Genomic DNA, 144,179 nt, shown 5'->3' on the forward strand with positions numbered 1-144,179 from the left:
TTCACCATCTGGGAAGATTAGGACTTCCCTTCTCCTACCAGCACCACTGAATTACAGTTACTCAGTGGTTAAACAAAGGAATCCTTAAAGAAGGGTTTACAGCTGTCCTGTTGTCTGAAGTGCTTGGGGCATTCTGATGCTATTAAGCTCTATGTATTAACAAGTTAAAAAAGAAAAGGTAGGCATCTGATTGTTGTGACAGTTTCTAAGCGATTTGGAAAGCTGTACCACCCAACCACTCCTTCTATTTGATGGAGGTGACAAAGCTCAGTTTAATTTCTGACTGCTGTTTAAATTCTGAAGCTCGAGCTGGTTCCTGGAGCAGAAAAAGCTCGGAAGCTGTCCCTCCTACAAGCAGGCACCTCTGAGCAAAATATGACATCTCAGTTTCTGATGGTAAGGTCAGGAGATCTGATTCCAGCATCTAGCTTTTGGCTTAATACTGTGTTAGTGGGACCTTTGTGTCACGGTTTGAACTAAAATCCACCTGCGTCCGTGACAGGGGCCGCAGGCCCCGGAGGGGCCCTAGGCCGAAAGGAAAAAGTTAATTAGGAAAAGAAAACAGCGGCAACGATCTAAGGAGGCACACTTATTTACTAAATACTATATCGAAATACAGGATAACACAATATAATACAATATAATTGAAAATTGAGCTAACGAATCAAGCAAAATAGGAGAGAGAATGAGTCCCGTAACCGAGAGGCCTACTGTGAATCTAGGCGAACGGCTGAAGGCTCCCACACACTCCCCTGAACGCCAGAACTCGAAAAACGTCAGTCTGTTCTCCGACAGAGTTAATATAGAGTCCAGGTCCCGTGACCTATCGTGTTGTTCCCTGGGAGATGTAGTCTTCTTCTGTAAGTTGCAGATTCAGTAAAATTATTCATGCTTTATATGATGTTATGATGTGGAATACTGATAGCAAAAAATACAAAATTATTAAACCATGACATTCCACCCCTTATTCTACATCATTACATTATGTTTATACATACATACACACTCATATGTATAATTGTGAATAATCAGCAACCTTATTTTTCTCAACAATTTACATTTATTCCATACAAATCCCTAAGTTGAGAACAAAACTCTATACCTTAACCTACTATTTATTAATTTTTGAAAAAATGGCAAAACTGCCAGAAAAAGGGAAACATGTCAGCAGTAGAGGGGAAAGGCAGCACTAGTAGGGCGTCCCCCACATCAAGGTGCACTCATCCTTTCCCAGCCACCACAGCAGATTTCCTTTTGACTTATACTTCTTTCCATGTGTGCTCTACACATGCATGGCCAATGCAGGATATAGAGTCCAGATGGAAAACTTGCTTACAGAATGCCTAATTAAGGTATATAGAGAAAAGTGTTTCCTTAACATTAATCCACTCTATCTTAAGTCCTATACCTAATTGAACTATTCTGTACCTAATTGAAATATTTTCTGAGCCTCTACCTATATATCTACAAGAAAATCATTGGCTGCACTCCCCCAACATCAAATTCCCTTGTGGTACACATTGAACATTCCCATTTTTGTCCATCACCCACCATGTGCACCCAGGTCCCTGGGCAAAGACAGTACCCCGGAGAGGTTTGCCCTTTCCAGACGCTGGAAGGACCCAAACCGTCTTTCCCAACACGCTCTTTATGTGTACTACAGGAACCTTATCTCCCTCCACGGTACGTAGGGAGCTGGATTGGTTAGGACCATTACGATTACTAGATCCTCGAGTGTTGACCAACCAGGTGGCTTCTGCTAAATGGTTCTCCCAGTTTTTATACGTTCCGCCACCCATTGCTTTCAACATAGTTTTCAACAACCCATTGAATCGTTCAATCTTACCAGAAGCTGGTGCATGATAGGGAATATGGTAAATCCACTCAATGCCATGATTTTTGGCCCAAGTGGTTACAAGGGAATTTTTAAAATGGGTCCCATTATCTGATTCAATTCTTTCTGGAGTGCCATGCCGCCACAGGATTTGCTTTTCCAACCCTAATATGGTGTTTCGGGCGGTAGCATGGGGTACTGCGTATGTTTCGAGCCACCCAGTGGTCGCCTCCACCATGGTGAGTACATAACGCTTACCATTGCGAGATCGTGGCAAGGTGATATAATCAACCTGCCATGCCTCTACATATTTATACTTTTGCCATCGCCCTTCCCCCCAAAGAGGTTTCATCCTCTTGGCTTGTTTAATTATGGCGCATGTTTCACAATCATGAATAACTTGAGCAATAGCGTCCATAGTTAAGTCCACCCCTCGGTCTCTGGCCCACTTATATGTTGCATCCCTTCCTTGATGACCTGAAGTCTCATGGGCCCACCGAGCTAGGAATAATTCACCCTTGTTCTGCCAGTCCAAGTCTATTTGAGCCACCTCAATTTTGGCAGCTCGATCAACCTGATGGTTATTTTTATGTTCTTCAGTAGCCTTACTTTTAGGCACATGAGCATCTACATGGCGCACCTTTACAACAATGTTCCTTATTCGGGCAGCAATGTCTTTCCACAGTTCAGCAGCCCAAACAGGTTTACCCTTTCGTTGCCAATTATCATCCTCCCACTGTTGCAACCACCCCCATAAGGCATTTGCCACCATCCATGAATCAGTATAAAGATGAAGCATTGGCCACCTCTCCCGTTCAGCCACATCTAAAGCCAGCTGAACAGCCTTTACCTCTGCAAATTGACTTGATTCTCCTTTACCTTCAGTGGCCTCTGCAACCTGTCGTGTGGGGCTCCATACAGCAGCTTTCCATCTGCGATGCTTCCCTACAATACGACATGATCCGTCTGTGAATAGGGCAAATTTCTTTTCGTTTTCTGGTAGCTCATTGTATGGTGGTGCCTCTTTAGCACGTGATACCTCTTCTGTAGGTGGTGTTTCAATTTTTTTACTCTCAGGCCAGTCCATGATCACTTCTAGAATTCCAGGACGGCTGAGTTTTCCCATTCGAGCTCGCTGAGTAATTAATGAAATCCACTTACTCCAAGTGGCATCAGTAGCATGATGGGTGGAGGGAACCTGTCCTTTAAACATCCAGTTAATTACTGGCAAGCGAGGTGCTAGAAGAAGCTGAACCTCTGTCCCAACTACTTCAGAAGCAGCCCGAACCCCCTCATACACGGCTAAGATCTCCTTCTCAGTCGGAGTGTAGCGCTCCTCAGACCCTTTATATGCTCGACTCCAAAATCCTAGGGGTCGGCCTCGGGTCTCTCCTGAGGCTCTTTGCCACAAACTCCAGGTGGGACCTTTCTCTCCAGCAGCAGTGTAGAGGATGTTCTTCACATCCTGTCCCGTCCGTACTGGCCCCAAGGCCACGGCACGGGCTATTTCTTGTTTTATCTGCTCAAAAGCCTGCTGCTGCTCAGGACCCCATGAGAAATTATTCTTCTTCCGTGTTACCTGATAGAGAGGGCTCACTATGTGGCTGTAGTTTGGGACATGCATTCTCCAAAAGCCCACTACTCCCAGAAAAGATTGGGTCTCTGTTTTATTTGTGGGCGGAGACATAGCAGTGATTTTGTCAATCACATCTGCTGGGATGTGACGACGTCCATCTTGCCATTTTATACCTAAGAACTGGATTTCCTGGGCAGGCCCCTTCACCTTGCTGCGCTTAATGGCAAAACCAGCTTTCAAAAGAGTTTGGATTATCTGTTTCCCTTTCTTGGAAACCTCTGCTGCTGTATGGCCCCACACTACAATGTCATCAATATACTGCAAGTGTTCAGGAGCATTACCCTGTTCCAAAACAGCTTGGATCAATCCATGGCAAATTGTTGGGCTGTGCTTCCACCCCTGGGGTAAACGGTTCCAGGTATACTGAATACCTCTCCAGGTAAAAGCAAACTGTGGCCTACATTTTGCAGCCAATGGGATGGAAAAGAAGGCATTAGCAATATCAATGGTGGCATACCACCTAGCTTCTTTTGACTCCAATTCATACTGGAGTTCTAGCATGTCTGGTACAGCAGCACTTAATGGAGGTGTAACTTCATTCAGGCCACGGTAATCTACCGTCAGCCTCCATTCCCCACTGGTTTTACGCACTGGCCATATGGGGCTGTTAAAAGGCGAGTGCGTTTTGCTAATCACTCCCTGATTTTCTAATTGGCGAATTAGCTTGTGAATGGGGAGCAATGAGTCCCTATTGGTGCGGTACTGCCGTCTGTGAACCACTTTGGTGGCAATTGGTACCTCTTGGTCTTTTACCTGGAGCAACCCCACAGCAGAAGGATCATCTGACAGACCAGGTAATGTTGACAGCTGCTTAACACCATTTGTGTTTACAGCAGCTATCCCAAAGGCCCATCGATACCCCTTGGGATCCTTGAAATATCCCATCCTAAGGTAATCGATTCCCAGTATACATGGAGCCTCTGGACCAGTCACAATAGTATGCCTTCGCCAGTTTTTACCAGTGAGGCTTATTTCGGCCTCCAACATAGTCAATTCTTGGGAACCCCCAGTCACTCCATGGATATATATTGGTTGTGTCCCTTGGTGACTTGAGGGCATTAGGGTGCATTGTGCACCAGTGTCCACCAAGGCTTTATATTTCTGTGGTTGAGATGTGCCAGGCCACTTAATCCACACAGTCCAGTATACTCTATTGTCCCTTTCCCCCCCCTGGCTGGGGGCAGGGCCCCTCTATTGTTTACCTCGTTGACTTGCAGCAACTGGAACTCTCCCCTTCTTGGAAGAGTTCACCTTGGTAGTTGTTTCACCTTGTAATTCTTTCACTCGTGCCTGAAGTGCAGAAGTGGATGAATTATACCACTTCTTCATGTCCTCCCCATGACTACAGAGGAAAAGCAACAAGGCAAGACGTGTAGTCTCATTGTTGATTCGAGGTGACTTATCATCGTCATTTGCTTGAATACGAGGACGTCTCTTTTTAATGGTTGAGATTTTCGATGATACAGGTGGAGAGGAACTCATGTTGTTTAGCTTCCTCAATAGGCGATTGTGGAAATCCTGGTTTCCATCATCTTGTACCACCGTGGATTCATCTACATCAGGCACATTAGCCAATTTGTCAATAATATCATTTTGTGTTCCCTCCACTTCGTTTAACCTTTCCACAATTTTGACAATGGCTGAAGTGTACAGATTAACTTCTGTGGCGCTTATAAATAATTCAAGTTCCTGAAGTCTGCCAATTAGTTCATTCACAAAGGGTTTCCTGTCCCCTTTGCCATATACTAATGCAAGTGCACTGGCATGCTTTTCTGGAGCTGCTTTTGTAAAGTCACGCCACATTTGTCGTGGAACGCGGACTGCTTCGGGATCATGTAATTGGTCTGGATCATTACGATTGAACTCGCGGCTGTATAGCATTTCCACTAGAGCATTTTCTCTCAAAAATTGGATACCTTTCTCAATATCAGTCCATTTCTTTCTCTCAGGCTCCAAGTCCCTTTTAAAGGGGAATCTATCTCTTACCGCTATCAACATCTGCTTCCAGAGGGTGTAGGACCGATTTTGGCATGTGCCAATACCTCTGTCCACACGTGGGTCCCTGGAAATGCTACCCAGTTGGCGAGCTTCACTGCCATCGAGCCATGCACTGTTGGCACCATTGTCCCAGCAGCGAAGTAACCAAGTGACCATATTTTCTTTTGGCTGACGTGTGTAATCCTTTCTTAGATCTCGAATTTCACTCAGTTTAAAAGATCGATCAATAATGGTCGTAATACTTTGCTCACCTTTTGCTCTATCAAGAGTCCCAGGTGTTGATGGTGGCAACTGTGTTGATGAGGCTGCCCCATCTACAAGTTTGGACTTGAGAAATTCTCGTAAAGAAAAAGTAGCTTTTGGCTCCTCTTCTGACTCTGACCCTGACCCTGATGCTTGTGTTATTTCCTCCAGGTAACCCTCCTTCTTTTTCCTCTCTCCTAACTTTCTCTGCTCCTCTAACTTCTTCTGCTCCTCTATCATCTTCTGCTCCTCTATCATCTTCTGCTCCTCTATCATCTTCTTATACCCCTCTAACATCCTCTGCTCCTCCAACTTCTTCTGGTCTTCTGACTCCCCCTGCTCCCCTGAGTCTCCTGAGTCCTGCTCTCCTAACTCCCTCCGCTCTTCTAACTCCTTCTGCATTTTCTCTAACTGAGTTGAAACTTGTTTTGTCTTTCGCCCTCTTACAGGGGCAACCAACATTGTATCTGGTGTCCCAGATGGTTGGTCCAATTGGACTACCTGTGCCCCCGGTGGCTGGTCAGATTGGACTACATGTGCCCCCAATGGCTGGCCAAATTGGACTACATGTGCCCCTGGTAGTTGGTTAAATACATTCAACTCACCCTGGAGGGCACATAGCTGGTCTTGGAGAGCGTTCCGCTCAAACTGGACAGCACCAAGCTCAGTCTGGAGGCTGTTGTAGTTGGACTGGAGAGTGTTGTACCCGAACCGGAGGATGTTATGCTCGGCCTGGAGGGCAGTGTGCTCAGTCTGGAGAGTGTTGAGCTTGGTCTGGAGGGCATTGTGCTCGGTCTGAAGAGCGTTATGCTCGGACTGGAGGGCATTATGCTCGGACTGAAGAGTGTTGTGCTCGGTCCGGAGGGCATTGTGCTCAGTCTGAAGAGCGTTATGCTCGGACCGGAGGGCATTATGCACAGACTGAAGAGTGTTGTGCTCGGACTGGAGGGTGTCGCAGTTGGATTGGAAGGCATCATGCTTGGCCTGGAGGGTGCCGCACTCAGACTGGACGGCGTCATACTTGGACTGGAGAGTGTTGTGCTCGGTCTGGAGGGCATTGTGCTCGGTCCGGAGGGCATCGCGCTCAGTCTGGAGAGTGTTGTACTCGGACCGGAGGGCGCTGTGCTCGGACTGGAGAGTGTCGTGCTCGGACCGGAGGGCGCTGTGCTCGGACTGGAGAGTGTCGTGCTCGGACTGGAGGGCGCTGTGCTCGGACTGGAGAGTGTCGTGCTCGGACCGGAGGGCATCGCGCTCAGTCTGGAGAGTGTCATGCTCGGACCGGAGGGCGCCGTGCTCGGACTGGAGAGTGTCGTGCTCGGACTGGAGGGCGCCGTGCTCGGACTGGAGAGTGTCGTGCTCGGACCGGAGGGCGCTGTGCTCGGACTGGAGAGTGTTGAGTTGGGATTGCAGGGAGCTTTTCTCATCCCAAAGTTTTTCTGCGTCAGCTCTAAGATTCTCTTTCTCGTACCAGATTGAGTCTCGTTGGTACAGGAGATCTTTTCTCTCAGCTTCAAAAACTTTTTCTCTCTCTACCTTCTCATCCCAAAGTTTTTCTGCGTCAGCTCTAAGACTCTCTTTCTCGTACCAGATTGAGTCTCGTTGGTACAGGAGATCTTTTCTCTCAGCTTCAAAAGCTTTTTCTCTCTCTACCTTCTCAGTCCAAAGTTTTTCTGCCTCAGCTCTAAGACTCTCCTTCTCGGCCCTGAGACTCTCTCTCTCAGCTTCAAAAACTTCCCTCTCAGGAATGGTATTGACTAAGGCCCGATAAGCATTAGCTAGGCCCAAAATCATTTGTGCCTCCTGAGATCTGCCTGAGCCACAACATTCCTGCCTCAAATATGCAATCAAACTCTCAGGATTCTTCAAGTGTTCAGGAGTGAAGCTCCATAACACTGAAGATGTCTGTCCTTTGAGAATCTCTTCAATTCCCTGCCACTCAGTATTCTCTGGTTCTAGGGAAGACTTCCTCCGGATGTTATAAATCCAGATACTGAGTGAGATTATTACAATAATCAACAGTAAGATCAGGGAGATTAAGAGTGTGGCCCACTGATCATTCAAAAACTGCATAAAGGATTCATAGAAAGAAAGAGGAGCACGCTTAAAAATCACCATTTCTGTATAATTAGTTGCATTAGTTGCTCCCTCTGGAGCTGTATGCAGATACGAAGTGAGCATTGCTAACCATGCTTTCAATCCATTATACAATTGTATAGCTCCATAAGAAAAAGTGGCTAGCTTAAACATGGCCCAATATGTTCGGAGCGTCTCAAAAAAGGAACCAATGGCACACAGTCCCTGGTAAAACAAATTTAGTAGAGAAAACATTTTTTTTTTCCTCCAATAGAGAGAAAAAAGTAAAAGAAAACAAAGCTCAGCAGTGTTTATAAAATATACCGGAGTATTGGCAGTCCGCCTGGACTTTCAAGGTCAAGCTCGCAGGTGCAGAACCGCAAACACGAGATAGCTCCTTAACAGGGAAAAAAACTCGTAGCTCTGTTAAAAGCTAAAAGAGCAACAGAAGAAAACACAGAAAAACAGCAACTCAAATTGCCCGCATTCTCCACCAAAATCTGTCACGGTTTGAACTAAAATCCACCTGCGTCCGTGACAGGGGCCGCAGGCCCCGGAGGGGCCCTAGGCCGAAAGGAAAAAGTTAATTAGGAAAAGAAAACAGCGGCAACGATCTAAGGAGGCACACTTATTTACTAAATACTATATCGAAATACAGGATAACACAATATAATACAATATAATTGAAAATTGAGCTAACGAATCAAGCAAAATAGGAGAGAGAATGAGTCCCGTAACCGAGAGGCCTACTGTGAATCTAGGCGAACGGCTGAAGGCTCCCACACACTCCCCTGAACGCCAGAACTCGAAAAACGTCAGTCTGTTCTCCGACAGAGTTAATATAGAGTCCAGGTCCCGTGACCTATCGTGTTGTTCCCTGGGAGATGTAGTCTTCTTCTGTAAGTTGCAGATTCAGTAAAATTATTCATGCTTTATATGATGTTATGATGTGGAATACTGATAGCAAAAAATACAAAATTATTAAACCATGACACTTTGGCATCTAGCACTTAATGATCTTGAAGGTTTCTTCCAACCCAAGCCCTCCCATGATCCTATGATTCTGTGATTTCATTCAGGTTTATTGAGATGAGTTCTCCTGAATGTGCTGTTCTCCATATGATTATAATTGGAGTCCAGATGGGTGACTGAAACCAGACACCAAACTTTCTGATGGCCAAAATTAAATGAAATCAATCCTTTACTGTGTCAGTAGTCTGTAACTAGAGCCCATCAGGTAATTCCCAGCCTCCTGCCTGTATCAGTGGCTGCACACAGTGAAAAAGTCTGATGGGATTTTAACCTCTAAAATGTTCCAAAGCAACCAGAGGGTGAATATATTCACTATGTAAATACCTGCAGGAATAAGCTTGTCATGTATGTCCTCAGGTACCACAGTAGTTAATGGTGGGACTCAGTAGGTCATGCTGAAAGTTGAGTCTGCTGATTTTGAAGGTCTTTTGAAGGTCTTTTCCAGCCTACATGACCTTATGCTAATATTTCTGAAATTTATTTCTGTTCAGCTCCCAGAAAACCTCCCACCCAGCCCCCAACTGACCCCGTGGTGAAAAATAAAACAGAAACCTCAGTGACGCTGGCATGGTCCCCTCCGAAGATGCACCGCCCCATTCCAGTCGATGGCTACATTGTGGAATGCAAGAAACTAACTGGCTTCACCTGGGTGAGGTGCCACGAGTCTCATGTCCCCGTCCCAGAGTTCACGGTGAGCAATCTGTCTGAAGAGGCTGATGATCAGTTCCGAGTGTCTGCAGTCAATGCGCATGGACAGAGCCCGTCTCTGGAATTCCCAGGGAGCGTGCACCTTGGTAAGCACAAAAACCCCAATGGAAATGGGTCAGTGTGTGCTGAGCAGCTGTGTTGGTTCCCTAAAGATGCTTCCTTTGACTTTAAGGTTAGCAGTGCATTAACACACCAAAGGCTTTCCTTTATTCCTAGTTCTCCTATCTCCTATCAACCTCCAGCTACCACTAAAGTGATACGAGTTGTTTCTGTGACAGAGACATGAATATCCTTATCTTTTGATATCTCACATGTGCAAGAGGCAGAACTTTCTGTAACAGATCTTAAGCACAGAAGTGCTTCTTCTAGCACTCATGCAAAGGGAGAAGTAGAAATGTACCTATGATTTAATCTTCCATCTCTAAATGAGATACCAGACTTGCATCTAAAGAGCATTAAGACATACATGTTCTTCCTCAGACCCAGTCCTGGCTGTGAAATCCCCCCTAACAACTGGTGAAGCTGTACCTGGAGGGGATGCCATGTTTACTATTGACCTTACAACAACGTGCAAGCATGCCAGCTGATGAATGTCTGCAGTTCACAGCTATTGGCCAGTGCATTCAGTCACCAGGTTTACCACTGCATGACCATAGAGCAGTACTTTCAGCTGCAGGTTCAGACAGCCTTTCTGATTGCACTGGAATAGTTTAGAAGTAGGGGAGCAATCATTCCAATAATATCTCTATCAATCAGCTTTGCATGACAAAGTAGAACAAATAAACATTCATGATGGGAGGACCTGTTTGTCATTGGGTGGAAACCTCTGCAGAAGCATGTTTAGAGCATTATTAATCAGTAGAAGGAGATGTTTGGTTGATTTTTACTTAGTAAATCCAGCAAGAAGACCAAATGAAATATCGTGAATTGCTCAGCACTGACACAATGATGAGTGCAGGAACAGAAGGTGATACTTTTTCAGAGATGTTGCAGCAAACATTGACCACGTTAGCCTGATATAAATTGAAATAACGAGGCCTTTGCTCCTGACAGGTGCTGCAGTGAGATTTACCAAGAAGAGCAAAGATGTAGAAAAGATCTGCGCTTGGCTGCGTGAGGAAGCCAAACTGCAGGCTGAGCTTTCAGACACAGGCGCTACTGTGGAGTGGATGAAGGATGGGAAGGAGCTCAAGGCCAGTGAAAATTATGAACTGCAAATTGTGGGGAAGAAACACACCCTGAAAATTCACAACGACTCAATGGATGATGCTGCAAGTTATCAGTGCATCTGTGAGGGGGATAAAATGCTCTATCAGCTTTCAGTGAAAGGTATGTGACAGTCTGGGCTGTCCTCTTCCTGCCCAGGGCCAGCAGACTGCATTCACCTGACTCCCCGACAGTCCAGCTGTTGTCAGACAGCATCTGGGGTGTTTTCAGTGGCTGTTTTGACTTGAACTGGCCAATCTGCTTTGTAGAGCCATTTGATTTCTGTGTTCTGTCCTGTGATTCGTCCCTAAGATATAGAGGAAATCAAGGGAAAGACAGGAAAAAGAGCATCCCAGCCTTCCTGCTCTTCTGTCAGGGTGGCCACAAGAGATGATGTCAACATCTCTTTTTGTAGCAGTGATCCCAAATGTAGAAAACACCTGTGAAGAGTCACAGGGACTAAATTGATGGAGAGCAGAACTTCCTGCCAAGGCTTGTCAGCTAGTCTTAATTTTGCTTTTCTTCTCTCTCTTTGTCATGTTAGCATAATATTTCATACTGGCAGGTCTGCCCATAGAATTAACTGGCACAGGCTGCCCAGGTAGGTGGTGGGATCCCTGGAGGTGTTCAGGAGCTGTCGAGATGTGGCCCTGATGGATGTTATCAGGGGGCATGGTGGGGTGGGTTGGGGTTGGAATCAAAGGAGGACCCCCATGTATTTCATCAGGAAGCACTACTGGTAATAAGACCTTTGGAGCAAATCCTGGTAGGGCCACGCTCAGCTGGTCCAGTCTGGAGGCTGTTTCTCCTTACTGCAGTATCTGCAGTGAAAACCAGCAGCTGCTTTTGTGTGGTTGGGCTCACATCCAGCAGTGGTGATGGGACTACAATGATAAGAGACAGTTCCTGAAAAAATGAATGAAATTTGACTGTATGATAGGATGGAGTTAAATGTATTGACAGGATCTCAGTCATCCCAGTGTCCATCAGCTGGCTCTCGAGCTCCTAAATACAGGCATTCTGTAGAACGTTGTTGAATTTGTATTATACATGCGTGTTCTTGGAACTGCAGAACAAATGCATGCATAATCCAGACTTTGATTTTAGCAGCTCTGACTGCGCTGTCTCAACAGACCCAACTCAGTTGTGTGCGCTGTTTTAAAATGATATGTTAACAAGAAGTTGGAAAACAAGCTCAATTACCCTCAGTAAAATAGGACCGTGGACTTAGGCTTGAACTTTTGGCTAAGACAGTGGTGAGATTTTGAATCTTTGAAGTCAATTATTCCACTGTGTGTTAATAAGGGCCAGTTTTATCATCTAACTTTTGCACTCCAATTAATTTCCATAAAGGAATTCTTTTTTTTCTTTTTTCTTTTCAGTCCTAAGTGATATCTCTATCTTTTAGGCTTGATTTGTTTGCCAGGGGGTTACAGTGCAGTAATAGATACCCCCTCCATTGATTTCCTTCTAGTTTGCTTGTTCCAATTCTTTCCTCAGTTTTCCTATTTTAGACATTTTCTTGAAGCCTTGGGCTTCTTCCTTTGGCTCTGTCCCCTGTACAGTGTACGTCCTTCAACTTGTGGAGATAAGGTAATCTGGTACGTGGTTTATAAAAGCTGCCAATTTGCCAGCTTCTGAATTAGAATCTAGCAATTAGAACTAGGATTAAACGTGCACGTTTGATCTTATGATAAATGAATGCCTCATGGTCACCAATGTCCCTGCAGTTCTTTACCATCATATGTATTTTGTGTCTTCATATTTTGTTTCAGCACTGGCAAACTTCGTAATCAAAGAGACAAGTGGAGGAGTAATCAGGGCCGTTGCTGGAAAACAAGCTGAATTTGTTTCTGAGACCTCTGAAGCCAATGTCATGGTGAAGTGGTACAAAAATGGCAAAGAAATCAAGACCAGTAAGAAATTCACAATGGAAGATAAAGGGAAACTGCATAAGCTTGTGGCTTCAGCTGTAACGAAAGAAGACGAGGGAACATACATCTACACAATTGGAGATGACACTCTGATTTTTGATTGGAAAGTCTCAGGTAAGTTTGTGAGGCAAACATAGGATCACAATCCATGTAAAGCACTTCAGACTTAATTCATTTTATTTGTCCAACGCTGTGGGTTTCCAGTATTTAGGACAAAGATTGCATAGCTCTATTGAAGCAATTCTGACCTTCCTGTTGTCCCTATGCAAATCCACAGTATGAGCAAATAATGTAACTGTGTTGTGATGAATTCAAGACAGCCTTAGCTCCAGCTGGGGCTGGAGTCACGACTTGAGCCCTGACATCTGGGCTTCATTCATCTAGTTCATGTATTGCCTCAGCACTTACATCATCTTTAAACCTATGACTGAAATGGTCCTAAGTTATTAGCATGGGAATCCTGTCTCCTCTTTGGACAAATTAAACTCCACATTTGGAGAGTTGAGTGTCTCCTGCTGTACCCGAAGGACATTGTGATCTCTGAGGTGTCTCCCTGAGGTGCTGTAAGCACAGCCATTAGCTCATAGTGCAAGTAAAGCACTGTTAGGTCAAGCCTGGAGGAGTAATGCTTGTCACTGACATGTTCCTGTTCAGGGTGGAGCTGGAGGGTAAAATAACACAAGAAATTGTCATTGAAATTCAATATCTGTGAAATTCAGCTGGTTGCATTCACAGAACCTGGCGTTAAGATCTGTTTTCTGTTTTATATCTTGAGCCTATTTTCCATAACCCAGTCCTCATTTATGAACTGAAGCTCTACTGAAAGCCTTTCGCTGTGTATGCTCATGCTGCAGTGCAGCGCTTGTGACCTTTAACAGCACATTCACGTTCCTCTGATCACAGGATCCTTACGGTTGATTAAGACCCTCTAGTCTGACTGCTCACCCATCACCACCGTGATGCTCACCATCAGCTTAGCTAAAAACTCAGCAGAGATGATAGATCAAGCACAACACTGGATTTGGGGTGGCTAGAGATTCCTAAGATATTGAAGGATTGCTTGCAGGTGGTGTTGGTTCAGGTATTCACCCTGCATCCCACCTGCTGTTCTGTTTGGTTGAGAATCATGCATTCTGCAATTTCACGTTGTAATTCAAAGACCCTGGCTTTATCTGTTGAAAAACTGATCTAAAACAAGCCAAGAAGACTCCGTTGGAACTGGTTGATGCAGAACAAAGGCATCCCCAAAGGACAAGTTGCACTGTTTGATGAACATTATTGGATGAGAGCTAAGCTAAGATTTAAAAAGTTCTGGGGCTGTCTCTGAGCATCAAATACAGAGGAAGCCTGCATGATTCCCTGAGAATGGATACCTCCTACTTTGGTGTAGGGTTAAGGGAACACTAGCAGTAACTCCTATCACAAAATGTCGCATGGCTCAGACAAAATGCCATCAAGAGGGCTTAATTAGGAGCACCAAATGGTCGCAAGATGGTCTTAGGGCAGGGAAGTAATCTATCTATGTGATATTGATTGATGCTATTAGTTCTTAACAGCTTGACTCTAGAAGGACTGTTGTTCTTTGGTCACCTAGTTATAAAAGAATAAATGGCTCCTGTCTATTACAATTTTTAACGCATTTTTTGTTCACTGATGCCATAAATGTTCCTGGCATAGTAATTGGCCTTGGTATATTCAGTGACTGAAAGCAACAGTTGTTGCTCTAAGAAATGCAGTACAAAGCTAGGTCTGCCTGTAGCTGACAGCCATCAGCTTGCTCCTCAGGCAGGTTCTGTCTGTGTATGGGAGATCACAATGTGAACCACTGATTGATCAGCTGAGGCAAGTGTGGGGTCAGCTGTGGGAGCACAGGTGAAAGTTATGTAGCTGTGCTCCCTGGAGGGGTGGAGTTCGACTCCACCTCCTCTGAGACCTCATTTAAGGGCTGACCCTCACTGAGGCAGCATCTCTTGGAGATTGCTCACCAGGGAGGATCACCTCAGCTCTGGTGAGTTCCCTTTTCCTTATATCTTCTGTATTTCTACCATTTTACTTGTAATTGCTATCCTTGTTAATACCAGCATAGTTATTGCCAATACATTTGGCAAGCCAGGCAGGAGCCACTGACTTGGCATCTAGAAATATAAGGAAAAAAAAAAATGTCCTTTGTGTGGAAAATCTTTAATTGGTACAAGGGGGAGAAGACCACCCCCTTAGGGACATGCCTTCCTGGACAAATTCCAGGTTTTGAGGCGTCCCCATATTACCAATTAGCAACAATTATTGAACAATGGGGCCCTTTAAGAGTACCAAATAACATGGACGCCTATTGTCTAACTGATTACTTTCTAGGACTACAAAAAGATATCTTAATTACAAAAGAAAAGCGAATGGCTGCATCTATGGCAGCCTGGCCATTATTAAATGCTTTAAATCGGGCAGAGATAAAATCAAACAACATTGCACATGAAAATGAATTGTTAAAGGCCCGTATTGAAAAATTGGAGGGTGAGATCAATCTATTGACAGGAAAAAAACCGTCATTTTCTTCCTCCAACCCTCAAATTAGATACATTTCATTTAATGACGATCAAGATCCTGAAGAAATGAATCAAAATAAGATCACTAAATCTGATCTAGAAAAACCATCTGAGACGGACTCACTAGAAGTCCGTCCAGTAATAACTCAAAAAACAAAGAAAATTCAAGATCGACCAGCAGGAGTGCCTCCTGATCAATGGCCCCCTGCCGAATCTGTTTTACATGTAACAGCCCGTCCATATACGCCTACTGAACTCATGGACCTAGTGCAACGATTTAGGCAAAGGCCAAGGGAAAGTGTTCCGGCTTGGTTATTACGGTTATGGGATTCAGGGGCAGATAGTGTACTGGTTAGTGGCCCCGAAGTATCTAAGTTGGCCACAATAACAGTACATCCTGCCCTTCGGCAGAGACTGTATGCTGGGACTCAGTTCCCTGAAGAAAACCATTCAATTGTAGAATGGATAATGGCTGCTTGCCGCATGGTGTGGACAAATAAAACTGACATGCCAGTAAACACAGGGATGTGGTCTTCTATGGAAGACCTTCAAAATTATATACGCGAATTAGGTATGAGAGAGGCTATCTACAAAGACACATTCGATAGCCCTGATATGGTTAAATTTTCTGCGGGAATGAGGGACCTAATTTTACAGTAAGCACCCTCTCATATGTATGGAACCTTGGTTTCCATACTTAATCCAGTAGTATCCGCAGAGGCAGTAGTCCAACAAGCCGCCCAATTGGTAGCAGACCTCGGAGAAACTGAGCGTTTACGAGCTAAGCGCAATATCAGGGTGATTGAGGATGCCGAGGCTTTTCCAATAGTGCGAGCCAGAAGATCGGCCCCGCGAACTTCTCGGGCAGGACCTGTTAGGGTATCCCGGAAACAAATGTTTAATGATCTGCTCCGGGCAGGCGTTCAGTTTTCAAAAATTGATGGGCAGCCCAATCAGGTTCTCCTTCAGTTGTGGAAGCAACTGAAGGATGAACAAAAATTTCAGAATAAACCCAAAAGGCCAGGGATAAGATTTATAGAGCGACGACCAACAACAACATGGAATTTAGAAGATTTTATAGTTCCAAATAGGAAAAAGCCACTTCAGGTGCCTCGGGTTATGACACCAGAGGTATCGGAGGTAAAAGACTTGAATCTGGCTCAGTTCATGGCTTGACGAGGGATGTCAGTCCTCCTAGGGCCTCTAGACGGGACCGGAGGCCCTATGTGGAACTGACGATATACTGGTCCCGAAAGAATATACAGAAGGTTATGGCCCTAGTTGATACCGGGGCAGAGACATCTATAATATATGGAGACCCAACTAAATTTAAAGGTAAAAGAGTGATGATTGGAGGTTTTGGGGGACAAACCATTCCGGTCACCCAAACCTGGGTAAAACTGGGGGTCGGGCGTCTTCCACCACGGGAGTACAAGGTATCCATTGCCCCAATTCCAGAGTATATATTAGGAATTGATATCCTGTGGGGTCTGGCTCTCCATACAACAGTGGGAGAGTTCCGATTGCGGCAGAGATGCATTAGTATCCGGGCAATCCAGACAATATTGAGAGGCCATGCAAAACATGAGCCTATTTGTTTGCCGAAGCCACGCCGGATTACTAATGTGAAACAGTACAGACTCCCGGGTGGGCAGGATGAAATAACAAAGACGGTGCAGGAATTAGAAAGAGTGGGTATTATAAGGCCTGCACATAGCCCATATAACTCCCCAATATGGCCAGTGCGAAAACCGGATGGAACATGGAGGATGACAGTAGACTATAGGGAATTAAATAAGGTCACGCCACCTGTTCATGCGGCTGTACCCAATATTGCCTCCCTAATGGACACACTAAGCAGGGAAATCAAAACATATCACTGTGTCTTGGATTTGGCGAATGCATTCTTCAGTATTCCAATCAGTGAAGAATCGCAAGATCAGTTTGCATTTACATGGGAAGGGAGGCAATGGACTTTCCAGGTCCTACCCCAAGGGTACGTACATTCGCCCACTTTTTGTCATAATTTAGTGGCACGTGATCTGGCTAAGTGGGAAAAGCCAAATAATGTCAATTTATATCATTATATTGATGACCTCCTGTTAACATCCGATTCGTTAGAGGCGGTGAGACAAGCAGCAGATTTGTTGATAGCTTACCTGCAGAAAAGAGGGTGGGCTATAAACCCACAGAAGGTGCAAGGTCCGGGGCTATCTGTAAAATTCCTGGGAGTAATTTGGTCCGGGAAAACCAAAGTACTACCCAGTGCGGTAGTAGATAAAGTCCAAGCGTTTCCAGTCCCTACAACATCAAAACAATTGCAAGAATGTTTGGGTATATTGGGGTATTGGCGCTCCTTTATACCTCATTTAGCTCAGCTATTAAGGCCATTATACAAGCTTACAAAGAAGGGTCAATCATGGAATTGGGGAAAGATAGAACAGGATGCTTTCCAACAGGCAAAACTGGCAGTTAAACAAGCTCAGGCGTTGGGTATATTTGATCCGACCCTCCCAGCTGAACTAGATGTTCATGTTACTCAAGATGGTTTTGGCTGGGGCCTGTGGCAACGCCAGAGTTCTGTTCGAACCCCCATTGGATTCTGGTCTCAGGTTTGGCACGGAGCAGAAGAACGATATAGCATGATTGAGAAACAGTTATTGGCTGCCTATTCGGCATTACAAGCAGTAGAGCCGATAACGCAAACAGCAGAGGTCATAGTTAAGACTTCATTACCAATCCAGGGGTGGGTGAGAGATTTGACTCACCTTCCTAAGACGGGGGTGGCCCAAGCACAAACGGTGGCACGATGGGTCGCCTATCTAAGCCAGAGAAGCAGTCTGTCTTCATCTCCACTTAAAGAAGAACTACAGAAGATCCTAGGCCCAGTGACGTATCACAGTGATACATCAAAAGAACCGATGGTTGCTCCACCAGAGAAGAGTCCCGTTCAGGAAGGAAGATATCCTATTCCTGAAGATGCCTGGTATACGGATGGGTCCAGCAGAGGCAACCCGAGCAAGTGGCGAGCAATAGCATACCATCCCTCTACTGAGACCATCTGGTTTGATGAGGGGGATGGTCAAAGCAGCCAATGGGCAGAATTGCGAGCCGTGTGGATGGTTATAACTAAAGAACCTGGTGACGGCGTCCTGAACATCTGTACAGATAGTTGGGCTGTGTACCGGGGGCTCACTCTGTGGATTACGCAATGGGCTACCCAGGAATGGACTATCCACGCCCGACCGATTTGGGGTAAAGACATGTGGGTAGACATTTGGAATACGGTCAAACACAGGACAGTATGTGTCTACCATGTCTCTGGTCATCAACCCTTGCAGTCACCAGGAAATGATGAAGCTGACACACTGGCCCGAATCCGATGGATTGAGAATTCACAATCTGAAAATATTGCCCGTTGGTTACATCAGAAGCTACGGCATGCTGGACAGAAGATAATGTGGGCAGCTGCTAAAGCATGGGGGCTGCCTGTACAACTATCTGATATCGTTCAAGCATGTCAGGATTGCGATGCTTGCTCAAAGATGAGACCGAGACCGTTGCCTGAAACAACATCCCACATTGCTAGAGGATATAGTCCTCTTCAGAGATGGCAGGTCGACTACATTGGGCCCCTCCCTCGGTCTGAGGGGGCGAGATATGCCCTGACCTGCGTTGACACTGTAAGTGGACTGCTGCAAGCCTATCCTGTACCAAAGGCAAATCAAGCATACACAATTAAGGCACTTACTAAACTGATGTCTGCATACGGGACACCTCAAGTTATCGAGAGTGACCAAGGGACTCACTTCACTGGAGCGATGATACAGCGCTGGGCAGAAGAAAACAACATTGAATGGCGATTCCACCTGCCATATAACCCAACAGGGGCAGGCCTTATTGAACGTTATAATGGTATCCTTAAGGCTGCCCTGAAAACAGACTCTCAGTCCCTGCAGGGGTGGACAAAAAGATTATATGAAACCGTGCGGGACCTGAATGAAAGACCTCGGGATGGCAGACCCAGTGCCCTGAAAATGTTACAAACTATATGGGCCTCCCCTCTTAGGATCCAAATTACAGGCACCGATAATAAGGTAAAACCGCAGGTTGGTACTGAAAATAATCTTCTGCTCCCTGCCCCTGAGAATTTAGAACCGGGAATCCATAAGATAAATTGGCCTTGGAAGGTGCAGGTAGGACCCAAATGGTGTGGCCTACTTGCACCTTGGGGGAGATTATTGGAGGTGGGAGGTTCAGTCACCCCCTCGGTGATAGGTACATGGCCTACTGACATCGTGGTCAATACTCCGGCCTTTATTGCTAAAGGAACACCTATTATGTCCCTATGGCAGATCAAGACTCCTCCTCTGGTGCCAGATATAGTTATACAGCCACAGATATCTGGCCAGAGGGTATGGTATCGGAGGCCGGGACATAATCCAGTACAAGCAGAAGTATTGACCCAAGATAAGAATACGGCCTGTATCTTGCCCTGGAGGGCGGATCTTCCCCTCCTAGTACCCTTGAAACATCTATATTACTCCCCTTAAGATTGATTCTAAGCCTCTAGGACCATTACTCTGGACTGATGAAACGCAGACGGACCTGCACTTCAAGATGATTTGTCTCCGGTAACATCTATCAAGCACTGGCCCATGGAAGATCATAAACACCCATCCAATCATCATCATTTGAATAATATCAACATCTAATGCGACGGGAGATTGTATCAGCGTCGTGATTGGGTCTCTGTAATAAGGGGAACTCACCTAATCATTGGTTCACGTTGTGAAGGGGTGGAGTGTATGGGAGATCACAATGTGAACCACTGATTGATCAGCTGAGGCAAGTGTGGGGTCAGCTGTGGGAGCACAGGTGAAAGTTATGTAGCTGTGCTCCCTGGAGGGGTGGAGTTCGACTCCACCTCCTCTGAGACCTCATTTAAGGGCTGACCCTCACTGAGGCAGCATCTCTTGGAGATCGCTCACCAGGGAGGATCGCCTCAGCTCTGGTGAGTTCCCTTTTCCTTATATCTTCTGTATTTCTACCATTTTGCTTGTAATTGCTATCCTTGTTAATACCAGCATAGTTATTGCCAATACAGTCTGGATGGAATGAAGGGCATGAAATACTGATGTGCTCATCAAACGCTGCTTGTTAGCTTAGAGACAAGGTGTTGAATTGGTTTGTTCATGTATTGCAAACAGGTTACTTAGCTGCCTTCATTTTAGCTTCAGAAGAACATGTGCAGAATACAGAATTGATTAGAAGAAATAAGAACTGTCTGCATAGAACTTACTCTTTCCTTACACAGGAGAATCAAGCACACGTTTGTATGTGAGTACCTCCAGAGGTGAAACTTGATCCCCCAGATGTAATGAGCAGAGACATTACAATCAGTTCTAACTGTATCTTAATGCTGTGCTGAATAAGCCTGAGTCAGGATGTAAACCACTTTCTCTTTTTTTCTTCAGATGAAGCCATTAATTTTGTCAGCAAGTCCAAAACGACTCCAGAAATATCAGTCAGTCCTTCTGAAGACCTGGAGCTGGTGTGTGAGGTGTCAGCTGCAAGCGGAGCTGTCGTATAGAAGAAAGATCAAATAGAGGTGAAGGAGGACCAGAGGACAACCATCATCTCCCAGGTGACGCACCGCAAGCTCATGGTCAAAAATGTGACCCTGAAAGACCAAGGGAGCTACAGCTGTGAAACAAAAGATGACAAAGCAACATTCCAAGTGAAAGTCAGAGGTGAGAAAATGCTTGGAATCCCAGAGATAAAGGAACACTTCATTTTGTGTGTCTTGCATTTGGAGGATCAACTTACAGCCTCTCTGGTGCAAAACATTTTGGCTATAGGACTTTCTTTGTCATCTAGTGTCATAGCAACACTTTTCTACATGTGCTTTTCCATCCAGGAATGAATTACTGCAACAAACAATAGGCAAGGAGGGTAACTTGTGCAGCTCTTGTAGTCAGCTGGTGTCTGCAGGGTTACAGTGCAAGAGCACACCAGGCATGCAAGGAGTGAGAAAAGGGGAGGTGTTTGATGAGATCTGGTTACAAAATTTGAATGACACAATGAGGTGGAAAATGCCACTAATCAGACTCATAAATGGCCTGGGTTGCAAAGGCCCACAGTGCTCATCCAGTTCCAACCCCCTTCTTCCTATGTGCAGGGTTGCCAACCAGCAGCCCAGGCTGCCCAGAACCACATCCAGCCTGGCCTTGAATGCCTGCAGGGATGGAGCATCCACAGTCTCCTTGGGCAACCTGTTCTAGAGGGCCATTCCCTTCTGATTTACTGGAAATGTAGAGAGACATCAGAAGAAACAAAGAGAAGGGAGGAGGTTCAGCAGTGCATGCAGGTGTTCTAAATCTCATGTCCAAATCTGCTATCAGACTGCGAAATGTTTAGATTTATGATATGATATGAAATGATATGCCTATTCATTTCCCAAGGCAAAATAGAGGGAAAAGTATTTTCCTGTCTTAATGAGGCATCATGATGGTCCCTGTGAAGGGCAAGTATAATGAAAATGGGGAACTGGAGTAAGCTCTGCAGCAGACTACAGCAAAATGGTGTGACTGTTGTGATGTCCCTGCAGAGAAAGAAGACGTGTTTACAAACAAGGACAAGGTACAAAAGGAGGTGAAGGCTGCACTGACTCAAAATGCCACGCTGAGCTGTGAGGTGGCCCAGGAGAAGATGGAGGTGAAGTGGTACAAGGAGGGGAAACTGATCACCTCGAGCAAGAAGTTCAAGGTGGAGTCAGAGGGCAAACAGTGTCGGCTGGTGGTGATCCAGGTAGAGAAGAAAGATGCAGGGGAGTACAGCTGCGAGGCTGCTGGCCAGAAACTCACCTTCAAGATTCATGTCACAGGTGAGAGAGAACACATTTTGGCCTTTCATTCTAGAATGTTTTAGAAAACGGTCATTAGTTTGTAAGTTTTCCCTGCTATGCTTAAAATTTTTGGAGCTGAACTTTGGGGTGGTTAATTTCTGATGAGGAAATTGAACAAATTATTCTAAATACAGTTGTGAGGCAGCTCCATCTTTTAAAATCTTCAGGAATTTCCTTTAGCTGTGGGAATGAGGCCATAGACAAGAAAGTTCTGATTGCACTTCTCCATTCCCACGTGCCTGTACCACTAGAACAACTCTGCAATGCAGCTGCGTCTCAGGAAGTTTCAGAACAGGGGCTTTGTGTCAAGCACTAGGGGGTGTGCTCTATGTAACATGTTTTTGTCTTGGAAGGGCTCATTTAGCATGGGAGAGAATACTACAGGAATGTTTTGTATAAGTTGATGTTTTGAAGACATAAGTAAATGGCAGCTAGGGGACGAAAGAGTCATGAGAGTCATACAAGAAGCATCACAGAATGCCTTTTGTTGGAAGGGACCTGGAGGATCATCCAGTTCCAATCTCTGTCCTGGAAAGGAACACATTCTTTGAGACTAGGTTGCTCTAACACCCATCCAGCCTAGACTTGAATGTTTTCAGGGATGGGGCATCCATAAATTGCACAACTTCTCTCCACATCATTCTCTTGGGGCATCAGACTGGGAGAACTGATTCATTTTTCTGACTCCTTCCCCAAAACCTGCTCTTCTTTCAAGAGGCCAAACTAATGTATCTCTCTCTTTTCAGAGCCAGAATTTGTATTTACAAACAAGGAGAAGGTACAGAAGGTGGTGAAGGCTGCAACAACAGAAAATGCCACGCTGAGCTGCGAGGTGGCCCAGGAGAAGATGGAGGTTGTCATCAATTTATAAGCAATGAGCCAATAATGTTCCAATTATAAACTTTTATTAATTGTAGCGGGTAAAACTAAAAGGCAATTCAGTGCTGGGCGACAGGGGGATTATTGTTCCTCCAACTGCCGCGCCGTCCCGTCCCTTGCAACTTCTTTTGTATTGTCCATCCCGAGCGTATTGTCCTTTAATTGGTCGGTTGTGATCGTGCGACTTGGTGTGTCGTTCCTTGGTTGGTCCTTCCGTGGAACTTTGTATCCATCGGGGCGCGCTTTGCCTGTAACTACGCAGAGTACACAATCTACCCATAAAATTAGAGTGTTCTGCAACCTTTGTGGCCTCCATATTCCACCATTATATCCCGGTCCTAATGAACAAGCACTCCACCACAATGCTACCACATCCCGGTCTTAATGAGCAAACATTTTATCACAGAGGTCAAGTGATAAAAGGAGGGGAAACTGATCACCTCGAGCAAGAAGTTCAAGGTAGAGTCAGAGGGCAAACAGCGTCGGCTGGTGGTGAGCCAGGTGGAGAAGAAAGATGCAGGGGAGTACAGCTGCGAGGCTGCTGGCCAGAAACTCACCTTCAAGATTCATGTCACAGGTAAGACAGGTGTTGTATGAAATACAGCAGAGAACAGTAAAGTAAAATCTAGTTTCTATTATACTGCACCTGGATCACTGTAGTCTGTGCTGAGGTTTTTTCCCTAGACTTGATTGCCTGGGTTTGTAGAAAGTATTTGGTTTCAGTATGACACAAAGACCTGTTTCAGTCTGTCTGTAGAGCAATAATTAGTAATATATGTACAGTGGAAGCAATATTCAAGATATTATTCAAATCTCTCCTGTGCCTGAGATCCCAAACTGTAATTCTTGTTCACCTAAACATTTGACTAAGATAAGTATGTGCAGTGAGGCTGGAGTGCATGTTCTACGTGCAGCCTTTCATGGCAGGAGAAGCAGGAACTTCTCCTAGTAGTACACTGTCTTTTTACTATGCCTTTATGTTGGAGGCTGCATCTGGATAGGTGAGTCTGCTACTCACAGTAAGAGACCTGGTAGAGCTGACTATTGCCAGAGCTCAAAGTAAGATAGATATCTGCAAATCACACACAAAGAACAAAGGACTGCGTTGGTGAGCATATTTCCTTTGTGCCTTTGACAGTCACAGTTGTGGCAATGGTAGAGGCCATGAGGAGTCTGTTCAGGAAGCCAGGAGTACTGTTCTGGGTCATGAAAAGGCAGCCAGTGGTTTGACTATCACATGTTTATGTGTTTTGATGTTTCACAGTGGGTCTTAAGTAAAAGGAACTCAGGTTTTGGTTGCCTGCAGGACAGATGTTCTTTTGGGTTCAATATGTTTGCATAGTGACTTGCAACCATGGGACTGGTGTTCAAGGACCCTCTTGGTTCCTTCAGTTCCTAGGTTCTTTCTTGCCTAGATTTGACACTTTGTTTCAACAGAAGAGCTGATATTCTCTAGTGAAGGCTATTAGTTTGGGCACAAGTGGTAACCTAAACCTGTTCCAACCTGTACATACAAACCTGCAAGTTGGTCTCATTTCGGTCCCTCAGTCAATACTTTTTCTTTTCTTCCCTCAGAGCCAAAACCTGTGTTTATAAACCAGGAGCAGGTGCAGAAAGAGGTGAGTGCTGCCCTGGCAGCAAGTGCCTCCCTCAGCTGTGAAGTAGCACAGGATCCAACCGAAGTAAAATGGTACAAGGATGGAAGACTGCTTGCCTCCTCCAGAAAGTTCAGAATGGAATCTGTGGGCAAAACACGGCGTCTGGTTGTGGAGCAGCTGGAGAAGAAAGATGCTGGAGAATACATCTGCGAGGCTGCTGGCCAGAAGATGACCTTCAAGTTGGAAACAACTGGTGAGCATTCGCTTTGGGAGCACTAAGCAGCTTTTTATGTGGCTTAGAGGAAGACTGGCTGTCTTCTACCCTGTGGGCATGGAACAGCCACAATTCCCCCCGGAACAACATCAATGACCCACACCACAAGTTGGATTCTCCTTTTTAATGTAGTGGTAGCGAGGTGAAAATCTGGCTGTGGAATATTTTTGACTAAGGAACTTCTACTTTAATTTCTAGATGCGCTGAATTACCCTCTGGAGTGTCTTTCTGAATATATAAGCAACCATGGGTGACTATGATCCTGATTTATATCTAGGTTCAGGCTTACTTTTTCAGTTAGGTTAGATCAATAGCTCCAGAGAAGATAGGGAAATACAGCAGTTCACTGATACCATGTGTCAGAAGAATGCAGCTCAGTGCTGGGCAGTTTGCTGCTTCATTCCCTCTTACAAGTTGCACCCAAGGCTGGAAAAGACCACTGAGATAGCTGAGTCCAACCCAGCCCACCCTCACTGGACTTACTAACCACGTCCCCAGTGCCACATACCCGTGGCTCTTGAGCACCTCCAGTGACTGCGGTATATCAGCGTGGTTGCTTCAGTTGTGGGAGTTTTCAGACACTGGCTGTTGTTCTAGCGAGACAAAAAACCAAAACTGATGGAACAGTGTCTATACAGGAAGCAACTGGCTGTCCTGATGGCTGCCAACAGTTTTCACAAGGTGTGTCATGCAAGCTTGCATGAGTCTGGTTTAAAAACTTGCTGTTCTGATGGAAGGAGAGGATGTTGGTACAGGATAACTGCGGGATTTGTGCTCTCCCGACATCCAGTTGCAATCACAGCTTATTGTTGCTATAGAAAACAGCTTCTCTGTAGACAAATTGAGTTAGTTCCAATAAGTGGCTGAAGCCCTAAGTGATCCAAGGTGAAGCATGATCCAAACTGGAATTTAACTAATTGTAGTAGGGAATCCAAGCCTTAATGAGATGAGTTATTTAAAATATGAGTCCTCCATCTAAAACAGCATTGAACTCTTACTCTGGTTTATGATAGAAGTGAGAGTTTAACAGCAGAAGTCTGAAGTTATGCTCCATATTTCTCATCACTCAAGAGAATATTTGAATATATGAATTCCTTTGGCTATGTTAGAGCTCATAATGAGGTCAGCTGATGTTCTTTAAATGCTCGGAGTCTAGCAATGTGGGGAAGTGGACTGCTATTTGCTGTTGAGCTTTAGGCTAAGAAGCCTGATTTTAGAGGACTGTGGACTTCCCCTTTCCCTTCCCCTCTCCTCCCCTTCTCCCTGGACTGATCCCACATGGTTTGAGAATGATTTCAGATCAAGGTAAATGAGGAATCGCCGTGTGAAAACCTGTTGTTTTACTGCACTATAAGAGACACTTAGTCAAAAGACAAGTGTGTGTTCCAAGCTTGAGATTGCAGGAGATCCTAGAAACAACTCAGCTGCTCAAACCTGTAGTCTGGCTGAATCTTTTATTGTCAGTTTTGGTCAGGAGGAGATGCTTGAGTAAGACAAATAAAAGGTCACGGGTAAGTTGGTCCTTCTTGTGATATACTTCTAGGCTTTCATCAGGGAGAAGCTTAATTAGTCCAAATAATCATAGCAGAAACCACACCAAGAGCATGAGAGTGAAATTTATACTTTCTTGACGTGAAGGAAAATTTTACCTGGTTCTGCCATTCCCCAAATATTTGTTTCCTTATTCCTTTTTCTCTCTCTACCTTCTCAGTCCAAAGTTTTTCTGCCTCAGCTCTAAGACTCTCCTTCTCGGCCCTGAGACTCTCTCTCTCAGCTTCAAAAACTTCCCTCTCAGGAATGGTATTGACTAAGGCCCGATAAGCATTAGCTAGGCCCAAAATCATTTGTGCCTCCTGAGATCTGCCTGAGCCACAACATTCCTGCCTCAAATATGCAATCAAACTCTCAGGATTCTTCAAGTGTTCAGGAGTGAAGCTCCATAACACTGAAGATGTCTGTCCTTTGAGAATCTCTTCAATTCCCTGCCACTCAGTATTCTCTGGTTCTAGGGAAGACTTCCTCCGGATGTTATAAATCCAGATACTGAGTGAGATTATTACAATAATCAACAGTAAGATCAGGGAGATTAAGAGTGTGGCCCACTGATCATTCAAAAACTGCATAAAGGATTCATAGAAAGAAAGAGGAGCACGCTTAAAAATCACCATTTCTGTATAATTAGTTGCATTAGTTGCTCCCTCTGGAGCTGTATGCAGATACGAAGTGAGCATTGCTAACCATGCTTTCAATCCATTATACAATTGTATAGCTCCATAAGAAAAAGTGGCTAGCTTAAACATGGCCCAATATGTTCGGAGCGTCTCAAAAAAGGAACCAATGGCACACAGTCCCTGGTAAAACAAATTTAGTAGAGAAAACATTTTTTTTTTCCTCCAATAGAGAGAAAAAAGTAAAAGAAAACAAAGCTCAGCAGTGTTTATAAAATATACCGGAGTATTGGCAGTCCGCCTGGACTTTCAAGGTCAAGCTCGCAGGTGCAGAACCGCAAACACGAGATAGCTCCTTAACAGGGAAAAAAACTCGTAGCTCTGTTAAAAGCTAAAAGAGCAACAGAAGAAAACACAGAAAAACAGCAACTCAAATTGCCCGCATTCTCCACCAAAATCTGTCACGGTTTGAACTAAAATCCACCTGCGTCCGTGACAGGGGCCGCAGGCCCCGGAGGGGCCCTAGGCCGAAAGGAAAAAGTTAATTAGGAAAAGAAAACAGCGGCAACGATCTAAGGAGGCACACTTATTTACTAAATACTATATCGAAATACAGGATAACACAATATAATACAATATAATTGAAAATTGAGCTAACGAATCAAGCAAAATAGGAGAGAGAATGAGTCCCGTAACCGAGAGGCCTACTGTGAATCTAGGCGAACGGCTGAAGGCTCCCACACACTCCCCTGAACGCCAGAACTCGAAAAACGTCAGTCTGTTCTCCGACAGAGTTAATATAGAGTCCAGGTCCCGTGACCTATCGTGTTGTTCCCTGGGAGATGTAGTCTTCTTCTGTAAGTTGCAGATTCAGTAAAATTATTCATGCTTTATATGATGTTATGATGTGGAATACTGATAGCAAAAAATACAAAATTATTAAACCATGACACTTTGGCATCTAGCACTTAATGATCTTGAAGGTTTCTTCCAACCCAAGCCCTCCCATGATCCTATGATTCTGTGATTTCATTCAGGTTTATTGAGATGAGTTCTCCTGAATGTGCTGTTCTCCATATGATTATAATTGGAGTCCAGATGGGTGACTGAAACCAGACACCAAACTTTCTGATGGCCAAAATTAAATGAAATCAATCCTTTACTGTGTCAGTAGTCTGTAACTAGAGCCCATCAGGTAATTCCCAGCCTCCTGCCTGTATCAGTGGCTGCACACAGTGAAAAAGTCTGATGGGATTTTAACCTCTAAAATGTTCCAAAGCAACCAGAGGGTGAATATATTCACTATGTAAATACCTGCAGGAATAAGCTTGTCATGTATGTCCTCAGGTACCACAGTAGTTAATGGTGGGACTCAGTAGGTCATGCTGAAAGTTGAGTCTGCTGATTTTGAAGGTCTTTTGAAGGTCTTTTCCAGCCTACATGACCTTATGCTAATATTTCTGAAATTTATTTCTGTTCAGCTCCCAGAAAACCTCCCACCCAGCCCCCAACTGACCCCGTGGTGAAAAATAAAACAGAAACCTCAGTGACGCTGGCATGGTCCCCTCCGAAGATGCACCGCCCCATTCCAGTCGATGGCTACATTGTGGAATGCAAGAAACTAACTGGCTTCACCTGGGTGAGGTGCCACGAGTCTCATGTCCCCGTCCCAGAGTTCACGGTGAGCAATCTGTCTGAAGAGGCTGATGATCAGTTCCGAGTGTCTGCAGTCAATGCGCATGGACAGAGCCCGTCTCTGGAATTCCCAGGGAGCGTGCACCTTGGTAAGCACAAATACCCCAATGGAAATGGGTCAGTGTGTGCTGAGCAGCTGTGTTGGTTCCCTAAAGATGCTTCCTTTGACTTTAAGGTTAGCAGTGCATTAACACACCAAAGGCTTTCCTTTATTCCTAGTTCTCCTATCTCCTATCAACCTCCAGCTACCACTAAAGTGATACGAGTTGTTTCTGTGACAGAGACATGAATATCCTTATCTTTTGATATCTCACATGTGCAAGAGGCAGAACTTTCTGTAACAGATCTTAAGCACAGAAGTGCTTCTTCTAGCACTCATGCAAAGGGAGAAGTAGAAATGTACCTATGATTTAATCTTCCATCTCTAAATGAGATACCAGACTTGCATCTAAAGAGCATTAAGACATACATGTTCTTCCTCAGACCCAGTCCTGGCTGTGAAATCCCCCCTAACAACTGGTGAAGCTGTACCTGGAGGGGATGCCATGTTTACTATTGACCTTACAACAACGTGCAAGCATGCCAGCTGATGAATGTCTGCAGTTCACAGCTATTGGCCAGTGCATTCAGTCACCAGGTTTACCACTGCATGACCATAGAGCAGTACTTTCAGCTGCAGGTTCAGACAGCCTTTCTGATTGCACTGGAATAGTTTAGAAGTAGGGGAGCAATCATTCCAATAATATCTCTATCAATCAGCTTTGCATGACAAAGTAGAACAAATAAACATTCATGATGGGAGGACCTGTTTGTCATTGGGTGGAAACCTCTGCAGAAGCATGTTTAGAGCATTATTAATCAGTAGAAGGAGATGTTTGGTTGATTTTTACTTAGTAAATCCAGCAAGAAGACCAAATGAAATATCGTGAATTGCTCAGCACTGACACAATGATGAGTGCAGGAACAGAAGGTGATACTTTTTCAGAGATGTTGCAGCAAACATTGACCACGTTAGCCTGATATAAATTGAAATAACGAGGCCTTTGCTCCTGACAGGTGCTGCAGTGAGATTTACCAAGAAGAGCAAAGATGTAGAAAAGATCTGCGCTTGGCTGCGTGAGGAAGCCAAACTGCAGGCTGAGCTTTCAGACACAGGCGCTACTGTGGAGTGGATGAAGGATGGGAAGGAGCTCAAGGCCAGTGAAAATTATGAACTGCAAATTGTGGGGAAGAAACACACCCTGAAAATTCACAACGACTCAATGGATGATGCTGCAAGTTATCAGTGCATCTGTGAGGGGGATAAAATGCTCTATCAGCTTTCAGTGAAAGGTATGTGACAGTCTGGGCTGTCCTCTTCCTGCCCAGGGCCAGCAGACTGCATTCACCTGACTCCCCGACAGTCCAGCTGTTGTCAGACAGCATCTGGGGTGTTTTCAGTGGCTGTTTTGACTTGAACTGGCCAATCTGCTTTGTAGAGCCATTTGATTTCTGTGTTCTGTCCTGTGATTCGTCCCTAAGATATAGAGGAAATCAAGGGAAAGACAGGAAAAAGAGCATCCCAGCCTTCCTGCTCTTCTGTCAGGGTGGCCACAAGAGATGATGTCAACATCTCTTTTTGTAGCAGTGATCCCAAATGTAGAAAACACCTGTGAAGAGTCACAGGGACTAAATTGATGGAGAGCAGAACTTCCTGCCAAGGCTTGTCAGCTAGTCTTAATTTTGCTTTTCTTCTCTCTCTTTGTCATGTTAGCATAATATTTCATACTGGCAGGTCTGCCCATAGAATTAACTGGCACAGGCTGCCCAGGTAGGTGGTGGGATCCCTGGAGGTGTTCAGGAGCTGTCGAGATGTGGCCCTGATGGATGTTATCAGGGGGCATGGTGGGGTGGGTTGGGGTTGGAATCAAAGGAGGATCCCCATGTATTTCATCGGGAAGCACTACTGGTAATAAGACCTTTGGAGCAAATCCTGGTAGGGCCACGCTCAGCTGGTCCAGTCTGGAGGCTGTTTCTCCTTACTGCAGTATCTGCAGTGAAAACCAGCAGCTGCTTTTGTGTGGTTGGGCTCACATCCAGCAGTGGTGATGGGACTACAATGATAAGAGACAGTTCCTGAAAAAATGAATGAAATTTGACTGTATGATAGGATGGAGTTAAATGTATTGACAGGATCTCAGTCATCCCAGTGTCCATCAGCTGGCTCTCGAGCTCCTAAATACAGGCATTCTGTAGAACGTTGTTGAATTTGTATTATACATGCGTGTTCTTGGAACTGCAGAACAAATGCATGCATAATCCAGACTTTGATTTTAGCAGCTCTGACTGCGCTGTCTCAACAGACCCAACTCAGTTGTGTGCGCTGTTTTAAAATGATATGTTAACAAGAAGTTGGAAAACAAGCTCAATTACCCTCAGTAAAATAGGACCGTGGACTTAGGCTTGAACTTTTGGCTAAGACAGTGGTGAGATTTTGAATCTTTGAAGTCAATTATTCCACTGTGTGTTAATAAGGGCCAGTTTTATCATCTAACTTTTGCACTCCAATTAATTTCCATAAAGGAATTCTTTTTTTTCTTTTTTCTTTTCAGTCCTAAGTGATATCTCTATCTTTTAGGCTTGATTTGTTTGCCAGGGGGTTACAGTGCAGTAATAGATACCCCCTCCATTGATTTCCTTCTAGTTTGCTTGTTCCAATTCTTTCCTCAGTTTTCCTATTTTAGACATTTTCTTGAAGCCTTGGGCTTCTTCCTTTGGCTCTGTCCCCTGTACAGTGTACGTCCTTCAACTTGTGGAGATAAGGTAATCTGGTACGTGGTTTATAAAAGCTGCCAATTTGCCAGCTTCTGAATTAGAATCTAGCAATTAGAACTAGGATTAAACGTGCACGTTTGATCTTATGATAAATGAATGCCTCATGGTCACCAATGTCCCTGCAGTTCTTTACCATCATATGTATTTTGTGTCTTCATATTTTGTTTCAGCACTGGCAAACTTCGTAATCAAAGAGACAAGTGGAGGAGTAATCAGGGCCGTTGCTGGAAAACAAGCTGAATTTGTTTCTGAGACCTCTGAAGCCAATGTCATGGTGAAGTGGTACAAAAATGGCAAAGAAATCAAGACCAGTAAGAAATTCACAATGGAAGATAAAGGGAAACTGCATAAGCTTGTGGCTTCAGCTGTAACGAAAGAAGACGAGGGAACATACATCTACACAATTGGAGATGACACTCTGATTTTTGATTGGAAAGTCTCAGGTAAGTTTGTGAGGCAAACATAGGATCACAATCCATGTAAAGCACTTCAGACTTAATTCATTTTATTTGTCCAACGCTGTGGGTTTCCAGTATTTAGGACAAAGATTGCATAGCTCTATTGAAGCAATTCTGACCTTCCTGTTGTCCCTATGCAAATCCACAGTATGAGCAAATAATGTAACTGTGTTGTGATGAATTCAAGACAGCCTTAGCTCCAGCTGGGGCTGGAGTCACGACTTGAGCCCTGACATCTGGGCTTCATTCATCTAGTTCATGTATTGCCTCAGCACTTACATCATCTTTAAACCTATGACTGAAATGGTCCTAAGTTATTAGCATGGGAATCCTGTCTCCTCTTTGGACAAATTAAACTCCACATTTGGAGAGTTGAGTGTCTCCTGCTGTACCCGAAGGACATTGTGATCTCTGAGGTGTCTCCCTGAGGTGCTGTAAGCACAGCCATTAGCTCATAGTGCAAGTAAAGCACTGTTAGGTCAAGCCTGGAGGAGTAATGCTTGTCACTGACATGTTCCTGTTCAGGGTGGAGCTGGAGGGTAAAATAACACAAGAAATTGTCATTGAAATTCAATATCTGTGAAATTCAGCTGGTTGCATTCACAGAACCTGGCGTTAAGATCTGTTTTCTGTTTTATATCTTGAGCCTATTTTCCATAACCCAGTCCTCATTTATGAACTGAAGCTCTACTGAAAGCCTTTCGCTGTGTATGCTCATGCTGCAGTGCAGCGCTTGTGACCTTTAACAGCACATTCACGTTCCTCTGATCACAGGATCCTTACGGTTGATTAAGACCCTCTAGTCTGACTGCTCACCCATCACCACCGTGATGCTCACCATCAGCTTAGCTAAAAACTCAGCAGAGATGATAGATCAAGCACAACACTGGATTTGGGGTGGCTAGAGATTCCTAAGATATTGAAGGATTGCTTGCAGGTGGTGTTGGTTCAGGTATTCACCCTGCATCCCACCTGCTGTTCTGTTTGGTTGAGAATCATGCATTCTGCAATTTCACTTTGTAATTCAAAGACCCTGGCTTTATCTGTTGAAAAACTGATCTAAAACAAGCCAAGAAGACTCCGTTGGAACTGGTTGATGCAGAACAAAGGCATCCCCAAAGGACAAGTTGCACTGTTTGATGAACATTATTGGATGAGAGCTAAGCTAAGATTTAAAAAGTTCTGGGGCTGTCTCTGAGCATCAAATACAGAGGAAGCCTGCATGATTCCCTGAGAATGGATACCTCCTACTTTGGTGTAGGGTTAAGGGAACACTAGCAGTAACTCCTATCACAAAATGTCGCATGGCTCAGACAAAATGCCATCAAGAGGGCTTAATTAGGAACACCAAATGGTCGCAAGATGGTCTTAGGGCAGGGAAGTAATCTATCTATGTGATATTGATTGATGCTATTAGTTCTTAACAGCTTGACTCTAGAAGGACTGTTGTTCTTTGGTCACCTAGTTATAAAAGAATAAATGGCTCCTGTCTATTACAATTTTTAACGCATTTTTTGTTCACTGATGCCATAAATGTTCCTGGCATAGTAATTGGCCTTGGTATATTCAGTGACTGAAAGCAACAGTTGTTGCTCTAAGAAATGCAGTACAAAGCTAGGTCTGCCTGTAGCTGACAGCCATCAGCTTGCTCCTCAGGCAGGTTCTGTCTGTGTATGGGAGATCACAATGTGAACCACTGATTGATCAGCTGAGGCAAGTGTGGGGTCAGCTGTGGGAGCACAGGTGAAAGTTATGTAGCTGTGCTCCCTGGAGGGGTGGAGTTCGACTCCACCTCCTCTGAGACCTCATTTAAGGGCTGACCCTCACTGAGGCAGCATCTCTTGGAGATTGCTCACCAGGGAGGATCACCTCAGCTCTGGTGAGTTCCCTTTTCCTTATATCTTCTGTATTTCTACCATTTTACTTGTAATTGCTATCCTTGTTAATACCAGCATAGTTATTGCCAATACATTTGGCAAGCCAGGCAGGAGCCACTGACTTGGCATCTAGAAATATAAGGAAAAAAAAAAATGTCCTTTGTGTGGAAAATCTTTAATTGGTACAAGGGGGAGAAGACCACCCCCTTAGGGACATGCCTTCCTGGACAAATTCCAGGTTTTGAGGCGTCCCCATATTACCAATTAGCAACAATTATTGAACAATGGGGCCCTTTAAGAGTACCAAATAACATGGACGCCTATTGTCTAACTGATTACTTTCTAGGACTACAAAAAGATATCTTAATTACAAAAGAAAAGCGAATGGCTGCATCTATGGCAGCCTGGCCATTATTAAATGCTTTAAATCGGGCAGAGATAAAATCAAACAACATTGCACATGAAAATGAATTGTTAAAGGCCCGTATTGAAAAATTGGAGGGTGAGATCAATCTATTGACAGGAAAAAAACCGTCATTTTCTTCTTCCAACCCTCAAATTAGATACATTTCATTTAATGACGATCAAGATCCTGAAGAAATGAATCAAAATAAGATCACTAAATCTGATCTAGAAAAACCATCTGAGATGGACTCACTAGAAGTCCGTCCAGTAATAACTCAAAAAACAAAGAAAATTCAAGATCGACCAGCAGGAGTGCCTCCTGATCAATGGCCCCCTGCCGAATCTGTTTTACATGTAACAGCCCGTCCATATACGCCTACTGAACTCATGGACCCAGTGCAACGATTTAGGCAAAGGCCAAGGGAAAGTGTTCCGGCTTGGTTATTACGGTTATGGGATTCAGGGGCAGATAGTGTACTGGTTAGTGGCCCCGAAGTATCTAAGTTGGCCACAATAACAGTACATCCTGCCCTTCGGCAGAGACTGTATGCTGGGACTCAGTTCCCTGAAGAAAACCATTCAATTGTAGAATGGATAATGGCTGCTTGCCGCATGGTGTGGACAAATAAAACTGACATGCCAGTAAACACAGGGATGTGGTCTTCTATGGAAGACCTTCAAAATTATATACGCGAATTAGGTATGAGAGAGGCTATCTACGAAGACACATTCGATAGCCCTGATATGGTTAAATTTTCTGCGGGAATGAGGGACCTAATTTTACAGTAAGCACCCTCTCATATGTATGGAACCTTGGTTTCCATACTTAATCCAGTAGTATCCGCAGAGGCAGTAGTCCAACAAGCCGCCCAATTGGTAGCAGACCTCGGAGAAACTGAGCGTTTACGAGCTAAGCGCAATATCAGGGTGATTGAGGATGCCGAGGCTTTTCCAATAGTGCGAGCCAGAAGATCGGCCCCGCGAACTTCTCGGGCAGGACCTGTTAGGGTATCCCGGAAACAAATGTTTAATGATCTGCTCCGGGCAGGCGTTCAGTTTTCAAAAATTGATGGGCAGCCCAATCAGGTTCTCCTTCAGTTGTGGAAGCAACTGAAGGATGAACAAAAATTTCAGAATAAACCCAAAAGGCCAGGGATAAGATTTATAGAGCGACGACCAACAACAACATGGAATTTAGAAGATTTTATAGTTCCAAATAGGAAAAAGCCACTTCAGGTGCCTCGGGTTATGACACCAGAGGTATCGGAGGTAAAAGACTTGAATCTGGCTCAGTTCATGGCTTGACGAGGGATGTCAGTCCTCCTAGGGCCTCTAGACGGGACCGGAGGCCCTATGTGGAACTGACAATATACTGGTCCCGAAAGAATATACAGAAGGTTATGGCCCTAGTTGATACCGGGGCAGAGACATCTATAATATATGGAGACCCAACTAAATTTAAAGGTAATAGAGTGATGATTGGAGGTTTTGGGGGACAAACCATTCCGGTCACCCAAACCTGGGTAAAACTGGGGGTCGGGCGTCTTCCACCACGGGAGTACAAGGTATCCATTGCCCCAATTCCAGAGTATATATTAGGAATTGATATCCTGTGGGGTCTGGCTCTCCATACAACAGTGGGAGAGTTCCGATTGCGGCAGAGATGCATTAGTATCCGGGCAATCCAGACAATATTGAGAGGCCATGCAAAACATGAGCCTATTTGTTTGCCGAAGCCACGCCGGATTACTAATGTGAAACAGTACAGACTCCCGGGTGGGCAGGATGAAATAACAAAGACGGTGCAGGAATTAGAAAGAGTGGGTATTATAAGGCCTGCACATAGCCCATATAACTCCCCAATATGGCCAGTGCGAAAACCGGATGGAACATGGAGGATGACAGTAGACTATAGAGAATTAAATAAGGTCACGCCACCTGTTCATGCGGCTGTACCCAATATTGCCTCCCTAATGGACACACTAAGCAGGGAAATCAAAACATATCACTGTGTCTTGGATTTGGCGAATGCATTCTTCAGTATTCCAATCAGTGAAGAATCGCAAGATCAGTTTGCATTTACATGGGAAGGGAGGCAATGGACTTTCCAGGTCCTACCCCAAGGGTACGTACATTCGCCCACTTTTTGTCATAATTTAGTGGCACGTGATCTGGCTAAGTGGGAAAAGCCAAATAATGTCAATTTATATCATTATATTGATGACCTCCTGTTAACATCCGATTCGTTAGAGGCGGTGAGACAAGCAGCAGATTTGTTGATAGCTTACCTGCAGAAAAGAGGGTGGGCTATAAACCCACAGAAGGTGCAAGGTCCGGGGCTATCTGTAAAATTCCTGGGAGTAATTTGGTCCGGGAAAACCAAAGTACTACCCAGTGCGGTAGTAGATAAAGTCCAAGCGTTTCCAGTCCCTACAACATCAAAACAATTGCAAGAATGTTTGGGTATATTGGGGTATTGGCGCTCCTTTATACCTCATTTAGCTCAGCTATTAAGGCCATTATACAAGCTTACAAAGAAGGGTCAATCATGGAATTGGGGAAAGATAGAACAGGATGCTTTCCAACAGGCAAAACTGGCAGTTAAACAAGCTCAGGCGTTGGGTATATTTGATCCGACCCTCCCAGCTGAACTAGATGTTCATGTTACTCAAGATGGTTTTGGCTGGGGCCTGTGGCAACGCCAGAGTTCTGTTCGAACCCCCATTGGATTCTGGTCTCAGGTTTGGCACGGAGCAGAAGAACGATATAGCATGATTGAGAAACAGTTATTGGCTGCCTATTCGGCATTACAAGCAGTAGAGCCGATAACGCAAACAGCAGAGGTCATAGTTAAGACTTCATTACCAATCCAGGGGTGGGTGAGAGATTTGACTCACCTTCCTAAGACGGGGGTGGCCCAAGCACAAACGGTGGCACGATGGGTCACCTATCTAAGCCAGAGAAGCAGTCTGTCTTCATCTCCACTTAAAGAAGAACTACAGAAGATCCTAGGCCCAGTGACGTATCACAGTGATACATCAAAAGAACCGATGGTTGCTCCACCAGAGAAGAGTCCCGTTCAGGAAGGAAGATATCCTATTCCTGAAGATGCCTGGTATACGGATGGGTCCAGCAGAGGCAACCCGAGCAAGTGGCGAGCAATAGCATACCATCCCTCTACTGAGACCATCTGGTTTGATGAGGGGGATGGTCAAAGCAGCCAATGGGCAGAATTGCGAGCCGTGTGGATGGTTATAACTAAAGAACCTGGTGACGGCGTCCTGAACATCTGTACAGATAGTTGGGCTGTGTACCGGGGGCTCACTCTGTGGATTACGCAATGGGCTACCCAGGAATGGACTATCCACGCCCGACCGATTTGGGGTAAAGACATGTGGGTAGACATTTGGAATACGGTCAAACACAGGACAGTATGTGTCTACCATGTCTCTGGTCATCAACCCTTGCAGTCACCAGGAAATGATGAAGCTGACACACTGGCCCGAATCCGATGGATTGAGAATTCACAATCTGAAAATATTGCCCGTTGGTTACATCAGAAGCTACGGCATGCTGGACAGAAGATAATGTGGGCAGCTGCTAAAGCATGGGGGCTGCCTGTACAACTATCTGATATCGTTCAAGCATGTCAGGATTGCGATGCTTGCTCAAAGATGAGACCGAGACCGTTGCCTGAAACAACATCCCACATTGCTAGAGGATATAGTCCTCTTCAGAGATGGCAGGTCGACTACATTGGGCCCCTCCCTCGGTCTGAGGGGGCGAGATATGCCCTGACCTGCGTTGACACTGTAAGTGGACTGCTGCAAGCCTATCCTGTACCAAAGGCAAATCAAGCATACACAATTAAGGCACTTACTAAACTGATGTCTGCATACGGGACACCTCAAGTTATCGAGAGTGACCAAGGGACTCACTTCACTGGAGCGATGATACAGCGCTGGGCAGAAGAAAACAACATTGAATGGCGATTCCACCTGCCATATAACCCAACAGGGGCAGGCCTTATTGAACGTTATAATGGTATCCTTAAGGCTGCCCTGAAAACAGACTCTCAGTCCCTGCAGGGGTGGACAAAAAGATTATATGAAACCGTGCGGGACCTGAATGAAAGACCTCGGGATGGCAGACCCAGTGCCCTGAAAATGTTACAAACTATATGGGCCTCCCCTCTTAGGATCCAAATTACAGGCACCGATAATAAGGTAAAACCGCAGGTTGGTACTGAAAATAATCTTCTGCTCCCTGCCCCTGAGAATTTAGAACCGGGAATCCATAAGATAAATTGGCCTTGGAAGGTGCAGGTAGGACCCAAATGGTGTGGCCTACTTGCACCTTGGGGGAGATTATTGGAGGTGGGAGGTTCAGTCACCCCCTCGGTGATAGGTACATGGCCTACTGACATCGTGGTCAATACTCCGGCCTTTTTTGCTAAAGGAACACCTATTATGTCCCTATGGCAGATCAAGACTCCTCCTCTGGTGCCAGATATAGTTATACAGCCACAGATATCTGGCCAGAGGGTATGGTATCGGAGGCCGGGACATAATCCAGTACAAGCAGAAGTATTGACCCAAGATAAGAATACGGCCTGTATCTTGCCCTGGAGGGCGGATCTTCCCCTCCTAGTACCCTTGAAACATCTATATTACTCCCCTTAAGATTGATTCTAAGCCTCTAGGACCATTACTCTGGACTGATGAAACGCAGACGGACCTGCACTTCAAGATGATTTGTCTCCGGTAACATCTATCAAGCACTGGCCCATGGAAGATCATAAACACCCATCCAATCATCATCATTTGAATAATATCAACATCTAATGCGACGGGAGATTGTATCAGCGTCGTGATTGGGTCTCTGTAATAAGGGGAACTCACCTAATCATTGGTTCACGTTGTGAAGGGGTGGAGTGTATGGGAGATCACAATGTGAACCACTGATTGATCAGCTGAGGCAAGTGTGGGGTCAGCTGTGGGAGCACAGGTGAAAGTTATGTAGCTGTGCTCCCTGGAGGGGTGGAGTTCGACTCCACCTCCTCTGAGACCTCATTTAAGGGCTGACCCTCACTGAGGCAGCATCTCTTGGAGATCGCTCACCAGGGAGGATCGCCTCAGCTCTGGTGAGTTCCCTTTTCCTTATATCTTCTGTATTTCTACCATTTTGCTTGTAATTGCTATCCTTGTTAATACCAGCATAGTTATTGCCAATACAGTCTGGATGGAATGAAGGGCATGAAATACTGATGTGCTCATCAAACGCTGCTTGTTAGCTTAGAGACAAGGTGTTGAATTGGTTTGTTCATGTATTGCAAACAGGTTACTTAGCTGCCTTCATTTTAGCTTCAGAAGAACATGTGCAGAATACAGAATTGATTAGAAGAAATAAGAACTGTCTGCATAGAACTTACTCTTTCCTTACACAGGAGAATCAAGCACACGTTTGTATGTGAGTACCTCCAGAGGTGAAACTTGATCCCCCAGATGTAATGAGCAGAGACATTACAATCAGTTCTAACTGTATCTTAATGCTGTGCTGAATAAGCCTGAGTCAGGATGTAAACCACTTTCTCTTTTTTTCTTCAGATGAAGCCATTAATTTTGTCAGCAAGTCCAAAACGACTCCAGAAATATCAGTCAGTCCTTCTGAAGACCTGGAGCTGGTGTGTGAGGTGTCAGCTGCAAGCGGAGCTGTCGTATAGAAGAAAGATCAAATAGAGGTGAAGGAGGACCAGAGGACAACCATCATCTCCCAGGGGACGCACCGCAAGCTCATGGTCAAAAATGTGACCCTGAAAGACCAAGGGAGCTACAGCTGTGAAACAAAAGATGACAAAACAACATTCCAAGTGAAAGTCAGAGGTGAGAAAATGCTTGGAATCCCAGAGATAAAGGAACACTTCATTTTGTGTGTCTTGCATTTGGAGGATCAACTTACAGCCTCTCTGGTGCAAAACATTTTGGCTATAGGACTTTCTTTGTCATCTAGTGTCATAGCAACACTTTTCTACATGTGCTTTTCCATCCAGGAATGAATTACTGCAACAAACAATAGGCAAGGAGGGTAACTTGTGCAGCTCTTGTAGTCAGCTGGTGTCTGCAGGGTTACAGTGCAAGAGCACACCAGGCATGCAAGGAGTGAGAAAAGGGGAGGTGTTTGATGAGATCTGGTTACAAAATTTGAATGACACAATGAGGTGGAAAATGCCACTAATCAGACTCATAAATGGCCTGGGTTGCAAAGGCCCACAGTGCTCATCCAGTTCCAACCCCCTTCTTCCTATGTGCAGGGTTGCCAACCAGCAGCCCAGGCTGCCCAGAACCACATCCAGCCTGGCCTTGAATGCCTGCAGGGATGGAGCATCCACAGTCTCCTTGGGCAACCTGTTCTAGAGGGCCATTCCCTTCTGATTTACTGGAAATGTAGAGAGACATCAGAAGAAACAAAGAGAAGGGAGGAGGTTCAGCAGTGCATGCAGGTGTTCTAAATCTCATGTCCAAATCTGCTATCAGACTGCGAAATGTTTAGATTTATGATATGATATGAAATGATATGCCTATTCATTTCCCAAGGCAAAATAGAGGGAAAAGTATTTTCCTGTCTTAATGAGGCATCATGATGGTCCCTGTGAAGGGCAAGTATAATGAAAATGGGGAACTGGAGTAAGCTCTGCAGCAGACTACAGCAAAATGGTGTGACTGTTGTGATGTCCCTGCAGAGAAAGAAGACGTGTTTACAAACAAGGACAAGGTACAAAAGGAGGTGAAGGCTGCACTGACTCAAAATGCCACGCTGAGCTGTGAGGTGGCCCAGGAGAAGATGGAGGTGAAGTGGTACAAGGAGGGGAAACTGATCACCTCGAGCAAGAAGTTCAAGGTGGAGTCAGAGGGCAAACAGTGTCGGCTGGTGGTGATCCAGGTAGAGAAGAAAGATGCAGGGGAGTACAGCTGCGAGGCTGCTGGCCAGAAACTCACCTTCAAGATTCATGTCACAGGTGAGAGAGAACACATTTTGGCCTTTCATTCTAGAATGTTTTAGAAAACGGTCATTAGTTTGTAAGTTTTCCCTGCTATGCTTAAAATTTTTGGAGCTGAACTTTGGGGTGGTTAATTTCTGATGAGGAAATTGAACAAATTATTCTAAATACAGTTGTGAGGCAGCTCCATCTTTTAAAATCTTCAGGAATTTCCTTTTGCTGTGGGAATGAGGCCATAGACAAGAAAGTTCTGATTGCACTTCTCCATTCCCACGTGCCTGTACCACTAGAACAACTCTGCAATGCAGCTGCGTCTCAGGAAGTTTCAGAACAGGGGCTTTGTGTCAAGCACTAGGGGGTGTGCTCTATGTAACATGTTTTTGTCTTGGAAGGGCTCATTTAGCATGGGAGAGAATACTACAGGAATGTTTTGTATAAGTTGATGTTTTGAAGACATAAGTAAATGGCAGCTAGGGGACGAAAGAGTCATGAGAGTCATACAAGAAGCATCACAGAATGCCTTTTGTTGGAAGGGACCTGGAGGATCATCCAGTTCCAATCTCTGTCCTGGAAAGGAACACATTCTTTGAGACTAGGTTGCTCTAACACCCATCCAGCCTAGACTTGAATGTTTTCAGGGATGGGGCATCCATAAATTGCACAACTTCTCTCCACATCATTCTCTTGGGGCATCAGACTGGGAGAACTGATTCATTTTTCTGACTCCTTCCCCAAAACCTGCTCTTCTTTCAAGAGGCCAAACTAATGTATCTCTCTCTTTTCAGAGCCAGAATTTGTATTTACAAACAAGGAGAAGGTACAGAAGGTGGTGAAGGCTGCAACAACAGAAAAATGCCACGCTGAGCTGCGAGGTGGCCCAGGAGAAGATGGAGGTTGTCATCAATTTATAAGCAATGAGCCAATAATGTTCCAATTATAAACTTTTATTAATTGTAGCGAGTAAAACTAAAAGGCAATTCAGCGCTGGGCGACAGGGGGATTATTGTTCCTCCAACTGCCGCGCCGTCCCGTCCCTTGCAACTTCTTTTGTATTGTCCATCCCGAGCTTATTGTCCTTTAATTGGTCGGTTGTGATCGTGCGACTTGGTGTGTCGTTCCTTGGTTGGTCCTTCCGTGGAACTTTGTATCCATCGGGGCGCGCTTTGCCTGTAACTACGCAGAGTACACAATCTACCCATAAAATTAGAGTGTTCTGCAACCTTTGTGGCCTCCATATTCCACCATTATATCCCGGTCCTAATGAACAAGCACTCCACCACAATGCTACCACATCCCGGTCTTAATGAGCAAACATTTTATCACAGAGGTCAAGTGATAAAAGGAGGGGAAACTGATCACCTCGAGCAAGAAGTTCAAGGTAGAGTCAGAGGGCAAACAGCGTCGGCTGGTGGTGAGCCAGGTGGAGAAGAAAGATGCAGGGGAGTACAGCTGCGAGGCTGCTGGCCAGAAACTCACCTTCAAGATTCATGTCACAGGTAAGACAGGTGTTGTATGAAATACAGCAGAGAACAGTAAAGTAAAATCTAGTTTCTATTATACTGCACCTGGATCACTGTAGTCTGTGCTGAGTTTTTTTCCCTAGACTTGATTGCCTGGGTTTGTAGAAAGTATTTGGTTTCAGTATGACACAAAGACCTGTTTCAGTCTGTCTGTAGAGCAATAATTAGTAATATATGTACAGTGGAAGCAATATTCAAGATATTATTCAAATCTCTCCTGTGCCTGAGATCCCAAACTGTAATTCTTGTTCACCTAAACATTTGACTAAGATAAGTATGTGCAGTGAGGCTGGAGTGCATGTTCTACGTGCAGCCTTTCATGGCAGGAGAAGCAGGAACTTCTCCTAGTAGTACACTGTCTTTTTACTATGCCTTTATGTTGGAGGCTGCATCTGGATAGGTGAGTCTCCTACTCACAGTAAGAGACCTGGTAGAGCTGACTATTGCCAGAGCTCAAAGTAAGATAGATATCTGCAAATCACACACAAAGAACAAAGGACTGCGTTGGTGAGCATATTTCCTTTGTGCCTTTGACAGTCACAGTTGTGGCAATGGTAGAGGCCATGAGGAGTCTGTTCAGGAAGCCAGGAGTACTGTTCTGGGTCATGAAAAGGCAGCCAGTGGTTTGACTATCACATGTTTATGTGTTTTGATGTTTCACAGTGGGTCTTAAGTAAAAGGAACTCAGGTTTTGGTTGCCTGCAGGACAGATGTTCTTTTGGGTTCAATATGTTTGCATAGTGACTTGCAACCATGGGACTGGTGTTCAAGGACCCTCTTGGTTCCTTCAGTTCCTAGGTTCTTTCTTGCCTAGATTTGACACTTTGTTTCAACAGAAGAGCTGATATTCTCTAGTGAAGGCTATTAGTTTGGGCACAAGTGGTAACCTAAACCTGTTCCAACCTGTACATACAAACCTGCAAGTTGGTCTCATTTCGGTCCCTCAGTCAATACTTTTTCTTTTCTTCCCTCAGAGCCAAAACCTGTGTTTATAAACCAGGAGCAGGTGCAGAAAGAGGTGAGTGCTGCCCTGGCAGCAAGTGCCTCCCTCAGCTGTGAAGTAGCACAGGATCCAACCGAAGTAAAATGGTACAAGGATGGAAGACTGCTTGCCTCCTCCAGAAAGTTCAGAATGGAATCTGTGGGCAAAACACGGCGTCTGGTTGTGGAGCAGCTGGAGAAGAAAGATGCTGGAGAATACATCTGCGAGGCTGCTGGCCAGAAGATGACCTTCAAGTTGGAAACAACTGGTGAGCATTCGCTTTGGGAGCACTAAGCAGCTTTTTATGTGGCTTAGAGGAAGACTGGCTGTCTTCTACCCTGTGGGCATGGAACAGCCACAATTCCCCCCGGAACAACATCAATGACCCACACCACAAGTTGGATTCTCCTTTTTAATGTAGTGGTAGCGAGGTGAAAATCTGGCTGTGGAATATTTTTGACTAAGGAACTTCTACTTTAATTTCTAGATGCGCTGAATTACCCTCTGGAGTGTCTTTCTGAATATATAAGCAACCATGGGTGACTATGATCCTGATTTATATCTAGGTTCAGGCTTACTTTTTCAGTTAGGTTAGATCAATAGCTCCAGAGAAGATAGGGAAATACAGCAGTTCACTGATACCATGTGTCAGAAGAATGCAGCTCAGTGCTGGGCAGTTTGCTGCTTCATTCCCTCTTACAAGTTGCACCCAAGGCTGGAAAAGACCACTGAGATAGCTGAGTCCAACCCAGCCCACCCTCACTGGACTTACTAACCACGTCCCCAGTGCCACATACCCGTGGCTCTTGAGCACCTCCAGTGACTGCGGTATATCAGTGTGGTTGCTTCAGTTGTGGGAGTTTTCAGACACTGGCTGTTGTTCTAGCGAGACAAAAAACCAAAACTGATGGAACAGTGTCTATACAGGAAGCAACTGGCTGTCCTGATGGCTGCCAACAGTTTTACACAAGGTGTGTCATGCAAGCTTGCATGAGTCTGGTTTAAAAACTTGCTGTTCTGATGGAAGGAGAGGATGTTGGTACAGGATAACTGCGGGATTTGTGCTCTCCCGACATCCAGTTGCAATCACAGCTTATTGTTGCTATAGAAAACAGCTTCTCTGTAGACAAATTGAGTTAGTTCCAATAAGTGGCTGAAGCCCTAAGTGATCCAAGGTGAAGCATGATCCAAACTGGAATTTAACTAATTGTAGTAGGGAATCCAAGCCTTAATGAGATGAGTTATTTAAAATATGAGTCCTCCATCTAAAACAGCATTGAACTCTTACTCTGGTTTATGATAGAAGTGAGAGTTTAACAGCAGAAGTCTGAAGTTATGCTCCATATTTCTCATCACTCAAGAGAATATTTGAATATATGAATTCCTTTGGCTATGTTAGAGCTCATAATGAGGTCAGCTGATGTTCTTTAAATGCTCGGAGTCTAGCAATGTGGGGAAGTGGACTGCTATTTGCTGTTGAGCTTTAGGCTAAGAAGCCTGATTTTAGAGGACTGTGGACTTCCCCTTCCCCTCTCCTCCCCTTCTCCCTGGACTGATCCCACATGGTTTGAGAATGATTTCAGATCAAGGTAAATGAGGAATCGCCGTGTGAAAACCTGTTGTTTTACTGCACTATAAGAGACACTTAGTCAAAAGACAAGTGTGTGTTCCAAGCTTGAGATTGCAGGAGATCCTAGAAACAACTCAGCTGCTCAAACCTGTAGTCTGGCTGAATCTTTTATTGTCAGTTTTGGTCAGGAGGAGATGCTTGAGTAAGACAAATAAAAGGTCACGGGTAAGTTGGTCCTTCTTGTGATATACTTCTAGGCTTTCATCAGGGAGAAGCTTAATTAGTCCAAATAATCATAGCAGAAACCACACCAAGAGCATGAGAGTGAAATTTATACTTTCTTGACGTGAAGGAAAATTTTACCTGGTTCTGCCATTCCCCAAATATTTGTTTCCTTATGACAAGAAGAACTTTGCAGAAGTAATTTTTTTTTTTCAGTCTTGCGTGCAACACAAAAAGGGGTAAAATCTAGGAGGCCACCTGAAATGTTTTTTCCATCTGGAAGGATCCATTTAACAGCACCCATGGACCTGGTTATGAACAAAACTAAGTTCCCAACTAAATCCACATTCTTCTTTCTCCTTCTCAGAATTGCCTGTGAAAATCAGCAAACCATTGGCAGACAGTAGCGTCATTGAGAAGGACAAGGTCACATTTGAGTGTGAGCTGTCCAGGCCCAACATGGACGTCAAGTGGTTCAAGGTATGGCATGTAATGGTATTTTCCTTTCTGACTTCTCTGGAAATGAATGAGAGCCTTTAATTTCACTTCCAAGGGATGCGAGTCTGAGCTTTTCCTTGATAGCTTTTTCACTGCTCTCTTTTCTTTATGCTCTTTTATTTGCCCAGATCAGCACTCTTTGTTATTATGTCCTGAGTTCATTTATCAAGTTGAAATTGAAGTTTGTTTTGGTTTTATTGTGAACTTTTTAGGTCATGCTGCACAAAATATTGTTGGTTGAACTACAGTACAGTCTTGAGCTTCAAGTCTAACACAGAAATTCTCAGCCGGGATTTTGTAGCCTTGTTGTGAACTGGGTTTTTGGGGTGAAATCTCAGTTTTCTTTGCACCTGACAGTGTGAGAATTTGCTCTGGCACTTTGTGTACCTCCCTGGTGCTCAGCTGTTCCTTCCCTTACTTGGGGATAACGTCATTTATTCAAGGTGATGTCCAAACAGGCTTGTTAACAGTCCTCCGCAGTGCTTTAAGCTGTCATAGGTCAGCCAGAATTTATGCATGTTCTATAGCCATTCCTTCATGTTGAAAACACTGCACTGTGCTTAAGCTTCAGCATATGTTCCAGTAAGCACAGTTCCATTAATTCTAGGGGAGTGGGTGAATTAAGCATAGATCTGAAGGCTCCCTTTGCTGAGTGCAGAGATGGAAGGACTAATGGAGATCTGACTTGATATTTTCCCTTCTAGGATGGGAAGGAGCTCTGTCAAAGTAAAGAAGTGGGCATTACTTCCCAGGGAAATAAGAGAAGTCTCATTATTCACAAGTGTGAATATGAAGATCAGGGAACATCCACATGCTGAGCAGCCTAAGACAAGACATCAGCTACCCTAAAGGTTCATTTTATGTTTAACTGAAAGAGCAAATAAATCCTCTTGTGGTATTTTGCACCACGGGAAGAAATGCTTCATGGGCAGTTTGGGCATTTCTTGGTTAGTCCTTTTGGATACCTTTCTCTTTCTTCTTTATGCTCAAGACAGATTTTCCCTCCATGTGTTGCATTGGTTAAACCCCAGTTTGTAGCTCATCATTGGGCTCTGAAGCATCAGACTTGTTACTGAACACATGGGTCTGCTGTGCCCTGGTAGATGCCACCTTCCCAAGGGACGTCTGAAAGGATGCTTTTTTCTGATTTCCTACTAGATGCTGTCCTCATGTGGCCACTTGGGTTCAGTGTTAGCATGAACATGAACATGTGTCCTGTCCCATGACTTTGGTGAACTCTCATTTTCTCTCTCATTCTGCAACCAGGTTGGGTTGCTGTTTCAGTACTGGCTGTTTTATGTAGCCATTCCATTTGTTCTGGTTTACGTTCTTTTTTATTTTCTTTTTTTCAGGCATCATTTCTATACAGTAGACAAAGCCAGCCTATTACATTTGATTTACAGTTTTTAGCTTTTGCTGGTAAGCATTTCAGCTCTCAGGCAGTTTTACCAACAGCTTTGAAGAGCTGAAATGAACCAGCCTGGACACGATGGTCTGTTTTTGTTGGTGTAATGAATTTATGAAGTTAAACTGATTGACCCCATAAGGTTTTACAGTGTATGACTCACGTCTGGCAGAGTTATCACAGCAATGAGTTTATATACTTAGCATTTCAGGAGGCAAATGGTTGGGGATACTCTTTCATTTGCTTGCGTCTCAGAGTGAATCACTAGTATGTGAACCATCCTTCATCTCCTTTGTATTGCTTTTGTGTGTGTCTGTGTGTGGTTTCCCCTGTGAATTTCATTCTTTCCAGTTATATGGAAGTTCTCTTTTGAGCAGTGAAATTAGATGTTCCATCATCAGTCATAATGGTAAAGCTGAGTTGCCACGTTATCTGTGTCCTTTCTGTCTGGCGTCTCAATAACTGCTGCCCCACCACAATATCTGCCTAATACTTCAGCTCCATGGATGCCTCCTTGTGCAAACTGAGAGCCTGTATTTGGTGTGCATAGATCTGGGCTTACATCTGTGCTGGTAAATGCACTAGTGCATGGGCTAAGCAGTCCTGCCTCCTGTGCTGTGGGCATTGAGATGGGGCTCCTACAAGCTGCCCATTGCAAGATATTTAGAAACTAATTGCTGCGGAGGTTTCCATCCTCTTTTCAGACTAACTAAAATTTGGTTAGTGGGATCAAAACAGAAGGGGCAGGGAGGGAGAGCTGACCAAGGACTACTGATGGAACAACTATGAATCCTTGGTTCCTCAGGATTCCCTGCATCAGCAGTTGGCAACAGGAGTAAGGGGGCTCAGGAGGACACTGTGGAGTAGTGTGAAAAATGAGCGAAGAGAGTTACTAATTGATGCCTCTTGGAAAGTAGTCCAAGAGTGGTCCTCTTCATAAACTCTCATCTTGTGTGTGGTTTTATCTTTATGAGGTGTTCATAACAAGTGATGTGTAGATCTCCCTTATCTCATAATGTCTTTTCCTGCCTGCAGTGAATATGCAGGATACTGGATCATATACCAGCTTCTTTGAATTACTGCTCATGTCAGGAGATAAAATCTGCCTATTCTTTGAACTAACACTGGCGAGGGTTAGTTATTCTGGCTACCGAGAGAATGACACAGCAGATTAAACTCTTTCATTTCCTTCTTTGTCAAATGCCTTTTCATCTAACTGTGTGTCCCATAGAAATTCAGAGCAGTGTTGGCTGAGGGAAGTGGAAATATTTATCTCCTGTGTGTATCTGCCACCCTATTTAGACATGCTGGCAGAGCGCAGAGATTGGAGGAGTTGGATTAGGCAATAGTTTCCCTATTGCTCACAGAACCACTTTTTCTGTGGTCTCCCAGCTACCCTGTGCCCAGTGGCCTATGCAAGATGGAGCGGAAAAGGCTCATTTTATGAACAAACAGGAACCTTTCTGGTCAGATTAATACCTGTGCTCTTTTAGAGAGATTTAGATACTAGAGATTTTAGGTACTGGAATAGGCTCCCCAGAAAGGTGGTTGAATCACCATCCCTGGTTGTGTTTAAGAGCCTTTTGGATGTGGTACTCAGGGATATGATTTAGTGTAGGGTTTTTAGAGTTAGGGTACTGGTTAGGCTGCGGTTGGACTTGATGATCTTCAATGTCTTTTCCAACCTGGGTAAATCTATGATTCTATGCAGGAACTCTTCTCCTGAGGTTAATCCAAGTTGTATCCAGGCCCTTCAGAAGGAAAGGGATATAGCAGCACAGAAATATGGCCTGATTCTGACATAACTAAATGCAGACCTGGAGAGTTAAAAGGGATTGTGTGATGTTCAAAGGATTTTGAAGCAAAGATGTCCCCTAGGTAAGATTTGTGGCTGACATTCCCCATACATTGTTTGTAGGCACACAAGCTAAGGAGAGACTAGTGATGAGCATGCAGAGAAGCCAATGGTTCAGACAGGTTTGTAGTGACACAACACTGTAGAGTTCTGTCTAGTTCTCCTTGGCATAGTTTGGAAAATAAAGATGAGGTAATTGGTGGTAACCAATATGGCTTCATCAAGGTCAAGCCATGTCTGACAAACTTGGTGGCCTTTCATGATGGAGTAACAGCATCAGTGGATAATGGGAGAGCAACTGACATCATCTACTTGGACTTGTGCAGAGCATTTGATCCCGTCCTGCATGACATCCTGGTCACCAAACTGGAGAAAAATGATTTTGATGGATGGACCAGTTGCAGGATAGGGAACTGTCTGGATGGTCACACTCAGAGAGCTGCAGTCAATAGCTCAGTGTCCAGGTGGAGGGTGGTGTTGGGACCAGTGTTATTTAACATTTTTGTAGGCAACATGGAGAGTGGAATCAAATGCAGCCTCAGCAAGTTTGCAGATGACACCAAGCTGAGCGGTGCTGTTGATGTGCTAGAGGGAAGGGATGCTACTCAGAGGGACCTGGACAGGCTGGAGAGGTGGGCCCTTGGCAGCCTCATGAACTTGAGTGTGGCCAAGTACAAGGCCCTGCACCTGGGTCAGGGCAATCCCAAGCACAGGCACAGGCTTAGAGGAGAATGATTTGAGAGAAGCCTTGACCCTGAGGAGAAGAGTTGGTGTGGAGGGAGGTGTCCCTGCCTATAGCAGGGGGACTGGAACTAAATGACCTTAAAGATTCAGTCAGTTCTATTGTTTTTCTACCCTTAATTTTGCTTGAAAGGTTTTAGAATAAATGAGATTCTGGTTTCCATGAGAACTGTTTGCAGGGAGCTCCATTGTAGCTAGTAGGTCTGTCTTTAAGTTCAAGGGCAATAATGCATTGACTGTGTTGAAGAGAGAAATGACTCAGGAATGGATGATGGTTTAGAATAAAACATAATCCTACTTATTTTCTATGCAAATATGTGTAAGGAAAAGATGCTGCACTCAGTTCTGGAAATACCCTGACAAATATATCTCTACTGTTTCACAGCTGGAGATATCAAGATTGTTAAAGCACTGGAAGATGTGGAAGTGAATGAATATGGGAGTGCATCTTTTGTCTGTGAGATTTCACACGATGAGGTTCAGACCCAGTGGTACAAAGAGGACAACAAGCTGAAGGCTGATGACAACATCAGAATGCAACAAGATGGTAGGGTGTAAGCGGGGGGTCTTTCTCCTGAGTGGGGGGTGGGTTGGAGATCAAGCATATAAGACATCTGAAATGAAGTGAAGAGGGTTCAGAAGCGAGTTCCCCTTTTGTTTTGGGACTGAGGTTTAGGTGGAACAAGTGACATGGTGGGATGCTTAGTGTGGGAAGTGTGATGCTATCCCACCATCCCACACTGCTGGGAGCAGGTAGGAAATGAGTGCAGTTATTTCCAAAGTGGGGGTGAACAGGGCAGTCAGTTCACCTCTCCAAAGAGGTTTTGTCTGACAGTGAGTGTGATCCTTCTGTATCAGATACTTTGAATTTGACGGTGGCCGCATTTGATCAGTCCTTGTAGAAGCCATGTTTAGATTCTGCTTTGGTCTGCTCCATTTCCAGTTCAAAGTCGTTGGACACTAAATGAGACAGCTGCATCTCAGTAAAAGATGTGTTTGAATAGCTGTGATGTGCTTACTATTCAGATTTACAGAGCTGAGGTTTTGTCCTTGGCTATAGCAAAGAAGTCAAATCAGGTGAAATTAATTGTATTTCTGAACTAGACAAGTTTAAGTTTGGTAGCACCTAAATTTGGTGCGGTTTGTCATTGATTTCATCTGAAAGAAACTTGCAGGCTTTTTATCTGCTGTTGTCCCCAGCGTAAGATTATCCATTCACATCCTAAAGTACTTGTTATATTTTCAACTCACTCTTATTTGAATAAAAGCCTCAACAATTGGGAGCAATTTAATAAGCACAGAACAAGAGCTGGACCTTGCATTTGGTAGATACTGTACAGTATTACTTCATAGAAATGTAGTCAATGGCATTCCCTATAGACAATCGTTTGTTTTATCTTTAGAGTCATTCAAAGAACCATTGTGAACTTGACATTAATTGGAATGGAATACACGCAAGAGACTTTCCTCTTCTTCCAATTGTCCTCATCCTTTCTTCTCTTCCACCCCTGCTTTGCAGATTACCATATAGAAATCACCAGGAAGTTGGAGGACAAGACAGCTTTGGAACGTCATTCTGTCATCCTGTCCTGTGACTTCAGGCCTTCTCCAAAGGTTGTGAAATGGTTCAAGGGCCGCACACCCATCGAGCCCTCTGAGAAGTACAAGATCAAGAGGGATAAGCATTCAGTAGAGCTCAGAATTCTGAAGCTGAAGCCCGATGATGCTGGTGTGTACAAGTGCAAGGCAGGAATTGCAGAGACTGAGGCCACGCTGACAGCTGAAGGTATGAGCAGGGAGGGTGGCCTCTTCCATGTCCTATTTCACCTCAGATTTCTCTTCTTGAGGTTGACTTCTGCCGTTCTCTCCTGCTAACTTTATACATGTATTATCTTCACATAGATGATTACACAAAGATCATCTAGTCCAACCATTCTACCACATCCCAGTATGATTTATAGTAACAGTGGTAACAGTTCACCTTGTTTCCCCACAGCCCGCAATGTAGAAGTAACGAAGCACCTGCAGGATGTAGAAATTGAAGAAGAGAGCTCTGCTGTCTTCTCCTGCGAGCTGTCCCATAATGACGAGGACGTGGAATGGTTCCTGAATGGCAACCTCCTTTACACCAACAATTACAATGACATCAAGAACGTTGGCAATTGCTGCACACTGACAATGAAGCAGGTTAAGCCTGAGGATGCTGGCACAGTGACAGTGAAGTCAGACAAGGTGTCAGAAAGCGCACCTGAAGGTGATAGGTGGGTCTGATCACACCCCTCCTGGATGTAAGAGATGCTAAGGAGCTCCAGTTCATTCTATTGTGCAGCAGTCCTGCTTCTAAAGCTGATCTCTCTGGGGTGACAAGTCATCAGAGGCTTTCTTCCAGTGGAAGGTTCCATTGCAGCAGATATCAAGGAAGGAGGATGGTTTTGGTGTCCTGCCAAAGCATTCCATTGCTTTTTATCATCATTTTACTTAACACAAGGAGAGTTACAGGAGCAATTTCTTTTACTGCTTCAGTAACATGCAGTGTCAATGCTGTTGTCTCCAAGGATTTATGACTGAAGGAGAGATCATTCAGTGTGTGTTTTGCCTCTGGGATGACTAATGACCAGGCTGTGAGCAACCTGATCTAGCTGTGAATGTCCCTTTTTATTGCAGGGGAGCTGGGCTAGATGGCCTTTAAGGGTCTCTTCCAGTTCTAAGGAACTTGTGCCTGAAGTGCAGAAGTGGATGAATTATACCACTTCTTCATATCCTCCCCATGATTACAGAGGAAATACAACAAAACAACATGCATGGTCTTACTGTTGTCATTTGCTTGAATACGAAGACGTCTCTTTTTTATGGTTGAGATTTTTGTTGATATGGGTCAGGAGGAACTCACACTTTTTAGCTTTCTCAATAGGCAAAAAGTTCCAGTTGCTGCAAGCCACCGAGGTAACCAATAGAGGGGCCCTGATCCCCCTTGTGCCATCGGGATGCTCTGGCACGGGATGTGCCTCAAATTCAAAGCTCCTTCCCACCTCCCAAGGAAAAGCAAAGCAACTCAAGCATCTCCAGCAAAGCTGCCCAGCAGACAGCAGGGAATGCAAACAGCTTCTGGCTGCTCCCCTGCACTCCTGTCCTAAGTAAGTGACCCCTCGAGGACTGGATGGGAAATCAGTGCATGACACACGTGAGTGTGCACAGCATTGTGCAAAGCAGTGGGGATCCATGTGTGTGTGTGTGTGTATTTGTGCATGGATGGTGTTGTACACACATTTGTGTCCATGAGTGTACAAACCAGTGGTGTTACTCAGGTGTGTGTAGGTCTGTGGGTATGTGTGCAAGGACGAGCATGCACATATATGTACGTGCACAGGGCTGTGCAGAGTGTTGGAGCTGCACAAGGACATTGTGGTACCGGTGTGTGCGTGCACTTTGGGAGTGAAAGGAAGGGGTTACACATGTGTGAGTGTGTGTGCGCACAGGGCTGCACTAAGGGATGTGGTTGTGTGAGTGTGTGTGAGCACATAGATAGTGCGTGGATGCGGTGGCACAAATGTGTGCTTGCACAGGGCTGTGCTGAGGAGTTGGGCTGCACACAGGTGCACACAAAGGGATGTTTGAACCCTTTGCCCCTAAGAACAGTTTTCCAGTGTCTCTCGTCCAAGAATTCTTTGAACAGCCTGCAGCTGACTCTCCTGAAGCTCAGGGTCCTGACTTTGCTTTTTGCCAGGCCCGCATTCCTTGAGATGAGGAACTCTAGGAGGGCATGGTCACTACAGCCCTGACCACCTCCAGTCTTAACCCCTGCTGTGCAGCATGTCCAGTAATGCTTCCCTTCACAGAATCACAGAATTACCCGGGTTGGAAGGGACCTCAAGGATCATGTAGTTCCAACCCCCCTGCCTAGCAGGGCCACCAAACATACGCCTTTACTAGATCAGGTTGCCCAGGGCCCCGTCCAACCTGGTCTTGAACACCTCCAAGGACGGGGCATCCACAACCTCACTGGGCAGCCTGTTCCAGGACCTAACCACCCTTCTAGTAAAGAACTTTCCCCTAACATCCAACCTAAATCTTCCCTCCTTCAACTTAAAACCATTTCCCCTAGTCCTGCTATTATCAGCCCTTTCGAAGAGTTTACTCCCCTCCTGGGAGTAAGTTCCCTTCAGGTACTGAAAGGCTGCAATGAGGTCACCCCGCAACCTTCTCTTCTCCAGGCTGAACAAACCCAACTCCCTCAGCCTGTCCTCATAGGGGAGGTGCTCCAGCCCCCTGATCATCTTCCTGTCCCTCCTCTGGACCCTTTCCAAAATCTCCATATCTTTTTTGTACTGAGGGCTCCGCACCTGGACACAGTACTCCAGATGGGGCCTCACAAGAGCAGAGTAGAGAGGGACGATCACCTCCCTATCCCTGCTGACCACCCCTCTCCTGATGGAGCCCAGGATCCCATTTGCTTTCCGGGCTGCCAGAGCGCACTGCTGGCTCATGTTAAGTTTCTCATCTATCAGGACCCCTAGGTCTTTTTCAGCCGAGCTGCTCTCAAGGACAACTCCTCCCAGCCTGTACAGGTGCCTGGGGTTCTTCCGGCCCAAGTGCAAAACCTTGCACTTTGCTGTGTTGAACCTCATTAGGTTCACCCGAGCCCAGCTTTCCAGCCTGTCAAGGTCCCTCTGAATGGCATCTGTTCCCTCCACCGTATCGACTGCACCACTCAGTTTGGTGTCATCAGCAAACTTGCTGAGGGTGCACTCCATTCCCTCATCGATGTCATTAATAAAGATGTTAAAGAGCACCGGTCCCAAGACAGACCCTTGAGGGACGCCGCTCGTTACCGGCCTCCACCTGGACATAGAGCCATTGACCACCACCCTCTGTCTGCGGCCTTTCAACCAATTGCTTATCCATCTAGTTGTCCACCCATCAAATCCACCTCCCTCCAATTTGGAGATGAGGATGTGATGGGGGACCATGTCAAAGGCCTTTCTCAGGTCCAGGTAAATGACATCGGTCGCCTTCCCTTCATCCACCAACGCCGTCACTCCATCATAGAAGGCCACAAGATTAGTTAAGCATGACCTTCCCCTGGTGAAGCCATGCTGGCTGTCTCGGATCACATGCTTGTTCTTTATGCGATCAAGCATGTTGTCCAGGAGGATCTGTTCCATAATCTTCCCAGGCACAGAGGTGAGACTCACCGGCCTGTAGTTACCCGGGTCGTCCCTGCTCCCCTTCTTGTAAATGGGAGTGACGTGACCCTTCCTCCAATCATCCGGGACCTCACCTGACAGCCACGACTTCTCAAATATGATGGAGAGCGGCTCAGCAACCACCTCAGCCAGCTCCTTCAGGACCCTGGGATGCACGCCATCTGGCCCCATAGACTTATACTCATTCAGTCTAAGGAGGCACTCTCGGACTTGCTCTACCCTTACAGTGGGGAGGGATTTACCTCCTTGGTCCCCACATGGAGGTATGGGGGTGCAAGACTTAGGGACGTGAAAAAGACTAGAATCCTGGCCACCAGTGAAGACCGAGGTGAAGAACTCATTCAGCACCTCAGCTTTCTCTTCATCTGTTGAAGCCATTTCTCCTTTTAAATTTACCAGAGTAGGCACGCCCATTTTGGCCTGTCTCTTCTGGCCAATGTACCTGTAGAAGGTTTTCTTGTTGTTTTTCACATCCCTCGCCAAGTTCAGTTCTGCCTGAGCTTTGGCTTTCCTGATCCCACATCTGCAAGTTCGGACGGCATCCCTGTATTCTTCCCGGGTGACACAGCCTTGTTTCCAGAGCTTGTACACCCCTTTCTTCACCCTCAGTTCTCTTAGCAGGTCCTTGCTGAGCCATGCCGGTTTTCTACCTCTCCTGCCCACTTTCTTAATCAGGGGAATGGAGACCTCTTGTGCTGCCAGGAGGGCATCCTTGAACAGTAGCCAGCTCTCCTCAACGTCCTTATCTTTGAGGGCAGCGCGCCAGGGGATCTTGGCCAGCATTCCATTGAGTAGCTTGAAGTCTGCTCTTCTAAAGTTGAGCATCCTGGTCCTGCTCTTTGCCAGGCCCACATCGCTTGAGATCACAAACTCAACCAGGGCATGATCGCTGGAGCCCAGGCAGCCTCCAACCTTGACGCCTTTGATGATCTCCTCAGCGTTGGTGAGCAGCAGGTCCAGCAACGCTTGACCTCTGGTCGGTCTGTCCAATACCTTCCCTTCTGCTTGGTGTGCTTAATGCTTGGCCCACAAAGTTATTCCCAGTGCAGTCCAGCAGTCTCTCAGACAGCTTGCAGCCAGCCATGCTGATTTCCCAGCCTGACTGGAATCCCCCATCAAGTTGAGAGTCAGTGAGCGCGGTGCTTCTGGTAGCTGCAGTAAGCAGGGCCCATCAACAGGCTCCCTTGACCAGGCGGCCTGGAGCAGACCCTCACCTCCAGAAGCCCATTATTGGTTCAGTCCCGAATTTTACCCGCAAGTTCTCAACGTGATCGTGGCTGTTCTTAGTCCTTTGCAGTCAGCTTCTTCATAGAGAGGGCAAATACCTTGCCCTCCGGAATTCCATAGTAACAATCATGTCTCCTTTATGTCAGGTGAGGTGTTTTTTGTTGTTGTTGTTTTTTGTTTGCTTGTTTGTTTGTTTTCCATTTTCTAGGTAGAAAATTTAATTTCTGAGCCAGGAGAAGAAGAAGTGCAACATGTAACAATCTTCCTGGCACTGTGCAGTTTGCATGAGTAGCCAAGTGGTCCTCAGGTAACGTGTGCTGCAGAGCTGACCTTGGTGGCAGGGGTTGTGTCTTCATTTTCTTCCTGTCATGTGGGAACATAAGAAGACTCTTCAGAGCAGGAGCTGCAGAGGAAGATGAACGGCATGAGAAGGTAAGGCTAGGAACCAAGGACACCTCCAGAAAGAACAGAAAAACTAAGTCATTTAAGATGCATTATGGCCGTGTGATACTGTCCGTGACTGGAGGAGAAGCACATGGCTAGGAATGACTGATGGCTCTGGTGGGATGAGTGCCTACGTGCGCCGTAAAGGAGAGTTTGTGGGATGTTCTGTGGACATGTGAAGGCTGTGGGAAAGTTAAGAGAGAAAACGTGTGAATTCACAGAAGTGGTATTAGAACCTGGAATAAACCATTTGGATCACTCACATCTGAGTCCGTGCCAGATTGTCGCACTGTCAGAACCTGAGGCCTGGGATTTTCCTTTAGTAGTGCCAACTGCCTGTTGTAAATGAGAAAAGATATTACTAAACATAGCTTCCCTCCTTGTAGTTTTGATATTTCTGTCTTTGCATTCCTTTAGCACCCAGGGTGTTGATGCAGCTGCACAAATCCGCTGTACTGTCCTCCTGTTTTGCATGGAAGAATGGTAAAATAGCAATCTCTGGGTGAAATTTTGTTCAGGCGTTTTCCTTTCTGTGCCCCTAGGAAGCAATGGCTTGGAAATGGCAGTGCCGCCTGGGAACCCACACAGCAACCCAGTATCTCATTGTCTGGGTCTGTGAAAAACCACAATGATGACAAAAGATGTTTCAATTCTGTCTGTGCTGTCAGTGCAACCCTGAGGAGCGGTGTGGGCATGGCATGGCAGGGAGAAGGGATTTCCCTTCCAATGGGAAAGTGCCTGTTCATGTGTTGGTATGTAACCGCTCCATGGCCTGCTCCATGTGCTTCTGAATGGGCAGCTCAACTTTTGTGTCACTCAGCCACCTGTGGCAGAGGTCAGGATTAGTGCCTTTCAAGGAGCTGAGAAGCATTTCTTGCTCAAGTCCTGCTTCCAAGCTTAACCACCTACAATGAAGTAGATGTCGTTTTTCTGGTGTCCTTCAAGTCCGTGTCCGCATTTTCCCAAAAGCAAAAGAATTTGGAGTTAACTAGCTGCAGTGAAGTGAGCGATTTCAGTGCCTATTTCTGATGGTGGCAATGAGTTCAGAGGTCACACGTAATTGACGGTGCCTGTTTCCATTCTGACAAAGGCTGTAGTTTCAGCTGACTTCCCGAGGCTGCCATGTGTGGTGGTGACACAGCCTTGGGCTTGTGCGTTTGCATGACTCCCACCTTTCCTTTCTGTGTCTTGCAGGTCAGCTGGTGCTGGAAGCGGCCGGTATCTGAGTAGGAATGAAGGTGAGTGCAGGAGCAGCTGCTGAGGGGAGGAAGGAAGTCCATGCTAATGAGCTCTGAAGCATCTGCGGGTCCGGTACCAGAATAGGCAGCAGTGATGCAGGGGGCTCCTCGGCAGGAAGCTGGCTGATCCAAATGCTTGCTGAGAGTTTGGAAGCCCAAACCCTTATGGTCTCTGTAAGGGTGGTTAATAAAAAGATATTAACCAAGATGGTGGTAAATAGCCTAAGGTTATTAGCAAAGGGAAACTCACCAATATCGATACCTTGACTAGAAAGCTGAGGCAGCCTCAACTAGGGAGCAATCTCTAAGACATGCTGTCTCAGTGGTGGTCAGCCTTTAAATGAGGTCTCAGAGGAGGTTGAGTCGAGGTCCACCCCTTCTGGGAGCACAGCTAGATTACTCTCACCTGTGCTCCCGCAGCTGACCCAATACTTGCCTCAGCTGATTAACCAGAGGTTCAAGCTGTGATTTCCCATACAGTCTCTAAGCTGAAGGCAGCATCTCCTTGATCTGATGGTGGTGTGCCTGAGTGAGGGAGTGATCCAAGCTGGATGCAGAAGAGTCATCTTAATTTCTCTGCTATTTTACTTCAGATGACACCTATTGGGTGTTGGTTTCTTAAAATTTGGATCTAGGAGGTGGTCTCTTCCTTTGCTTCTGATGAAAGCACAGAAGTGCAGCAGGAGTAGAAGACAAAGAGGTTTTCTTGGTGACAGGAACACCAATTATTTGATTCAAATGTGTAACTGATGTAGATGGTGAAGAACAGATCTGCCTCAAAGACATGCTTGATCACATAAGAAATGAGCATGTGATCCAAGACAGGCAGTGTGGCTTTAGCAGGGGAAGGCCATGCCTAACCAGTCTGGTGGCCTTCTATGATGGAGTGACGGCATTTGTGGACAAAAGGAAGGTAACAGATGTCATTGACCTGGACTTGAGCAAGATCTTTGACATTGCCCTCCACCACATCCTTATCTCTAAACTGGAGGGATGTGGATTTGACAGGTGGACCACCTGGTGGATAAGGGATTGGTTGAAAGGCCACAGACAGAGGGTGGTGATTCATGGTTCTATGTCCAGGTGGAGGCCGATAACAAGTGGTGTCATCCAGGAGTCTGTCTTGGGACCAGTGCTTTTTTACATGGTTATCAGAGACACCAATGATGCAATGGAGTGCACCTTCTGCTGTTTGCTGAGTGGTGCGGCTGACGCAGTGGAAGGAAGGGATGCCATTCAGAGGGAGCTCAACCGAGAGGTTGGCCTACGTGAATCTAATGAGGTTGAACACAGCAAAGTGCAAGGTTTTGCACTTGGGCTGGAGGAATCCCAGGCATTTCTACAGACTGGGAGGAGCAGTCCTTAAGAGAAGCCCCGCAGAGAAGGACCTGGGGGTCCTGGTGGATGAAAAACAGAACGTGAGCCATCAGCGTGCTCTTGCAGCTCAGAGAGCAAATGGTCCCCTGGGCTCCATCAGAAGAGGGGATGGCCAGCAGGGACAGGGAGGTGATTGATCTTCATGATCCTTGAGGTCCCTTCCAACCCGGGCCATTCTATGATTCTGTGATTACACTCGCTGTCAGAAAGAATGGCAGCTGTACAGAAGCTGGATATATTTTGGGACAGTTCTTGTAACCAGTTGATTTTAAGACCTTGCCCGAGTCAAGAGTCTAAATTGAGTGTCAGAAGAAAGCTGGTAAAGTGGCTATTGCTCATTCTTTTTCATTTGCTGATTCTTTCATTCGGGTTCCTTTTCCAAAGGAGATTCTGGTGATGGAAGCAATTGAAGAAAGAACCAAAGCAGCTCTTGCCAAGAGTGCTTGAAGTCCCTGTGGAGAGAAGCAAAGAACTTGGGCTTCCTCTGGGATGCTCCCCACCATGTCTCAGGAAGGAGACAACTGCTGTTCCACTTTCTGCTCTGTGTGTGGAAAGGTACGTCTGGGTTTCTTCTGCTTGTTTATTCTTTCTTTTTCAGGCTTTGAAGGAGAAGGGGTGGAGCAACGGGAGACTCACTGGTCGTTTGTTACCTCAAGAACAGGATGGATTCTGCATTGACTGTGAAAAACCTGGGCTAGTAGCATGGGCATGTTTCAGGCTGGACTTTTCCTTCTTGGTTTCCTTTTGGCTACAGGGAGACAGCTGTCTAAAGGTGTGTTTTCATACCCACTCTCCAAAACCATGTTTCATTGTTGCAGGTGGTTCAGTGTGCTCTTGCAGTGCAGATGCTGTAGTTTGCTGTAGAATCTGAATTGTTTCTGTTCCTAGGGGAGGACTGGGAGGAGGTAGTGAGAAGAGAATTCAATGCCTTAGGTGTATCTTAGTGAGAAATGTTGGCATGAGGTGCTGAAAGTCTTGAGTTGTCAAAGGCCAGTGAGGCTCAGACTCCTTAACCTGCTGGAGCAGGGTGGAAGCAAGGAGTGGGCACTGCCGTCACACAAGCTGCACTTGGTTCTGGTCTGCCAGGTCTGTGCTGGCCTGGATTTCTTCTGAGAAGTTTGTTGGAGCTGCTTGGAGTAGTGAAGGGTGGGGAGGAAGTGCTGCTCAAGAGCTAAGGCTCTGCATGATCATCTTGGATGGTTTTAACCATGATATCTGAAGACATAGTTTCCATCAGAATGATCCCAACATTGTGCGAGTGTCTCAGATGTATGAGAGCACCCGCCTCCTCCAGCTGAGCCATAGGAAAGCTAACTGTGCCCAGTAATTACAGCTTCTGCAGATTGAATATGCTTCCAAGTGTTTTCCTTAGTGATCAATAATGTCCCAGCACTCTGAGATTCCATCTCTGGCACAGTCTGGAGCATCTCTGCAATCCTTGGTTGCTGGAGGGCACGTGGTGAGTGCATGGACAGGGTGGCACAAACGCGTGCGTGTGCTGAGGAGTTGGGTTGCACACAGGTGCACACAAAGGGGTGTTTGTGGAAGGTGTAGGCACGTAGGTGTTCCCAGGGATGGTTTGCACACGTCTGTGAATGCAAAGGAGGGCACACGATGCAGAGTGTGCATGGGGGTGTGCAAAGCAGGCAGGGTGGTGAATGGGTGTGCGTGTGCACATGGATAGGGGAAGGTTGGGGTTACAGGTTGACCTGTGCTGAGGTGAGTGGGGACTCACGGTGTTGCTCAGTGGTAGATTGGTTCACACTGAGTGCTAACAGGAAACTCGCACACCCTTTTTGTTTCAGCTGTGCCAGCGCTGTGATCCCTTGCTGCAGGGATGGGGTGTTGGAAGGATGGTGTGCGTGCCGAGCTCCCATCTCTTGCAGGAATCAAGTGTAGAGCAAAAGGGATGTTTGGGCCAGGTGACTGTAAGAAGGCTGGCTGCTTTGGATGGTGGTAGCTGATGGAAACAGGTGCTCTGGGGACCGTTCAGCTTTTAACAGAAGACAGGGGTCCTGCAGCAAGAACGACTAGGTTCTCAAATGGCTTCAGACGTGCACACCGACTACATCCCCGCAGACATTTACCGGTAGGTGGCTCTTGCAGAAGAAGATTCAAGCAGCAGAACCTTTTGCTCAGCTACAGCACACAAATGCTACAAAAGCAGGAACAACCTGCAAGCTCTGGGTCTGTTTGTCTTGCACAGGCATGCACTAACTGCGTTTGATGGTACCCCCCATCCTTGATTTCCTTCCCTGCTTCTTGTCTGATGACGCTGCTGAGCCAGGAACAAGCTGCCCAGTGTGGCAGAGCATGGTGCAGAGCTGTGCTGGGACCTCCTCCCCTTCATCTGCTGCAGATCAGTGCCCCACACGTGCCATTGGGATGCTCTGGCACGGGATGTGCCTCCAACCCAAAGCTCCTTCCCACCTCCCAAGGAAAAACAAAGCAACCCAAGCATCTCCAGCAAAGCTGCCCAGCAGACAGCAGGGAATGCAAACAGCTTCTGGCTGCTCCCCTACACTCCCGTCCTAAGTAAGAGACCCTATGAGGACTGGCTGGGAAATCAGTGCATGACACACGTGAGTGTGCACAGGATTGTGCAAAGCAGTGGGGTTCCACGAGTTTGTGTGTGTGTGTATCTCTGCTGTTATGAAAGCATGGGAAGACTTACTGAGTCCCAGATAATTACTTATCCTCAAATGATTTTTCCTGGCCAAAGTTAGAGCCTCTCACAGGTAATCGAGATCAACAGGCTGTTGTTGCACAATCAACAGACACAATCTAGATGATCAGCTGAGGAAAATAAAGCATCATGCGAAGGGTACTAGATAAGTGAGCAGCTTGAGATCTGCACATTTATGTGATGCTCATGGTCTTAGACAATATTTGCCTAGAGAGGTCACATTGAATGAAAGCAAACTCTAAGATGAATGAAAATATGCACAGGAGAAGAAGCCTCTGAGGCTTCTCAAGTGTTATGACCAGAAGACATAAACTCTGTTAAAGCAAACGCTTCTCTCTATTTTTTGTGTTATTCCAGGCAGGCCTTGATTACCGCCTGAACACATGCTGTGGAAGCCCAGCTTATGCAGCACCAGAGCTAATCCAGGGCAAAGTGTCTATTGGCTCAGAGGGATGTAGAGCGGTGTTTGTTTTCCCCTCTTTCCCTTCCCTCTCCACAGAGCATTTAAAGGCAGTGGAGCTCAGGTCGGCTCTCTTGGTTTCCCTTCTGAATTCTGCTAGGTTGCATCGCTTGGTAGCTCTCAGAAGCTGTCAGTGGCCACAGACTAGAAAAGTGCAATTGGTCTCAGTTCACACAGCTGGCTGGTTTGTCTCAGGCTAATCCTGAACTGCCTCAAGCGACTGCTTTGGGGCTCTACAGAACAGCAACTTCAGAGATCTCTTTCTATTACTAAGTGTTTGAAAGAGCAATTTGCTCTGTTAATTATCCATCATTTCTGTGCAGTCTGTTTTGTCAGACTTGTCTTTAGCTTCCAAGTTGTATGTGAAGAATTGTTTCCGTTGTAATGCACAATGAACTAAAAATTGAGAGATGAAAATGTGAAGAGTTTTTCCAGCTTTGATTTCATGTCTGGAATTTTGGAACCCACTACTTGCAGTTGTTAATCTGTCCAAACTGGTCTGGTTTGGGATGCCCTCGTACTTCTTGAATCGCTGTTAAAGGCGGAGCAATTCCTACAAGTGCCATGGCCCCACTGTTGTTCTAATTCTTGTTTCTTTGTTTTCCACACGCTGCTTTTCAAGCCTCCTTTTTCTTTACAGTCAAAGTGAGAACTGCACTGTGTCTGAACCTTGTTGTGCCTCTACATAAAGAGAACCGAACAGCAGCAAAGCCAGACAGGTGACTGTGCTGACAGCTCTCGTAGCCAGTAACACGTAACTGTGCTAAATCCCTTGTGACGGCTTTGATTTCATTTTTGCCAGTGAAATCCTTGTAAAAGGAACTGCAGCAGTGTGATGAGCTAAGGTGAAGATGCTGGTTTTAGTAGTGCTCTAAGCTGAGTGAAAGGGCAATTGAATGAGGGTTATATGCTTTCTCTGGGACGATAAGGTTTTATTTCCTGAGGGAAAGAGCCAGCTTTTCATGGGCTATATGTGGGCTTTGGCAAGGGCAGACAATCCAGTCTGTCAGGAAGCCATTTGAGGTTCTTCAGGTTTGTAAGCTTGTCTTTTTGTTTTTCAGGCGGATATTTGGAGCATGGGTGTACTGCTGTATGCTCTGCTGTGTGGGTTTTCCCTTTGGATGATGACAATATGATGGCACTCTACAGGAGGATACCAGTGGGTATCAGTGGTGCTAGAATACACTGAGAAGGGAAATAGCTGAGCTTGACAAGAGGCCTTGCTTTTCGGATGGCAGAACATGCTGAGCTGTGGGTAGAAAGGCCGCAGCACAGTCTGCTGAATATTGTCCCTGTTTTTGCTGCTTTGTCTACCAGTATTTTGTGGATTTGGTTCTACACTTGGTTGGCCTATGTGGCACTGTAGCCTAATTCTGTACCATGATAGCATACAGAATTTAAGGAGAAGTATTTTCCTGCCAATGGGCTGGATTTTTTTGTATCTGGTTCTTCAACTGGCTGCTCCCTATACTATCTGTAGTAAAAATATAGACACATCATTTGATTTCCCTGAAATGAATGTTCCTAAATGCCAGCTCTTCTCATGTCTACAAAGATCAAAGTTCTGCATTTGCTATTAGAATTTCCTCTTCCAGAATCAGGAGGTAATGTAGGACCCCACAGATTGCCTTCAGAATCCAACAGTTAGTTCTGTTTCCTTTCGGAGTGCATAACAACCTGAGCACATGAATTGAATGACGTGGCTTGTTAGTCTGGTACAAACTCTGCTGTACACTGAAACCTGGTCCATTTGTAAGCAGGACTTTGTCCATCTCTGCAGGACAGCAGAAAACCCTTTGTGCTAATCATGATGCCAAGAAGCAGAATGCGGCAAATGGCAGATGATCCAACTGCTTCAGGTGTTCATTTCCTTAAAACTGTGAATAGTTTTGGACTGAGAGTTTGTAAGCAGAACAGAGCTCTTAAAGCTGTCAGAGATTATTTCTGCACTGTTCAATTCTATCTGCCTAACATACACCGGATCTCAGAACTGCATTGCTTGAACTGGTGGAACTTGTTGAAGTGAACTGGGATGAGCAAGTTTTAGAACTTAGTCAGAATGCAGTAAAAAATGGATAATCTCATGAGTATTAAGGTACAGGCTTGCTATTTCTGCACTGAATTTGTTTTTATTTTACATGGCTGTGATCTGAAAGTTGCTTGAAACGCAGGCACCTAGGCACTGTTGTGTAACTGAATTTCACACGATAGGTCCTGAAATATCCTGGAATCAAAAACTCTGACTTGTTTTAAGTCTGCTGCTTGAGTCTAATCAGGGTCATAGTGTCTGTGTGCAGTGTTTCTTTCCCTGTAATGCTCCACATCATTTCATTTTGGGAATATTGAAGGAAATGGACTATGTGCCATAACTGTTGTTAGAACAAAGTATGTCTGGTGTGATCTTATGCATAGGTTCTGTAACTGCTCTTCACAGCTCAGGTGTTTGACCTTCCTTTTGGTGAAGTGATGAAATACTGCTGGTTTCTATTTGTGCTTCTAGGCACCTTGAAGCTCTTAGGAATAGAACAATTGTCTCCAGTTCTTTTCAATGATATCAGTAACAGCTCGAGTGTTGCTGCCCACTAGGTAGACCCAAAGAAGCAGATTACAGTGAAACAACACACGAGCTGGACCTGAATGAGGATCACTTTCAAGACAGTGGCTATGCTGCTTCAAGCCTACTTGCTTCTTCCTGCCACCACTCTATTACCAAATATCAACAACCTTTCATGATTCAACTTGCAAATGTTTGAAACTAACCCTTGTGTTTCTATGCCTTCCTAGGTGATTCGAGCCCTTGTCAACCCCAAAGATCCAAACCAAGCAGTGTCTTTCCATCAATGGAGAGTTCTTATTAAGCATGAATCACTGCAATTCGGATGACAGCCTTCCACATGGTAACAGTGATGGACACAAGGGGCTCATCCACGTTCATGCTCTCATATCTCCTGGCTCTGCTGAAGCTCGTGACCTGAGCCTGCCAGACACAGCAGTCACCTGCCTGGATTGTGACCCAGCGCCTTTGCAGTGCTGCCCATCCCAAGCACAGCCCGAGTGTCCCAGCAGCAGCACCACCATGCAGGAGCAGGGCAGCATCAGTGAGGTGAAGCTGAGCATCTTAGATGGGGACTTAGAGTCAGGCTGCCAGTCCCAGGCACCAGGCAGCAGCACCAGCTCTGAGCCACTCTCATCTTGACAAGAGGAGTCCCATCTTCACCCTTGACCTCTCAAGCCCTCCTGTCTTTTATTGAATAAAGTCACTCTCATGCTCAGTCATCGCCTCGACTGCATTCTGAGTCTTCAATCACAGGGATTGGGATGAATGCAACAAACAGCAAGGCAGCTCAGCTTGCAATGCTATGGCTGTGGGGTTCGTGCAGGCAGAGCTCTGGGTTCCCATTTTGCCTGGCTTTGGGATGTCTGCAGCAAGATCTCTACCATTTTGTATGGGAGCAAATAATCTCTAGCATCCAGGTTGCTGCTCATGATATATCCCAGTCTTCCTGGCTGTCACTTTGTGATACTTTTCAAAGCCTTCTGATACTCTTTGATGCCTTGGCTGCTCCCTAACACCTCTGTCCTCCTGCCATGTTGACTCACGTCTCCCACTTTTAAGCTGGCTTTGCAGATCATCTCCAGCCCTGTCATCATCACGCTGCAGCAGGAGGTGCTCACCTGGCCCAATGTCTGGCAGTACTGCTTGTTCTGCAGATGAGCAGCTGCCTCCTCATCTCTTCAGCTACAGTAGTTTTTCTCAGGGCAGTTAGATGCAGTCATGCTCCTCTGGATTTGGTGTGTTAAATCCATGCTGCATGGCAGCAGTCAGTGCAATACAAAGGTGTTCTGTGTGCCATAGCATTTCTCCAGGGGCTGCCAAAGGTAGAAGCACAACACAGCACCATCCTTCTGACAGTAATGTCTGTGAGTGTTAGACATGTGAGCACTGCATCATCCCCAGCGTGTCAGTGCTTTTCCACACCAACCTGACTCTCACACTCTGCACTGAATGTAACTCTGCTCTTGTGGAGACAAATGCTTTCTGTCACATCCTCCATCCCTGCAACCATTTGCCGGTAGGCAGCTCTTGCAGAAGAATCAAGCAGCAGAACCTTGTGCTCACCCTACAGCATGCAAATGCTATGAAAGCAGAAATAACCTGGCATGCTCTGGGTCTGCAAGGCTGCACAGATGGGAGAGGTAGATTGTGTTTTTGCAGTGGAAGTTTCCAGTATTTTCAGTACATAGTGTAGGCCCTAACTGAATGTATAACCCTCTTGTAAAACAGCTGTATAAGTAGTTTTTCCACCAAGAAAGTTGCTGAACAGAATTAAGTTCAGACTGGGGGCATTCTGACATGGGGAGAATTGAGACAAGCACAAGATAAATACAGGGTGGGTAGAGCCCAGCACAGGACAGAATGAATGTACTGACTTTTGGAAACATTGCCCTTCTCTGTCCGCAGAAAAGTACAAGGCAGACCTAAAAACAAGAGGTTGGTAATTGACCTTCTATGGAAATGAATCCTAGCCACAGTCTCGAGGAGTCTGTGAGCCTGAGATGCTCAACCAATGAGAGCCATGAGAGCATCACCTGCAGTGGGTTTAGGGCACAGAACAGAATTGATTTCACTGACTGGTGTGCAGTTTCTCCCTTGCCAATAGGGGATGTGCGCGCAGTATTGCAATAATGAATAAGCACTGCTGCTATCGCTGCCATCTTTGCCTAACTAGAAATCTTTGACTTTGAGAGTTTCTCACACAAGGGGAGAGGGTAAGAAAGTAAAGAGGCACAGAAAACTAAGGGAAACTGCTCTTCTTTATCTTATCTATAAAAATTGATACGATGCTGTTGTGCATTTTTTTTAATTTTATTTTTAATTTTTTGCTAATGTCAGTTAGATTGTTTTAAAATATCCACACACCAAAATCTGACTACCAAGCAAATGTAATGAAAATGAAATGAAGGTGAGTTAGTGGAAAGCACAAGGCCATATTATATTAGGCTCCAGCAAATTTACAGGCAGTCACTGCACGAAGAGGTAGATCTGAGTTGCACATTATATGATTCCCACAAAGATTAAGGAAATCTGAAGCTTTCAATATATTTTTTTAATTCTTTTTTCATTTCATTTTTAAACACCTGACCCAGACCCCAACCCTCACAGGAGCTGTAAAGATAACAGCATTAACCAGCAATGTAACTCTAATCCTAACCCTTACCCTGATTCTAAAATCGTCCCTAACTCCAAATGCAACAACAAAAATGATGCTAGAAGTTTGTAGCAAAAGGAACCTTAACCCTGATCATAATCCAAAAAAAAAATCATTATGGTAACAATAATCTTTACCTTAAGAGTAATATTAATCAGAGCCCAGATGATGCCTGCATCCAATCAGAAGCATGCTTTGCATTATTTAAGAGTTGTATTTTTTCCAATGAACTCTCTCTATTATCACGTTTATAAAGTAACAGAGTCTGTTCTTTTTCTCCTGACACTGTGCCTTACTCCTGACATCCCCTGGAAATGACCCAGATAGGGCACCATCAAAGTAATGCTAATAGTAATGTCAATCCTAAGGGTATCTCTAGCCTCAGTGTTAATGGGACGCTAACAACAATCCCAACAGCCTTAAACATTCTGGTGGTGTGAAAGAGGTGCTGCCTTGCACATGCTGGGCAGTCCCATTGCCTGTTCAATGCAGGCGGCAGCGTAGAAACATGATGCCCGTGGTCAGAATGCCCTGTGGCAGATCCTGGCACCGGAGAACTGACCGGAGAACCATGAGAGAACTGACAACAAATCACGCGACATCAGAACCGACCCAGTGGTTATTTACAAGCCTTGGGAGACCCAGACAGGATCTCAGAGTGGTGAATGTAGGTACAGAAGTTGTTACTACTCTGTTTTCTTCTAAAAGAAGTGTTTTTTTTTCATCTCAGAAGTTGGGGGGGGGGGGAGGGGGGGGGGGCGGGAAAGGGATATCAATTTAATTACTCATTAATTTATTGACAGACATTCACGTTTGCTACGTTTGGAGAAGTTTTTATTTGTTTGCTGTGGTTTGATTTTTTTTTTTTTTCTTTTTTTTTTCCCCCTTCCCTCCTCTTCCATCTTTGTGTTCTTCCCCTATAATCAAAAGAACGGATCCCCAGGGTCTGTCGCGCAGACGTTCTTTCCGTGGTCTCTGCTGCCACCTGCTGGCCAATAAGCGGAACTGCCACTGTTGGGCGTTTGGTGCCGCAGGAAGCACAACGCAGATCTGAGTTCTGACCGGTCTACGCAGCAAATCCGCCAATCTTTATTGCGATAAGCCCTCCAGACAAGAGCATAAAGTCTTTGCCTGAGGGCAGGGTTAGTAGTAATGGATGTCAGTTTTGAAATTTCCAGTCCATTCACCATAGCACTTTCTGCCTCCATGTCCCATAACCAGAGCAGCTATGCTGGCATGCTCTCTTGGTTTCTGTCTAAACCACTGTACTATATCCATCAGTTCAGCTGCTGTATTATGGGCAGCAGGGTTTGGGGGGTGGACACTGGTCAGGGCACTCCCACCAGCCTATCCTGCATTATTTTTTTTTTTTTTTTTCATTTTTGGGTTACAATCAGTCAGATCTCAAATAGATCTAGTCCAAATGGAACCTCAAAATCTGACCTTTTAGTGCCTTCATTTACAGAGTCCATTTTATACAGATTCCCTTGTACAGGGCCCCCATGGTCCTCCAGACAGTTGTTACTGATCTTCCATAGGAGAATGATTGAATTAGGTTTTTTCCCATCAAAACTGCCACCTGTCTTTCCAATTTTTCAACACTATCATTCAATAGCTGATTTGCATCAGCCTGAGCCTCTTCAGTTATGTTCAGACAGTTCAAGGCCATTAAAAGTGGCCATGCCACCATGAACACAGCTAACTGTCATTCTCAAGTTGTAAGTATGTCTTTGCTAAGACCATGGAAATACTCAGTCAGGTGGGCCAGGGACTCATGGACCCTCCCTCCGTCCCACACAGGGCCCCATTTTTCAGTGACAGAAGCAGTGCTGCATTTTGAGGATCCTAGGAATCCCAGGACATGCCCTGACAAAAGGTCATTCAAAGGGGTAGTCTTTCCCCATCCAAACAACTCCATGATATTCACAGAATCACAGAATTGTAGGGGTTGGAAGGGACCTCCAGAGAACACTGAGTCCAGTCCCCCTGCCAAAGCAGGTTCCCTACACCACGTTGCACAGCTCAGCATCCAGGCAGGTCTTGAATATCTCCAGAGAAGGAGATTCCACAACCACCCTAGGCAGCCTGTTCCAGTGCTCTGTCACTCTCACCATAAAGAAGTTATTGCACACATTAGTGCAGAATTTCCTATGGTGCAGTTTCTGTCTGTTTCCCATTGTCCCTCCTCCACACACTGCTGAAAAGAGTCTGGCCTCACCTCTTTGCCCCCCACACCTCAAATATTTATAGACCTGGATCAGGTCCCCTCTCAGCCTTCTTTTCTCAAGGCTAAACAGACCCAGTTCCCTAAGTCTCTCCTCATAGGGGAGATGCTCCAGGCCCTTCACCATCTTTGTGGTCCTCCACTGGACTCTTTCCAAGAGATCCCTGTCTTTTTTGTACTGGGGAGCCCAGAACTGGACACAATATTCCAGATGAGGCCTCACCAGGGCAGAGTAGAGGGGGAGGATCACCTCCTTCGACCTGCTGGACACGCTCTTTTTAATGCACCCCAGGATGCCATTGGCTTTTTTGGCTACAAGGGCACACTGCTGGCTCATGGTCAATCTGTTGTCCACCAGGACGCCCAGATCCCTCTCAGCAGAGCTCCTCTCCAGCAGCTCTTCCCCCAGCCTGTACTGGTGCATGCAATTATTTCTACCCAGGTGCAAGACTCTACACTTGCTTTTGTTAAACCTCATCCGGTGTCTTACTGCCCAGCTCTCCAGCCGGTGAAGGTCTCGCTGAATGGCAGCACAGCCTTCAGGCGTGTCAGCCAATCCTCCCAACTTCGTGTCATCAGCAAACTTGCTGAGGGTGGTCACTATCCCCTCATCAAGGTCGTTGATGAAGATGTTGAACAAGACCGGACCCAGCACAGACCCCTGGGGGACGCCGCTAGTAACAGCCCTGCAGCCAGACACTGCACCGCCAACGACAACCCTCTGCACTCTGCCAGTCAGCCAGTTCTCGACCCACTTCACTGTCCAATCACCTATCCCATACTTCCTCAGCTTTGGTATAAGTATGTCATGGGAGACTGTATCAGTTATAGAGGTTATAGAGTTCAATTCCTGTAGTCAATTTGGCGGCCCAGGTGGGACCAGCTCTGTTCGCTGCAGGACCAGCTGAGAGGGAGACACTTTTGGCGCACCCTGAGATTTCTCTGAAGGACTCCCTTCCTCACCTGATCACTGCAGGGACAGACAAGGACCACCCATAGGTGGACCAGGTATGTGTATGGTAAGTGGAGCCCATATGTCTTGAGGAGACATCCTACACAGTTTACAGCCATACGTGCTGCTCCCAGGGAGGTGAGCTCATGGCTTTGGTTGCCAGCTGGGTAGGAAGACTCCTTGGGTGAGTTCCTATGAAAGGGAACTGTATGTCATATGAATGGAAACAAGAACAAATACTCTCTCCCGGGTAGTTGACAATAGGAGGGACCTAGGTTGGTCTCTCCTACAGGTATGGGATATAGTGGATAGCCTGTCAAATGGTAGCCTGGGTTCTCCAAGTTGTAATCACGGGGGTTATAGGTTGTATGTTCAATATTATCATCTGCTTTAAGTGTTTGGTACCGTGTGTCAAGCCGACTCTGGGAAAAACATTAACGTTTGCAACTGGTCGACCAGAGTATGAGTGTTATTAAGATTCCAGCTAGAAAACGTTGTCAGCATTGTGTAGTATGAATAAACCATGGTTTTTGATCTAAATGTCAGAGTGAGTGTGGTGTGAGTGAGACACAGAACAGCTGCAGGGTGAGTGCCGAGTCCCGATCCATGTTTCCTTCCTCCTGTGAGGGAAATGGCCAGACACGGACAAAGTGAAAGACTGTGTTGTCTGTCCACTCATAAGTACTTTCTGCTTGTATGTAAGAAGACGGGAGTTTGTACTCTGTAGATTAGTAAGATTGTCCTGAGGAGAGGTGTACATTCCACCCGACCAATGAATGTCAACCCATTTATGTAATACTATGTACTGCTTGCGAGGAAGTGTGTGAGGGAGGTGGTTCAATCAGTGCTGGTTCTGTGGCACAGTGTTTATAACTGAAGAATACAGACTGTATTAAGGGAGTTTATGTGAACTGAAGAACTGTACTGTTTGACAAACAGTTTTGATGGTATAAGAAAGTGTAATTGTTAATGATATATGGAAATGTACTTGAGGGAATGTGGAAGTGTATCTGAGCATACAAACAGAGGAAGCATTTACAGAAGAAAAAAGGTTAAAGTGAGTTTACCTGCACTGACATGAGAGCAACACCCTGAACCTCTGCCCTGTGAGCTGAGCAGAGCAGAGCAGAGACACAGTCCTCATGTATCAGGTAGTGTTATTCTGCTTACCAAATGAATGAGTTCACTACAGAAGAGGCAAATCTTCCCCTCTGCTCCATCTGTGGCATACTCTGGAGTTCAAGACATTGCAAAGCTATGGCACATCTACTTTCTTTCAATGATGACGCCTTAGTATGCTCTGGGCTGTCATTTCAATTGCATCTAAAGAAGTCTAGGGTCATGCCAGCTGACAGGAAGCTGGCAAATGTTGTCTCATTGTAAGGAAGAGCAAGAAAGATGACATGGGCAATTATGGACCTGTCAGTCCAGAGCCTGGTAAAATTATGGAGAAAATGATGGTGGGAGTTATGGAAAAACAGCTGAAGGACAATTCTGTCATTGGTTGCAGCCAACACAAGTTTGTGAGGCGAAGGTCCTGTTTAATTTAAGCTCATTCTGTGACACAGTTATCCGTTTAGTTGACCAAGGGAAGCCAGTTGATGTAATCCTTGAGGATTTCAGTGGAGATTTTGATACTGTTTCTCACAACAACCTTCTGGACAGAATGTTCTGCATATGGCTAGACAGAAACACAATGTGGTGGGTGAGCAGTTGGCCAGTAGGTCAGTCCCAAAGGATTATAGTCAGTTTTTTCCATCAGGCTGGTAGATGGTCACTGTCGGGGTCCCCAGGGTTCCATTCTGGGGCCACTTTCCTTTCATGTTTATGCAGATGACTTGAATGCAGGACTAGAAGACGTTCTGAGCAAGTTTGCTGATGAGACCAGATGAGGAGGTGCTGTTGCCTCCACTGAGGGTGGAGAGGACTTGCAGAGAGATGTGGACAAGTCAGAGAAGTGGGTACCAGTTGGTACTAAGCACCAAGTGCATAACGTATAACAAGAACAAGTGCCTGATTGTGCACCGCAGAACATAAAGGACTTCAAACTCTGGGAGAATGTGCAAACGAGGGCACTGGAACTGAGAGATCTGAAGTTCAGAGTTTCACAGGGATTGACTGCTTGTTCAGACTGGGCCCTTCTCACATCCCTTCTCACATCCTGCAATGAAACATAGGTCTCATATGGGACATGAACCTCACAGCGTCCTTGCACCACATGTAGAGCCTGGGATCTTCTGTCCCCATGTCTTTCATTTAACATCATACGGACCTCCAACCCATTGCCCCAGGAAATGCCAGGAGCCAACATGAGAGACAGGATCTCTCTACCACTGGTCTTGCAATCAGGGCTTGACCTGTCTGCTTCGTAAGGCAAAGGAGAGGTTTCTTAGCATGCCAGTGCCTTTGCCTGCCTGTAGTCATGGCTTCCAGTTATCTTCTCTAACAAGTCCCTTGGGAAGCTTACTTGGTAATGGCCCTCAGTGGGCCCATTAATACTCCAAGAAACTTCACTGTTACTTCCGACTTTGTCTTGTTGAGCACTTTGTGCAAACTTCTCTCTGCACTAGAGGCTGATGAACTCAGCATCAAATGCACCCTGGGGCCCATTATAACCTAAAGAATCTCCTGTGCCTTATGCCATCTTGTTATCTTCTTCAGGTTATCAGAACTTGTTCAGCAAAAAGGAGGGATATCTGGAGAGAGCTTAAAGAATCCAGTATAAATTTATTGTCTATTTATTTATAGTTGGGTTTAAAGAAGACATTAAAGCAGCACTGTGCAACTGATACCAATCCAGGATGTCCCAATGAGTTCTGTACTGTTACTGTGTTGACAAAGGTCCTTCTCAACCTCCCCACCCAATTTCTGCTCACAATGGACCTATGGGACTTGCATCACTTTTCTTCACATCACTCTTCTCCTCTGCATTCATCCGCTCAGTGTTAAAACTGCTTTGCACCAACTCCCACTGGCTTTCCTCAGAGAACCAGCTACACATGGAAAAGGAAAGATTTCTCTTTTTTATCTGGCCAGCAAATGGAAAGAAAGGTGATGCAATTGAATGAACAGTAAAACACAGTGATCAACTGCATGCCATGTTCAAGCGGCATCTATTGAAGTTTGTCTTTCATATGGAATATTTTTAAAAGAAATGATTTATTCTGAGGTAGGATAGGATAGATTGAATCACAGTGAAGTAGTTGACAACAGAGGCCATCAGACTCTGAGAGATGGAGCAAATTCCAGTAATCTTCCTGGGATAGATCAGCCAGGTAGTTGAGAGGTATCAACTTAAAACTGATCAGGACTTGTGAGTATTTCACACATTGAGATGGGTTAACACATTCTCATTGATTTATATCTTTGTCTCCAACTCTGTTTTTCACTTGTACTGACATTAATGAACATCTTTCAGACTTCGTGCCTTAATAAAAAAGAGACAGTGATTGAGAAAAAGAAAAAGTATAAGAAGAAAAAGAAAAAGAATAGATAGGAAGGGATAGATCAAATCACAGTGAAGGAGTTGACAACACATTCCATCAGACTTTGGGGAGATGGAACAAATTCCAGTAATCCCCCTGAAAGTCAGAAATCAGACAGATAATTGGGAGGTATCTGACTGAACAAAGAGCAAGGGATGGAGAAATCTGGAGGGCAGTGGGAGTAGTGTGTGCCCAAATGGCCTGCTGAAAACATGCCCTTAACCATGGCCATTTCTTTAGGAGAGCTGAAAAAACTTGGAGGATGAGACACATCAAATAGGCAGCAGGGAAGAGTAGTGCTGGGCACCAGGCTACAGTCACAGGGCATTGGCACTGGCACCGCTGTCTGTGTCTCTGAACCTGAAGGCATTTGTGTCCAGCGAACACAGTTCTGAAAAACATTGTAGTTTCAGTAAAAGAAAAAAAAAGACATCAAATCACCTCAAAGATTCATATTTACAACTTAAAATGGAACAAGACTCATGAGAATTTTTCATGTTGAGAAGGGTTAACACATTTTCATTGATTTCCATCTTTGTCTTCAATTATTTGTTTCAGTTTTATTGACATTTATGATCAACTATTAAGCTTACAGCCTCAAAATAAATAAATAAATTAAAAGAGATACATTTGCATCTTGCACATGGCCTGATGCCCCTTTCACCTTCACAGTTCCCACAAGTCCTTCCATGCCGGAGAGTATGAGATCCAGCAGAGCACCTCTCCTCTTTGGATCCTCCACTGCTTGGTCAAGAAGCTGCCATCTGTGCTCTCCAGGGATCTGCTGGATGCCACATGCCCTGCTGTGCTGTCCCTGCCACAGATAATGGAGTGACAAAGGCCACCAAATGGGACAAGGGACAGACATCAGATTCCCATCTGTCTGCAGAGGGCACCTTCCATTTACTCTCCCTGATCAGGAAGACAGGAAAAGACACTGATGGTCTCCTCTGTTTGCCATTTCCATTAGCTCTGACCTGTCTGCTCTTCCATCCCCAGGCAGAGCTCAGTGCACTCTCACAGAGGGCAGTCGCCCTTCTTTGTCTCCTCGCCCATCCATCCTAAAGACTCGGTATCCCCCTTGTGCTACAGTGCAGTTGTGGAAACCATTAAACTGTGTCCCCATGGTCCAAACAGGAGCTCAGGCCTGCAGCTCTACCAAGATTTCTAGCTTCTTGTGTGTTGGTGTTTGCATTAGTGCAAAAGCACAGAAGTAAATATCCTAATTGAAAAGCATCACTGGACATTGCCTGACTGGATAGCTCATCTATAGAATCAGTGTGCAGAAGGTGGCACACAAACATTAGACCGATCGTGGGTCTTGGAGGTGACGTAGCAGCACGGACACACCATGGGCATGGCTTTCCTGAAGGCCCTGTGCTGCTCTTGTAGCTGTGAGTGAATTCACCGGACAGCCGGTGCTATCCCCTCTCTGGCCCTCAGCTGATGCCCAGGAAGGAGGTGTCTATCTCAGGGATTTCCCACACGGTTTACAAGCACTTGCAAACATCAGGAGCAGCCCAGGCACCTTGGGCATCACCCAGTGTCTGTGTGTGAGCTGCTGCCTCCCAGCTGAAGGACCGAGGACTCAGAGCAGGAGCTCACATGCAGGCAACTCCTTGTGCACTTCTGAACTGAACCAGAGAAATCCCAGCTCCTGTGGTTCTGTGGGGAGCCGAATCCCATTTCAGCTCCAGGATTTCTGTCAAGGGATGAGACTCCTGCGCTGCCTCAGCTGGATCACTGCCCTGCACAGGGAAAGTCCAAACCTCGCCTTCCTTGTCTGGTTGCCCTTATTGTTTCATCAAACGATCTCTGGGAGCACTCCCCATATGTCTCCAATCAGTCACTGACCACTGGACATGTGGTGGTTAATTGAGTGGATTTCAAAGCACAGTCATGATGCTGTTGTCTTTCAGGAGCTGTTGGCCATGAGGACCCAGGGACATGTCAGGGGAAATGAGTGGGAAGGATAAAAATGACATAATCTGCTGCTTGCTTGTCCAGGTTCCTGGGACACAGGGAGCTCATAAAAGTGGGCAGAGCTGCAGAGAGACAGCTGTGCCCAGGAGCAGATCTCGTGCACAGCACAGCCTGCAGGTGACAGAAGGAGAGGAGAGAAATTGGAGAGAGCTTGCAGGATGTGTGTGGTGTGAGCGGGCTGTGAACTCACTGCAGGAGCATTGCTCACAGACCATGACAAGGTAAGTCTCACAGCTGACCATGAGCTGCTTTTAATTAAGGGGTAACTATAACTGGGACATCCCATAGGAGATCTGACTGCAGGCACTGCATGTTTCTTTACTGTGGAAAAAGCTTTCTGCTCCAGCTGAGACGGGTGCCCAGGGCTGTCCTGCAGAGCAGGGTCCCTGCTGTGCCCCAGGGGCTGTGTGCCGGGTATGGGACTCTGCCGCCTGCCAGGCTCAGCACTCAGCCTGCCCGGGGAGCTGCCCAGGGTGCTGCGGGGAGATGTGTGGGGTAAGGAGCCCCCGGCAGGGTTTGTGCTGCCACAGCTGCTGCCTGGGGCAGGGGATCACAGCTCCACTGCACAACTGAATGTTTCTGAGGGCACTTTGCAAGAGGAGAGCCAAGGCAGGGGGTTTCCATTTCCTGTTCTGAGGCAAAGAGGTTTGGAGTCAGAAATCTAAAAGGGGCAATAAGAGTTCTGAGAATTTTTCATCAATCAATTGCTTGTTTTGTGAACACTCACACATGATGTGCTTTCAGTCTCCCCTTTCTCGAAGGATGGAATTATCTTCATTTTCTGTAGGCATGAATAATTCACTTATCCTACAAACAGGCAGCATTTTCTAACTGAAACTGAATGCCACAGAAGCTCGGGTAGGGGGCTCTAAGAGCACTTGGGGTAAAGATATGAGACATGAAACAGATGAAAATATCCAGGCAGAAGGGATAAGAAAATAAGAGGAAGGTTAGAGCTCCATATGCTGCTTCTGCTTAAGGAATGCTGATCTACATGAAATTAAATGCAAGTAATGTTGCTACATGTACACTGTTGTAGGAGAATTAAAACATTTCATAGTATAGCAGGAGTAGTGCCTCTGAGAATGGTCTGGACTTGTCATTATCTTCTGCACTCTGAGCAGGACTCCAAGCCCAACAACAGCAGATGCCCAACAGCAGCTCCATCAGTGAGTTCCTCCTGCTGCCGTTGGCAGACACGCGGCAGCTGCAGCTCCTGCACTTCTGGCTCTTCCTGGGCATCTACCTGGCTGCCCTCCTGGGCAACGGCCTCATCAGCACAGCCGTAGCCTGCGACCGCCGCCTGCACACCCCCATGTACTTCTTCCTCCTCAACCTGGCCCTCCTCGACCTGGGCTGCATCTCCACCACTCTCCCCAAAGCCATGGCCAACGCCCTCTGGGACACCAGGGCCATCTCCTACACAGGATGTGCTGCACAGCTCTTTTTCTTTACCTTCTTCATGTCAGCAGAGTATTCCCTTCTCACCATCATGTCCTATGACCGCTATGTTGCCATCTGCAAGCCCCTGCACTACGGGACCTTGATGGACAGCAGAGCTTGTGCCACCATGGCAGCAGCTGCCTGGGGCACTGGGGTTCTCAATTCCCTGCTGCACACTGCCAGTACGTTTTCACTGCCTCTCTGCCAAGGCAATGTTGTCAACCAGTTTTTCTGTGAAATTCCCCAGATCCTCAAGCTCTCCTGCTCAGAATCAAATCTCAGGGAAGTTGTGTTTCTCATTTTTACTATCAGTTTAGACGTAGGCTGCTATGTTTTCATAGTTGTGTCCTATGTGCAGATCTTCGTGGCTGTGCTGAGGATGCCCTCTGAGCAGGGACGGCGCAAAGCCTTCTCCACGTGCCTCCCTCACCTGGCCGTGGTCTCCCTGTTTCTCAGCACTGGTGCTTTTGCCTACCTGAAGCCCCCCTCCATTCCCTCCCCACTCCTGGATCTGACAGTGGCACTTCTGTACTCAGTGGTTCCTCCAACACTGAACCCTATTATCTACAGCATGAGGAACAGGGAGATCAAGCACGCTCTCAGGAAGGTGTTGCAATACTCACTATTCCCGCTTCAATAAAGTGCACATCTTCATCGCATGATTCCCAGTGATGGTTCTTCATCTTTTATGCATCTTTGATTGATTGATTATGTGAGATATAGCAACGTGCAAAAAAATGTTATTGAACTTATAAATAAAAATTTGTTTCACTTCTTTCACACCTACTATCCATTTTCTCACTCCAAGAGCTCATGTAAACATGGAACCAGATTCCCCGAATAGGTTAAGAGATAAATAAATAGCATTCAAAATACGCTTTTCCTTAGCTCTTCTCTTATCCAACTTTGTCTGGATTTGGGGAAGGTACAGCCACAGATAGAAGCACAACTAGTTCTTTTCATTCCTCCTCTCTTTACACTGATACAGTGCACAGAGGATTCGAGTCCTCTCATTTCTACAGGCCTGAAGGTCTTGTGTGTCTCACAGCAGTCCCGTCGTCTCTACAGCAGCACTCAGTGGTTTGCTTAATTTTCTTATCTCAATACTTGGAACAGCTACAGGACCTGTAGCATAAGTGACCGCAGAGCTCCTTATGAGGGGTGGAGTGACAGTGGGATCTGTCCAGAGCTTGGAGCAACTGCAGGATGTGTAGCAAAAACTTGGAGCTATTGCAGGGACTGTGCCAGGAGTTGCAGAGGCTGCAGCAATGTCAGCAGATCCAGCTCTCTTCCCCTTGAAGATGCTGAATAGTGTTGAACACAGCTCAGTAGGTGTGGGCCAGGCCCTGGCACACTGCAGTCATTTGTGCCTTTTTAGGATTACCAGTGCCACAGCAGACCTGTCTCCAATATTCTACCAGTTTCTCAGGATCCTGCAGTTGCTCGGAGATGAAGTTCCAAAGCCCTGGGGGTGCCCACCACTCCAGGCAGCTGCCCAGACTGTCCCACACCCCCTGCCATGCAGAGCCTTCTCACCTTGGGGCAGATCTCTCACTGATATTCCTGAATAATTGTTTAACCTCAATCCTAGAATCATAGAATCACCAAGGCTGGAAAAGGCCTGAAAGATCATCCAATCCAACCGTTCACCTATTACCAATAGCTCCCACTTAACCATGTCCCTCAACACAATATCCAGTCTCTCCTTGAATACCCCTGGTCTCCCAGAGACGACAGTGTAAAATGTGTAATTCCTAATCATACCAACAATATTACTTCCAAAACCCAAAGATGTCCAAAGAGCTGAATGTGCACAAAACTTCACTTTGCCAATTTTATCGTGGTACAAACCAAGGTCAAACAGCATAGCAAAATAAATACCCTAATCCAGCATCCAGAGTTGACAAATGATGCAGCAGGGAAAACAAGCAGCAAGCAAGGAGCTGTGAAATGCAGCTTCATGAGAAGACTCAGCAAGCTTCACAAATAGGGAAACTATCAGCACCATGGCCTGCACTTCTCCAACTCCCACAAAGCCCTGTCCACTCTGGACAGATGTGCTGTTACCACAACCCTTGGAGCCTCACATCAGGCACCAAAATGACTGTGGTTGTTGAACCCAACATGTGGCTCAGCAGCTCACAGTGCTTTGTGCACTGCCCCATTCCCAGTGGGATGGGAATGAGAACTGGGAAAAAGAGTACAACTTCTGGGTTGTAACAAAGCAGTTTACTAAGAGAGATAAAAGGAGAGGAGTAATAGTAATCACTATATATCCGTTGATATAGAATCGTATGTAACAACTGATGCACAAGCACTTGCTCAGCACCACCAGACTGATGCTCAGCTGGGCCCTGAGCAGTGAAGAGACTGAGATGAACTCCCACCCCTTTCAATACAATTTCTGCTTGCTGTCAGCTGATAGAGAACGTCCCTTTGGCCACTATCAGTCAGCTATCCTCACTCTGTTCCCTCCCAGCTCCATGTGCCCTCCACTGACCATGGCCTTGGCTCTGTACAACACTGCTTAGCAGCAGCTGTAAACATCAGAGTGTTATCAATGGTTTTCTCCTAGAACCAAAACACTGCACCACAGCAGACAGTCTGAAGAAAACAATTCCATCCCAGCTGTAACTCAGATTCCTGCCTGTCCCCTCTTCTTGTTCTTCCTGATCAGGAAGCAAGGAACAGAATCTGCCGCTCTCCTCTCTGAGCCCTTTCCATCAGTTCTCAGCTGGCTCCTCTGCCATCCCCAGGCAGAGCTCAGTGCCCTCTCATGGATGGCAGCAGCCTTTTCTCTTCTTCCTTGCCCATCCGTCATGCAGAATCTGTACCCCATTTGCTACAGTACAGAGCTGAGAATCAACCCACCGTGTCTCTGTGAACCAAACAAGACCCTAGGCCTGCAAAGGCACAGAGATTTGGAGTTCGCTGAGTGAATGTTTGTGGTCCTCTCATTAGTGTAAGGATTCTTCAGAAAGCATCCCCTTCCAGAAGCATGCTTTGATTTAGCCTGTCTGGGTCTTGCATCTACACTGTGGTACTGATGTTCAGGGCCTTGCTCAGAATCAGCAGCCTGCATGAAAGGAAAAGCTCTGTGGTTTTCTCTTGATTTGTCCCGTTTATTTCCCATGCTACCCGCACTGGTCTACAGGCACTTTAGGGCAGCAGTAGGTTGGGGTTACCCCCAGAGGGTACACAGTAAGATTTAGGACGGGGTATTGGCAACAAGACTTTCTCTGAGGAATCCTCACACAATCCTATAGAACAACTCAGAGGCTTTCCATTCAATCTCCAACAGCAACAATATCCCTCAGCCCTTCTCTGTCACATCCAATTCCCCACCCTTCCCCATTTGGACCTGGTTTAAAGCCCTATAATCAATCAGTGCAGGAGCATTTCAGATGGGGTCATGGAGGAGGCAGACTGCCATTCTTGGGGTGGCCATTTTCCCAGGAGGGCATGGTGGGAGGGCTTTGTCCCATCTGGTTCCACCAACACTTGCATCCACCCAGCAGAAGGCTGTGCCCTCTGTGTCCCACTTGAACTCTGCATGGAGCTTACAGTTGGCAGTGACATGGCTGAGAAGCTCTGGGCATGGATTAAGGGACAGGGAATTAATGTGCCTTCCTAACTTCCTCCCTGCATGCCTTAGCAACTTCCTTGTAATCTCCCCAAGTACCCAGCCCCTTCTTCCAGAGGACGGAGATTCTCTTTTTCTTCCTGAGTCTCAATAGTTTTTCCCAGTTCATCTGCACTGGTCTTCTTCCCCTATGGCTCACCTTATGGCATTCAGGGACAGCCTGATCTCGTGCCTTTAAGATTTCCATCTTGAGGAGTGTCCAGGCTTCCTGGACCCCTTTACCCATAAGGAGCGACTCCCAAGGGACCTGTGCTACAAGTGTCCTGAACAGGTCAAAGTCCGCCCTCTAGAAGTTCAGGATAGTAGTTTTGCTAGTCACCCTTCTGACATCTCCAAGAATAGAGAATTCTACCATTTCATGGCCACTCTGCCCAAGACAGTCCCCAACCTTCTCAACTCCTACCAGTCCTTCACTGTTAGTGAAGAGCAGGTCTAGCAAGGAACCACCCCTGGTAGGACTTCATACCAGCTGTGTAAGGAAGCTGTCTTGCATGCAATCTATAAACCTCTTGGACTGATTCCTCTGCTATTTATTATATTCCCAGCATATATCAGAGAAGTTGTAGTCTCCCAAGAAAATGAGTGCTGGCAATCTTGCGACTTCAGTAAGCTGCTCATAGAATGCCTCACCCATCAATTAGGCGGTCTATAAGAAACCTTTAGCAAGATGTCACACTTACAGGCCTTTCCCCCGATCCTTACAAACATGCACTTCATTCTGAAGCCCAAGCTCTTCAACATCAAAACTCTCTTTAATATAAAGGGCCACACCACCACCCTTCCTTCCTCCTCTATCCCTTCTGAAGAGCTTGTAACCATCCATCACAGCACTCCAGTCATGGCAGTGGTCCCACCATGGGTCGGTAATAGCAACTAGGTCATGGTTTGTCAGATGCACAGTTGCTTCCAGCTCCTCTTGCTTGTTGACCAAGCTGCGTGCGTTGGTGTAGACGCACTTCAGCTGAGGCATCTGCCTCTCTCCCAGCTCAAACAGCATTTCCCTAGGCTTATCTCTGGTAAGCCCTGTTTTGTCCACTCCCCCATCGTAGCTAGTTTAAAGCTCTTTCGATAAGCCCCGCTACCGTCTATGCTAGGATTCACTTCCCCCTTTGAGACAGTTGGGTTCCATTCATGGATAACAGACCATGGGCCAAGTAAACTGTCCTGTGATCAAAGAACTCAAAGTTTCTGGCTCAGTACCAACCTCTGAGACAATTGTTCATTGCTTTGCTTTCCAAGCCTGCTCTGTGTCCCTCACTGCCACTGAAGGTATAGAACAAAAAATCACTTGATCTCCCACTTTGTGAACTAAATGGCCTAAATTCCTGAAATCTCTTTTTATAGTTTGTAGTCTTATCTAAGAAATTTCATCACTGCCCACCTAAACTATGAGTAGTGGAAAATAATCAGTGGACCTAACCAGCATTGGGAGTTTCCTCATTATGTCCCTGACCTGAAACCAAGAAGGCAGCAGACTTACTGACAACTGGGGTCCAGTCTGCAAATGGGGCCCTCTATTCCTCTGAGAAGGGAGTCACCCACCACGGCCACCCTTCTTTCTTTCATGGCAGAGGAAGTCACAAGGCTTGGTAGTGACTGCCTTGCATTAGGTTTCCTCCTAGGCAGATCCTCCATTGCCTCCCCATTCTTATCTCCTTCAGATTTCAGAGTGTCAAACCTGTTGCTTAGATGGATCAGGGGTCGAGGGCTAGGCAGGCATGGGGGGGCTCCTGTGATGTTGAGTTGGGACTCTCTTCCAACCCTCCTCATCAGTCAGGTCTGTCTGACTGTGACAGGGCAGGGAGTCAACCACTTTTCTGGGGGTATCTGCCTGGCAGCCTTCCCTCGGGGATGCCAGCAAGTCACTCCACCAGCCCATCTCCCGATCACACTCCCTGATGGTAAACTGTGAGTAAAACCTTGAGTAAAGTGAGAGTTCACCTAGACAAAAGTATGAGTAGAAACATGGACTGACGTGAGGGTAAACCCAGAGTAAACCCAGGATCCCATCCATTGGGCATGCACAGCCTCTGAGGGCAACTTTTTCCAGTGTTGCTGTGTAAAAATATAGGTTCCTCACATCTAACCTATGTCTCCCCTTTTTAATTTAAATCCGTTTCCATTTGTCCTGTTATCAACAGACCATCCCATCCTTATTCTAGCGTTAGGCATCTCATCCTCAGATGGAAACCCTGGGGCTGAATTGGGATCAGTTTTTCAAAGAACCACAGGAGCTACAAGTTCACCTAGCTGAGTTCAGATGTGCACAGTGAGGTGTCTGTGTGTGAGTCCCTCATCTGAATCCTTGGTTTTTATTCCACAGGGACTGCACTACTCATACACAGTCTCTCAGTGATGCCCAAGGTGCCTTGGGTGATCCTAGTTTTGTGCTAGTGCTTGTAAACTGTGACGGAAAATCTATGAGATAGACACCTCCTTCTGGAGCATCAGCTGAGGGCCAGAAGGGAAGTATTCTTGGCCATCCTAAATACCACCTCAGCCACGTGCTTAGGGCACCCATTGTGTCTTTTGCACCTGACCCCATGGAGTATGTAGTGATATTCAGCTTATCAAAAGGATGAGCTCAGAACAGAAGAGGCAGATCTTCCTCTCTGCTCCATCTGTGGCATAGTCTGGATTTCAAGGCATTGCAAAGCTATGGCACATCTACGTTCTTGCACTGATGACACTTTAGCATGCTCTGGGCTCGCATTTCAATGGCATCTAATAAATCTAGGGTCATACCTGTTGACAGGAAGCTGGCAAATGTTGTCTCATTGTAAGGAAGAGCAAGAAAGATGACACGGGCAACTATGGACCTGTCAGTCTCACTACAGTGCTTGGTAAAATTATGGAGAAAATGATGGTGGGAGTTATGGAAAAACAACTGAAGGACAGGTCACAGACAACACAAGATACAGAGGGGAAGGTCCTATTTAATTTCAGGTCTTTTTATGACACCTTTATCCATTGAGCTGAACAAGGGAAGGCAGTTGATGTAATCCTTGAGGATTTCAGTAGAGCTTTTGATACTATTTCTCCAGCACCCTTCTGGACAGAAATTCCTGCATACAGCTAGACAGAAACAGAACGTGGTGTGTTGTAATACAAGAAGAATTTTACAGAGCAGCAGCCATGGATTGAGATAAGGAGTTCACAGAGCAGCAGCTGCGGAGCAGGATAAACAGCATGAGAACAAAGGACATCTCTAGGAAAAGAATGAATGGCTCGTGGCTTTGAAGGGGGGTTATAGGGTTGTTATTGCAGTAGCTTTCCTCCAATTAGCGTGTGTGATTTTTGGACACCCTTGTCTGTCTCCTATAAAAGTCTGGCTTTCGGGCAATAAATTGATGCAGCTATATGTAACTATATTGGTGTTTCTCTGTTTGACCCAGCACGCTGACATTTTGCCTTTCAGGTTCACCAGCAGTGGTGGGTGAGCAGTTGGCCAGTAGTTCTGTCCCAAAGGATTATAGTCAGTGGGTTCCATTGGGCTGGTAGATGGTCACTGTCAGAGCTCCCCAGGGTTCCATTTTAGGGCCACTTTCCTTTCATGTTTATGCAGATGACTTGCATGCAGGACTAGAAGATGTTCTGAGCAAGTTTGCTGATGAGACCAGATGAGGAGGTGTTGTTGCCTCCACTTAGGGTGGAGAGGACTTGCAGAGAGATGTGGACAAGTCAGAGAAGTGGGTACCAGTTGGTACTAAGCACCAAGTGCATAAAGTATAACAAGAACATGTGCCTGATTGTGCACCTGGGTATGGGCAACCCTGGACATAAACACTGTCTGTATATTGGACACATGAGAGACGTCTGACTGAAAAGGATTGGGGGTCCTGCTCAACATAAAATTTTAAGTGAGTCAGCAGTGTGCCCAGCCAGCCAAGAAGGCCAACAGTCCCCTAAAGTGCATCAAGCAATTTATTGCCAGCTGGGTGGGAGAAAGGTTTGTCCCTCTTTGCTCTGCATTGCTACTGCCTCACCTGGAGCACTGGGTGCACTTCTGGGCAATGCAGAACATAAAGAACATCAAACTATGGGAGAGTGTGCACAGGAGGGCACTGGAACTGAGAGATCTGAAGTTCAGAGTTTCACTGGGATTGACTGCTTGTTCAGACTGGGCCCTTCTCACACCCCACATCCTGTGATGAGACACAGGGCACATGTGGGATATGAACTTTAACAGCATCCTTGCACCACATGCAAATGCTTTTCCCAGTGCTTCAGTGTTCCACCACCCATTGCTTTCAACATAGTTTTCAACACCCCATTGTATCTTTTAATTTTACCAGAAGCTGGTGCATGGTAGGGGATATGATAAATCCACTCAATGCCATGAACTTTGGCCCAAGTATTTATTAAGGGAATTTTTGAAATGTGTCCCATTATGAGACTCAGTTCTTTCTGAGGTGTCATGTCTCTATAGGACTTGTTTCTAACAACCCAATATTGTGTTTCTGGCAGTAGCATGGGGTACTGCGTATGTTTCAAGCCACCCAGTGGTTGCTTCCACCATGGTAAGCACAAAACGCTTATCATTATGAGATCCTGGCAAGGTGACATCATTCACCTGTCACTCCTCCCCATATTTATACTTTTGCCTTGGCCTTCCCCCCAGAGAGGCTTCATATTCTTGGCTTGTTTAATTATGGCACATGATTCACAGTCATGAATAACCAGTGCAATAGCATCCATAGTTAAGTCCACCCCTCAGTCTCTAGCCCAATTATATGTTATGTCCATTCCTTGATGGCCTGAGGTCTCATGGAACCATCAAGCTTGAAATAATTCACTCTTGTTCTGCCAGTCCAAGTCTATTTGAGCCACCTCAATTCTGGCAGCTCGACCTACCTGATGGTTGTTTTGTTGTTCTGCAATAGCCCGACTCTCGGGCAAGTGTGCATCCACGTGACACACCTTTACAATCATATCTTTTTTTTGAGCAGTTATGTTTTTCTACAGTTCAGCAGCCCAAATAGGTTTACACCTCCGTTGCCAGTTATTTTGTTCCCACTGCTGTAACAACCCCCATAAGGCATTTGCCACCATCCATGAGTCAGTATAAAGATAAAGCATTGGCCACCTCTCCCGTTCAGCCACATCTAAGGTCAGCTGGACAGCTTTTACCTCTGCAAACTGACTTGATTCTCCTTTACCTTCAGTGGCCTCTGCGACCTGTCGTGTGGGGCTCCAAACAGCAGCTTTCCATCTCCGATGCTTCCCTACAATATGAAATGATCCATCAGTGAAAAGAGCATATTTCTTTTCATTTTCTGGTAGTTCGATGTATGGTGGGGCCGCTTTAGCACATGACACCTCTTCTCCTGGTGATGTTCCAAAATTTTATCTTCAGTCCAGTTCATGATCACTTCTAAAATTCCTGGACGATTGAGGTTCCCCATCCGCGCTTGTTGTCTAATCAGTGCAATCCACTTGCTCCAGGTGGCATCGGTAGCATGATGGGTGGAGAGAACCTCCCCTTTCAACATCCGGTTCATCATTGACAGTCGAGGTGCCAGAAAGAGCTGCATTTCAGTACCAGCTACTTCGGAAGCAGCCCGAGCCCCCTCATACGCGGCTAAGATCTCCTTCTCAGTTGGAGTGTAGCACTCTTCAGACCCCTTGTACGCTCAGCTCCAGAATCCCAGGGGTCGGCCTTGGGTCCCTCCTGAGGCTCTTTGCCACAAACTCCAAGTGGGACCTTTCTCTCCAGCAGCAGTATAGAGGATGTTCTTTACATCCTGTCCAGTCCGTACTGGCCCCAGGTCCATGGCACAGGCTATCTCCTGTTTAATCTGTTCAAAAGCCTGCTGCTGCTCTGGGCCCTATGCAAAATCATTCTTCTTCTGCATCACCTGATAAAGGGGGCTTACAATGAGGCTGTAGTTTGGAATGTGCATCCTCCAAAAGCCCACTGCACCCAGGAAAGATTGTGTCTCTTTCTTGCTAGTTGGTGGAGACATGGCAGTGATTTTGTCAATCACTGTTGGGATGTGATGACATCCATCCTGCCACTTTATACCTAAGAACTGAATTTCCTGGGCAGGCCCTTTTACTTTGCTTCACTTAATAGCAAAACTGGCTCATAGAAGAATTTGAATTATTTGCTCTCCAGCACAGCAGCACTCAGTGGGGGTGTGACCTCATTCAGGCCACGGTAGTCTACTGTCAGCCTCCATTCTCCACTGGCTTTACGCACTGGCCATATGGAGCTGTTAAAAGGTGAGTGAGTTTTACTGATCACTCCCTGATTCTCCAACTGGCGAATCAAATCATGAATGGGGAGCAAGGAATCCCTGTTGGTGCGATACTGCCGTCTGTGCACTGTCTTTGTAGCAATCGGTACCTGCTGCTCTTTTATTTTTACTCGTAGCAGCCTCACAACAGACGGGTCCTCTGACAGGCCAGGCAAAACAGACAGCTGCTTAATGTTGTCCATATCTACAGCAGCGATTCCAAAGGCCCAGTGATACCCCTTAGTATCCTTGAAATGCCCTCTTCTGAGGTATCCTCAATACCAAGTATGAACGGAAACCCTGGACCACTCACATAGGATGTTTTTTCCAGTCTTTACCAGTGAGGCTTATTTCAGCCTCCAACACAGTCAATTCTTGAGAGATATCCAGAAATATGGATTGATTCTGTCCCTTCATGACTGGAGGGCATTAGGGTGCACTGTGCACCAGTATCCATCAGTGCCTTATATTTCTGTGGTTCTGATGTGCTAGGCCATCAAATCCACACAGTCCAATAAACTCTATTATCCCTTCCACTCCCTTGAATGAGGGCAGGGCCCCTCTATTGGTTACCTGTGATAACTGGAGCAGCCGTACTGGTGGTTGGACTGTTTTGTAGTTCCCTCACCCGTGCTCATAGTACAGGAGTAGGCTGGTCATGCCACTTCCTCGTGTCTTCTCTGTGGTCACGTAGGTAACACCACAAGGAAACACACAGTGCAATTTACTGTTGTTCCTTGCTCAATCTGGAAAGCGCTTGTGTCTAATAGCTGAGAATTTTAATGATACACATGAAGGCTTTATGGTCGTTAATTTCTTTACGATCTCTCGCCTTCAACTGAAGCAGCAGCTAGGCCAATTACCAAGTGACACCAAGGAGATGAAGTGGCAAAATGGCGATTTATTGAAACAGACACATCCTTATATAACCTACGCCTTTTTGTCTACACCCACTGTATTACACTAAGATTCTTCCAGAATATGGGGAAGGGCCTGTCACATCACAACAAGCTACCGTCCCAGCTGTCCCAACAGCGAAGCAACCAGGTAACAAGAGATTCATTCTGGTGCCGTGTGAACTCCTTTCTTACGCCTTCGATTTCAGTCATCTTCAGGGATCGACAAACAGTAACAGAGATTTCCTCCTCATCACTCTCTTCTTCATGACACTTTTCCTTTTTCCTTTCTCGGTACTTATCCAGACCTGTCACCTGGATCTTCTGTTGCCTCCTCCTCCACTTCTTTTTTCCGTTCTAGACGTGAGGACACCCATTTCCATTTCTTGCCTTCCACAAGGGCAACTGATATTGTTACTGGTGCCTCCTGTGACTGATCAAAATTGACTTGGGGATTTCCCTTTTTGGCTAGAACCTCAGCTCGGAAATTCTCTCTTTTCGGAACAGTGTTATATAGAGCACGGTAAGCACAAGCCAAGCCCCAAATAAGTCATACCCCCTTAGATCTATCTAGGCTGCGCCATCCCTGACTCAAATACTGGCTTAGTTTCTCGGGATCCCACAGGTGTTCAAGAGTTAAATCCCATGACATTGCGGGCCCCCATGTGTTGGCGAACCTGAAGGCAAAAGTCAGCGTTCTAGGACAAACAACCACACACCAATATAGTTAAATATAGCTGTGTCCATCTATTGCCTGAAGAGCCGTACTTTTATAGCAAACAAACAAGGGTGTTCAAAAATCACACGTACTAATTGGAAGAAAGCTTCTGCAATAAGAACCCTAAAACCCCGCTTCAAAGCCACGAGCCTTTCACTCTTTTGCTAGAGGTGTCCTTGGTTCTCATGCTGTTTATCCTGCTCTGCAGCTGCTGCTCTGTAAAGTGCTTATCTTGATCCATGGCTGCTGCTCTGTAAAATTCTTCTTGTATTACAACAGAATGGCAGTTCCCTGGGGTCTCCAGCACACCCCCAGCCAGCTGGCAAATGCCACTGAGGACCTTTAGGAAAGACATGCCCTGGGTAGTGACAATGTTCACTGGACAACTGTGAGCCCCACAATGGGTCTCGTACCTGTGTGCCATCTTCTGAACACCAGTAGCACAGTGTAGATGCAAGGCCCAGCCAGGCAAAATCAAAACATGCTTCTGGAAGGGGATCCTTTCTGAAGAGTCGTTACACTAATGAGAGGACCACAAACATTCACTCAGCGAACTCCAAATCTCTGTGCCTTTGCAGGCCTAGGGTCTTGTTTGGTTCACAGAGACATGGTGGGTTGATTCTCAGCTCTGTACTGTAGCAAATGGGGTACAGATTCTGCATGACGGATGGGCAAGGAAGAAGAGAAAAGGCTGCTGCCATCCATGAGAGGGCACTGAGCTCTGCCTGGGGATGGCAGAGGAGCCAGCTGAGAACTGATGGAAAGGGCTCAGAGAGGAGAGCGGCAGATTCTGTTCCTTGCTTCCTGATCAGGAAGAACAAGAAGAGGGGACAGGCAGGAATCTGAGTTACAGCTGGGATGGAATTGTTTTCTTCAGACTGTCTGCTGTGGTGCAGTGTTTTGGTTCTAGGAGAAAACCATTGATAACACTCTGATGTTTACAGCTGCTGCTAAGCAGTGTTGTACAGAGCCAAGGCCATGGTCAGTGGAGGGCACATGGAGCTGGGAGGGAACAGAGTGAGGACAGCTGACTGATAGTGGCCAAAGGGACGTTCTCTATCAGCTGACAGCAAGCAGAAATTGTATTGAAAGGGGTGGGAGTTCATCTCAGTCTCTTCACTGCCCAGGGTCCAGCTGAGCATCAGTCTGGTGGTGCTGAGCAAGTGCTTGTGCATCAGTTGTTACATACAATTCCATATCAACGGATATATAGTGATAACTATTACTCCACTTCTTTTATCTCTCTTAGTAAACTGCTTTGTTACATCCCAGAAGTTGTACTCTTTTTCCCAGTTCTCATCCCCATCCCACTGGGAATTGGGCAGTGCACAAAGCACTGTGTGCTGCTGAGCCACATGTTGGGTTCAACAACCACTGTCATTTTGGTGCCTGATGTGAGGCTCCAAGGGTTGAGATAGCAGCACATCTGTCCAGAGTGGACAGGGCTTTGTGGGAGCTGGAGAAGTGCAGGCCATGGTGCTGATATGTGTGGATGTGCTCCCTATGTGTGGAGCTTGTTGAGTCTTCTCATGAAGCTTCACTGCACAGCTCCTTACTTGGTGCTTGGATGCTGCATTAGGGTATTTATTTTGCTATGCTGTTTGACCTCAGTTTGTACCACGATAAAATTGGCAGCTGACAAAGTGAAGTTTTGTGCACATTCAGCTCTGCGGTCATCTTTGGGTTTTGGAAGTAATATTGTCCATATGATTAGGAATTACACAATTTACATTGTCGCCTCTGTGAGTCCGGGGGTGTACTGGATATTGTGTTGAGGGACATGGTTTAGTGGGAGCTATAGGTAATAGGTGAACGGTTGGACTGGATGATCTTTTAGGCCTTTTCCAACCTTGGTGATTCTATGAATCTATGATTGAGGTTAAACAATTATTCAGGAATATCAGTGAGAGATCTGCCCCAAGGTGAGAAGGCTCTGCATGGCAGAGGGTGTGGGACGGTCTGGGCAGCTGCCTGGAGTGGTGGGCACCCCCAGGGCTTTGGAACTTCATCTCCGAGCAACTGCAGGATCCTGAGAAACTGGTAGAATATTGGGGGCAGGTCTGCTGTGGCACTGGTAACCCCCAAGAGGCACAAATGACTGCAGTGTGCCAGATCCAGAGAGCTGGATCTGCTGACAGTGCTGCAGCCTCTGCAACTCCTGGCACAGACCATGCAGCAGCTCCAAGGTTTTGCTACACGTCCTGCAGTTGCTCCAAGCTCTGGGCAGATCCCTCTGTCACTCCACCCCTCATAATGAGCTCTGCAGTTACTCCTGCTACGGGTCCTGTAGCTGTTCCAAGTATGGTAATAAGAAAATGGTACAAATTCCTCCCAAGGGAGGAAGTACAGCCCTGCGGTGGCTCCAACCCCTCCAATGAGCCCAGTGGCTGCTCCAACATAGTCACAGGTCCTGTGGTGGTTCCAGCTCTGGCAATGAACTCTGAGGTCACTTCAACTCCTGCAACAGCCCAACAGCCACTTCAGCTCCTACAGTGAACCCTGTGGCTGTTAAAACCCCTGCAACTAATCCTGGACTTGCAGACAGATGCGCATAGGGATTAGTTCATATATGTTTGCAACTGCATATGTTGTATATGTGTGAAAATACACTAAATATATTATATATGTATAAATACATTTGTCATAATTATTATCCTTTTCTTTTTCTCTTTGTCTCAACCCATAAACCTTAAACCACAGCACTGCCTTGAGATGCTTACGGATCTCCTTGGGACTATTCAATCTGATCTGGTCACACAGTGAAGAGCACCTGAAGATCTCAAGGTTTTCTCAGGGAGCAGCTCCTGAGGTATATTCCTTACACCAGCTTTGGAAGAGGCCTCCCTCCAGTTCTCTGGTCCTGCTCTAAAGGGGCCCTCTTGTTATGGCAGTGCCAGCAAGGAGACCAGCTCTGACAGACCTGTTCATATTGCCGGCTACTGACTGCAGCCCTGGATTGCTGCTGTAGAGGCAACAGGACCGTTGTGAGACACACAAGACCTTCAGGACTGCACAAATGAGAGGACTCAAGAGCACTGCAGCACTGGTAAGAGCACATGAATGAAAAGAGCACGTTGAGCTGCTGTCTGTGGCTGCACCTCCCCAAATCCAGGCAAAGTAGGAAGAAAGAAAATCTAAGTAAGTCTATTTTGAAAGCTTTTTAGGTATCTTATAACATATTCAGGGAATCTGGTTCCATGTTTACATGAGTTCTTGGAGTGAGAAAATGGAAATTAGGTAGGAAAGAATTTAAATACATTTTTATTTATAAGTTCAATAACATTTTTTTTTTGCACATTCCTATATCTCACATAATCAAACAGACAAAGATGCATAAAACATAAAGAACCACCACTGGGAATCCTATTGAGGAAGTTGTGCATTTTATTGTAGCTGGAATAGTGCTTATTGCAACACCTTCCTGAAAGCGTGCTTGATCTCCCTGTTCCTCATGCTGTAGATAATAGGGTTTAGTGTTGGAGGAACCACTGCATACAGAAGTGCCACTGTCAGATCCAGGAGTGGGGAGGAAATGGACGGGGGCTTCAGGTAGGCAAAAGCACCAGTGCTGAGAAACAGGGAGACCACAGCCAGGTGAGGGAGGCACATGGAGAAGGCTTTGTGCCGTCCCTGCTCAGAGGGCATCCTCAGCACAGCCATGAAGATGTGCACATAGGACACAACTATGAAAACAAAGCAACCAAAGCCTAAACTGACACCAAAAAAGAGAAATACAAATTCCATGAGGTAGGAGCCAGAGCAGGAGAGCTTGAGGATCTGTGGGATTTCACAGAAAAACTGGTTGACAACATTGCCTTGGCAGAGAGGCAGTGAAAACGTACTGGCAGTGTGCAGCAGGGAATAGAGAACCCCAGTGCCCCAGGCAGCTGCTGCCATGGTGGCACAAGCTCTGCTGTCCATCAAGGTCCCGTAGTGCAGGGGCTTGCAGATGGCAACGTAGCGGTCATAGGACATGATGGTGAGAAGGGAATACTCTGCTGAGAGGAAGAAGGAAAAGAAAAAGAGCTGTGCAGCACATCCTGTGTAGGAGATGGCCCTGGTGTCCCAGAGGGCGTTGGCCATGGCTTTGGGGAGAGTGGTGGAGATGCTGCCCAGGTCGAGGAGGGCCAGGTTGAGGAGGAAGAAGTACATGGGGGTGTGCAGGCGGCGGTCGCAGGCTACGGCTTTGCTGATGAGGCCGTTGCCCAGGAGGGCAGCCAGGTAGATGCCCAGGAAGAGCCAGAAGTGCAGGAGCTGCAGCTGCCGCGTGTCTGCCAACGGCAGCAGGAGGAACTCGCTGATGGAGCTGCTGTTGGACATCTGCTGTTGTTGGGCTTGGAGTCCTGCTCAGAGTGCAGAAGATAATGACAAGTCCAGACCATTCTCAGACACACTCCTCCTGCTATAATATGAAATGTTTTTATTCTCTTACAACAGTGTACATTTAGCACCATTACTTGCATTTAATTTCATGTATTTCAGCATTCCTTAAGCAGAAGCAGCATATGGAGCTCTAACCTTCCTTTTATTTTCTTATGCCTTCTCCCTGGATATTTTCATCTGTTTCATGTCTCATATCTTTACCCCAAGTGCTCTTAGAGCCCCCTACCCGAGCTTCTGTGGCATTCAGTTTCAGTTAGAAAATGCTGCCTGTTTGTAGGATAAGTGAATTATTCATGCCTACAGAAAATGAAGATAATTCCATCCTTCGAGAAAGGGGAGACTGAAAGCACATCATGTGTGAGTGTTCACAAAACAAGCAATTGATTGATGAAAAATTCTCAGAACTCTTATTGCCCCTTTTAGATTTCTGACTCCAAACCTCTTTGCCTCAGAACAGGAAATGGAAACCCCCTGCCTTGGCTCTCCTCTTGCAAAGTGCCCTCAGAAACATTCCGTTGTGCAGTGGAGTTGTGATCCCCTGCCCCAGGCAGCAGCTGTGGCAGCACAAGCCCTGCCGGGGGGCTCCTTCCCCCCACCCGTCTCCCCGCAGCACCCTGGGCAGCTCCCCGGGCAGGCTGAGTGCTGAGCCTGGCAGGCGGCAGAGTCCCATACCCGGCACACAGCCCCTGGGGCACAGCAGGGACCCTGCTCTGCAGGACAGCCCTGGGCACCCGCCTGCAGCCCCGGCTGCACAGCCTGCAGCCGTGCTGGGACATGCAGCCCTCAGGTCTGTGATTTCATACTGCAGTATGGAAGCCCTCAGCTGGAGCAGAAGGCTTTTTCCACAGTAAAGAAACATGCAGTGCCTGCATCCAGATCTCCTATGGGATGTCCCAAATTAAGTTGACCCTCTATGAAAAGCAGCTCATGGTCTGCAGTGAGACTTACCCTGTCATGGTCTGTGAGCAATGCTCCTGCAGTGAGCTCACAGCCCGCTCACACCACACACATCCTGCAAGCTCTCTTCAGTTTCTCTCCTCTCCTTCTGTCACCTGCAGGCTGTGCTGTGCACAAGAGCTGCTCCTGGGCACAGCTGTCTCTCTGCAGCCCTGCACACTTTTATGAGCTCCCTGTGTCCCAGGAGCCTGGACAGGCAAGCAGCAGATTATGTCATTTTTATCTTTCCGACTTGTCTCCCCTGACATGTCCCTGGGTCCTCATGGCCAACAGCTCCTGAAAGACAACAGCATCATGACTGTGCTTTGAAATTCGCTCAATTAACCACCACATGTCCAGTGGTCAGTGACTGATTGGAGACATATGGGGAGTGCTCCCAGAGATCGTTTGATGAAACAATAAGGGCAACCAGACAAGGAAGGCAAGGTTTGGACTTTCCCTGTGCAGGGCAGTGATCCAGCTGTGGCAGTGCAGGAGTCTCATCCCTTGACAGAAATCCTGGAGCTGAAATGGGATTCAGCTCCCTACACACACACAGGAGCTGGGATTCCTCTGGTTCAGTTCAGAAGAGCACAAGGAGTTGCCTGCATGTGAGCTCCTGCTCTGAGTCCTCGGACCTTCAGCTGGGAGGCAGCTGCTCACACACAGACACTGGGTGATGCCTAAGGTGCCTGGGCTGCTCCTGATGTGTGCCAGTGCTTGTAAACCATGTGGGAAATCCCTGAGATAGACAGCTCCTTCCTGGGCATCAGCCGAGGGCCAGAGAGGGGATAGCACTGGCTGTCTGGTGAATTCACTCACAGCTGCAAGAGCAGCACAGGGCCTTCAGGAAAGCCATGCCCATGGTGTGACCATGTTGCTGTGTCAACTCCAAGGCCCACAATCAGTCTAATGTTTGTGTGCCACCTTCTGCACACTGATACCATAGATTAGCTATCCAGTCAGGCTATGTCCAGTGATGCTTTCCAATTAGGATGTTTACTTCTGTGGTTTTGCACTAATGCAAACACCAACACACAAGAAGCTAGAAATCTTGATAGAGCTGCAGGCCTGAGCTCCTGTTTGGACCATGGGGACACAGTTTAATGGCTTCCACAACTGCACTGTAGCACAAGGGGGATACCGAGTCTTTAGGATGGATGGGCGAGGAGATAAAGAAGGGTGAATGCCCTCTGTGAGAGTGCACTGAGCTCTGCCTGGGGATGGAAGAGCAGACAGGTCAGAGCTAATGGAAATGGCAAACAGAGGAGACCATCAGTGTCTTTTCCTGTCTTCCTGATCAGGGAGAGTAAATGGAAGGTGCCCTCTGCAGACAGATGGGAATCTGATGTTGTCTGTCCCTTGTCCCATTTGGTGGCCTTTGTCACTCCATTATCTGCAGCAGGGACAGCACAGCAGGGCATGTGGCATCCAGCAGATCCCTGGAGAGCACAGATGGCAGCTTCTTGACCAAGCAGTGGAGGAACCAAAGAGGAGAGGTGCTCTGCTGGATCTCATACTCTCCGGCATGGAAAGACTTGTGGGAACTGCGAAGGTGAAAGGGGCATCAGGCCATGTGCAAGATGCAAATGTATCTCTTTTTATTTATTTTGAGGCTGTAAGCTTAATAGTTGATCATAAATGTCAATAAAACTGAAACAAATAACTGAAGACAAAGATGGAAATCATTGAAATTGTGTTAACCCTTCTCAACATGAAAAATTCTCATGAGTCTTGTTCCATTTTAAGTTGTAAATATGAATCTTTGAGGTGATTTGATGTCTTTTTTTTTCTTTTACTGAAACTACAATGTTTTCCAGAACTGTGTTCGCTGGACACAAATGTCTTCAGATTCAGAGACACAGACAGTGGTGCCAGTGCCAATGCCCTGTGACTGTAGCCTGGTGCCCAGCACTACTCTTCCCTGCTGCCTATTTGATGTGTCTCATCCTCCAAGTTTTTTCAGCTCTCCTAAATAAATGGCCATGGTTAAGGGCATGTTTTCAGCAGGCCATTTGGGCACAAACTACTCCCACTGCCCTCCAGATTTCTCCATCCCTTGCTCTTTGTTCAGTCAGATACCTCCCAATTATCTGTCTGATTTCTGACTTTCAGGGGGATTACTGGTATTTGTTCCATCTCCCCAAAGTCTGAGAATCAGTGAGAATGTGTTAACCCGTCTCAATGTGTGAAATACTCACAAGTCCTGATCAATTTTAAGTTGATACCTCTCAACTACCTGGCTGATCTATCCCAGGGAGATTACTGGAATTTGCTCTATCTACCAGAGTCTGATGGCCTCTGTTGTCAACTACTTCACTGTGATTCAATCTATCCTATCCTACCTCAGAATAAATCATTTCTTTTAAAAGTATTCCATATGAAAGACAAACTTCAATAGATGCAGCTTGAACATGGCATGCAGTTGATCACTGTGTTTTACTGTTCATTCAATTGCATCACCTTTCTTTCCATTTGCTGGCCAGATAAAAAAGAGAAATCTTTCCTTTTCCATGTGTAGCTGGTTCTCTGAGGAAAGCCAGTGGGAGTTGGTGCAAAGCAGTTTTAACACTGAGCGGATGAATGCAGAGAAGAGTGATGTGAAGAAAAGTGATGCAAGTCCCATAGGTCCATTGTGAGCAGAAATTGGGTGGGGAGGTTGAGAAGGACCTTTGTCAACACAGTAACAGTACAGAACTCATTGGGACATCCTGGATTGGTATCAGTTGCACAGTGCTGCTTTAATGTCTTCTTTAAACCCAACTATAAATAAATAGACAATAAATTTATACTGGATTCTTTAAGCTCTCTCCAGATATCCCTCCTTTTTGCTGAACAAGTTCTGATAACCTGAAGAAGATAACAAGATGGCATAAGGCACAGGAGATTCTTTAGGTTATAATGGTCCCAGGGTGCATTTGATGCTGAGTTCATCAGCCTCTAGTGCAGAGAGAAGTTTGCACAAAGTGCTCAACAAGACAAAGTCAGAAGTAACAGTGAAGTTTCTTGGAGTATTAATGGGCCCGCTGAGGAACATTACCAAGTAAGCTTCCCAAGGGACTTGTTAGAGAAGATAACTGGAAGCCATGACTACAGGCAGGCAAAGGCACTGGCATGCTAAGAAACCTCTCCTTTGCCTTACAAAGCAGACAGGTCAAGCCCTGATTGCAAGACCAGTGGTAGAGAGGTCCTGTATGTCATGTTGGCTCTGGGCATTTCCTGGGGCAATGTGTTGGAATTTTGTATGATGTTAAATGAAAGACATGGGGACAGAAGATCCCAGGCTCTACATGTGGTGCAAGGACGCTGTGAGGTTCATGTCCCATATGAGACCTATGTTTCATTGCAGGATGTGAGCAGGGATGTGAGAAGGGCCCAGTCTGAACAAGCAGCCAATCCCTGTGAAACTCTGAACTTCAGATCTCTCGGTTTCAGTGCCCTCCTTTGCACATTCTCCCAGAGTTTGAAGTCCTTTATGTTCTGTGGTGCCCAGAACATAGTGAGGCAGTAGCAATGCAGAGCAGAGGGACAACCCTTTCCCTCACCCAGCTGGCAATAAGTTGCTTCATGCACTCCAGGGGACTGTTGTCTTTCCTGGCTGCCTTGGCACACTGCTGACTCACATTCAGTGTGATGCTGACCAGCACCCCAACCCTTTCCAGTCAGAATCCTCTCCAGTGTCCCATATCCAGTCAGTGTGTATGTCCAGCATTGCCCCTACCGAGGTGCACAATCAGGCACTTGTTCTTGTTATACTTTATGCACTTGGTGCTTAGTACCAACTGGTACCCACTTCTCTGACTTGTCCACATCTCTCTGCAAGTCCTCTCCACCCTCAGTCGAGGCAACAGCACCTCCTCATCTGGTCTCATCAGCAAACTTGCTCAGAACGTCTTCTAGTCCTGCATTCAAGTCATCTGCATAAACATGAAAGGAAAGTGGCCCCAGAATGGAACCCTGGGGACCCCGACAGTGACCATCTACCAGCCTGATGGAAAAAACTGACTATAATCCTTTGGGACTGACCTACTGGCCAACTGCTCACCCACCACATTGTGTTTCTGTCTAGCCATATGCAGAACATTCTGTCCAGAAGGTTGTTGTGAGAAACAGTATCAAAATCTCCACTGAAATCCTCAAGGATTACATCAACTGGCTTCCCTTGGTCAACTAAACGGATAACTGTGTCACAAAATGAGCTTAAATTAAACAGGACCTTTGCCTCACAAACTTGTGTTGGCTGCGACCAATGACAGAATTGTCCTTCAGCTGTTTTTCCATAACTCCCACCATCATTTTCTCCATAATTTTACCAGGCTCTGGACTGACAGGTCCATAATTGCCCATGTCATCTTTCTTGCTCTTCCTTACAATGAGACAACATTTGCCAGCTTCCTGTCAGCTGGCATGACCCTAGACTTCTTTAGATGCAATTGAAATGAGAGCCCAGAGCACACTAAGTTTTCATCATTGAAAGAAAGTAGATGTGCCATAGCTTTGCAATGCCTTGAACTCCAGAGTATGCCACAGATGGAGCAGAGGGGAAGATTTGCCTCTTCTGTAGTGAACTCATTCTTTTGGTAAGCAGAATAACACTACCTGATACATGGGGACTGTGTCTCTGCTCTGCTCTGCTCAGCTCACAGGGCAGCGGTCTGGCAGGGTGTTGCTCTCATGTCAATGCAGGTAAACTCACTTTAATCCTTTTTCCTCTGTAAATGCTTCCTCTATTTCTATGCTCAGATACACTTCCACATTCCCTCAACTACACTTTCATATATCATTAACAATTACACTTTCTTATACCATCAAAACAGTTTGTCAAAACGTACAGTTCTTCAGTTCACATAAACTCCCTTAATACAGTCTGTATTCTTCAGTTATAAACACTGTGCCACAGAACCAGCACTGATTGAACCACCTCCCTCACACACTTCCTCGCAAGCAGTACATAGTATTACATAAATGGGTTGACACTCATTGGTCGGGTGGAATGTACACCTCTCCTCAGGACAATCTTACTAATCTACAGAGTACAAACTCCTGTCTTCTTACATACAAGCAGAAAGTACTTATGAGTGGACACACAACACAGTCTTTCACTTTGTCCGTGTCTGGCCATTTTCCTCACAGGAGGAAGGAAACATGGATCGGGACTCGGCACTCACCCTGCAGCTGTTCTGTGTCTCACTCACACCACACTCACTCTGACATTTAGATCAAAAACCATGGTTTATTCATACTACACAATGCTGACAACGTTTTCTAGCTGGAATCTTAATAACACTCATACTCTGGTCGACCAGTTGCAAACGTTAATGTTTTTCCCAGAGTCGGCTTGACACACGGTACCAAACACTTAAAGCAGATGATAATATTGAACATACAACCTATAACCCCCGTGATTACAACTTGGAGAACCCAGGCTACCATTTGACAGGCTATCCACTATATCCCATACCCGTAGGAGAGACCAACCTAGGTCCCTCCTATTGTCACCCACCTGGGAGAGAGTACTTGTTCTTGTTTCCATTCATATGACATACAGTTCCCTTTCATAGGAACTCACCCAAGGAGTCTTCCTACCCCAGCTGGCAACCAAAGCCATGAGCTCACCTCCCTGGGAGCAGCACGTATGGCTGTAAACTGTGTAGGATGTCTCCTCAAGACATATGGGCTCCACTTACCATACACATACCTGGTCCACCTATGGGTGGTCCTTGTCTGTCCCTGCAGTGATCAGGTGAGGAAGGGAGTCCTTCAGAGAAATCTCAGGGTGCGCCAAAAGTGTCTCCCTCTCAGCTGGTCCTGCAGCGAACAGAGCTGGTCCCACCTGGGCCGCCAAATTGACTACAGGAATTGAACTCTATAACCTCTATAACTGATACAGTCTCCCATGACATCCTTATAACAAAGCTGAGGAAGTATGGGATAGGTGATTGGACAGTGAAGTGGGTCGAGAATTGGCTGACTGGCAGAGTGCAGAGTGTTGTCGTTGGCGGTGCAGTGTCTGGCTGAGGGCCTGTAACGAGCGGCATCCCCCAGGGGTCTGTGCTCAGTCCGGTCTTGTTCAACATCTTCATCAATGACCACCCTCAGCAAGTTTGCTGATGACACGAAGTTGGGAGGATTGGCTGACACACCTGAAGGCTGTGCTGCCATTCAGCGAGACCTGGACAGGCTGGAGAGCCGGGCAGTAAGAAACCGGATGAGGTTTAACAAAAGCAAGTGTAGAGTCTTGCACCTAGGGAGAAATAATTGCATGCACCGGTACAGGCTGGGGGAAGAGCTGCTGGGGAGGAGCTCTGCTGAGAGGGACCTGGGCGTCCTGGTGGACGACAGATTAACCATGAGCCAGCAGTGTGCCCTTGTAGCCAAAAAAGCCAATGGCATCCTGGGGTGCATTAAAAAGAGCGTGTCCAGCAGGTCGAAGGAGGTGATCCTCCCCCTCTACTCTGCCCTGGTGAGGCCTCATCTGGAATATTGTGTCCAGTTCTGGGCTCCCCAGTAAAAAAAAGACAGGGATCTCTTAGAAAGAGTCCAGCAGAGGGCCACTAAGATGGTGAAGGGCCTGGAGCATCTCCCCAATGAGGAGAGACTGAGGGAACTGGGTCTGTTTAGCCTTGAGAAAAGAAGGCTGAGAGGGGACAGGATCCAGGTTCTATAAATATTTGAGGTGTGGGGGGCAAAGTGTTGAGGCCAGACTCTTTTCAGCAGTGTGTGGAGACGGGACAAGGGGAAACAGACAGAAACTGCACCATAGGAAGTTCTGCACTAATGTGTGCAATAACTTCTTTACGGTGAGAGTGACAGAGCACTGGAACAGGCTGCCTAGGGTGGTTGTGGAATCTCCTTCTCTGGAGATATTCAAGACCTGCCTGGATGCTGAGCTGTGCAACGTGGTGTAGGGAACCTGCTTTGGCAGGGGGCTGGACTCAGTGGTCTCTGGAGGTCCCTTCCAACCCCTACAATTCTGTGATTCTGTGAATATCATGGAGTTGTTTGGATGGGGAAAGACTACCCCTTTGAATGACCTTTTGTCAGGGCATGTCCTGGGATTCCTAGGATCCTCAAAATGCAGCACTGCTTCTGTCACTGAAAAATGGGGCCCTGTGTGGGACGGAGGGAGGGTCCATGAGTCCCTGGCCCACCTGACTGAGTATTTCCATGGTCTTAGCAAAGACATACTTACAACTTGAGAATGACAGTTAGCTGTGTTCATGGTGGCATGGTCACTTTTAATGGCCTTGAACTGTCTGAACATAACTGAAGAGGCTCAGGCTGATGCAAATCAGCTATTGAATGATAGTGTTGAAAAACTGGAAAGACAGGTGGCAGTTTTGATGGGGAAAAAACCTAATTCAATCATTCTCCTATGGAAGATCAGGAACATCTCTCTGGAAGACCATGGGGACCCTGTACAAGGGAATCTGTATAAAATGGACTCTGTAAATGAAGGCACTAAAAGGTCAGATTTTGAGGTTCCATTTGGACTAGATCTATTTGAGATCTGACTGATTGTAACCCAAAAATGAAAAAAAAAAAAAAAAAATGCAGGATAGGCTGGTGGGAGTGCCCTGACCAGTATCCAACCCCCCAAACCCTGCTGCCCATAATACAGCAGCTGAACTGATGGATATAGTACAGTGGTTTAGACAGAAACCAAGAGAGCATGCCAGCATAGCTGCTCTGGTTATGGGACATGGAGGCAGAAAGCGCTGTGGTGAATGGACTGGAAATTTCAAAACTGACATCCATTACTACTCACCCTGCCCTCAGGCAAAGACTGTATGCTCTGTCCAACATAATGAGGATAGCCATTTGATCAGTGAATGATTTATGGCTGTGTGTCATATAACATGGCCAAATAAGAATGACATACCATTAAATATCAGCCTGTGGTCCTCTATGGAGGACTAACAAAATTATATTAGAGAATTAGGCATGAAAGAGGCAATCTATGAAGATGATTTTGAGAGCCCAGTCAATAAATTTTTCATCAGGAACGAGGGATCTCATCCTACAGCCATCACCTTTACATCAGTATGGGTCTATGTTATCCATACTGAACCCCCCAGTGGCCCTCAGGTGCTGTAATACAACAGGCTGCCCAATTGATGGGGAGACAAGAGTGCCTACGGCCAGATGCAGGCTCTGAATGGTGGTGGAAAGGTCTGAGAAAGGCAGAGAACCATCTGCTGCCATGACTTAGGCGTCCAGCCCCTAAGGTAATCCAGTCTGGACCCATTAGGGTCTTGAGACAACAAATGTTTAAAGACCAGATTAGAGCAGGAGTTCAGTTTAAAAAGATCGATGGACAGCATAATCAGGAAAAAATATCTGTTAAACAGGCCCAAGCACTGAGTATTTATAGTCCAACCTTTTCAGCCAAACTAGATGTGAATGTAACTCAAGAAGGGTCTGGATGGGGGCTCTGGCAGAGCCAGAGTTCTTTGTGAACCCCTATGAGGTTTTGGCCACAGGTTTGGCATGGAGCAGAATAAAGATACATCACAGTTGAAAAGCATTTATTGGCTACCTATTCTACACTACAGGTGGTAGAACCAGTAGCTCAGATTTCAGAGGTTATCGTTAAACAACAAGGCCAGTCCAGGGGTGGGTAAAAGATCTAACACACATCTCTATGATGGGGGTGGCCCAATCACAAGCAGTGGTGCGCTCAGTTGTTCTGCTTGCCTGCTCCTCAAGGAGTTAAGAGAAATCTATGCCTGTTGCGTGTTCGAGTGCATGCGCAATGCCATGTGGAGGGCTTATCACAATAAAGATTGGCGGATTTGCTGCGTAGACCGGTCAGAACTCAGATCTGCGTTGTGCTTCCTGTGGCACCAAACGCCCAACAGTGGCAGTTCCGTGTATTGGCCAGCAGGTGGCAGCAGAGACCACGGAAAGAACGTCTGCGGGACAGACCCTGGGGATCCGTTCTCTTTTGATTATAGGGGAAGAACACAAAGATGGAAGAGGAGGGAAGGGGAAAAAAAAAAAAGAAAAAAAGAAAAAACCAAACCACAGCAAACAAATAAAAACTTCTCCAAACGTAGCAAACTTGAATGTCTGTCAATAAATAAATGAGTAATTGAATTGATGTCCGTTTCAGACAGTCCCCTGTAGAATCAGGGTAAGGGTTAGGATTAGAGTTACATTGCAGGTTAATGCTGTTATCTTTACAGCTCCTGTGAGGGTTGGGGTCTGGGTCAGGTGCTTAAAAAATGAAATGAAAAAAGAATTAAAAAAATATATTGAAAGCTTCAGATTTCCTTAATCTTTGTGGGAATCATAAAATGTGCAACTCAGATCTACCTCTTCGTACCTCTTTTGTGGTGTAGGGAACCTGCTTTGGCAGGGGGACTGGACTCAGTGGTCTCTGGAGGTCCCTTCCAACCCCTACAATTCTGTGATTCTGTGAATATCATGGAGTAGTTTGGATGGGGAAAGACTACCCCTTTGAATGACCTTTTGTCAGGGCATGTCCTGGGATTCCTAGGATCCTCAAAATGCAGCACTGCTTCTGTCACTGAAAAATGGGGCCCTGTGTGGGACGGAGGGAGGGTCCATGAGTCCCTGGCCCACCTGACTGAGTATTTCCATGGTCTTAGCAAAGACATACTTACAACTTGAGAATGACAGTTAGCTGTGTTCATGGTGGCATGGCCACTTTTAATGGCCTTGAACTGTCTGAACATAACTGAAGAGGCTCAGGCTGATGCAAATCAGCTATTGAATGATAGTGTTGAAAAATTGGAAAGACAGGTGGCAGTTTTGATGGGAAAAAACCTAATTCAATCATTCTCCTATGGAAGATCAGTAACAACTGTCTGGAGGACCATGGGGGCCCTGTACAAGGGAATCTATATAAAATGGACTCTGTAAATGAAGGCACTAAAAGGTCAGATTTTGAGGTTCCATTTGGACTAGATCTATTTGAGATCTGACTGATTGTAACCCAAAAATGAAAAAAAAAAAAAAAAAATAATGCAGGATAGGCTGGTGGGAGTGCCCTGACCACTGTCCACCCCCCAAACCCTGCTGCCCATAATACAGCAGCTGAACTGATGGATATAGTACAGTGGTTTAGACAGAAACCAAGAGAGCATGCCAGCATAGCTGCTCTGGTTATGGGACATGGAGGCAGAAAGTGCTATGGTGAATGGACTGGAAATTTCAAAACTGACATCCATTACTACTAACCCTGCCCTCAGGCAAAGACTTTATGCTCTTGTCTGGAGGGCTTATCGCAATAAAGATTGGCGGATTTGCTGCGTAGACCGGTCAGAACTCAGATCTGCGTTGTGCTTCCTGCGGCACCAAACGCCCAACAGTGGCAGTTCCGCTTATTGGCCAGCAGGTGGCAGCAGAGACCACGGAAAGAACGTCTGCGCGACAGACCCTGGGGATCCGTTCTTTTGATTATAGGGGAAGAACACAAAGATGGAAGAGGAGGGAAGGGGGAAAAAAAAAAGAAAAAAAAAAAATCAAACCACAGCAAACAAATAAAAACTTCTCCAAACGTAGCAAACGTGAATGTCTGTCAATAAATTAATGAGTAATTAAATTGATATCCCTTTCCCGCCCCCCCCCCCCCCCCCCCCCAAACTTCTGAGATGAAAAAAAAACACTTCTTTTAGAAGAAAACAGAGTAGTAACAACTTCTGTACCTACATTCACCACTCTGAGATCCTGTCTGGGTCTCCCAAGGCTTGTAAATAACCACTGGGTCGGTTCTGATGTCGCGTGATTTGTTGTCAGTTCTCTCATGGTTCTCCGGTCAGTTCTCCGCTGCCAGGATCTGCCACAGGGCATTCTGACCACGGGCATCATGTTTCTACGCTGCCGCCTGCATTGAACAGGCAATGGGACTGCCCAGCATGTGCAAGGCAGCACCTCTTTCACACCACCAGAATGTTTAAGGCTGTTGGGATTGTTGTTAGCGTCCCATTAACACTGAGGCTAGAGATACCCTTAGGATTGACATTACTATTAGCATTACTTTGATGGTGCCCTATCTGGGTCATTTCCAGGGGATGTCAGGAGTAAGGCACAGTGTCAGGAGAAAAAGAACAGACTCTGTTACTTTATAAACGTGATAATAGAGAGAGTTCATTGGAAAAAATACAACTCTTAAATAATGCAAAGCATGCTTCTGATTGGATGCAGGCATCATCTGGGCTCTGATTAATATTACTCTTAAGGTAAAGATTATTGTTACCATAATGATTTTTTTTTTGGATTATGATCAGGGTTAAGGTTCCTTTTGCTACAAACTTCTAGCATCATTTTTGTTGTTGCATTTGGAGTTAGGGACGATTTTAGAATCAGGGTAAGGGTTAGGATTAGAGTTACATTGCTGATTAATGCTGTTATCTTTACAGCTCCTGTGAGGGTTGGGGTCTGGGTCAGGTGTTTAAAAATGAAATGAAAAAAGAATTAAAAAAATATATTGAAAGCTTCAGATTTCCTTAATCTTTGTGGGAATCATATAATGTGCAACTCAGATCTACCTCTTCGTGCAGTGACTGCCTGTAAATTTGCTGGAGCCTAATATAATATGGCCTTGTGCTTTCCACTAACTCACCTTCATTTCATTTTCATTACATTTGCTTGGTAGTCAGATTTTGGTGTGTGGATATTTTAAAACAATCTAACTGACATTAGCAAAAAATTAAAAATAAAATTAAAAAAAATGCACAACAGCATCGTATCAATTTTTATAGATAAGATAAAGAAGAGCAGTTTCCCTTAGTTTTCTGTGCCTCTTTACTTTCTTACCCTCTCCCCTTGTGTGAGAAACTCTCAAAGTCAAAGATTTCTAGTTAGGCAAAGATGGCAGCGATAGCAGCAGTGCTTATTCATTATTGCAATACTGCGCGCACATCCCCTATTGGCAAGGGAGAAACTGCACACCAGTCAGTGAAATCAATTCTGTTCTGTGCCCTAAACCCACTGCAGGTGATGCTCTCATGGCTCTCATTGGTTGAGCATCTCAGGCTCACAGACTCCTCGAGACTGTGGCTAGGATTCATTTCCATAGAAGGTCAATTACCAACCTCTTGTTTTTAGGTCTGCCTTGTACTTTTCTGCGGACAGAGAAGGGCAATGTTTCCAAAAGTCAGTACATTCATTCTGTCCTGTGCTGGGCTCTACCCACCCTGTATTTATCTTGTGCTTGTCTCAATTCTCCCCATGTCAGAATGCCCCCAGTCTGAACTTAATTCTGTTCAGCAACTTTCTTGGTGGAAAAACTACTTATACAGCTGTTTTACAAGAGGGTTATACATTCAGTTAGGGCCTACACTATGTACTGAAAATACTGGAAACTTCCACTGCAAAAACACAATCTACCTCTCCCATCTGTGCAGCCTTGCAGACCCAGAGCATGCCAGGTTATTTCTGCTTTCATAGCATTTGCATGCTGTAGGGTGAGCACAAGGTTCTGCTGCTTGATTCTTCTGCAAGAGCTGCCTACCGGCAAATGGTTGCAGGGATGGAGGATGTGACAGAAAGCATTTGTCTCCACAAGAGCAGAGTTACATTCAGTGCAGAGTGTGAGAGTCAGGTTGGTGTGGAAAAGCACTGACACGCTGGGGATGATGCAGTGCTCACATGTCTAACACTCACAGACATTACTGTCAGAAGGATGGTGCTGTGTTGTGCTTCTACCTTTGGCAGCCCCTGGAGAAATGCTGTGGCACACAGAACACCTTTGTATTGCACTGACTGCTGCCATGCAGCATGGATTTAACACACCAAATCCAGAGGAGCATGACTGCATCTAACTGCCCTGAGAAAAACTACTGTAGCTGAAGAGATGAGGAGGCAGCTGCTCATCTGCAGAACAAGCAGTACTGCCAGACATTGGGCCAGGTGAGCACCTCCTGCTGCAGCGTGATGATGACAGGGCTGGAGATGATCTGCAAAGCCAGCTTAAAAGTGGGAGACGTGAGTCAACATGGCAGGAGGACAGAGGTGTTAGGGAGCAGCCAAGGCATCAAAGAGTATCAGAAGGCTTTGAAAAGTATCACAAAGTGACAGCCAGGAAGACTGGGATATATCATGAGCAGCAACCTGGATGCTAGAGATTATTTGCTCCCATACAAAATGGTAGAGATCTTGCTGCAGACATCCCAAAGCCAGGCAAAATGGGAACCCAGAGCTCTGCCTGCACGAACCCCACAGCCATAGCATTGCAAGCTGAGCTGCCTTGCTGTTTGTTGCATTCATCCCAATCCCTGTGATTGAAGACTCAGAATGCAGTCGAGGCGATGACTGAGCATGAGAGTGACTTTATTCAATAAAAGACAGGAGGGCTTGAGAGGTCAAGGGTGAAGATGGGACTCCTCTTGTCAAGATGAGAGTGGCTCAGAGCTGGTGCTGCTGCCTGGTGCCTGGGACTGGCAGCCTGACTCTAAGTCCCCATCTAAGGTGCTCAGCTTCACCTCACTGATGCTGCCCTGCTCCTGCATGGTGGTGCTGCTGCTGGGACACTCGGGCTGTGCTTGGGATGGGCAGCACTGCAAAGGCGCTGGGTCACAATCCAGGCAGGTGACTGCTGTGTCTGGCAGGCTCAGGTCAGGAGCTTCAGCAGAGCCAGGAGATATGAGAGCATGAACGTGGATGAGCCCCTTGTGTCCATCACTGTTACCATGTGGAAGGCTGTCATCCGAATTACAGCGATTCATGCTTAATAAGAAATCTCCATTGATGGAAAGACACTGCTTGGTTTGGATCTTTGGGGTTGACAAGGGCTCGAATCACCTAGGAAGGCATAGAAACACAAGGGTTAGTTTCAAACATTTGCAAGTTGAATCATGAAAGGTTGTTGATACTTGGTAATAGAGTGGCGGCAGGAAGAAGCAAGTAGGCTTGAAGCAGCATAGCCACTGTCTTGAAAGTGATCCTCATTCAGGTCCAGCTCGTGTGTTGTTTCACTGTAATCTGCTTCTTTGGGTCTACCTAGTGGGCAGCAGCACTCGAGCTGTTACTGATATCACTGAAAAGAACTGGAGACAATTGTTCTATTCCTAAGAGCTTCAAGGTGCCTAGAAGCACAAATAGAAACCAGCAGTATTTCATCACTTCACCAAAAGGAAGGTCAAACACCTGAGCTGTGAAGAGCAGTTACAGAACCTATGCATAAGATCACACCAGACATACTTTGTTCTAACAACAGTTATGGCACATAGTCCATTTCCTTCAATATTCCCAAAATGAAATGATGTGGAGCATTACAGGGAAAGAAACACTGCACACAGACACTATGACCCTGATTAGACTCAAGCAGCAGACTTAAAACAAGTCAGAGTTTTTGATTCCAGGATATTTCAGGACCTATCGTGTGAAATTCAGTTACACAACAGTGCCTAGGTGCCTGCGTTTCAAGCAACTTTCAGATCACAGCCATGTAAAATAAAAACAAATTCAGTGCAGAAATAGCAAGCCTGTACCTTAATACTCATGAGATTATCCATTTTTTACTGCATTCTGACTAAGTTCTAAAACTTGCTCATCCCAGTTCACTTCAACAAGTTCCACCAGTTCAAGCAACGCAGTTCTGAGATCCTGTGTATGTTGTGCAGATAGAATTGAACAGTGCAGAAATAGTCTCTGACAGCTTTAAGAGCTCCATTCTGCTTACAAACTCTCAGTCCAAAACTATTCAGTTTTAAGGAAACACCTGAAGCAGTTGGATCATCTGCCGCATTCTGCTTCTTGGCATCATGATTAGCACAAAGGGTTTTCTGCTGTCCTGCAGAGATGGACAAAGTCCTGCTTACAAATGGACCAAGTTTCAGTGTACAGCAGAGTTTGTACCAGACTAATAAGCCACGTCATTCAATTCATTTGCTCAGGTTGTTATGCACTCCGAAAGGAAACAGAACTAACTGCTGGATTCTGAAGGCAATCTGTGGGGTCCTACATTACCTCCTGATTCTGGAAGAGGAAATTCTAATAGCAAATGCAGAACTTTGATCTTTGTAGACATGAGAAGAGCTGGCATTTAGGAACATTCATTTCAGGGAAATCAAATGATGTGTCTGTATTTTTACTACAGATAGTATAGGGAGCAGCCAGTTGAAGAACCAGATACAAAAAATCCAGACCATTGGCAAGAAAATACTTCTCCTTAAATTCTGTATGCTATCATGGTACAGAATTAGGCTACAGTGCCACATAGGCCAACCAAGCGTAGAACCAATTCCACTAAATACTGGTAGACAAAGCAGCAAAAACAGGGACAATATTCAGCAGACAGGCCTTTCTACTCACAGCTCAGCATGTTCTGCCATCCGAAAAGCAAGGCCTCTTGTCAAGCTCAGCTATTTCCCTTCTCAGTGTATTCTAGCACCACTGATACCCACTGGTATCCTCCTGTAGAGTGCCATCATATTGTCATCATCCAAAGGGAAAAGCCACACAGCAGAGCATACAGCACTACACCCATGCTCCAAATATCCGCCTGAAAAACAAAAAGACAAGCTTACAAACCTGAAGCACCTCAAATGGCTTCCTGACAGACTGGATTGTCTGCCCTTGCCAAAGCCCACATATAGCCCATGAAAAGCTGGCTCTTTCCCTCAGGAAATAAAACCTTATCGTCCCAGAGAAAGCATATAACCCTCATTCAATTGCCCTTTCACTCAGCTTAGAGCACTACTAAAACCAGCATCTTCACCTTAGCTCATCACACTGCTGCAGTTCCTTTTACAAGGATTTCACTGGCAAAAATGAAATCAAAGCCGTCACAAGGGATTTAGCACAGTTACGTGTTACTGGCTACGAGAGCTGTCAGCACAGTCACCTGTCTGGCTTTGCTGCTGTTCGGTTCTCTTTATGTAGAGGCACAACAAGGTTCAGACACAGTGCAGTTCTCACTTTGACTGTAAAGAAAAAGGAGGCTTGAAAAGCAGCGTGTGGAAAACAAAGAAACAAGAATTAGAACAACAGTGGGGCCATGGCACTTGTAGGAATTGCTCCGCCTTTAACAGCGATTCAAGAAGTACGAGGGCATCCCAAACCAGACCAGTTTGGACAGATTAACAACTGCAAGTAGTGGGTTCCAAAATTCCAGACATGAAATCAAAGCTGGAAAAACTCTTCACATTTTCATCTCTCAATTTTTAGTTCATTGTGCATTACAACGGAAACAATTCTTCACATACAACTTGGAAGCTAAAGACAAGTCTGACAAAACAGACTGCACAGAAATGATGGATAATTAACAGAGCAAATTGCTCTTTCAAACACTTAGTAATAGAAAGAGATCTCTGAAGTTGCTGTTCTGTAGAGCACCAAAGCAGTCGCTTGAGGCAGTTCAGGATTAGCCTGAGACAAACCAGCCAGCTGTGTGAACTGAGACCTATTGCACTTCTTCTATTTTACTTTCATTCTATGTGACCTCACTAAGCAAATATTGTCTAAGACCATGAGTATCACATAAATGTGCAGATCTCAAGCTGCTCACTTATCTAGTACCCTTGGCATGATGCTTTATTTTCCTCAGCTATTCATCTAGTTTGTGCCTGTTGATTGTGCAACAACAGCCTGTTGGTCTCGATTACCTGTAAGAGGCTTTAAATTTGGCCAGGAAAAATCATTTGAGGATAAGTAATTATCTGGGACTCAGTAAGGCAGTCTTCCCATGCTTTCATAACAGCCGAGATACACACACACACAAACTCATGGAACCCCACTGCTTTGCACAATCCTGTGCACACTCACATGTGTCATGCACTGATTTCCCAGCCAGTCCTCATGGGGTCTATTACTTAGGACAGGAGTGCAGGGGAGCAGCCAGAAGCTGTTTGCATTCCCTGCTGTCTGCTGGGCAGCTTTGCTGGAGATGCTTGGGTTGCTTTGCTTTTCCTTGGGAGGTGGGAAGGAGCTTTGGGTTGGAGGCACATCCCGTGCCAGAGCATCTCGATGGCACGTGTGTGGCACTGATCTGCAGCAGATGAAGGGGAGGAGGTCCCAGCACAGCCCTGCACCATGCTCTGCCACACTGGGCAGCTTGTTCCTGGCTCAGCAGCGTCATCAGACAAGAAGCAGGGAAGGAAATCAAGGATGGGGGGTACAATCAAACGCAGTTAGTGCATGCCTGTGCAAGACAAACAGACCCAGAGCTTGCGGGTTATTCCTGCTTTTGTAGCATTTGTGTGCTGTAGCTGAGCAAAAGGTTCTGCTGCTTGAATCTTCTTCTGCAAGAGCCACCTACCGGTAAATGTCTGCAGGGATGGAGGATGTGACAGAAAGCATTTGTCTCCATGACAGCGTAGTTACACTTGGTCTAGAGAGTGAGAGAGGCAGGCAGCACTGCCTGATGTTGGTCAGGGCGAGCTCCTCCTGCTGCAGCGCGATGATGGCAGGGCTAGAGATGATCTGCAGGGACAGCTCACAGGTGGGAGCCAGGAATGGACACGGCGGGAGGACAGAGGTGTTAGGGAGCAGCCACGGCATCAAAGAGCATCAAAAGGCCCTGAAAAGCATCACAGCCACAGCCAGGAAGCTTGGGGTTTTCATGAGCAGCATCCAGGATGCTAGAGACTATTTGCTGCCATACACAACGGCAGCAGAGCTCTCGCTGCAGGCATCCCAAAGTCAGGCAAAATGGGAACACACCCAGAGCTCGGCCGCACAAACCCCACAGCCAGAGTGTTGTAAGCTGAGCTGCCTTGCAGTTTCTTGCACTCATCCCAATCTCTGCGAATGAAAACTCGGAATTCAGTCAAGGCATTGATTGAGCACGAGCGTGCCTTTATTCAATAGGAGAAAGGAGGGGGTGTGAGGTCTGGAGGAAAGATGGGACTCATCCTCTCTTGTAATCATGAGAGCTGCTCAGAGACCGTGCTGTTGCCCGGAGCCTGGGACTCGTGTCCTGATTCTGTGCCCCCCTGCGAGATGCTCAGCTTCTCCTCGGTGATGCTGACCTGAGCCTGCATGGCGGTGCTGCTGTCGGGGCACTCAGGCTGTGCTTGGGCTGGGCTGCACTGCAGAGACATTGAGTCCAGGCTGGTGCCTGAGGTGTCTGGTGGGCTCAGGTCAGCAGCTTCAGTAGGGATGGGATGAATGAAGGCTTCAACGATGATGACCTTCTTCTCTTGATAGCTGATGTTATACGGAAGGCTTTCATCTGAACTGCAGCATTCTGTGCTTAGTAACAACTCTTCATTGATGGAAGATGCGTCATCGTAACATGCCCTGCGTCTTGGGGATATACAAGGGCTCGGGTCACCTAGGAAGGAGCAGATGTACAGCAGTTAGTGTCGAACGTTCGCAAGATGAACCATGGAGATTCTTGACATTTGGCTATGTAGTGGTGGTGGGCAGAAGCAAATAGGCTTCTAGCAACAGTGTCACTGTCTTGAAAGTGATCCACGTGCAGGTCCAGCTCTTGTGTGGACAAGAGACTCATTTGGGAAAGACAGGGATCAACTGAAGATGTCAGGCACAGGCTTGAACGCCAGAAGGAGGTACAAGCCCACTGAAAGCATGAATTCTACCTGTGTTGCTGACAAGCAGTGTTTTGTAAGCTGGACTTGCACCCTTACCTGCCAGGACCAAGACTTCTGCTTCAGAGGGCTCCCTGGCACTGCTCTGCAGTTGGTGTTTGGCCACAGGGGATGGTTTGCCCAGGCAGAAGCAGGAACACCAACTGCCAGCTGCTGACTCTGCCCTCTTCCTGGGAGAACTCATTCTGCAGAGAAAACAGAGCATGCTGTCAGACGTGGTGCAGGGTGATGGAAGAGCTGCACCGAGCCCTGGCCAAAAGTTGCCTGTTCTGGGCACTGCCTGCTTTCTGCTGAAACACAGCTTAGAAACGCCCTCTGTTTCAAACAGCAGAGGATGCTTCCATTCCTACAGCTCAGCCCTCAAGTCCTGAAGGCTAAATACCTCTCAACGATGTCAAGCAAGGACATGGATCCGGAGAATGTCGGAGGCTCAGGCTGCTTTGCTCTCCCAGGGCTGACCTTCACCAGGGAACAAAGGCCGTTGATGAGCTTGCCCCATTTCTTTGGCTCTGCGCAACAAAACAAAGAAACCAGTTCATTTCAGGCCTGGCTCGGTTGGACGAAGCTGAGCGCAATGCATTCGACAGAGCATGTAACAACGGGAAGAACATTCCCAACAAGGACACGCAAGAATGGATTTTCCCCATCCCTGGAGGTGCCCAAGGAGATTACTGTAGTTCTCTTTCTAAGCTTGCTGAACTTGGGCATAAACAAACCCCCTGAAAGTAACGTTCTGACCCTATTTGACTAACTCGCATTGTCAAATGTAAATTACGCACCTGGCTTTGGCAATGAATTGAGGAGGGAATCGGGAACTTTTCCGCTGATGAGTTCCATGCACTCACCAGGGAAAAGCCCAACCTGTAATTAGAACAAAAAGACAGGTGAGCATTAGCCCGAGCCCAGAGCCAAAGGGAAGGTCCACTGACAGTGACACAGGGCAACTGTTTGCATCCAGCAGCCATCCTGTGCAGGCAGAGCAGCTCCAAGCTGAGATTCCCAACTCTACTGAAGTTTGCTCTCTAGTCAAAAACGTGTGCCTACCTCAAAGCCACGCTTGCCTCTCCACCAGGGGCTCAGCCTGTTGATATGTCCTCATATCAACAATGCTCACCAGATCTCCGACCTGAAAGAGATTGAAACATCAATCCCAGATTCAGCAAATCTGGTAGGAAAACAAAGCAGAAAGGACTGCCCTCTTCTATGCACGACAACACGGAACGCCTGGAACTGCTTACCTCCAGAGAGAGCTCATCTGGCCCCTGGGCGACGTGGCTCTTAATAACATGGGCTGCCGCAAATGCTGGTACGTTTAAAGATGACATAGCACGCACCAGCTGCGGCTTCTGCATGTTATCAGCCTGCAAAACAGAGAACAGGCCGTGGTCAGGAGCTGAGGACAAACCAGGAGGATTTCAAGGTGAGGAGCACATCTGCAGAGAAAGCTGCAGCAAATGCGCTCCGTCCTTCTCAGGAGCACTTCAGAAGGAGCTGCACGTCTCATAGCTCTGGAGCAGCACTTCTTCCCCACCCTTCACTACTCCAAGCAGCTCCAACAAACTTCTCAGAAGAAATCCAGGCCAGCACAGACCTGGCAGACCAGAACCAAGTGCAGCTTGTGTGACGGCAGTGCCCACTCCTTGCTTCCACCCTGCTCCAGCAGGTTAAGGAGTCTGAGCCTCACTGGCCTTTGACAACTCAAGACTTTCAGCACCTCATGCCAACATTTCTCACTAAGATACACCTCAGGCATTGAATTCTCTTCTCACTACCTCCTCCCAGTCCTCCCCTAGGAACAGAAACCATTCAGATTCTACAGCAAACACATCTACCCTGCAAGAGCACACTGAACCACCTGCAACAATGAAACATGGTTTTGGAGAGTGGGTTTGAAAACACACCTTTAGACAGCTGTCTCCCTGTAGCCAAAAGGAAACCAAGCAGCAAAAGAAGAGTCCAGCCTGAAATATGCCCATGCTACTAGCCCAGGTTTTTCACAGTCAATGCAGAATCCATCCTGCTCTTGAGATAACAAATGACCAGTGGGTCTCCACTTGCTCCACCCCTTCTCCTTCAAAGCCAGAAAAAGAAAGAAAAACAAGTAGAAGAAAACCCAGACGTACCTTTCCACACACAAAGCAGAAAGTGGAACAGCAGTTGTCTCCTTCCTGAGACATGGTGGGGCGCATCCCAGAGGAAGCCCAAGTTCTTTGCTTCTCTCCACAGGGACTTCAAGCACTCTTGGCAAGAGCTGCTTTGGTTCTTTCTTCAATTGCTTCCATCACCAGAATCTCCTTTGGAAAAGGAACCCGAATGAAAGAATCAGCAAATGAAAAAGAATGAGCAATAGCCACTTTACCAGCTTTCTTCTGACACTCAATTTAGACTCTTGACTCGGGCAAGGTCTTAAAATCAGCTGGTTACAAGAACTGTCCCAAAATATATCCAACATCTGTACAGCTGCCGTTATTTCTGACAGCGAGTGTAATCACAGAATCATAGAATGGCCCGGGTTGGAAGGGACCTCAAGGATCATGAAGATCAATCACCTCCCTGTCCCTGCTGGCCATCCCCTCTTCTGATGGAGCCCAGGGGACCATTTGCTCTCTGAGCTGCAAGAGCACGCTGATGGCTCACGTTCTGTTTTTCATCCACCAGGACCCCCAGGTCCTTCTCTGCGGGGCTTCTCTTAAGGACTGCTCCTCCCAGTCTGTAGAAATGCCTGGGATTCCTCCAGCCCAAGTGCAAAACCTTGCACTTTGCTGTGTTCAACCTCATTAAATTCACCTAGGCCAACCTCTCGGTTGAGCTCCCTCTGAATGGCATTCCTTCCTTCCACTGCGTCAGCCGCACCACTCAGCAAACAGCAGAGGGTGCACTCCATTGCATCATTGGTGTCTCTGATAACCATGTAAAAAAGCACTGGTCCCAAGACAGACTCCTGGATGACACCACTTGTTATCGGCCTCCACCTGGACATCAAACCATGAATCACCACCCTCTGTCCTCTACAAAACCTCTTTGTCTTCTACTCCTGCTGCAGCTGCAATGGCTGCACCAGCATGACTCACGTGTTTGACAATCCTCCAGCTCTGGCCTAGCCATGCACAGCAGCAGTCCGTCTCCCTCCCAGCTCACTCACCAGTGTGCTGCTGTGCCCCAAATTCAGTGCAGCAGCATTGAGAGCAGGCAGCACCCATCACCCTCCTCTAACTCTCTCTGCCAGCTGCGATGAGGACTGACACAGCACGCCCACCCCAGCCCAGCTTTTCTGCTGAGACACCTCCCAGCAACCACCCAGCACCAATCCCAGTTGCTGCAAACTGTCTGAGAGCCTGCTGGAGTGCACTGACAATAACTTTGTGGGCCAAGCATTAAGCACACCAAGCAGAAGGGAAGCATTACTGGACATGCTGAACAGCAGGGGTTAAGACTGGAGGTGGTCAGGGCTGTAGTGACCATGCCCTCCTAGAGTTCCTCATCTCAAGGAATGTGTGCCTGGCAAAAAGCAAAGTCAGGACCCTGAGCTTCAGGAGAGTCAGCTGCAGGCTGTTCAAAGAATTCTTGCATGAGAGACACTGGAAAACTGTTTTTAGGGGTAAAGGAATGGAAAAGAGATGGTAACTTTCTCAGAAAACCTTTCTCAGAGCTGGAGCTCTGAGCTCCATCCCGACCACACGAAACACAGCAGAGGAGGCAGGAAAGCAGCATGGCTGAACCTGCTGGTTACAGGGAGCAACAAGAAGGAAATGGAGAAACAGCGGAAACGGAGACATGCAGCCTGGTCGCTTTGGTGGCCTTCTACAGTGGAGTGACAGCATCAGTAGGGAAAGGAAAAGCAACTGACATCACTCAGCCAGACTTTTGCAAGGCCTTCGATGTTGAGCAAGTTTCCTGTTAGAACTCAGTGTGAACAAATCTACCACTGAGCAACACCCTGAGCCCCCACTCACCTCAGCAGAGGAAAGCCTGCACCCCAGCCTTCCGCCTATTCTGCTCCATTGATGGAAGCACACCGGGCATCATTGCTACTCACCCGACCAATGATGATAGGGGCAGAAAAGGGAATTCCTCTTTACCTTTCAGATGAAAAATTGATGACTGTGTGGAACCTTCCCAGTACCGCTGCGGGGCCTTCCTTTACTTGTATCCTGCTGCTCCGTGTCACAGTGGGAGAGCTGCTCTGGCCTCTCCTCTCAGCCTGTGCCTCCTGCAGTGTGAGCAGCTTTGTGGATAGAGGAGACACCCACACAGACTTGGGCCTGGATAGAGAACTGTGCCCTACAACATAGGTACATTTACATCATGCTCTTTTCCTTGTGTGTGAGCAATCCTTGCTCTTTTCAGATGGTACTATGAGCGTGTGACACCCCAAACACATAGTTAGCATCTGTCCATATCATTAAGGCTCTCGTCAAGGCAGTTATTTCAGCCTTCTGAGGGGTAGTCCCCACGGCTGATGGTTGTGCTTCCATTCCCTGCTCAGTAGCAGTTACTGCATGTCCTGCCTTACAGCCTCCTTGTCTCACAAAACTGCAGCTGCTGGTAAACCAGGCGTCTTCTGCATCTTCTAAGGGTTCGTCCTTCAGCTCCGACCGACTGGATGTAATGTGCAGCATCAGTTGTTTCAAAGCAGTGATGTCATCCTGGTTCTCCACCAGGGGAGTTCCGCTAAGGAAAGATACTGGGTTGGCAATAGTAGTTACAATTATTTCTATATCACCCTGCTCTACCAGGATGGCCTGGTATTTCGGGAATCTTTGGGGTGAACAGATGCCATTCAGAGGGACCTTGACAGGCTGGAAAGCTGGGCTCGGGTGAACCTAATGAGGTTCAACACAGCAAAGTGCAAGGTTTTGCACTTGGGCCTGAAGAACCCCAGGCACCTGTACAGGCTGGGAGGAGTTGTCCTTGAGAGCAGCTCGGCTGAAAAAGACCTAGGGGTCCTGATAGATGAGAAACTTAACATGAGCCAGCAGTGCGCTCTGGCAGCCCGGAAAGCAAATGGGATCCTGGGCTCCATCAGGAGAGGGGTGGTCAGCAGGGATAGGGAGGTGATCGTCCCTCTCTACTCTGCTCTTGTGAGGCCCCATCTGGAGTACTGTGTCCAGGTGCGGAGCCCTCAGTACAAAAAAGATATGGAGATTTTGGAAAGGGTCCAGAGGAGGGACAGGAAGATGATCAGGGGGCTGGAGCACCTCCCCTATGAGGACAGGCTGAGGGAGTTGGGTTTGTTCAGCCTGGAGAAGAGAAGGTTGCGGGGTGACCTCATTGCAGCCTTTCAGTACCTGAAGGGAACTTACTCCCAGGAGGGGAGTAAACTCTTCGAAAGGGCTGATAATAGCAGGACTAGGGGAAATGGTTTTAAGTTGAAGGAGGGAAGATTTAGGTTGGATGTTAGGGGAAAGTTCTTTACTAGAAGGGTGGTTAGGTCCTGGAACAGGCTGCCCAGTGAGGTTGTGGATGCCCCGTCCTTGGAGGTGTTCAAGACCAGGTTGGACGGGGCCCTGGGCAACCTGATCTAGTAAAGGCGTATGTTTGGTGGCCCTGCTAGGCAGGGGGGTTGGAACTACATGATCCTTGAGGTCCCTTCCAACCCGGGTAATTCTGTGATTCTGTGATTCTGTGGGGTGAAAGCCAATGTCCCCCTTTTGCCTCCAATACAGTAAACACTGCATGAGATATTAAAACTGGTATCCTTTGGCCCAGTGTAGATTGATGGGCTTCTTGAATATTGAGCACCAGTGCACCCTGGATATCCCTTACTCACTTCAAGCTGTTTCAAGTTTACCATCAGTCCGTAGCTGTGTATCCATGGTCGGCACCCTCCTGTCATTCCTGGCAACGTATGGAGTTCCTTGGCAGTTTGCAGCTCAGGGGTTGAGCAGATGGCTTCTTTCTTGGCAGTCCTTAAGGTTCAAAGTCCAGCTGTCATCTCCTATCCCAAATACGTCACTTGCTGCTGAGTTAGTTGGGCTTTCTGTAAACCAAGAAACTCAGCAAACTCTCAGTCTATTGTACACAGTCCTTTTGTTGCTGTGGTACCCACGTGCTCCAGTAAAGTTCCACCCTAGGATGGAGGATCCCAGGTCTCAGGCTCACGAGTTGACCAGTTCTCAACAATCATTTAGCTGTTCTCACAACCCTGGGTAACACTGTCCAGGTTCACTGAGTCTCTTCTCCCTCTATTAGGGAGAACAGATACACGCAAGTACTCGTATGCTATCATGAGGAATTCAGTAGGTTACATTTAATTTAGAAGCATGATGCAATCAAAAGCTCGCTTAAATAAAAGCATACCCTTTTCTTTCACTCAAAATAATAGCCCAGAAAAAAATAAAAACAAAACAAAACTCTCATCATAATTGTTAAAGAAATTATCTACTAAATCTCGATGGAGAGTGGAGACACATGCTAGTTTTAGGAACACAGCACTTATTATCTGAATGCATCTCAAGGCATGCTCCTTGTGAAACTGTGAGAACTTCTATCATTAACAGACGTGTACCATGCCCTGATATATGGTTAAACCGCTTGCAGTGCACTGTCAGATGTACAGGATGGCAGCTGTATGTGCTGTGACCAAATAAACCCCACACTGAAACCTTTCAGAATTTTAGGACCTACAAGTACTGCATTCATATTAAAAGTAAAAAATTCCTAAGCTACACATGTTCTAGGTTTCCATTTGTTAGATACAACATACCTTTGGAAGTAGGCGCCTAAAAAGATATGCCTTCTACTTGCTTCTCTGTCTGGCTCTTCGAAAAGAAGGCCTTTAGAGCAGGAAATGCAAAGGGCAGCTCATTTCTTAACACTGACTCTGCATCAACATTCTTTGTGTTTGCACGCTTCTTAGATGCCACTTTTCTTGTCACTGGAGTTGACAGTGTGAATTCCATATCACCCAGTTGAGTATCATGCCTCGAATGGTGCCAGAGACGGAACAAAAGGTTTTCTGATCACAGCCGGAGAAGTTACTGTCAAAGAAATTCTAACAGCTGAGAAGGTCAGACACAATGCTTATAAAAATATCATACATTATTTGGCTATTGAACAAAACAGTTGAAAACTCTGATTCTCTCCTAGAATAAGTTCGTTTCTTATAGACTGTCAAACACCATTTTTTTATTTGTTCATCTCAATTCTCCATTGAGGATTAACCTTCACCAGCTTATCTAAACATAAATATGAATTATCACTTGGTTTAGTTAAAAATTTGAATAATATCACAGTGGATTTTGTTGTCCAACACAGTAAGATTGAATTTCTTTCGGTACCTTTCAACCTCTGCCTACCTCCAGCCTAACTCCAGAATCTTATTAACTGTGCCTTATCGCTTCCCATTGTGTTTTAAAATCCTCACTGACTCCTTTACTTGTTCCCTTGCTTGCTGTTTCTGTGCAAACCAAACACTGGAGTTAGGGATCACGTCAAACCAACCATGGCCTACAGGTAGAAGGCAACAAAATTTATGCTTAACATACTTCTTTGCTCTATCTTTATCTTCCTTTGGTCAAGGTCCACTAGATACTTAAATATGGAGTAAGCACTAGATACAATGAGAAGCAGATTTCTAGATTAAGAGCTGTATTTTTTCTGTAAGAAACTAGCTGTACATCTTCACACACCTGCTTTGTTTTCTGAGTATTTAGATCGAGTGGAGATTCTTCAAACACTGAAGCTACATCAGAAAATTCCATGGATCCAAACGCATCTGGCACATGGCTGCAGTCTGGCACATCTTCATATGCCAGAGCCTTTTCAGACAGAAATGTTCCACCGAGATTCTTTTGCAGAATTAGAAGGAAGATTTCATCAGAAGATTTCACCACTAAAGTCTAAATAAGATTGGTTTGCAAGTTCCAAACTATGGCTAACAGCTAATGGAAGTCCACAGGCCAGCAGCAACAACTTTTATATTATGTTCTTAATATTCTAATTGTTGATATGACGTTCATATAAAGAGCAGAAGGGAAATTACTCTTAGAGCTCAAGTCATCTTTCACAGCCTGCGTCAACAAGAGCAGCACCTCATAGCCTTTGGTTTCAAGACCTGGACCACAAGCTAGCTAATGATTTTACACAGAATTCCAGAGTTCAAGTCACTGTTTACATTAGGGCTGAAATTGTACTGAAAGCCTTCAAGTTCATCACACTTAATTATCACTGGCACCACACATAACTCCACGTTACATATGTGATCACACGCAACCTGGCAACTTCAGACAATTCCCAAAGCACTCCACTTGCACTTGGCTACTAAAGTACAGAAAAAGGAATTAACATCAGAAATAGCTGCAGTCAAAACCATCTAAGAATCCAAGTCTCCAGGAAACAAGGAAAGCAAATCCTCTCCAGGACTGTGTTCTAAAAGGAAACAGATCAGAAAGGTGAGTTCTTCCCCCCTTTGACCACCCACTCATGTAACGTCCATGTCATTTCTAAGTATGCTGCCCAGACCAAGACTGAGGATGCTTCAGAAGAAGACCTTCCCTGCTAAGCCAAACAGAACAAGTAAGGTACCAAAATATGTAGAGCCAAACGAGGAAAGGTGCTCTAAGAAGGTAAGCATCACAAGAGACCAACAGGAATACTTACACAATCCAAACAATGCACAGTTTCTGTTCCACAAGCTGCCAAGAGGAATGTGTGCAGAACTCACAGTGCACCATGTACACTGCTTACTGCAGTCATACTGCTTCGTAGGACCAGCCCAACTTACTAAAACACTTTAATGAGCAATCCGAACTGTCTGGATCAGCACGGTTCACTTGGAAGGGACCTTCACAGATAAACCTGAAGAGGTGAGGCGACTGCACTATCTAAACCTTAAAGCATATAGGACCTTAAAGCATAAGCTTAAAGCACAGAAGCATGACCAGCAGGTCGAGGGAGGTGGTGCTGCCCCTCCACACTCCTCTCATTGAAACCCCATCTGGAGCACTGCACGCAGTTCTGGAGCCCTCAACACAAGAAGGACTTGGAGATGTTCAGGCAGGTCCAGAGGAGGGCCATGAAGGTGATCAGAGAGGGCTGAAAGCACCTCTACTATGTGCACAGGCTGAGAGAGATGGGGCTCTTCAGCCTGGAGAAGACTCCAAGGAGACCTTAGAGTGGCCTTCCAGTATCTGAAGAGGGCCTACAGGGAAGGCTGGGGAGGGACTTTTCATAAGGGCAGGTAGCAACAGAATGAGGGGAAATGGCTTTACATGGGAAGAAGGTAGATTAGGATTGGATATTAGGAAGAAATGCTTTACTGTGGGTGTGGTGAGACACTGGAGCAGGTTGCCCAGCAAGGCTCCAATATGATTGCTTTGCAAGTTCCAAACTATGGCTAACAGCTAATGGAAGTCCTCAGTCCAGCAGCACAAAATTTTATATTATCTTCTTAATATTCTAATTGTGGATTTGACGTTCATATAAAGAGCAGAAGGGAAATTACTCTTAGAGCTCAAGTCATCTTTCACAGCCTGCGTCAACAAGAGCAGCACCTCACAGCCTTTGGTTTGAAGACCCGGACCACAAGCTAGCTAATGATTTTACACAGAATTCCAGAGTTCAAGTCATTGTTTATGTTAGGGCTGCAATTCTACTGAAAGCCTTCCAGTTCATCACACTTCATTATCAATGGCACCACAGATACCTCACAAAGAAGCATTATGACACCACAAAGGGGCATTATGACGTCAGAAAGGGCATTATGACATCACAAAGGGCATTATGAATCACAAAGGAGCATTATGACATCACAAAGGAGCATTATGACGTCTCAAAGGGCATTATGACGTCACAAAGGGCGTTATGACGTCACAAAGTAGCATTATGACATCACAAAGAAGCATTATGACACCACAAAGAAGCATTATGACATCACAAAGGGGAATTATGACGTCAAAAAGGGTCATTATGACGTCTGAAAGGGGCATTGTGATGTCACAAAGGGGTGTTATGACATCACAAAGGGGTATTGTGACATCACAAAAGAGCATTAAGACATCACAAAGGGGAATTAAGACGTCACAAAGGGCATTATGACGTCACAAAGAGGCATTATCACGTCACAAAGAGGCATTATGAAAACAAAGGAGCCTTATGACGTCTCAAATGGCATTATGACATCACAAAGGGCATTATGACGTCACAAAGGGGCATTAAGACATCACAATGGGTCATTATGACGTCAGAAAGGGGCATTATGGCATCAGAAAGGTGCATTATGATGTCACAAAGGGTGTTATGATGTCACAAAGGGGCATTATGATGTCACAAAGGGGCGCTGGGAAAAGATCTCTGTGTGGAGATTGCTTCTACTAGAGGTAGTTCTATAAGACTGTTATATAGAGCTGTGCAGGGGCTGTAAATCTGTCTGCAGAGGGTGATGATCAGTTCCAAGTGTCTGCAGTCAATGCTCATGGACAGAGCCCATCCAACCTGGCCTTGAATGCCTGCAGGCCTTGAATGGGGCATCCACAGCCTCCTTGGGCAACCTGTTCCAGTGTGTCACCACCCTCTGAGCAAAAAACATCTACCTAAGATCCAACCTATACCTCCCCAGTCTCAGTTTTAAACCATTCCCCCTTGTCCTATCATTATCCACCCTCATAAACAGCCATTCCCCCTCCTGTTTATACGCTCCCTTCAAGTACTCAAAGGCCACAATGAGGTCTCCCCACAGCCTTCCATTCTCCAGGCTAAACAAGCCCAGATCCCTCCACCTTTCCTCATAGGAGAGCTGCTCCAGCCCTCTGATCATCACAGTGGCCCTCCTCTGGACCCCCCCCAACAGCTCCACATCCTTCCCAGGCCTGGACACAGTGCTGCAAATATGGCCTCACAAGAGCTGAGCAGGAGTGGACAATCACCTCCCTCTCCTGCTGGCCACCCCTTTTTCAGTGCAGCCCAGAACACACATGGATCTATCTTTTCCATACGGATATTCCCATCTGTGTACATATATATACCACACCTACACCCCCACAATCTGCTACAACTCCATAGAATTTTCAAGGTTGGAAAAGACCTGGATGATCTTATGATCTTATGATCTCAGATCTTATGATCTGGATGATCTTATGATCATATCTTATGATCATCCAGTCCAACCATCACCAATACTTCCCAGTTAAATCACATCCCTCAACACAACACCCAAACTTTTTGTGAACTTCCCAGGGTTGGTGACTCTACATGAGAGAAAAGGGCACTCAGATAAGGGATTCTGCATTTGCTATTAGCAGAGGTGGGATGAGACCGAGCACTGCCCCAGCTCCTGGGATAATGCAGAAGGGCTGAGACCTTCCAGCTGCTTCCACCCAGGGTCACACAGCAAAGCCGACCCTGCAGGAGTCTGCATCATTCTTTGCATGGCATTGCTAAGAGGAAGATCCCCCCCCTACCCTTGGCTCTACACTCCAGCTGCTGTCTGCCATCTGTAAAGCCACCACAGCTCTCCTACTGGAGTTCCCATCTGCACAGTGACAGCTTGGTTTCTTCTTACTGTCAAAGCAGCCACAGCCTCAGTGCTTCTCAAATCTCCCCTTTTCAGCTGATTTCCTCTTTCTTGTGGCTGGGCAATTCCTCCCTCTCACAGTCATCCCTCTGCCCCACTCTGTGCCCACAGACCCAGAGAGGGCACACAGAGCCAGCCCTGTCCCAGCTGCTGCTGCTTCACATCTGACAGTCTCAGGAGCTGAGATCCAGGCCGAGACAGCAATGCCCAGACATGGTTTGTAGGACGTTTGTGATAGGAAATAGGGAGGCTTGTGATTAAACCTGCCCCCTAAGGAGGAAGGCAATGCTGCCTGCAGCCCCAGCAGGCATTACAAAACATCCCCATTTACAGGAGGGTTTTAAATAGCACAATTCAGGAACTACAACTGCACAAATTCCCGCATGCCCTGGAATAAGTTTGGGAATGGACATGGTTCTACCACCTGTGCAATGCCATAGAAATAACAACCATCCACCTGTAAACCTCCATCCTCTCCCCTGCTGCACAAAGGGAAGCTCAACAGCAGTGCACAAATGTCCCAGCAATGTCTGAGCACTGCTCTGTGCATCCCAACCTGCTCATCCCATCCACTCCTGGCTGGGCAGCAGGATTGGGGTGGCACATTGCAATGGGCACAGAGGAACATGGAAGCCCCACACATGTGAGGAAGGGGCTGGCTGTGCTCCACACTCACGTTATCAGACGTGATTTGCCCTTCTGTGGGGAGCCTCTGCTCTTTCCCAGCTCATCCTCCAGCGTCTGGGACTCCAGGATCTCATTCAGGCTGTTGTTGGCTGCGGGGCAGCTCCATGAAGAGCCTCCCCTCCACCGACCGGCACACAACAGCCGCTCCCGCGCACTGCGGCTCAGCCAATCGGAGCCGGCGGAGCTGCCGCTGCCCGATGGGACCCCCCCCCCCACATATTGACCCCCCAGATGAGGAAGAGGAGGAGGAGAGCGATGAGGAGCTGCCGCAGGAGCTGACGTTGGGGCGGGGGGGCAACGCGGGGGGGGGGTCGGCAGTGGGGGGTGGGGGAGGGGGTGGGGCAGCATTACCCCTGGACCCCGTGGACCCCCCCCAGCCAAAGTGCTGCTCTCCGACCCCCGCGGGCTCTTTGTGCAGCCGCTGCCCTCCAGTTATAGGACCCCCCCCCCCATATTGCGCTTTGCTCACCCCCACCTCCGGAACCCCCCCCCCACTCACCACATCGCCCCCTCCCCCCCCGGGTGGGATTATGGGGGGTGGGGTGGGGTCGACGATGTGCCGTAAGCCGCGCCGGGGTCGTGTGACAAACCCCCCCCCCCATCAAGATGAATGGGGCGCTGTCGGGGGGGGGCTCAGCCGTAAGGATAAAGCGGGGGGGTTAATGACGGGGGGGGGCAGTGCTATAGGGAACGCAACTAATCTAAGCCCCCCCCCCCCACATTAACACCCCATTGTGTGTGGGGGTGGTGGGGGTGGGGCACACAATAACCCCTACAAAGGCCAAACAGCCCCAACACCCCCCCTCAAAGCCGCTGACTTACGCTGTGCCCCCCCTGCATGAAGGGCCCCCCCCCATCGATTGAGCCCCCCCCAATCCCATCTATAGTTGAGAGCTATGCTTTTTGTAACCCCCCCCTTTTAAAGCCCCCCCCCCCACAATGTTGTGCACGATGTGCTGCCCCCCATGAGCCCCTGACCCCCCCCCTTAAAAGATGGGGTGGGGGGGGTGGTCTCGGACCCCCCCTCCTTTAAACGATGGGGTGGGGGGGCGGATTGTCACTGCCCCCCAACACCAAAATGGACACCCCCCTTTTAAAGGATGGGGTGGGGATGGGGGGGTGGGGGGTGAAGGTGATCTCGCCCCCCCCCCCATTAAAACGGACCCCCCACCCCTTTAAAGGATGGGTGGGGGTCGGTTACGGGCCCCCCCGGCGCTGTGTGTGTATGTGCCCCCCCCCCGTTTTGCTCCCCCCGTCGCGCAGTGTGCTGGGAAAGGATCTCTGTGTGGAGATTGCTTCTACTAGAGGTAGTTCTATAAGACTGTTATATAGAGCTGTGCAGGGCCTGTAAAGAGAGTTGAGGGGGACTCTAGTGGGCATATGGGGCTGTGGTGGGCAATAGGAGGACTAGGGGCTCTAGGGGGCTCTGAGGGTGTGTAGGGGTTGTGGATCAGGTTGGATCTTAGGAAGATGTTTTTCACTCAGAGGGTGGTGACGCACTGGAACAGGTTGCCCAAGGAGGCTGTGGATGCCCCATCCCTGCAGGCATTCAAGGCCAGGCTGGATGTGGCTCTGGGCAGCCTGGTCTGGTGGATGGCGTCCCTGCACATAGCAGGGGGTTGGAACTGGATGATTTTTGGGATCCTTTTCAACCCAGGCCATTCTATGACTGTACAGTTCCATAGTGGAACAAATATAATATGCTAACTATGTAAAACATGGAGTCAGACCTGTGTGATTTGTCCACACCAGGAGGTGATTAGAAAACAATTTGTAAGCTACAAAGCTGCTTGCTGGAAAGGAAAAGAAAATAAAACTACAAGAAAAAGGGAAATCATTTCTTCCTGAAAATAGGAAGAATTATAGATCTGACATGAAATTTGAGTGAAGCTCCTGATTTTATGAAGCTATTCCCATTATTTTCTTGGTGCTGTGTTTCCCAAATGAGTGGTTTCTGGCTCTGCTGCAGCACCAGTCTGCATGTGAACATCAACTCTGTTCACCATCTGGGAAGATTAGGACTTCCCTTCTCCTACCAGCACCACTGAATTACAGTTACTCAGTGGTTAAACAAAGGAATCCTTAAAGAAGGGTTTACAGCTGTCCTGTTGTCTGAAGTGCTTGGGGCATTCTGATGCTATTAAGCTCTATGTATTAACAAGTTAAAAAAGAAAAGGTAGGCATCTGATTGTTGTGACAGTTTCTAAGCGATTTGGAAAGCTGTACCACCCAACCACTCCTTCTATTTGATGGAGGTGACAAAGCTCAGTTTAATTTCTGACTGCTGTTTAAATTCTGAAGCTCGAGCTGGTTCCTGGAGCAGAAAAAGCTCGGAAGCTGTCCCTCCTACAAGCAGGCACCTCTGAGCAAAATATGACATCTCAGTTTCTGATGGTAAGGTCAGGAGATCTGATTCCAGCATCTAGCTTTTGGCTTAATACTGTGTTAGTGGGACCTTTGTGTCACGGTTTGAACTAAAATCCACCTGCGTCCGTGACAGGGGCCGCAGGCCCCGGAGGGGCCCTAGGCCGAAAGGAAAAAGTTAATTAGGAAAAGAAAACAGCGGCAACGATCTAAGGAGGCACACTTATTTACTAAATACTATATCGAAATACAGGATAACACAATATAATACAATATAATTGAAAATTGAGCTAACGAATCAAGCAAAATAGGAGAGAGAATGAGTCCCGTAACCGAGAGGCCTACTGTGAATCTAGGCGAACGGCTGAAGGCTCCCACACACTCCCCTGAACGCCAGAACTCGAAAAACGTCAGTCTGTTCTCCGACAGAGTTAATATAGAGTCCAGGTCCCGTGACCTATCGTGTTGTTCCCTGGGAGATGTAGTCTTCTTCTGTAAGTTGCAGATTCAGTAAAATTATTCATGCTTTATATGATGTTATGATGTGGAATACTGATAGCAAAAAATACAAAATTATTAAACCATGACATTCCACCCCTTATTCTACATCATTACATTATGTTTATACATACATACACACTCATATGTATAATTGTGAATAATCAGCAACCTTATTTTTCTCAACAATTTACATTTATTCCATACAAATCCCTAAGTTGAGAACAAAACTCTATACCTTAACCTACTATTTATTAATTTTTGAAAAAATGGCAAAACTGCCAGAAAAAGGGAAACATGTCAGCAGTAGAGGGGAAAGGCAGCACTAGTAGGGCGTCCCCCACATCAAGGTGCACTCATCCTTTCCCAGCCACCACAGCAGATTTCCTTTTGACTTATACTTCTTTCCATGTGTGCTCTACACATGCATGGCCAATGCAGGATATAGAGTCCAGATGGAAAACTTGCTTACAGAATGCCTAATTAAGGTATATAGAGAAAAGTGTTTCCTTAACATTAATCCACTCTATCTTAAGTCCTATACCTAATTGAACTATTCTGTACCTAATTGAAATATTTTCTGAGCCTCTACCTATATATCTACAAGAAAATCATTGGCTGCACTCCCCCAACATCAAATTCCCTTGTGGTACACATTGAACATTCCCATTTTTGTCCATCACCCACCATGTGCACCCAGGTCCCTGGGCAAAGACAGTACCCCGGAGAGGTTTGCCCTTTCCAGACGCTGGAAGGACCCAAACCGTCTTTCCCAACACGCTCTTTATGTGTACTACAGGAACCTTATCTCCCTCCACGGTACGTAGGGAGCTGGATTGGTTAGGACCATTACGATTACTAGATCCTCGAGTGTTGACCAACCAGGTGGCTTCTGCTAAATGGTTCTCCCAGTTTTTATACGTTCCGCCACCCATTGCTTTCAACATAGTTTTCAACAACCCATTGAATCGTTCAATCTTACCAGAAGCTGGTGCATGATAGGGAATATGGTAAATCCACTCAATGCCATGATTTTTGGCCCAAGTGGTTACAAGGGAATTTTTAAAATGGGTCCCATTATCTGATTCAATTCTTTCTGGAGTGCCATGCCGCCACAGGATTTGCTTTTCCAACCCTAATATGGTGTTTCGGGCGGTAGCATGGGGTACTGCGTATGTTTCGAGCCACCCAGTGGTCGCCTCCACCATGGTGAGTACATAACGCTTACCATTGCGAGATCGTGGCAAGGTGATATAATCAACCTGCCATGCCTCTACATATTTATACTTTTGCCATCGCCCTTCCCCCCAAAGAGGTTTCATCCTCTTGGCTTGTTTAATTATGGCGCATGTTTCACAATCATGAATAACTTGAGCAATAGCGTCCATAGTTAAGTCCACCCCTCGGTCTCTGGCCCACTTATATGTTGCATCCCTTCCTTGATGACCTGAAGTCTCATGGGCCCACCGAGCTAGGAATAATTCACCCTTGTTCTGCCAGTCCAAGTCTATTTGAGCCACCTCAATTTTGGCAGCTCGATCAACCTGATGGTTATTTTTATGTTCTTCAGTAGCCTTACTTTTAGGCACATGAGCATCTACATGGCGCACCTTTACAACAATGTTCCTTATTCGGGCAGCAATGTCTTTCCACAGTTCAGCAGCCCAAACAGGTTTACCCTTTCGTTGCCAATTATCATCCTCCCACTGTTGCAACCACCCCCATAAGGCATTTGCCACCATCCATGAATCAGTATAAAGATGAAGCATTGGCCACCTCTCCCGTTCAGCCACATCTAAAGCCAGCTGAACAGCCTTTACCTCTGCAAATTGACTTGATTCTCCTTTACCTTCAGTGGCCTCTGCAACCTGTCGTGTGGGGCTCCATACAGCAGCTTTCCATCTGCGATGCTTCCCTACAATACGACATGATCCGTCTGTGAATAGGGCAAATTTCTTTTCGTTTTCTGGTAGCTCATTGTATGGTGGTGCCTCTTTAGCACGTGATACCTCTTCTGTAGGTGGTGTTTCAATTTTTTTACTCTCAGGCCAGTCCATGATCACTTCTAGAATTCCAGGACGGCTGAGTTTTCCCATTCGAGCTCGCTGAGTAATTAATGAAATCCACTTACTCCAAGTGGCATCAGTAGCATGATGGGTGGAGGGAACCTGTCCTTTAAACATCCAGTTAATTACTGGCAAGCGAGGTGCTAGAAGAAGCTGAACCTCTGTCCCAACTACTTCAGAAGCAGCCCGAACCCCCTCATACACGGCTAAGATCTCCTTCTCAGTCGGAGTGTAGCGCTCCTCAGACCCTTTATATGCTCGACTCCAAAATCCTAGGGGTCGGCCTCGGGTCTCTCCTGAGGCTCTTTGCCACAAACTCCAGGTGGGACCTTTCTCTCCAGCAGCAGTGTAGAGGATGTTCTTCACATCCTGTCCCGTCCGTACTGGCCCCAAGGCCACGGCACGGGCTATTTCTTGTTTTATCTGCTCAAAAGCCTGCTGCTGCTCAGGACCCCATGAGAAATTATTCTTCTTCCGTGTTACCTGATAGAGAGGGCTCACTATGTGGCTGTAGTTTGGGACATGCATTCTCCAAAAGCCCACTACTCCCAGAAAAGATTGGGTCTCTGTTTTATTTGTGGGCGGAGACATAGCAGTGATTTTGTCAATCACATCTGCTGGGATGTGACGACGTCCATCTTGCCATTTTATACCTAAGAACTGGATTTCCTGGGCAGGCCCCTTCACCTTGCTGCGCTTAATGGCAAAACCAGCTTTCAAAAGAGTTTGGATTATCTGTTTCCCTTTCTTGGAAACCTCTGCTGCTGTATGGCCCCACACTACAATGTCATCAATATACTGCAAGTGTTCAGGAGCATTACCCTGTTCCAAAACAGCTTGGATCAATCCATGGCAAATTGTTGGGCTGTGCTTCCACCCCTGGGGTAAACGGTTCCAGGTATACTGAATACCTCTCCAGGTAAAAGCAAACTGTGGCCTACATTTTGCAGCCAATGGGATGGAAAAGAAGGCATTAGCAATATCAATGGTGGCATACCACCTAGCTTCTTTTGACTCCAATTCATACTGGAGTTCTAGCATGTCTGGTACAGCAGCACTTAATGGAGGTGTAACTTCATTCAGGCCACGGTAATCTACCGTCAGCCTCCATTCCCCACTGGTTTTACGCACTGGCCATATGGGGCTGTTAAAAGGCGAGTGCGTTTTGCTAATCACTCCCTGATTTTCTAATTGGCGAATTAGCTTGTGAATGGGGAGCAATGAGTCCCTATTGGTGCGGTACTGCCGTCTGTGAACCACTTTGGTGGCAATTGGTACCTCTTGGTCTTTTACCTGGAGCAACCCCACAGCAGAAGGATCATCTGACAGACCAGGTAATGTTGACAGCTGCTTAACACCATTTGTGTTTACAGCAGCTATCCCAAAGGCCCATCGATACCCCTTGGGATCCTTGAAATATCCCATCCTAAGGTAATCGATTCCCAGTATACATGGAGCCTCTGGACCAGTCACAATAGTATGCCTTCGCCAGTTTTTACCAGTGAGGCTTATTTCGGCCTCCAACATAGTCAATTCTTGGGAACCCCCAGTCACTCCATGGATATATATTGGTTGTGTCCCTTGGTGACTTGAGGGCATTAGGGTGCATTGTGCACCAGTGTCCACCAAGGCTTTATATTTCTGTGGTTGAGATGTGCCAGGCCACTTAATCCACACAGTCCAGTATACTCTATTGTCCCTTTCCCCCCCCTGGCTGGGGGCAGGGCCCCTCTATTGTTTACCTCGTTGACTTGCAGCAACTGGAACTCTCCCCTTCTTGGAAGAGTTCACCTTGGTAGTTGTTTCACCTTGTAATTCTTTCACTCGTGCCTGAAGTGCAGAAGTGGATGAATTATACCACTTCTTCATGTCCTCCCCATGACTACAGAGGAAAAGCAACAAGGCAAGACGTGTAGTCTCATTGTTGATTCGAGGTGACTTATCATCGTCATTTGCTTGAATACGAGGACGTCTCTTTTTAATGGTTGAGATTTTCGATGATACAGGTGGAGAGGAACTCATGTTGTTTAGCTTCCTCAATAGGCGATTGTGGAAATCCTGGTTTCCATCATCTTGTACCACCGTGGATTCATCTACATCAGGCACATTAGCCAATTTGTCAATAATATCATTTTGTGTTCCCTCCACTTCGTTTAACCTTTCCACAATTTTGACAATGGCTGAAGTGTACAGATTAACTTCTGTGGCGCTTATAAATAATTCAAGTTCCTGAAGTCTGCCAATTAGTTCATTCACAAAGGGTTTCCTGTCCCCTTTGCCATATACTAATGCAAGTGCACTGGCATGCTTTTCTGGAGCTGCTTTTGTAAAGTCACGCCACATTTGTCGTGGAACGCGGACTGCTTCGGGATCATGTAATTGGTCTGGATCATTACGATTGAACTCGCGGCTGTATAGCATTTCCACTAGAGCATTTTCTCTCAAAAATTGGATACCTTTCTCAATATCAGTCCATTTCTTTCTCTCAGGCTCCAAGTCCCTTTTAAAGGGGAATCTATCTCTTACCGCTATCAACATCTGCTTCCAGAGGGTGTAGGACCGATTTTGGCATGTGCCAATACCTCTGTCCACACGTGGGTCCCTGGAAATGCTACCCAGTTGGCGAGCTTCACTGCCATCGAGCCATGCACTGTTGGCACCATTGTCCCAGCAGCGAAGTAACCAAGTGACCATATTTTCTTTTGGCTGACGTGTGTAATCCTTTCTTAGATCTCGAATTTCACTCAGTTTAAAAGATCGATCAATAATGGTCGTAATACTTTGCTCACCTTTTGCTCTATCAAGAGTCCCAGGTGTTGATGGTGGCAACTGTGTTGATGAGGCTGCCCCATCTACAAGTTTGGACTTGAGAAATTCTCGTAAAGAAAAAGTAGCTTTTGGCTCCTCTTCTGACTCTGACCCTGACCCTGATGCTTGTGTTATTTCCTCCAGGTAACCCTCCTTCTTTTTCCTCTCTCCTAACTTTCTCTGCTCCTCTAACTTCTTCTGCTCCTCTATCATCTTCTGCTCCTCTATCATCTTCTGCTCCTCTATCATCTTCTTATACCCCTCTAACATCCTCTGCTCCTCCAACTTCTTCTGGTCTTCTGACTCCCCCTGCTCCCCTGAGTCTCCTGAGTCCTGCTCTCCTAACTCCCTCCGCTCTTCTAACTCCTTCTGCATTTTCTCTAACTGAGTTGAAACTTGTTTTGTCTTTCGCCCTCTTACAGGGGCAACCAACATTGTATCTGGTGTCCCAGATGGTTGGTCCAATTGGACTACCTGTGCCCCCGGTGGCTGGTCAGATTGGACTACATGTGCCCCCAATGGCTGGCCAAATTGGACTACATGTGCCCCTGGTAGTTGGTTAAATACATTCAACTCACCCTGGAGGGCACATAGCTGGTCTCGGAGAGCGTTCCGCTCAAACTGGACAGCACCAAGCTCAGTCTGGAGGCTGTTGTAGTTGGACTGGAGAGTGTTGTACCCGAACCGGAGGATGTTATGCTCGGCCTGGAGGGCAGTGTGCTCAGTCTGGAGAGTGTTGAGCTTGGTCTGGAGGGCATTGTGCTCGGTCTGAAGAGCGTTATGCTCGGACTGGAGGGCATTATGCTCGGACTGAAGAGTGTTGTGCTCGGTCCGGAGGGCATTGTGCTCAGTCTGAAGAGCGTTATGCTCGGACCGGAGGGCATTATGCACAGACTGAAGAGTGTTGTGCTCGGACTGGAGGGTGTCGCAGTTGGATTGGAAGGCATCATGCTTGGCCTGGAGGGTGCCGCACTCAGACTGGACGGCGTCATACTTGGACTGGAGAGTGTTGTGCTCGGTCTGGAGGGCATTGTGCTCGGTCCGGAGGGCATCGCGCTCAGTCTGGAGAGTGTTGTACTCGGACCGGAGGGCGCTGTGCTCGGACTGGAGAGTGTCGTGCTCGGACCGGAGGGCGCTGTGCTCGGACTGGAGAGTGTCGTGCTCGGACTGGAGGGCGCTGTGCTCGGACTGGAGAGTGTCGTGCTCGGACCGGAGGGCATCGCGCTCAGTCTGGAGAGTGTCATGCTCGGACCGGAGGGCGCCGTGCTCGGACTGGAGAGTGTCGTGCTCGGACTGGAGGGCGCCGTGCTCGGACTGGAGAGTGTCGTGCTCGGACCGGAGGGCGCTGTGCTCGGACTGGAGAGTGTTGAGTTGGGATTGCAGGGAGCTTTTCTCATCCCAAAGTTTTTCTGCGTCAGCTCTAAGATTCTCTTTCTCGTACCAGATTGAGTCTCGTTGGTACAGGAGATCTTTTCTCTCAGCTTCAAAAACTTTTTCTCTCTCTACCTTCTCATCCCAAAGTTTTTCTGCGTCAGCTCTAAGACTCTCTTTCTCGTACCAGATTGAGTCTCGTTGGTACAGGAGATCTTTTCTCTCAGCTTCAAAAGCTTTTTCTCTCTCTACCTTCTCAGTCCAAAGTTTTTCTGCCTCAGCTCTAAGACTCTCCTTCTCGGCCCTGAGACTCTCTCTCTCAGCTTCAAAAACTTCCCTCTCAGGAATGGTATTGACTAAGGCCCGATAAGCATTAGCTAGGCCCAAAATCATTTGTGCCTCCTGAGATCTGCCTGAGCCACAACATTCCTGCCTCAAATATGCAATCAAACTCTCAGGATTCTTCAAGTGTTCAGGAGTGAAGCTCCATAACACTGAAGATGTCTGTCCTTTGAGAATCTCTTCAATTCCCTGCCACTCAGTATTCTCTGGTTCTAGGGAAGACTTCCTCCGGATGTTATAAATCCAGATACTGAGTGAGATTATTACAATAATCAACAGTAAGATCAGGGAGATTAAGAGTGTGGCCCACTGATCATTCAAAAACTGCATAAAGGATTCATAGAAAGAAAGAGGAGCACGCTTAAAAATCACCATTTCTGTATAATTAGTTGCATTAGTTGCTCCCTCTGGAGCTGTATGCAGATACGAAGTGAGCATTGCTAACCATGCTTTCAATCCATTATACAATTGTATAGCTCCATAAGAAAAAGTGGCTAGCTTAAACATGGCCCAATATGTTCGGAGCGTCTCAAAAAAGGAACCAATGGCACACAGTCCCTGGTAAAACAAATTTAGTAGAGAAAACATTTTTTTTTTCCTCCAATAGAGAGAAAAAAGTAAAAGAAAACAAAGCTCAGCAGTGTTTATAAAATATACCGGAGTATTGGCAGTCCGCCTGGACTTTCAAGGTCAAGCTCGCAGGTGCAGAACCGCAAACACGAGATAGCTCCTTAACAGGGAAAAAAACTCGTAGCTCTGTTAAAAGCTAAAAGAGCAACAGAAGAAAACACAGAAAAACAGCAACTCAAATTGCCCGCATTCTCCACCAAAATCTGTCACGGTTTGAACTAAAATCCACCTGCGTCCGTGACAGGGGCCGCAGGCCCCGGAGGGGCCCTAGGCCGAAAGGAAAAAGTTAATTAGGAAAAGAAAACAGCGGCAACGATCTAAGGAGGCACACTTATTTACTAAATACTATATCGAAATACAGGATAACACAATATAATACAATATAATTGAAAATTGAGCTAACGAATCAAGCAAAATAGGAGAGAGAATGAGTCCCGTAACCGAGAGGCCTACTGTGAATCTAGGCGAACGGCTGAAGGCTCCCACACACTCCCCTGAACGCCAGAACTCGAAAAACGTCAGTCTGTTCTCCGACAGAGTTAATATAGAGTCCAGGTCCCGTGACCTATCGTGTTGTTCCCTGGGAGATGTAGTCTTCTTCTGTAAGTTGCAGATTCAGTAAAATTATTCATGCTTTATATGATGTTATGATGTGGAATACTGATAGCAAAAAATACAAAATTATTAAACCATGACACTTTGGCATCTAGCACTTAATGATCTTGAAGGTTTCTTCCAACCCAAGCCCTCCCATGATCCTATGATTCTGTGATTTCATTCAGGTTTATTGAGATGAGTTCTCCTGAATGTGCTGTTCTCCATATGATTATAATTGGAGTCCAGATGGGTGACTGAAACCAGACACCAAACTTTCTGATGGCCAAAATTAAATGAAATCAATCCTTTACTGTGTCAGTAGTCTGTAACTAGAGCCCATCAGGTAATTCCCAGCCTCCTGCCTGTATCAGTGGCTGCACACAGTGAAAAAGTCTGATGGGATTTTAACCTCTAAAATGTTCCAAAGCAACCAGAGGGTGAATATATTCACTATGTAAATACCTGCAGGAATAAGCTTGTCATGTATGTCCTCAGGTACCACAGTAGTTAATGGTGGGACTCAGTAGGTCATGCTGAAAGTTGAGTCTGCTGATTTTGAAGGTCTTTTGAAGGTCTTTTCCAGCCTACATGACCTTATGCTAATATTTCTGAAATTTATTTCTGTTCAGCTCCCAGAAAACCTCCCACCCAGCCCCCAACTGACCCCGTGGTGAAAAATAAAACAGAAACCTCAGTGACGCTGGCATGGTCCCCTCCGAAGATGCACCGCCCCATTCCAGTCGATGGCTACATTGTGGAATGCAAGAAACTAACTGGCTTCACCTGGGTGAGGTGCCACGAGTCTCATGTCCCCGTCCCAGAGTTCACGGTGAGCAATCTGTCTGAAGAGGCTGATGATCAGTTCCGAGTGTCTGCAGTCAATGCGCATGGACAGAGCCCGTCTCTGGAATTCCCAGGGAGCGTGCACCTTGGTAAGCACAAAAACCCCAATGGAAATGGGTCAGTGTGTGCTGAGCAGCTGTGTTGGTTCCCTAAAGATGCTTCCTTTGACTTTAAGGTTAGCAGTGCATTAACACACCAAAGGCTTTCCTTTATTCCTAGTTCTCCTATCTCCTATCAACCTCCAGCTACCACTAAAGTGATACGAGTTGTTTCTGTGACAGAGACATGAATATCCTTATCTTTTGATATCTCACATGTGCAAGAGGCAGAACTTTCTGTAACAGATCTTAAGCACAGAAGTGCTTCTTCTAGCACTCATGCAAAGGGAGAAGTAGAAATGTACCTATGATTTAATCTTCCATCTCTAAATGAGATACCAGACTTGCATCTAAAGAGCATTAAGACATACATGTTCTTCCTCAGACCCAGTCCTGGCTGTGAAATCCCCCCTAACAACTGGTGAAGCTGTACCTGGAGGGGATGCCATGTTTACTATTGACCTTACAACAACGTGCAAGCATGCCAGCTGATGAATGTCTGCAGTTCACAGCTATTGGCCAGTGCATTCAGTCACCAGGTTTACCACTGCATGACCATAGAGCAGTACTTTCAGCTGCAGGTTCAGACAGCCTTTCTGATTGCACTGGAATAGTTTAGAAGTAGGGGAGCAATCATTCCAATAATATCTCTATCAATCAGCTTTGCATGACAAAGTAGAACAAATAAACATTCATGATGGGAGGACCTGTTTGTCATTGGGTGGAAACCTCTGCAGAAGCATGTTTAGAGCATTATTAATCAGTAGAAGGAGATGTTTGGTTGATTTTTACTTAGTAAATCCAGCAAGAAGACCAAATGAAATATCGTGAATTGCTCAGCACTGACACAATGATGAGTGCAGGAACAGAAGGTGATACTTTTTCAGAGATGTTGCAGCAAACATTGACCACGTTAGCCTGATATAAATTGAAATAACGAGGCCTTTGCTCCTGACAGGTGCTGCAGTGAGATTTACCAAGAAGAGCAAAGATGTAGAAAAGATCTGCGCTTGGCTGCGTGAGGAAGCCAAACTGCAGGCTGAGCTTTCAGACACAGGCGCTACTGTGGAGTGGATGAAGGATGGGAAGGAGCTCAAGGCCAGTGAAAATTATGAACTGCAAATTGTGGGGAAGAAACACACCCTGAAAATTCACAACGACTCAATGGATGATGCTGCAAGTTATCAGTGCATCTGTGAGGGGGATAAAATGCTCTATCAGCTTTCAGTGAAAGGTATGTGACAGTCTGGGCTGTCCTCTTCCTGCCCAGGGCCAGCAGACTGCATTCACCTGACTCCCCGACAGTCCAGCTGTTGTCAGACAGCATCTGGGGTGTTTTCAGTGGCTGTTTTGACTTGAACTGGCCAATCTGCTTTGTAGAGCCATTTGATTTCTGTGTTCTGTCCTGTGATTCGTCCCTAAGATATAGAGGAAATCAAGGGAAAGACAGGAAAAAGAGCATCCCAGCCTTCCTGCTCTTCTGTCAGGGTGGCCACAAGAGATGATGTCAACATCTCTTTTTGTAGCAGTGATCCCAAATGTAGAAAACACCTGTGAAGAGTCACAGGGACTAAATTGATGGAGAGCAGAACTTCCTGCCAAGGCTTGTCAGCTAGTCTTAATTTTGCTTTTCTTCTCTCTCTTTGTCATGTTAGCATAATATTTCATACTGGCAGGTCTGCCCATAGAATTAACTGGCACAGGCTGCCCAGGTAGGTGGTGGGATCCCTGGAGGTGTTCAGGAGCTGTCGAGATGTGGCCCTGATGGATGTTATCAGGGGGCATGGTGGGGTGGGTTGGGGTTGGAATCAAAGGAGGACCCCCATGTATTTCATCGGGAAGCACTACTGGTAATAAGACCTTTGGAGCAAATCCTGGTAGGGCCACGCTCAGCTGGTCCAGTCTGGAGGCTGTTTCTCCTTACTGCAGTATCTGCAGTGAAAACCAGCAGCTGCTTTTGTGTGGTTGGGCTCACATCCAGCAGTGGTGATGGGACTACAATGATAAGAGACAGTTCCTGAAAAAATGAATGAAATTTGACTGTATGATAGGATGGAGTTAAATGTATTGACAGGATCTCAGTCATCCCAGTGTCCATCAGCTGGCTCTCGAGCTCCTAAATACAGGCATTCTGTAGAACGTTGTTGAATTTGTATTATACATGCGTGTTCTTGGAACTGCAGAACAAATGCATGCATAATCCAGACTTTGATTTTAGCAGCTCTGACTGCGCTGTCTCAACAGACCCAACTCAGTTGTGTGCGCTGTTTTAAAATGATATGTTAACAAGAAGTTGGAAAACAAGCTCAATTACCCTCAGTAAAATAGGACCGTGGACTTAGGCTTGAACTTTTGGCTAAGACAGTGGTGAGATTTTGAATCTTTGAAGTCAATTATTCCACTGTGTGTTAATAAGGGCCAGTTTTATCATCTAACTTTTGCACTCCAATTAATTTCCATAAAGGAATTCTTTTTTTTCTTTTTTCTTTTCAGTCCTAAGTGATATCTCTATCTTTTAGGCTTGATTTGTTTGCCAGGGGGTTACAGTGCAGTAATAGATACCCCCTCCATTGATTTCCTTCTAGTTTGCTTGTTCCAATTCTTTCCTCAGTTTTCCTATTTTAGACATTTTCTTGAAGCCTTGGGCTTCTTCCTTTGGCTCTGTCCCCTGTACAGTGTACGTCCTTCAACTTGTGGAGATAAGGTAATCTGGTACGTGGTTTATAAAAGCTGCCAATTTGCCAGCTTCTGAATTAGAATCTAGCAATTAGAACTAGGATTAAACGTGCACGTTTGATCTTATGATAAATGAATGCCTCATGGTCACCAATGTCCCTGCAGTTCTTTACCATCATATGTATTTTGTGTCTTCATATTTTGTTTCAGCACTGGCAAACTTCGTAATCAAAGAGACAAGTGGAGGAGTAATCAGGGCCGTTGCTGGAAAACAAGCTGAATTTGTTTCTGAGACCTCTGAAGCCAATGTCATGGTGAAGTGGTACAAAAATGGCAAAGAAATCAAGACCAGTAAGAAATTCACAATGGAAGATAAAGGGAAACTGCATAAGCTTGTGGCTTCAGCTGTAACGAAAGAAGACGAGGGAACATACATCTACACAATTGGAGATGACACTCTGATTTTTGATTGGAAAGTCTCAGGTAAGTTTGTGAGGCAAACATAGGATCACAATCCATGTAAAGCACTTCAGACTTAATTCATTTTATTTGTCCAACGCTGTGGGTTTCCAGTATTTAGGACAAAGATTGCATAGCTCTATTGAAGCAATTCTGACCTTCCTGTTGTCCCTATGCAAATCCACAGTATGAGCAAATAATGTAACTGTGTTGTGATGAATTCAAGACAGCCTTAGCTCCAGCTGGGGCTGGAGTCACGACTTGAGCCCTGACATCTGGGCTTCATTCATCTAGTTCATGTATTGCCTCAGCACTTACATCATCTTTAAACCTATGACTGAAATGGTCCTAAGTTATTAGCATGGGAATCCTGTCTCCTCTTTGGACAAATTAAACTCCACATTTGGAGAGTTGAGTGTCTCCTGCTGTACCCGAAGGACATTGTGATCTCTGAGGTGTCTCCCTGAGGTGCTGTAAGCACAGCCATTAGCTCATAGTGCAAGTAAAGCACTGTTAGGTCAAGCCTGGAGGAGTAATGCTTGTCACTGACATGTTCCTGTTCAGGGTGGAGCTGGAGGGTAAAATAACACAAGAAATTGTCATTGAAATTCAATATCTGTGAAATTCAGCTGGTTGCATTCACAGAACCTGGCGTTAAGATCTGTTTTCTGTTTTATATCTTGAGCCTATTTTCCATAACCCAGTCCTCATTTATGAACTGAAGCTCTACTGAAAGCCTTTCGCTGTGTATGCTCATGCTGCAGTGCAGCGCTTGTGACCTTTAACAGCACATTCACGTTCCTCTGATCACAGGATCCTTACGGTTGATTAAGACCCTCTAGTCTGACTGCTCACCCATCACCACCGTGATGCTCACCATCAGCTTAGCTAAAAACTCAGCAGAGATGATAGATCAAGCACAACACTGGATTTGGGGTGGCTAGAGATTCCTAAGATATTGAAGGATTGCTTGCAGGTGGTGTTGGTTCAGGTATTCACCCTGCATCCCACCTGCTGTTCTGTTTGGTTGAGAATCATGCATTCTGCAATTTCACGTTGTAATTCAAAGACCCTGGCTTTATCTGTTGAAAAACTGATCTAAAACAAGCCAAGAAGACTCCGTTGGAACTGGTTGATGCAGAACAAAGGCATCCCCAAAGGACAAGTTGCACTGTTTGATGAACATTATTGGATGAGAGCTAAGCTAAGATTTAAAAAGTTCTGGGGCTGTCTCTGAGCATCAAATACAGAGGAAGCCTGCATGATTCCCTGAGAATGGATACCTCCTACTTTGGTGTAGGGTTAAGGGAACACTAGCAGTAACTCCTATCACAAAATGTCGCATGGCTCAGACAAAATGCCATCAAGAGGGCTTAATTAGGAGCACCAAATGGTCGCAAGATGGTCTTAGGGCAGGGAAGTAATCTATCTATGTGATATTGATTGATGCTATTAGTTCTTAACAGCTTGACTCTAGAAGGACTGTTGTTCTTTGGTCACCTAGTTATAAAAGAATAAATGGCTCCTGTCTATTACAATTTTTAACGCATTTTTTGTTCACTGATGCCATAAATGTTCCTGGCATAGTAATTGGCCTTGGTATATTCAGTGACTGAAAGCAACAGTTGTTGCTCTAAGAAATGCAGTACAAAGCTAGGTCTGCCTGTAGCTGACAGCCATCAGCTTGCTCCTCAGGCAGGTTCTGTCTGTGTATGGGAGATCACAATGTGAACCACTGATTGATCAGCTGAGGCAAGTGTGGGGTCAGCTGTGGGAGCACAGGTGAAAGTTATGTAGCTGTGCTCCCTGGAGGGGTGGAGTTCGACTCCACCTCCTCTGAGACCTCATTTAAGGGCTGACCCTCACTGAGGCAGCATCTCTTGGAGATTGCTCACCAGGGAGGATCACCTCAGCTCTGGTGAGTTCCCTTTTCCTTATATCTTCTGTATTTCTACCATTTTACTTGTAATTGCTATCCTTGTTAATACCAGCATAGTTATTGCCAATACATTTGGCAAGCCAGGCAGGAGCCACTGACTTGGCATCTAGAAATATAAGGAAAAAAAAAAATGTCCTTTGTGTGGAAAATCTTTAATTGGTACAAGGGGGAGAAGACCACCCCCTTAGGGACATGCCTTCCTGGACAAATTCCAGGTTTTGAGGCGTCCCCATATTACCAATTAGCAACAATTATTGAACAATGGGGCCCTTTAAGAGTACCAAATAACATGGACGCCTATTGTCTAACTGATTACTTTCTAGGACTACAAAAAGATATCTTAATTACAAAAGAAAAGCGAATGGCTGCATCTATGGCAGCCTGGCCATTATTAAATGCTTTAAATCGGGCAGAGATAAAATCAAACAACATTGCACATGAAAATGAATTGTTAAAGGCCCGTATTGAAAAATTGGAGGGTGAGATCAATCTATTGACAGGAAAAAAACCGTCATTTTCTTCCTCCAACCCTCAAATTAGATACATTTCATTTAATGACGATCAAGATCCTGAAGAAATGAATCAAAATAAGATCACTAAATCTGATCTAGAAAAACCATCTGAGACGGACTCACTAGAAGTCCGTCCAGTAATAACTCAAAAAACAAAGAAAATTCAAGATCGACCAGCAGGAGTGCCTCCTGATCAATGGCCCCCTGCCGAATCTGTTTTACATGTAACAGCCCGTCCATATACGCCTACTGAACTCATGGACCTAGTGCAACGATTTAGGCAAAGGCCAAGGGAAAGTGTTCCGGCTTGGTTATTACGGTTATGGGATTCAGGGGCAGATAGTGTACTGGTTAGTGGCCCCGAAGTATCTAAGTTGGCCACAATAACAGTACATCCTGCCCTTCGGCAGAGACTGTATGCTGGGACTCAGTTCCCTGAAGAAAACCATTCAATTGTAGAATGGATAATGGCTGCTTGCCGCATGGTGTGGACAAATAAAACTGACATGCCAGTAAACACAGGGATGTGGTCTTCTATGGAAGACCTTCAAAATTATATACGCGAATTAGGTATGAGAGAGGCTATCTACAAAGACACATTCGATAGCCCTGATATGGTTAAATTTTCTGCGGGAATGAGGGACCTAATTTTACAGTAAGCACCCTCTCATATGTATGGAACCTTGGTTTCCATACTTAATCCAGTAGTATCCGCAGAGGCAGTAGTCCAACAAGCCGCCCAATTGGTAGCAGACCTCGGAGAAACTGAGCGTTTACGAGCTAAGCGCAATATCAGGGTGATTGAGGATGCCGAGGCTTTTCCAATAGTGCGAGCCAGAAGATCGGCCCCGCGAACTTCTCGGGCAGGACCTGTTAGGGTATCCCGGAAACAAATGTTTAATGATCTGCTCCGGGCAGGCGTTCAGTTTTCAAAAATTGATGGGCAGCCCAATCAGGTTCTCCTTCAGTTGTGGAAGCAACTGAAGGATGAACAAAAATTTCAGAATAAACCCAAAAGGCCAGGGATAAGATTTATAGAGCGACGACCAACAACAACATGGAATTTAGAAGATTTTATAGTTCCAAATAGGAAAAAGCCACTTCAGGTGCCTCGGGTTATGACACCAGAGGTATCGGAGGTAAAAGACTTGAATCTGGCTCAGTTCATGGCTTGACGAGGGATGTCAGTCCTCCTAGGGCCTCTAGACGGGACCGGAGGCCCTATGTGGAACTGACGATATACTGGTCCCGAAAGAATATACAGAAGGTTATGGCCCTAGTTGATACCGGGGCAGAGACATCTATAATATATGGAGACCCAACTAAATTTAAAGGTAAAAGAGTGATGATTGGAGGTTTTGGGGGACAAACCATTCCGGTCACCCAAACCTGGGTAAAACTGGGGGTCGGGCGTCTTCCACCACGGGAGTACAAGGTAT

Source organism: Coturnix japonica, chromosome 10 (genome assembly GCF_054131305.1).
Source record: "Coturnix japonica strain WE chromosome 10, WE-NBRP24, whole genome shotgun sequence".
Classification (NCBI taxonomy): Eukaryota; Metazoa; Chordata; class Aves; order Galliformes; family Phasianidae; genus Coturnix; species Coturnix japonica.